At 31.6% G+C, this 129,746-nt stretch overlaps 2 protein-coding genes, 2 long non-coding RNA genes and 1 pseudogene across 6 annotated transcripts; 3 read left to right on the top strand and 2 right to left on the bottom strand.

Moving 5' to 3' along the window:
• The first annotated feature begins 26,528 nt into the window (after nucleotides 1-26,528).
• LOC132921821 (uncharacterized) lies at nucleotides 26,529-29,444 on the top strand. The gene is made up of 2 exons (XM_060985034.1): nucleotides 26,529-27,310; nucleotides 27,537-29,444. Exons 1-2 carry the CDS (start codon nucleotides 26,963-26,965, stop codon nucleotides 29,442-29,444), a joined length of 2,256 nt encoding a protein of 751 aa, XP_060841017.1. The 5' UTR covers nucleotides 26,529-26,962.
• Nucleotides 29,445-31,208: 1,764 nt separating this feature from the next.
• On the bottom strand, nucleotides 31,209-36,267 carry LOC132922380 (uncharacterized). Its single transcript, XR_009661009.1, has 2 exons — nucleotides 35,091-36,267; nucleotides 31,209-34,067 (listed from the first exon to the last, which is right to left on the bottom strand). It is a non-coding gene; the product is annotated as an uncharacterized LOC132922380 (long non-coding RNA).
• Nucleotides 36,268-46,326: 10,059 nt separating this feature from the next.
• Nucleotides 46,327-78,110, top strand: LOC132921302 (protein MCM10 homolog). 3 transcript variants are annotated; one of them, XM_060984259.1, is made up of 8 exons: nucleotides 46,327-46,575; nucleotides 55,918-56,150; nucleotides 56,537-56,748; nucleotides 74,483-74,545; nucleotides 74,668-75,045; nucleotides 75,109-75,246; nucleotides 76,162-76,421; nucleotides 76,498-78,110. In XM_060984259.1, the coding sequence occupies exons 5-8, from the start codon at nucleotides 74,757-74,759 to the stop codon at nucleotides 77,482-77,484; spliced, it is 1,674 nt and encodes a 557-aa protein (XP_060840242.1). In that variant the 5' UTR covers nucleotides 46,327-46,575; nucleotides 55,918-56,150; nucleotides 56,537-56,748; nucleotides 74,483-74,545; nucleotides 74,668-74,756; the 3' UTR covers nucleotides 77,485-78,110. The 3 variants fall into 3 exon arrangements, with proteins under 3 accessions (XP_060840242.1, XP_060840243.1, XP_060840241.1); XM_060984260.1 differs by having other exon boundaries at nucleotides 46,327-46,690; XM_060984258.1 differs by lacking the exons at nucleotides 46,327-46,575; nucleotides 55,918-56,150; nucleotides 56,537-56,748 and having other exon boundaries at nucleotides 74,011-74,545.
• Nucleotides 78,111-91,960: 13,850 nt separating this feature from the next.
• LOC132921469 (uncharacterized) lies at nucleotides 91,961-103,399 on the top strand (annotated as a pseudogene).
• LOC132921470 (uncharacterized) lies at nucleotides 92,449-100,393 on the bottom strand. The gene is made up of 3 exons (XR_009660885.1): nucleotides 100,246-100,393; nucleotides 95,017-95,147; nucleotides 92,449-92,564 (listed from the first exon to the last, which is right to left on the bottom strand). It is a non-coding gene; the product is annotated as an uncharacterized LOC132921470 (long non-coding RNA).
• Nucleotides 103,400-129,746: the final 26,347 nt, after the last annotated feature.

Raw genomic sequence — 129,746 nt, 5'->3', positions numbered from 1 at the left:
AGTCGGCTGCATCTGATGCGGTGGTTTCGACGCTTACGATGGGTTCAGCGGTATTGGCCAGGTATGCAGCCAGGGCGCCGGGGTTTAGCTGGCGGTAAGACCAGCCTCTGGAAGCGGGGCCAACGATTTCTTCGCCTTCCGTCACCCTATCTAGGATGAAAGCGACGTAGCGGTGGTCGCTGGCGGAATAAACCTCGTCGAGCACCTTCCAGTCGCGAATGGCACCCGGTGCGATGAGGCGGGAGAATGTGACGTCGATTATCGATTCGGCATTTACTCTGCAGTAGGTGGGAGTTGTGCCCACGTTAGCGACGAGGAGATCCAGGCTGGCTGCCAGGTCTGCCAATCGGTCGCCTCTGTCATCGTTTCGAGCCGACCCCCACTCTTGGGACCAGGCGTTGAAGTCGCCCCCTACCACTACGGTGAGCAGTGGGTCGGCCGAGCGGACGGAATCTTGGATGTCCAAGAGGAAGGCTCGGAAGTTTTGTTCGGAGTCGTTTCGAGAGGTATAACAGCTATATATCCTGAGGCCTTGGGTCTGGATCCACGCATAGCCTCGACCGGACCCCGTCGACCCGGGGGTAAAGTCAGCCGATGCCGTGAGAGCGACTGCGCAGGAGAGGTCATCGCTAACTACCCATCTGTCGCTGTGTGGACGCCAGTTATATTCTGATACGAGTAGTACTTGAGCGCCGGTAACGGCGGCGGTCTGCTGGAGCAAGCTCTGCGCCGTGGAGCTCCGGTGGAGGTTTATCTGAAGAAACCTAATCATTTTTGTCTAGTAGCGTTCATCTCAGAGATGGCATTTCTTCGTGCGGCGCAAGCCCCGGAGCCAGGCTTGTGCGGGACTCGTGTGGCCTTGAGTCGATCGCACGCCACGCATTTGTCATCGCCCTCGGTGCAGCTAGACTGCATGTGGCCGTGGGCGCCGCATCGCCTGCAGGCTGCAGTGAGGTCCGGGCCGGTGCACTGGCGGGTCGAGTGGCCGAACCCGTGGCACCTGTAGCAGCGCGCCGGTTCAGGTCTCCGCGGGCGGACGCGGCACTGGGTCCAGCCCACGCGGACGGAGGTTAAGCTTTGGCTGAACTTGATCGGGACGGTGGCGGTGGCCATTTGTCGGCCTTCCCGAGTGGCCCACAAGCCGGTGACCTTGATTTCCTCTTCGGAGAGGGGATCGTCATTGATCATGGCCTTTCGGATCGCGGCAAGGACTTCCTCCTTGGTGGCAACCTCGTCGAGGTCCGTTATCTCCACTTCTGCGGAGTGCCGGAGCCTAGTAACCACGGATCCTGTGATCGCTTCGGCGAGCCGGTCTCGGATTTTTGAGGTGGCTGCTATTGCCTTGGTGCCCTTTGTCAGTTCGACCAGTAGATCGCCTTTCATGGTTTTCCTCATGGAGGTGACATGGGTGCCGAGGCCTTCGAAGTCTATCGGTGTACCCCTGACTTGTCGCAGCGTGTCCGCGTATGTCCGGCCTTCGCCGACCTTGATAAGGACGGCTGCGGGTCTCTGTGTCGTTTTCCTGGTCGACTGAGGTCTGGATCCGTTTGTGTTCTTCTTCGGGTTCGTCACCAGCGTGAAGGCCGCTTCGGGCTCGGGTTGAGTTTTTTCCGGTTGGGAGTTTGCCTCGGAAGGCTGTGTCGTTTTGCCCTTCCGCCGTTGTTGCTGTTGCTGTTGCTGTTGCTTCTGCTGCTGTTGCTGTTGCTTTCGCTGCTTCTCCGGAACCGCTTGCGGGGAAGCAGTATTCGTGGCCGCATCCTTGCACTCTCGCCTGGCGGCTTCTCTAGAACTCGTCTTCTTGCTCTGAATAGTCTCTGACTGTACATTGTCAATGGGAATGTCCTCTGTCTGGGTACTACTATCATTGGCCTTTTCCCCAGTTGATGTTGAACTCTTGATCTTCAGGTATTGGTTAAGAACTAATCCAGTGTTTGCAAGTGTATCCTTAAGTTCTTTATGGACATTTCGTGTTCTTTTTGCAAAATCATTCATGGAGTTCACATATCCTTTTATCATAGTTAACAGTTCCGATTCGTTGAGGACCGCTATGTCAATCGTCCTCCTGTGTTCACGTTCCGATTCAGTTCCAGTCCGTTCCGTTGAATCCATTTTTTTTCCAGTTTCCAAGGCAGTTGTGTCACATCTCATGGCACTCACGTGAGTACCCACCAGCGCCTGTGAAGGAACGCCGGCGGTCTTGGAATTGTCTCTCGACCCCACTGAGCTCCCTTGCTCACCCAGTGAAGTAGTCTCCTGGAGGATATCCGAACCTCCTGGAGAAGTAGCAATATTTGTTGTCGTCGAACTCATATTGGCTTTACAGTGTGCTCTGCCATTTTCACCCTACTGGCAGGGGGTTTGCAGTTTTCCTTCTCCGCCCTTTTGCTGGTGTGAGCAGGTGGTTACGATCCCTGCCACCCTCAACCGGTTAAGGTCAAGAGCGGCGCTGAAGGCTCCAGCACCAACTAATTAAAGTCAGTACCGGGATTTTTGGTACCTCTTGGCACCGACCGGAGTCGGTGAGCCCCCCCACCACGTCAAGGTGGGTACCGTTGGGGGGGAACCTAACCTAACCTAACCTAACCTAACCTAACCTAACCTAACCTAACCCTAACCTAACCTTTTTTTTTTTTTTTTTTTTTTTTTCAGTTTGAACCGACGACCGGGAGGGGACTGCTTGCGCATTACTTCCTCCCGGCCGCCATCGTTTATTGATAAAACAAAACATCGTACAATGGGGGTTGATGGGACACTTCCCCAACTAACCCCCTTACAATAAAATAATAATTATGATGCTAGTATAAGTATTGTTCCTGTCGTCCTGTGGGCGTCTGCCGCCCTGTCCGTCCTTCCTCGTATGCAGTGATCGTCCTTCCCTCCCGTGGTGTCATCGTTGGAGATGAAGAAGAGCGGTGGTCGGTGACACCTCCGACGTTCAACGGTTGACAATGGTATGCATGTTGCCTTCCTTCGTCAATGACCGCCGTTCTTCATCTTTGCCCGTAGTTTTAAGAAAGGACTCGTCGCGCTCTGTCTTCAGATTGCTTCGAGCCTGATTCCAGCCTCTGTTTCCCTTTCGTCGATTTCCTTTCTTGACAATATCGACTCAACCATGCCGATTAGCTCACGCCGGTTGACGGCCGCCTGTGTTATGAGTCTGTGTCGTGCATCAGCGTCTTCAGGCATGCCGTCTGTCGGAGGTCCGCATAGGATTTCCTCGACGTCGCTAGCGTTGGGAGGACGCCTGAGGATCTCTGCAACCCGTGAGCGGTCGTCAGTCCACCTTGGACATTCGAAGAGGGTGTGTTCTGCGGTGTCGTCGGGGTACCCGCAGTAGACACAGTTGCTATCATCTGCCCGGTTCATCCTAAGCAGATAGCTTTTAAAGCAACCATGACCGGAGAGCGCCTGAGTCAGTCGGTATGTGAGGTTCAGCGTTGGCTTGGCTAGCCATCGACTGACGTCAGGAATGAGCCTGTGCGTCCACCTCGCGTTCTTCGACCGATCCCACCGAGCTTGCCAAGCTGCGATGCTCAGTAATCTTTCCTGGTTCTTAAGGGTGTTGGTAGGCGTTTCGTCCGTCTGATCGTCCATTCGTGATCTGATCCTAGTCCTTTCGGTGGCTAGCAGATCGGCTGGTAGCATCGAGGCGAGGATGGACGAGGCTTCTGCGGAGACGGTGCAATACGCGCGTATAGTGCGGAGTGCGACTGTCCTCTGCGCCCTAGCCATTGCCAGGCGGTTTTTGGCGGTTTTCGTCCCTCGGACGGCCCAGGCAGGGGAGGCGTATAGCATCTTGCTGTTTGTCACTGACCCGAGTAACGCTCTCTTGCTGTGAGACGGCCCGCCGATGTTGGGCATTAGTCTGCCTATGGCGAGCGCCGATTGGCAAGCCTTCAGGGAGGCTTGATGCACGTGCTTCGTGAACGACAACCGTGTGTCGAGCTCGACGCCGAGATACCGCATGGACGGTTTGATTGGGATCGCGTGGCCTTCGACGAACAGCTCGGGGTTGGCGTATAAGTTCTTCCTGGTTAGGACGACGGCCTCGGTTTTAGCAGGGGCTAGCTTCAATCCGTTGTCTGTCATCCAGTCTGAAACCTTTTCCAGCACTGGATTGAGCAGGGTTGCTGCTGCCTCTCCGTTGCGGGCGATGCCTAGGACGCACACGTCGTCGGCGAATGCCACTAGTTGGACGCCCGACGGCATCTCCAGGTCCAGCAGTTTGTCGTAGAAGACGTTCCAAAGGGCTGGTCCGAGAACCGAGCCCTGGGGGACGCCGCACGTGACATTCCTGCTTAGCAGCAGCTGGCCGACCTGGAGTTTTCTGCCGTCCAAGTACGATCGTATGAAGTTGTTCAGATATGGGGGGGTATGACTTGCTCGTAACGCGGCATCGATTTTCCTCCATGGCGCGGTATTAAATGCGTTTTTAACGTCCAACGAGACGGCCACGCAAATGTCCCGATGCTGAACGGCGCCCGTGGCCGCGCCGTGAGCGGCTTGGAGCACTCGCTCAATCGCGTCGACGGTCGACCTGCCATTGCGGAAGCCAAACTGGTTTTCGGACCGCTGACCTGTTTCGTCGAGATGCTGATTGAGCCTGCCGAGCAGCAGGCGCTCTAGTAACTTGCCGGCCGAGTCGAGCATGCACAGCGGCCTGAAACTCGATGGTTCGTCAATTGGCTTGCCGGATCCTTTGTGGAGGAGCACCAGTCTGGCCGTCTTCCAACGTGCAGGAAACTCTCTGCGGGCCAGGCACGCGTTAAAGGTGTTTAGTAAGACCTGTGGACGGAGTCGCGATACGTGTAGCAGGACCTCGTTGGGTATGCCATCGGGCCCCGTTGCCTTGCCAGCCGGTAGTCTTTTACAGGCCATGAGGATTTCGACCATGGTGAACTCTTGGCGTTGTTGTTGTTGTTCGTCGTCAGTCAATGGAGGCTCGAGGGACCAGGTTGTTGGCGGGGGGTCCGGGAACAGGTGATCGGCTATGGCCTCTTCTCTCCCGCGAGCTTCAATCCCTGGTCGGCTTCGGCCTACCTTCTTGGTGACCACCTTGTATGGTAGTCCCCAAGGGTCTTCGTCGACGGCTTTGCAGAGTTCTGCCCAACTGTTTGACTGAGCGTCCCGGATGGCGTTGCGGAGCTCCTTCCGTTTCGATTTGTAGGCCTCGCGATGAGCGTCTATGGTATGTTGGGGATCGTGTCTGCGCGAGGACCGTTGGTGCGCTCTGCGCAGCTTGATGGTCGAGTTTCGGAGCGCGGTCAATTCGTTCGACCACCAGTGGACTTCGCTTCTGCCCGATCTGTGGAGTTTTCTTGGGGGCATGCAGGAGTCGCAGGCACCCTCGAGGTACTTGATCAGCGAGTCGGCTGCATCTGATGCGGTGGTTTCGACGCTTACGATGGGTTCAGCGGTATTGGCCAGGTATGCAGCCAGGGCGCCGGGGTTTAGCTGGCGGTAAGACCAGCCTCTGGAAGCGGGGCCAACGATTTCTTCGCCTTCCGTCACCCTATCTAGGATGAAAGCGACGTAGCGGTGGTCGCTGGCGGAATAAACCTCGTCGAGCACCTTCCAGTCGCGAATGGCACCCGGTGCGATGAGGCGGGAGAATGTGACGTCGATTATCGATTCGGCATTTACTCTGCAGTAGGTGGGAGTTGTGCCCACGTTAGCGACGAGGAGATCCAGGCTGGCTGCCAGGTCTGCCAATCGGTCGCCTCTGTCATCGTTTCGAGCCGACCCCCACTCTTGGGACCAGGCGTTGAAGTCGCCCCCTACCACTACGGTGAGCAGTGGGTCGGCCGAGCGGACGGAATCTTGGATATCCAAGAGGAAGGCTCGGAAGTTTTGTTCGGAGTCGTTTCGAGAGGTATAACAGCTATATATCCTGAGGCCTTGGGTCTGGATCCACGCATAGCCTCGACCGGACCCCGTCGACCCGGGGGTAAAGTCAGCCGATGCCGTGAGAGCGACTGCGCAGGAGAGGTCATCGCTAACTACCCATCTGTCGCTGTGTGGACGCCAGTTATATTCTGATACGAGTAGTACTTGAGCGCCGGTAACGGCGGCGGTCTGCTGGAGCAAGCTCTGCGCCGTGGAGCTCCGGTGGAGGTTTATCTGAAGAAACCTAATCATTTTTGTCTAGTAGCGTTCATCTCAGAGATGGCATTTCTTCGTGCGGCGCAAGCCCCGGAGCCAGGCTTGTGCGGGACTCGTGTGGCCTTGAGTCGATCGCACGCCACGCATTTGTCATCGCCCTCGGTGCAGCTAGACTGCATGTGGCCGTGGGCGCCGCATCGCCTGCAGGCTGCAGTGAGGTCCGGGCCGGTGCACTGGCGGGTCGAGTGGCCGAACCCGTGGCACCTGTAGCAGCGCGCCGGTTCGGGTCTCCGCGGGCGGACGCGGCACTGGGTCCAGCCCACGCGGACGGAGGTTAAGCTTTGGCTGAACTTGATCGGGACGGTGGCGGTGGCCATTTGTCGGCCTTCCCGAGTGGCCCACAAGCCGGTGACCTTGATTTCCTCTTCGGAGAGGGGATCGTCATTGATCATGGCCTTTCGGATCGCGGCAAGGACTTCCTCCTTGGTGGCAACCTCGTCGAGGTCCGTTATCTCCACTTCTGCGGAGTGCCGGAGCCTAGTAACCACGGATCCTGTGATCGCTTCGGCGAGCCGGTCTCGGATTTTTGAGGTGGCTGCTATTGCCTTGGTGCCCTTTGTCAGTTCGACCAGTAGATCGCCTTTCATGGTTTTCCTCATGGAGGTGACATGGGTGCCGAGGCCTTCGAAGTCTATCGGTGTACCCCTGACTTGTCGCAGCGTGTCCGCGTATGTCCGGCCTTCGCCGACCTTAATAAGGACGGCTGCGGGTCTCTGTGTCGTTTTCCTGGTCGACTGAGGTCTGGATCCGTTTGTGTTCTTCTTCGGGTTCGTCACCAGCGTGAAGGCCGCTTCGGGCTCGGGTTGAGTTTTTTCCGGTTGGGAGTTTGCCTCGGAAGGCTGCGTCGTTTTGCCCTTCCGCCGTTGTTGCTGTTGCTGTTGCTGTTGCTTCTGCTGCTGTTGCTGTTGCTTTCGCTGCTTCTCCGGAACCGCTTGCGGGGAAGCAGTATTCGTGGCCGCATCCTTGCACTCTCGCCTGGCGGCTTCTCTAGAACTCGTCTTCTTGCTCTGAATAGTCTCTGACTGTACATTGTCAATGGGAATGTCCTCTGTCTGGGTACTACTATCATTGGCCTTTTTCCCAGTTGATGTTGAACTCTTGATCTTCAGGTATTGGTTAAGAACTAATCCAGTGTTTGCAAGTGTATCCTTAAGTTCTTTATGGACATTTCGTGTTCTTTTTGCAAAATCATTCATGGAGTTCACATATCCTTTTATCATAGTTAACAGTTCCGATTCGTTGAGGACCGCTATGTCAATCGTCCTCCTGTGTTCACATTCCGATTCAGTTCCAGTCCGTTCCGTTGAATCCATTTTTTTTCCAGTTTCCAAGGCAGTTGTGTCACATCTCATGGCACTCACGTGAGTACCCACCAGCGCCTGTGAAGGAACGCCGGCGGTCTTGGAATTGTCTCTCGACCCCACTGAGCTCCCTTGCTCACCCAATGAAGTAGTCTCCTGGAGGATATCCGAACCTCCTGGAGAAGTAGCAATATTTGTTGTCGTCGAACTCATATTGGCTTTACAGTGTGCTCTGCCATTTTCACCCTGCTGGCAGGGGGTTTGCAGTTTTCCTTCTCCGCCCTTTTGCTGGTGTGAGCAGGTGGTTACGATCCCTGCCACCCTCAACCGGTTAAGGTCAAGAGCGGCGCTGAAGGATCCAGCACCAACTAATTAAAGTCAGTACCGGGATTTTTGGTACCTCTTGGCACCGACCGGAGTCGGTGAGCCCCCCCACCACGTCAAGGTGGGTACCGTTGGGGGGGAACCTAACCTAACCTAACCTAACCTAACCTAACCTAACCTTTTTTTTTTTTTTTTTCAGTTTGAACCGACGACCGGGAGGGGACTGCTTGCGCATTACTTCCTCCCGGCCGCCATCGTTTATTGATAAAACAAAACATCGTACAATGGGGGTTGATGGGACACTTCCCCAACTAACCCCCTTACAATAAAAATAATAATTATGATGCTAGTATAAGTATTGTTCCTGTCGTCCTGTGGGCGTCTGCCGCCCTGTCCGTCCTTCCTCGTATGCAGTGATCGTCCTTCCCTCCCGTGGTGTCATCGTTGGAGATGAAGAAGAGCGGTGGTCGGTGACACCTCCGACGTTCAACGGTTGACAATGGTATGCATGTTGCCTTCCTTCGTCAATGACCGCCGTTCTTCATCTTTGCCCGTAGTTTTAAGAAAGGACTCGTCGCGCTCTGTCTTCAGATTGCTTCGAGCCTGATTCCAGCCTCTGTTTCCCTTTCGTCGATTTCCTTTCTTGACAATATCGACTCAACCATGCCGATTAGCTCACGCCGGTTGACGGCCGCCTGTGTTATGAGTCTGTGTCGTGCATCAGCGTCTTCAGGCATGCCGTCTGTCGGAGGTCCGCATAGGATTTCCTCGACGTCGCTAGCGTTGGGAGGACGCCTGAGGATCTCTGCAACCCGTGAGCGGTCGTCAGTCCACCTTGGACATTCGAAGAGGGTGTGTTCTGCGGTGTCGTCGGGGTACCCGCAGTAGACACAGTTGCTATCATCTGCCCGGTTCATCCTAAGCAGATAGCTTTTAAAGCAACCATGACCGGAGAGCGCCTGAGTCAGTCGGTATGTGAGGTTCAGCGTTGGCTTGGCTAGCCATCGACTGACGTCAGGAATGAGCCTGTGCGTCCACCTCGCGTTCTTCGACCGATCCCACCGAGCTTGCCAAGCTGCGATGCTCAGTAATCTTTCCTGGTTCTTAAGGGTGTTGGTAGGCGTTTCGTCCGTCTGATCGTCCATTCGTGATCTGATCCTAGTCCTTTCGGTGGCTAGCAGATCGGCTGGTAGCATCGAGGCGAGGATGGACGAGGCTTCTGCGGAGACGGTGCAATACGCGCGTATAGTGCGGAGTGCGACTGTCCTCTGCGCCCTAGCCATTGCCAGGCGGTTTTTGGCGGTTTTCGTCCCTCGGACGGCCCAGGCAGGGGAGGCGTATAGCATCTTGCTGTTTGTCACTGACCCGAGTAACGCTCTCTTGCTGTGAGACGGCCCGCCGATGTTGGGCATTAGTCTGCCTATGGCGAGCGCCGATTGGCAAGCCTTCAGGGAGGCTTGATGCACGTGCTTCGTGAACGACAACCGTGTGTCGAGCTCGACGCCGAGATACCGCATGGACGGTTTGATTGGGATCGCGTGGCCTTCGACGAACAGCTCGGGGTTGGCGTATAAGTTCTTCCTGGTTAGGACGACGGCCTCGGTTTTAGCAGGGGCTAGCTTCAATCCGTTGTCTGTCATCCAGTCTGAAACCTTTTCCAGCACTGGATTGAGCAGGGTTGCTGCTGCCTCTCCGTTGCGGGCGATGCCTAGGACGCACACGTCGTCGGCGAATGCCACTAGTTGGACGCCCGACGGCATCTCCAGGTCCAGCAGTTTGTCGTAGAAGACGTTCCAAAGGGCTGGTCCGAGAACCGAGCCCTGGGGGACGCCGCACGTGACATTCCTGCTTAGCAGCAGCTGGCCGACCTGGAGTTTTCTGCCGTCCAAGTACGATCGTATGAAGTTGTTCAGATATGGGGGGGTATGACTTGCTCGTAACGCGGCATCGATTTTCCTCCATGGCGCGGTATTAAATGCGTTTTTAACGTCCAACGAGACGGCCACGCAAATGTCCCGATGCTGAACGGCGCCCGTGGCCGCGCCGTGAGCGGCTTGGAGCACTCGCTCAATCGCGTCGACGGTCGACCTGCCATTGCGGAAGCCAAACTGGTTTTCGGACCGCTGACCTGTTTCGTCGAGATGCTGATTGAGCCTGCCGAGCAGCAGGCGCTCTAGTAACTTGCCGGCCGAGTCGAGCATGCACAGCGGCCTGAAACTCGATGGTTCGTCAATTGGCTTGCCGGATCCTTTGTGGAGGAGCACCAGTCTGGCCGTCTTCCAACGTGCAGGAAACTCTCTGCGGGCCAGGCACGCGTTAAAGGTGTTTAGTAAGACCTGTGGACGGAGTCGCGATACGTGTAGCAGGACCTCGTTGGGTATGCCGTCGGGCCCCGTTGCCTTGCCAGCCGGTAGTCTTTTACAGGCCATGAGGATTTCGACCATGGTGAACTCTTGGCGTTGTTGTTGTTGTTCGTCGTCAGTCAATGGAGGCTCGAGGGACCAGGTTGTTGGCGGGGGGTCCGGGAACAGGTGATCGGCTATGGCCTCTTCTCTCCCGCGAGCTTCAATCCCTGGTCGGCTTCGGCCTACCTTCTTGGTGACCACCTTGTATGGTAGTCCCCAAGGGTCTTCGTCGACGGCTTTGCAGAGTTCTGCCCAACTGTTTGACTGAGCGTCCCGGATGGCGTTGCGGAGCTCCTTCCGTTTCGATTTGTAGGCCTCGCGATGAGCGTCTATGGTATGTTGGGGATCGTGTCTGCGCGAGGACCGTTGGTGCGCTCTGCGCAGCTTGATGGTCGAGTTTCGGAGCGCGGTCAATTCGTTCGACCACCAGTGGACTTCGCTTCTGCCCGATCTGTGGAGTTTTCTTGGGGGCATGCAGGAGTCGCAGGCACCCTCGAGGTACTTGATCAGCGAGTCGGCTGCATCTGATGCGGTGGTTTCGACGCTTACGATGGGTTCAGCGGTATTGGCCAGGTATGCAGCCAGGGCGCCGGGGTTTAGCTGGCGGTAAGACCAGCCTCTGGAAGCGGGGCCAACGATTTCTTCGCCTTCCGTCACCCTATCTAGGATGAAAGCGACGTAGCGGTGGTCGCTGGCGGAATAAACCTCGTCGAGCACCTTCCAGTCGCGAATGGCACCCGGTGCGATGAGGCGGGAGAATGTGACGTCGATTATCGATTCGGCATTTACTCTGCAGTAGGTGGGAGTTGTGCCCACGTTAGCGACGAGGAGATCCAGGCTGGCTGCCAGGTCTGCCAATCGGTCGCCTCTGTCATCGTTTCGAGCCGACCCCCACTCTTGGGACCAGGCGTTGAAGTCGCCCCCTACCACTACGGTGAGCAGTGGGTCGGCCGAGCGGACGGAATCTTGGATATCCAAGAGGAAGGCTCGGAAGTTTTGTTCGGAGTCGTTTCGAGAGGTATAACAGCTATATATCCTGAGGCCTTGGGTCTGGATCCACGCATAGCCTCGACCGGACCCCGTCGACCCGGGGGTAAAGTCAGCCGATGCCGTGAGAGCGACTGCGCAGGAGAGGTCATCGCTAACTACCCATCTGTCGCTGTGTGGACGCCAGTTATATTCTGATACGAGTAGTACTTGAGCGCCGGTAACGGCGGCGGTCTGCTGGAGCAAGCTCTGCGCCGTGGAGCTCCGGTGGAGGTTTATCTGAAGAAACCTAATCATTTTTGTCTAGTAGCGTTCATCTCAGAGATGGCATTTCTTCGTGCGGCGCAAGCCCCGGAGCCAGGCTTGTGCGGGACTCGTGTGGCCTTGAGTCGATCGCACGCCACGCATTTGTCATCGCCCTCGGTGCAGCTAGACTGCATGTGGCCGTGGGCGCCGCATCGCCTGCAGGCTGCAGTGAGGTCCGGGCCGGTGCACTGGCGGGTCGAGTGGCCGAACCCGTGGCACCTGTAGCAGCGCGCCGGTTCGGGTCTCCGCGGGCGGACGCGGCACTGGGTCCAGCCCACGCGGACGGAGGTTAAGCTTTGGCTGAACTTGATCGGGACGGTGGCGGTGGCCATTTGTCGGCCTTCCCGAGTGGCCCACAAGCCGGTGACCTTGATTTCCTCTTCGGAGAGGGGATCGTCATTGATCATGGCCTTTCGGATCGCGGCAAGGACTTCCTCCTTGGTGGCAACCTCGTCGAGGTCCGTTATCTCCACTTCTGCGGAGTGCCGGAGCCTAGTAACCACGGATCCTGTGATCGCTTCGGCGAGCCGGTCTCGGATTTTTGAGGTGGCTGCTATTGCCTTGGTGCCCTTTGTCAGTTCGACCAGTAGATCGCCTTTCATGGTTTTCCTCATGGAGGTGACATGGGTGCCGAGGCCTTCGAAGTCTATCGGTGTACCCCTGACTTGTCGCAGCGTGTCCGCGTATGTCCGGCCTTCGCCGACCTTAATAAGGACGGCTGCGGGTCTCTGTGTCGTTTTCCTGGTCGACTGAGGTCTGGATCCGTTTGTGTTCTTCTTCGGGTTCGTCACCAGCGTGAAGGCCGCTTCGGGCTCGGGTTGAGTTTTTTCCGGTTGGGAGTTTGCCTCGGAAGGCTGCGTCGTTTTGCCCTTCCGCCGTTGTTGCTGTTGCTGTTGCTGTTGCTTCTGCTGCTGTTGCTGTTGCTTTCGCTGCTTCTCCGGAACCGCTTGCGGGGAAGCAGTATTCGTGGCCGCATCCTTGCACTCTCGCCTGGCGGCTTCTCTAGAACTCGTCTTCTTGCTCTGAATAGTCTCTGACTGTACATTGTCAATGGGAATGTCCTCTGTCTGGGTACTACTATCATTGGCCTTTTTCCCAGTTGATGTTGAACTCTTGATCTTCAGGTATTGGTTAAGAACTAATCCAGTGTTTGCAAGTGTATCCTTAAGTTCTTTATGGACATTTCGTGTTCTTTTTGCAAAATCATTCATGGAGTTCACATATCCTTTTATCATAGTTAACAGTTCCGATTCGTTGAGGACCGCTATGTCAATCGTCCTCCTGTGTTCACATTCCGATTCAGTTCCAGTCCGTTCCGTTGAATCCATTTTTTTTCCAGTTTCCAAGGCAGTTGTGTCACATCTCATGGCACTCACGTGAGTACCCACCAGCGCCTGTGAAGGAACGCCGGCGGTCTTGGAATTGTCTCTCGACCCCACTGAGCTCCCTTGCTCACCCAATGAAGTAGTCTCCTGGAGGATATCCGAACCTCCTGGAGAAGTAGCAATATTTGTTGTCGTCGAACTCATATTGGCTTTACAGTGTGCTCTGCCATTTTCACCCTGCTGGCAGGGGGTTTGCAGTTTTCCTTCTCCGCCCTTTTGCTGGTGTGAGCAGGTGGTTACGATCCCTGCCACCCTCAACCGGTTAAGGTCAAGAGCGGCGCTGAAGGATCCAGCACCAACTAATTAAAGTCAGTACCGGGATTTTTGGTACCTCTTGGCACCGACCGGAGTCGGTGAGCCCCCCCACCACGTCAAGGTGGGTACCGTTGGGGGGGAACCTAACCTAACCTAACCTAACCTAACCTAACCTAACCTAACCTAACCTTTTTTTTTTTTTTTTTTTTCTGTTTGAACCGACGACGCCGCGGGAACTGCTTGCGCATTACTTCCGCGGCGCCGCCATCGTTTATTAATAAATTAAATTTTAAGTACATTTATTAATTTTACATCAGTGTTGTTTGACCCTTAAAGGGTGAACATTTAAATTATTAAGGTTTACATGTTATGAAAAGAAAAAGACATTGATGGCTTATGGCCCGCTGTTAGCTTTTGTTGTCTTCTCGACCCGGCTCTTGCTGCCCGCCGGTCTTGAAGACACGTTCATTATTTCCCGGCCCGGCTTGTTAGCCCGCCGGCCTCGATTTTCGTCTTCGCGTCTTCTCCTTCTGTTGTTGTGGAGTGCGCGTCTCGCCGTTGGTGGTTTCCTAGTTTTCCTTCTGTTGCTCCGTCCTGTAACTTGCTGCTCGATGCTTAGAGTTCCGGTCTGCAGAGACTTGAGGCGTTCTGACCCAGCGCCCTTTCATACCAATCGCGATCACCCGGACGGTGACCAGCCGTGCTCGGGGTGTCCTACTAATGCCCCGGGGCACGCCTGCCGCTGGGGGGCAGTTTCGGATGGTACTACTGAGGCGCTGAGTTTACTAACCGTTAAGTCCCCGTCTAACGTTCCCGGTCGTCTAGCATCGAGCCTTCGGCCTGTTGTCCGGGGTTGGAGGGCGATGTTGGCCCTCTCTGGTCGGTGTTGTTGACCCGCCGGTGTTGGTTTTATACAGTTTCCCTTCTGTGCCTCCCCCGTTGGCCGGAACCGGAGTTCCGTTTCCAGTCGGCACCACGAGGAGGTGGGGGTAGGGCTCTGCCGACCAACCTAACCTAACCTAACCTAACCTAACCTAACCTAACCTAACCTAACCCTAACCCTAACCTAACCTAACCCTAACCCTAACCTAACCTACCCGAGTCGGAGGCCTTCTTGGATGCGGTGGAAATGTGCGTAGTGAAAGAAAGGCGAGAGTCCAGTTCTACTCCCAGATACCTAATTGCCGACTTTACCGGGATGGCGTGATCCTCCACGTACAGCAACGGGTTGTCGTAAAGGTGCTTCCTCGTAAGTACCACAGCCTCAGATTTCTGAGGTGCTATTTGAAGGCCGTTATCACGCATCCAGTTCGCTACGACGTCGAGCACTGGGTTAAGGAGAGCTGCGGCGGACGGGCCGGTGCGGGAAACGCCGATTACCGCAACGTCATCGGCAAAAGCCACTAGCTGGACACCTGGAGGCATGTCGATCTCCAGCAGGTCCTCGTAGAAGACGTTCCAGAGAGCGGGGCCCAGGACTGAGCCCTGGGGAACCTAACCTAACCTAACCTAACCTAACCTTTTTTTTTTTTCTGGTTAATTCGACGACGCCGTGGGGACCGCTTGCGCATTACTTCCACGACGCCGCCATCGTTTATTATACAAAAACAAAAGATACAATGTTTCATACAATATCAAAACTTAATAATATAGATACAATCAATATACGTAACAGCGCCAACAATAGCGAAACAAAATAAATTATACATAAATCTTTACAATTTTATATATATATATAATACATAACTATACTATCGTTTATAACTAAGATAATAACTCTTCTTCCTCGATAATACTTCCCGGTTCGGCTATGCCCGCCGCCCTAGATTTCTCGTTCGTGTCTATTTCTTAGCGAGCCGGCTAGAGCCCGTCGCTCTCGAGTCTCGTTCTGGATCCTTACTCACTCTGCGTTATCCTGCCCACTCTGACGCGCACGTTCTTCCTCCTCCTTAACAGTGATAATGTCCTCTATTAGGATGTACAGCATTCGCAGTGATTCCAAGGCGAATTCGAGTGCCTCTCCTCGCTCCGGCTGATCGCTAGGGAGTTCTTGCTCGGATGAGCCCAGAAGAATGGCAGACAAGTCTTCGACCGTGAGTCTTTTGCCCAACCGCTCCGCGAGCGCAACCCTATAGGGCTCCCAGTACTCACACGACAGTAGCGTGTGCTGCACCGTGTCTACTGCACTTTCACACTGCACGCAAATCGGACTTGCTGCTCTGCCCATCCTGTTCAGGTAGTACTGGAAGCACCCGTGGCCCGTCATCGCTTGCGTCACCCTGAACGTGGTCGGCACTTTCGGCAGAAGCTTGTCATGCCACCTCCTCACGTCAGGGATCAGCATCCTGGTCCATTGGCCCTTACTCGAATAGGCCCAGCTCCTTTGCCATATCTCCAGCGTTGTCTTCCTCTCCAGCGACATGAGTTTCTCCAACGACATCGGGGGAGCGTCTGGCAGCGGTTGCTGTTTGCGCCTATATCTAATCCTGGCTCTTTCCTCTGCCAACAGGTTGGCCGGGGGCATGTACGCAAGTAGGAGCGCTGCGTCATCCGAGACCGTCCTGTACGCTCTTATGACACGTAGGGCGATGACTCTTTGAGGCCTTACGAGCAGCCTGACCGAACGCGCCGAGGCAGAGACGGTGTCAGCCCAGACCGGGGCCGCGTAGAGAAGCTGGCTCTCCACGACCGTAGCCAAGAGCCTTCTCTTCCACTGCCCCGGACCCTTGATGTTCGGCATCAGTTTTGCCAGCGCGTTAGCCGATGCCAGCGCCTTTTTACCAGCCATCTTAACGTGGTCGACGAAGGTCATCCTGCCATCCATTCTGACGCCCAGATACCTTAACTCCCTGGCAAGCGCGATGTAGTGATCGCCTACACGAAGTCGGGGAGGGGTGTAGGACCACTTTCTAGTCAACATCACCGCCTCGCTTTTCTGGTGAGCCAGCTCCAGCCCTCTGTCCCGCATCCACCGATCGATCGCATCGAGTGCTGGGTTCATGATGGCCTCGAGCAGTGGCCCCGTCCTGGCCCTACCGACCACGGCCAGGTCGTCTGCAAAGCCGACCAGCTGTACGCCCTGCGGTACGTCCAGTTTCAGCAAGTCATCGTACGCAGCGTTCCACAGGGTCGGACCGAGCACGGACCCCTGCGGGACACCACACGTTACTGCCCTTTCAGTCATGTCGTCCCCGACCAGCAGACTCCTGTCTGATAACCACGACCGCAGGATCCTCACCAGGTACTCGGGAGTACCTTTACCTCTGAGCGCATGGTCAATCACCGGCCACCTGAGAGAGTTGAATGCGTTCTTAACATCTAGCGTGACCAACACGCACAAGTCTTTGGGGCCGGTCCCGGCAGCAGCACTCCTTGCGAAGCTCAGAACGCTTTCGACAGCTGTTTCTGTGCTGACGCCCTTCCTGAAACCAAACTGATTTGGAGCTCTCCTATGGCCACCTCCGCCGTCGAGATGCTCCTCCAGCCGCTGCAGTAAAAGCCTTTCCAGGAGCTTGGCCGACGTGTCCAGGAGGCATATGGGTCTAAAACTGGAGGGCGATTCCACCGGCTTATTGCCTCCTTTGTGTAGCAGCACAAGCTTAGCCCTCTTCCAGCACTGGGGGAAGTGCAGAGCCTTAAGGCAGTTATTGAACACTTTCAGAACTGTGTGAGGACGCATGGTCGCCAATTGTTTAACCGCTTCGTTCGGAATACCAGAAGGGCCTCCCGCCTTCCCCGCTGACAACCTCTTGCAGGCTTTCTGTAGCTCCGACGTCTTGAAGGACGGTATGACCCTCTGGAATAGCAGGGTATCGGTATCGGGGTCGAAGGCGTCGAATATATTCCTAACTTCTGGGTCTGGAGCTAGATCCCAGTTCGTCGGGGGGGCCATTGGGAACAGGTGGTCAGCAATGGTATCTTCTTTACCTTTCGCGGCGTCTCTTGTGTGACTATTAGCATTCTTCTTCATAATAATGCGATACGGTTTGCCCCAGGGATCGGTTTCTACTTGATCGCAGAGATCCCGCCAGCTCTTGTCCTTGGCGAGTCTTATGGCCAGTCGGAGGTCTTTCCTGGCAAGGGAGAAGTTGGATCTCGCGGCCTCCGAGCCCTGCAACCCCACACGACGTAGACTATCTTGGTATAATCTGCGGAGACCAAGCACTTTTTTCCTTAAATCGCTGATTTCGACAGACCACCAGTGAACGGGTAGCCTACCTCTGGGGCCTAGACTTTTTTTCGGTATTGACGCGTCGCATGCCTCTATTAGATACGCGTCAAGCGACTGAGCTGAGGCCATCGCGCGTTCAACGGTGTCACCGCAGCTTAAATTAAGAGGGTGCGCCTCAACATAGCTGGCGAATTTCAAGGGATCCCTCCTCTTGACCGACCAGGCGCGGTGCACTGTCGCGGGTTCATGATGCTGAGGTGGCTGTTGCTCCACATGTGAACCGAAGCACACGTATTTGTGGTCACTCAAGGAGTCGGACTCAAGAACCCTCCAGTCGGACAGGATCAGTCCTTTGTGCCAAGTTACGTCGATAACGGACGTAGCCGTGCCCCTCACAAAAGTGGAGACTGTTCCAATGTTGGCCAGCAACAAACCCAGGCTGGCTGCGAGGTCGGACAGCAGACGTCCCCTGGGGTTGTTGGTCCTGGATCCCCACTCAGTGTTCCAGGCATTAAAATCGCCCGCTACAACGAGTTTAACGCTGTCGTTCGCACGGATCGCGTAGTCGAGATCGTCCAGGAAGGAGGCGAATTCCCGAAGCGTCGTGCCGGGCCTCCAGTAACAGCTGAACACTGTCATGTCACCGTATGTTGCCCACGCAAATCCTTCGCCCGCACCTTGCCTGTTACGGAAGAGTGAAGAGCCTTGTGTAGATGCCACGGCGGCCTTACGGTCCGTGCTGAAGCACCATTTATCATCGCGCCCGCACTTGGTAAATGGTTCGCTCACTACCAGGATATCGGCCTCCGTTTCTACGGCCGTCTGGAACATGAGCTGTTCTGCGGCCCAGTTCCCGTTCAAATTTATTTGGAGGAAATTAACCATTGGTGTTTGATTTCGCTCCAGCAGCACGCTTCCTGGCGGCGCAGGCACCCGAACCTGGCTTGTGGCTGGTCTTGGGGAGACCCGCAAGCTCGCAGGCCAGACAACAGTCTTCGGACACTTTGCAGTCTTTCATTAGGTGGTCGGTGAGGCCACATTTCCAACACGACCCGGTCCTGTCCGTTTCCGTGCAGCTCCTGGAGTTGTGACCAAAGCCCTGGCACCGGTAGCACCTCTCCGGAGGCAACGTCCTGGCGCGGACCCGACACATCGTCCATCCCACCGCCACTCTCGTTATAAGAGATGCAGCGTGTCGCGACATTTTCGCTGTAGCGATCTACTGGCCCGAGCGTGTCGGCCAGATCCGGACATCGCAAATGCTCTCTCTCGCCGCCTGAGCTGCAGAGTCATCCTGATCAGGGATGGCAGAGCGCAGTGCCTCCAAAACTTCCGCTGCGGTGGAAACCTAACCTAACCTAACCTAACCTTTTTTTTTCGTAACGGCGGGAATTGTCGTTCGACATTACTTCCGCCCAGGTACATCATTTATTTAATTAAATGACACTACAAATATATATGGCTGCCAACAGGGACAATACCCCTGCGAGCATCCTCACAGATAAGTTATATACATCAATATAAATAATAATCAAAAACAACACAATGCGATCTTGACCGACTGGTGTCCGCCGCTCTTGAGTCTCGTGCCTGGTTGTCTTCACGAGCCGATCTTATTCCACCGCTCTCGAGTGCTCGTACTTCAGATCCCTCCTTGCGCACCGCAGGGTCCCTGTTGCCTTGCCCGTTCCTCGCGTTCCCTGGTCACCATGATCCTCCCGATCAGCGACGAGACCCTATGCCAGTCAGCGTTGGACCTCAACATGATGTGTATGAGATTGTCAGGTAACAGCTGGTCGACGTCCAGGTAAACGCAGACTTCGATTCACCATTGGTGGAATGCATCGCACTGGAACACTGCGTGCTCCGCACTATCCGGAGCCGCCCCGCACAGCTGGCAGACATAGCTCTGGATTTTCCCAAACCGGTGTAGGTACTCACCGAAACAACCATGTCCGGTCAGCACCTGGCTCAGGTGAAAGGACACTTCGCCGTGTTGCCTCTTCAACCAGGGGGCGAGCTCGCTAATCAGCCTGTGTGTCCATCTTCCTTTCGCCGAGTTGTCCCAAGCTGTTTGCCACCTGCTCAACAACTGGTCCCTTGCGACGTTCTTCAATATGCCGCCGTACGTTTTTAGCCGCTCCTCGGCCAGCAACGCGAGCGGTGGCATGCCCGATACGACCGCCGCGGCGTCATACGATATCGTCCGGTAACAGCAGGCGACCCTCAACATAACTCTCCGGTACACTGCCTCCATCTTGTGGACCTAACCTAACCTAACCTAACCTAACAACTATTTAATTACCTGACCAATAAACTCAAAAGAATCTTAGCAAAAATTAAATCTGATAATTTAACAAACCATCTCACATCCTTATCTGCCACTGACAATTCTCTTTGGCAAAACACTAGGAAAATTCTCCGCTCTCAACACTCAGTACCTCCCTTGAGAAACCCCGACGGCACATGGCTTATCAGTGACTTAGAAAAAGCAAACGCTTTTCGTCATCATTTACACTCAACGTTTCAACCACATATTGACCTCATACCTTATAACAAAATAGTTTAAATAAAGCACTTCCTATCTAGTCCACTACCTATGACACTGCCACCAAAACACATCAGACCCAGTGAAGTCGAGTTTATAATCAACAAATCTGCGCGTCATAAGACTCCGGGGTACGACCTCATTACATCAGAAGTCGCTTCCCAACTGCCCAAAAAAGCCATCTTATCACTTACGCACATTTACAACTCCATGCTCAGGCTCTCATACTTTCCCTTGCTGTGGAAATTCTCGATCATAATTATGATACTCAAACCCGGAAAACCAGCTGACTCTCCCAGCTCATACAGACCAATCAGCCTTCTACCTTTCTTCTTCAAAGTATTTGAAAAGCTCACGCTCAAACGACTCCTCTCAAACATCGACACAAACCTCCCAGACAATCAATTCGGCTTCCGTAGTAACCTTCCACCATACACCAGGTTCATCGAATAGTCGACAAAATTTCCTATTCACTTGAAAAGAAACTCATCTGCACAGGTACCTTCTTAGACGTAGCATAAGCGTTTGACAAGGTTTGGCATACTGGCCTCCTCTTCAAACTAAAATCAATATTTCCTCCCAGCTTCTATTTAATCTACAAGTCTTATCTTGAAGACCGGCATTTTTCCGTACGATATTGCTCAGCCTTATCGAACATATCATCAATTAGAGCTGGAGTACCGCAAGGAGCTGTAGCGGCACCTCTCTTGTTCAACCTGTACACATCAGACCAACCCACTACCAACCTTACCATCACTGGTGACTTCGCTGACGATAAAGCCATCCTAGCCCTCCACCATGACCCTCTTGAGGCATCCAACAGAATCCAAACCCACCTCGACATGCTCTCAGCGTGGTACAAAGACTGGGGATTCAAACTAAACGAATCTAAATCCATACATTGCACCTTCACACTCAGACCCATAAACTACCCACATATCACACTTAACAACCAACCTCTCCCAACCGCCCAAAATGTGCGCTACCTAGGTCTATACCTAGACCGCCGACTAACATGGGCTGCCCACATACGCAACAAACGACTAGTGCTTAACAACCGCCTAAGACAGCTTCGCTTCCTACTTTCATCCAAACACGTCACATTGCATAACAAAATTTTAATCTATAAAGTACTCCTCAAACCTATCTGTTCCTATGGAATTCAACTCTGGGGACCAGCCAAAGACTCCAACACAAACAGAATCCAAACATTCCAATCCAAATGCCTCCGACAAATAACAAAAGCTCCTTTTTACGTATCGAATGATACTCTCCACAGGGACCTCCTTATTCCGACAGTCAAAAACGTCGTTAAAATATTATATAAAGGTTTCCACCTTAAACTTGCAAATCATTGCAACCCCCTCATCCAAGACCTCTCCTCTCGAACACTCCCGGGTGACCCTGGCCGACGTTTAAAACGCAGCTGGTGCCGTGGCCTGCTAGGCGACTAGTCAACTAACTACTACCATCCATGCCATGAAGTGCTATTAATGAATAGCTCCTTCAATCAAGTCAACCTCGACCTTTTTATATATATCCATCTATTGTGCTTATTGTAAATATATTTTATACAGATTTTACAAATAAAAAATAAATGTCAAAAAAAAAAAATCTAAATATTTTGAATCTTAAATTAAAATTATGAAAAAGTGCTTGAAACTTGTGTTAAAAACTTAAATTTTAGACTGAATGTTTATAGGTATAATATACATGTCATGTTAAAACTATTTCAAAGAAAGTTCGATTTTTTGCATTTTATTTAGTTTTGTATTTTGTTTATTTTAAGTTTTTTAAAACCTTGTACGTCATACCCGCATGTGTTGTCTCCGTCTTACACAAGTACGTCATAAACAAAACGCGTTTACGCAGACTGAGTAGAACTCGCTCAATTATGGTTCTAGAATAAATATACTTCAAAATTTCACTAGTTATTGAGATTGGCATTTTCTTTACATAATATAATTTTCAAAATATTTCGCTTATTTTAATGCTATTTATAGGCATTTGAAATATTTGTTTTTGTTTAGTTTTTTTTTTATAAATATTTATAAAAATGAAAATTTAATACAAGATTATCCATAAGTTTGGCTTACAATAAAAAACTTATTATTTATTTGAAATTTAAAGCAATACGGTAACATGTATATGTATCCGTGGATGTACATTGTGATAGGTCATTACCCTTTATCATTTGACATATTTCGTGTACCTGCGTTTTAAAATTAAAGAAATCTCGTGTTTACTATTTTCCAACGTTTCCTAGTTATTGTTTGCTCTAGCTTATACCTTTTTATTGTTTAATCATTATCTGCACTGACGTCTGCAGTCTGTTTACCGACTTATCGTTGTCAGTGTGTGAATTTTTCATATATACGTAGGTATAGGTATTATACGTATTACGACTATTGATTATAAATCAAATACTGCATTACTACGTGAAATTGTGCATTAAATTTTTTTAGGGTTATTTCTCAATAGATTACTATTCATTTCTTTGACTTTTTTTGGTTAGTCACTGTATTCAGCGACTCAAGCGACCTTCACTCTTGGTTTATAGGTAAGTTATACTGTTTTATTATTCTCTGTCGTTAGTTTAAAGGAAAATATTTTTCGCAATAGTCCGCTAATTACGAGCTGTTTTCCAATAGCCGTCAAAAACGAAATACATTAGTTTTTCCGCGTTTCGTGTCTTATTGTGGTGTATTATACCTGGTGATTTGGTTTTTTGACGACCGCGATTTTCCAACGTCTAACCGCCATTAATGTCTTATTTCAGCGTCCGCCATTAGGTTTGTACGGCCGCAATATAACATAAAATACAACATTAAACTGTAAATATTTGTACACAATTTTAATCTTTTTTTTTAATATAATACAAGAAAATATCGAATAAAACATAAAAAAAATTGCAGAGCATAATAATATTTATTATGATGTATACATTTAAGTATAACATTATATTTTCAATATCAATATTTATTTATTTATTAATAGTAAACGGGACAGGCCCTTGACACTTATATGACATAATAATATAATAATTAATAATAATAATTCACTAATACATACATAATATTTAACAGACAATAATAATATAATACAAAATAATAAGAACAAGAAGTTGCTTAGAGGTAATTGGATCCATTAGCTAATGTCATCATACCCAAAATGGGTTCATTATATAAATAATTTGTCGCACAGAACAGGACCCGGAAAGGAGAAAAGTTGCGCAAATTAGCACCGGGAACATTAAAAATTAATCCTCCCTAACATATCTGGAGCGTCAACTTCCCCACTTATGAGTTTCAACAAGTAAACCAAATTTGCCTTTTTCCTTCTAGCACTCAACGTCTCCAAATTTAATTTCACTAAAACTGGTGTATAATCGTGTGGAAGGCAGTCAATATGCAGTACAAAAGATGCATATTTCAAGAATTTACGCTGAACACGCTCGATTTGGTAAGAAGCACGTAAATTCTGGGGATCCCAGATCACTACACCATATTCAAGGTGGGATCGTACAAATGCACAATAAAGCGCTTTTAAAGAACTACACATATATTGAACTCAGATGAAATTCTTTTTATGAAACCAAGCATTTTTAAAGCCTTGCGCGTGATTTTTTCAATATGGAGATTAAAACTTAAAGTCCGATCAAATGTGACACCTAGGTCAACTACATGACTACCAGAAAAACTTAAGCTGATACCATCAACTAGAATACTAGATAATCATGCCGAATGAGACTAATGAGAACGCGTGAAAGACATATAATGACACTTGAGAATATTTGAATATATCACATCAATATAAATAAACGATCTATTTCCAACAAACGAGTGAGTCAATAATTTCTTCCGTGTTGTCTCCACTATAATATGCACTATAGCGACGCGCTCGCCAATCACCTCATCATTCAACACTTGCTTCGTGGTCCACGTAAGTCCACCAGTACCCATTGGGGGGTGAGAGTGAGGCCACCTCGGCCGTCCAGTTGCATCAGTCACCGGCCCACCAATCACCTGCCTTAGTTTATAATTAATTTTAAATATTTCCCCATCCTGGTAGTTCCCACCTGTGGTCATTGCACCAGACCGGATCAACCACAGGGCCCCTGGGCCCCACTACATAACCTGTACCATCTTGCTTCCCTTGTCACTGTATATATATATATATATATAATCCCGTTCCTACGTGTCATCGTCGTGCATAGTAGTTACCTAGCCAGCAAAACCTCAACCATGCGCCATTAGTTGCCTAACCACAGATTTTAAGGGGTATCATCGTTCTCAGTAATCCGAATGGTCTTTCGGCTATCCCATCCGTATTCGGGCCCAAACAACTTGTTTAGTATTTTTATATTAATATTTGCATTGATTATAAATACTAATGATCAATGGTATTTGTTAAAAGTAAACATACGAATTTAATGTTTAAAAACGTTATATTAAAAAAGAGTAATTAACAAATTGTAATTTTTCAATTTTTGGAGAAGTTAAAATTAAAAAATTAAAATGTTGAAAAATCATTCTCAAGTGTCTTGACGCTAATTCAAATCTGTTTTTAGAATTCTTATAGCATCATTAAGCTTCATTAAATCATATGGTACATTTTACAAAGAACACGTCCAAAATCCTATGTCAGGCGTGTGTTAAACAAAATTGATATTTCCAGATTATTTTAGTCATAAATCATAATATTACATTTATATGAGTTGAAGAATCTTCAATGTACCTACTTATTATTATTTTCAAATTTCACTGCTTCGCACTTATTTTCTCTCAGATTCGCTACGACATAGACAAAACAGAAATTCCCTCAAAATTGTTTTTTTTTCTAATTAAAATGTCGCCATATCCACATGCATATTGTCTCCATCTTACAATTAATGTATAGGTAACAATCATAACATAGTTCTGAATAATTAATTTAACTCTGTTATATTTAATTTTAGAGTGACCTATCACCAATTTTAAAAGTAAGAAACAAAGAACTAAGAATATTATTTCGTCGATGACATAGGTTCTTTTTTATATTTTATTAATTATTATAAAAGCAAGTAATGAGCATTTTAAAATAGTAAATGGTTTGCACATTTTAGAATATCCATAAGCCATAATTCGCCTTATAATAATATAATATAATAATGTTCAATTATTGAAATGAAAAAAAATCTATGTCATCGACTAGATAATATTCTTACTTCTGAATATGGGGTTATATCTATATTATATAATATACCTAGTCTGCAGCTATAGCTGGATTAACCTAACCTAACCTAAACTAGTGGCTCGCTGCGTTATTACAATGTCGGTGATATATAAAGACCGAATTTATATGCATTTTAAATTGTAAAATATGCAAGAAAAAAGTACATAACATATTAATTTACAAAATAAAATTTCAATTTTCATTAAATTTTAATTATACAGTAATAATTAATTATTAATTTTGTTTAAATGTTCATAAACAAAAAGTATAAGATGTATAGTATAGCAAACATGCAATACAAAAATGTAATTTTTTAAATTGTAATTTAATTTTTATCATTAGTTAATCGTAATACATTGTAAAAAATATTTTAATATTTTTAATATTTAAATTAAAATCAAATAGTATGTAGGTATACATAATACATTGGTGATATAAATAGGAAAAAAGTACGATTTAATGTAGTATGTTAATTTGAAAAATAATAACTTATCAAAGTATGTTCCATGTTTATTTCTGTGCATTATTCAAAATTTTGAAAATCTCACCAGATGTTGTACGATTCAATTCATTTTCTAATTGATGTCAGTTATGAATTTGGAATTTTGGGCATTTTAACTGTTTAAAAATTAACTGGTAAATTACAAAATAATTTTTAGTAAAAAAACACGTGCACTCAAACTACACTTAACTTGGCTACAGCGTAATTATTCTTACTAACAAAAATTGCCTTGTTTAAATTTACCTACAGCAGACAGCAGTGGTTGTAATGATATACCTACCTATATAATTCATTTAGATCATTAGGTAAACAAATACATAAAATTAATTTTATTAAAGTATATGAGTACTTAGTGTAGTGAGACGTCTCTGTGACGATAGGCTCAACACAATTTAACGACGAAGTCCATTTTGTTGTAGGTCTGCTTCGGTGGTATGAAGTTTGAAGTAAATAATAACACGTAATAAATTTTAAAGTATGTTTATTTATTGAGACAATATCAAAGCCTAGCCCGATAGGTTGTTAAATGTAGAACAACTTCACCGGTCTATGCACAATTGTGGTCAAAATAATATGTCTAATCTGATAATGAAGCTACAACCCTTTTTATACAAAAAAATATGGGCGTAGTCCTCAAAAATATGCGCGTGTCATGGTAAACAGGAAACTATCCATAAGTTTCTATTTAGTGTTTACCATTTATTACAATATTGACTATCTAATAACATTGCAATTAAGTAATAAAAAATCTATTATAATATGGAGTATGGACTATCTAATAACATAGTAATTATAAGTAATAAAATCTAATAGATACAAAAACACAGAAACAATATCCTAATCAGCTCAAGGTAATAATAAGGAAAAATCAGATTACTACATTAGGTACAGCTAGAGATGTAAGCTTGAAAATTTTCAATTGAAAATTTTTTTTTTCATTGAAAATTTCTGAAAATTTTCAACTGTCTTTGAAAATTTGAAAATTTTAGTTTTAATGTATTTTGTTTAACTTAATTAATTTTTGAGATTGTATGGTTGGTATCACTGTACCACAGCTGTTCATTTTGATGGTTATTATCTAATATAATCATCGAGATGTAGCACGGTCTTAGAACCGTTAAGACCGCGTAATTTAGTATATTATTTATATTATTATTATATATATATTCAATGATAATATCATAGAGTATATTAATATATTATTATTATTCTCTATGGATAATATCGATGATTTTGTATTTGTGTGAGTATAAGTAAGTTTATGTCTGCAATAGTGCAATCTGCAAGAGTGTTTAACTGTTTTTGCGTAAAAAAGTAAGAAGTATAAGTTTTTGTATCGACATTAATTGTTATAATATGACTATTGACTAGTGTAATAGTGTGATAATTTTTACTTTTAAAAATGGCTAAAAAATTAAAAACCATTCTATTTCATTACACGCGTTATGGAGTCGAGGTTAACAAAAAAACTCTTTATACATGTAATTACTGCAAATGGAAAACCGTAGTTAATGTAACCAGAATGTATGACCACATATATAATAAATGTACTAAATGCCCAAATATGGTAAAAAATAAATCAAGTGGTATAGACGGTATAGTTGAATCACTTGAATCTAATGAAAATGTTGACTTCGACAAGCCTGATACTCAATCAAATGAAAACAAGCAAGAGACTCAGGAACAAAAAAAAGTTATTCGTCAACGTAATATGACAAACTTTGTCGATTTTATAACAAAAGATGAGCAGGTTAGTGTATAATCAAATATTTATATTTTTTTTTATTAATTATACTTAATTTTATTAACCTTTCTAATATAATTTATAGTAATAAAATAATAAAATAATAAAGTATAGTTGATTATAATATATGGCAATATTGATTATTGTTTTTTCATCTGATCTAGTTAAGTATTCAAGTAATCATAAGCCTTGCCAAATTGTTCTTAATTACCTACTATTATTATTTTTTTAGTTAAAAATTGAACAACTATTTGCAAGAGCCATTTATTCGAGCGGAACACCTTTTCAAATTGTTGAAAATGCAAATTGGAAATTATTTTTCAAAATCCTTCGTCCATCTTGGGAAGTTCCATCTCGTTATAAATTATCAACTAGTCATTTAGAAGAAGAATATAATAGTGTAAAGCAAAATGTTGATTCTAAAATTTATGAATCTCGTAGCTTAGGATTGATGTGTGATGGTTGGACAAATATCCGTAGAGAGCCAATTATCAACTATGTTATTACTACTCCTGTACCAATTTTCTATAAAACTATTAGTACAGGAGCTGTATCACATTCCGGTGCTTACATTGCCAAAGAAATTTCATCAATCATCCAAGATCTTGGCCCAAACAAAGTTTTAGGAGTAGTAACTGATAATGCTAAAAGCATGAAATCAGCATGGGACATTTTAAAAAAAGAATATGGTCATCTTGAAGCATATGGGTGTGTTGCTCATGGCTTAAATTTACTGGCAAAAGATTTAGCAGAGTTGGACAATATTTCTTCAGTAGTAACTAGTGGTAAAAATATTGTCAAAGAAATCAATCTTTCACACAAGCTAAATGCAATATTCAAAGAAAAGCAAACTGGGAAAAAATTAACTCTTAAATTACCAGTAAAAACTAGATGGGGTTCTCATGTGGCTTGTCTTGGAAGTATTTTAGATAATAAAAGTGCTCTGCAATTATTCGCTATTGATGATAGAGTTGTTAAAGTATTATCTGATGGTACAAAAAAAGAATTACTTTGTGATACATTTTGGAAAGGTATCATACAGATCTATAGACTTCTTAAACCTGTTGCTGATTGGATAACAATAATTGAAGGTGATGCACCACAAATTAGTTTGGTTCCCACAATATTTAAAGACTTAAATGATCATTTTGAGCAATGTTTAAACACTCATTCACCAGAGAATAAAATAAAAATTATGTTATTTTTAAAAAACAGAAAAAAATTTTGCATTACAAGCTTACATTATGCTGCAAATCTTTTAGATCCTATGTTACATGGTAAATGTTTAACAAATGATGAAGAACTAAAAGGAATTGAGTGCATGGCTAAAATTGCTCGAAATTCGGATAACGTTGACGAAGGACATATTTTAGCTGAGTTTGCTCAATATAAAGTCAAGGAAGGATTGTGGAGCAAATCATTCATCTGGGATACTGTCAGCAAAATATCAGCTACAACTTGGTGGAATGGTTTGTGTTCATCTTCTCAATTATCCATAATTGCAACAAGAATAATTCAACTTCCTGCAACGTCAGCCGCATGTGAAAGAACATTTAGTTCATATGGAAATATTCACACAGCAAAGAGAAATCGACTCACTAATGATCGTGCTGGGAAGTTAGTGTATATTAATCATAATTTGAGACTCTTGAAGAAAAATGTTGAAAATAAACCTACAATGATACAAAGTGTGTCATCTGTTTTGGTAAATTCACTGCCATTAAATATTGATGATAATATTTCTGATTGCTTATTAGAGTCAGGCCCTAATAAAAGAATCAAGAAAAATCAAGATTTAGTGGTATCTAGTGAAAGTGAAGAAGAATTGGGATTTTTAAATGACGATGATAATTCTGATGAAAATAGTGTTCAGAATCTTGAAGATAAATATAAAAAAGGAGACTTTGCTATAGTTAAATATGAAGGGGAATTTTTTCCAGGTGTTGTAAATGATACAAGCCAGAGTTCAGCTTTAGTAAGTGTGATGGTGATGAGTGGATCTGGATGGAAATGGCCTACTCCAAAAGATGAAATTTGGTATAAGTATGATGATGTAATGCAGTTGATAAAGTCTCCAGAAGCAAAAAGTTCCAGAGGAGTTTTTGATATCCCAGAAATAAAAGATTACAGAAAATTTTAAGTTATTAATAAGTAATAACTTACTTACAAATCTACCTTTTTTTTTTCTTAAGTTTAATAGATTTTTTAAAAGAACTGTTTTTTATTTACATATTAAAAACTAACAAGAATGTTAGATGTAAAATAATTACCTACTTTGTTATCTATATATATTTTTTAAGTTTGATATATTAATTTGTTAATTATAATATAAGCATTTAATTTGTACTTACATAGTAACAAGTTGTTACCACTTACTACCAAGTACCAACTAACAAAAGGCTGTTAGATTTAATATAATTACCTACTTTGTGATCTATATATATTTTTTAAGTTTGATATATTAATTTGTTATTTTCTAAGATAAGCGTTTAATTTGTACTTACATAGTAACAAGTTGTTACCACTTACTACCAAGTACCAACTAACAAAAGGCTGTTAGATTAAAAATAATTACCTACTTTGTGATCTATATATATTTTTTAAGTTTGATATATTAATTTGTTATTTTCTAAGATAAGCGTTTAATTTATACTTACATAGTAACAAGTTGTTACCATTTACTACCAATTATTAACTAACAAAATACTGTTAGATTTACAATTGTTTCTATATTTTATTATTTTCAAATTTAAATATATTCAAATACTTTATAAAATTTCTATTTCATTTTTTTTACATTGTAACAAGTATAATGTCAGAGTCAAATGAAGCACTTATAATAGAAAAATTTATAATTTGGTTAAAATTGTGGAAGTGATTCAAACTCAACCAATAAATTACAAAAAAAGATCAATAATTGTAATTTGTAGCACAATGATTATACACTCAACATTTACACTGAAGTAAAAATACATTTTTAATAAAAGAAAAAAATGCACATTTATTAATGGGTATAAATGGTAATAAAAGTACATAGTTTAAAATATAACTATGAATATATGAATAATAATATAATTACAAGTTATAACTATAACTATATAATATTAAAAGATTTATTTGATAAGAAATTAATATGATAAATTATAAAATTTTCAAAATTTTCATGTTTTTGAAAATTTTCATGAAAATTTTCACGAAAATTTTCACCACAAAAAATTTTCATGAAAATTTACATCACTAGGTACAGCAATTAATTTTAATATAGATTTATTTAAAACTATAAGTCCTCTATTACATAAATTACTATGTTGTTTGTTAGCTTTAAAAAAAGGTATAGGTAATTTTTAATGTTATATGAAAAACAAAGTGAGAAATTTTAACTAGGTAAATTTTAACTTTAAACTTAACTTACATAGTTACATTTTTCTATATTAACTTAACTTAACGAGTTAAAAGAATAGTTAACTTCTCCGGCCTTACAAAAATGTATTTAAAATATTAATCAATACCAACTTATTTCAGATAGTACTTTAATACTGTCAGGATAAAATTATCCTTCACAAAAATAATTGTAAAATAAAATCACTACAAGAAATAATTATACTTAGTATTTAAAAAGTAACAAAATATTATTTAAAAGCATTCAATTTAATTTAATTTCAATTTTTTAATATTAGAAAATATTTTAATATGTTAAGAATGTGACAATATAATACAATTATTTGCTCTTAAAGACAGATTTATGAATACTAATTAGAAAACCAGATATAAATGGATTTAACATTATTAGACACTGTCTATAATAATATAATCCTTAATTTAAAACATTAGCAAGCATGTATAATTGTATTAACCAATGTTAGTAAAAACTTTAATATTCTACTATTAAACTTACTGTTTGATATCATATTCATACATAACATTAATTTTTATTGGTTAATAAATTAATTTTTAATAATAATAATGATACATTTATTGCAACATTGCAAGTTTTTACATCAAATTATACAATTATAAATACAATATTGCAGCACCGTCAGTAAACAAAGCTTGTGCTGGGGGAGCAATTCTTAAGAATATAAAAGAAAACAATGTAATACAATAAAATTTGGTATGAACAAATAAATAGTATGTAAAGTCAAAAATATAGGAATACAGTGGAATATTCCATTTTAAAGTATCATGTTCAGCAGAAATAAATTAATGTAAATTTAATACAAAATATAGTAAGCAAAATTAATTAAACATTTTAGAAAAAATGATAAATAAATAACATAAAATAAATTAATTTAAGAACAAGCTAAATCTAAATGTTTAATATACTTCTTAAAAATAATTAAATTACTAAAATTATTCATATTAAAAGTTAAACATAATTTCAGACCCATATAAATATAAAATACACTTTTTTGTCCATAAACTTTTACACAATTTGGTAAACGTATATAAATATTATGTTTAAATCTAGTTTTGTGTTCATTATCAAAAATAGGAATTAAGTGTTTATGTTTATATAGCTGGATTAAAACAGAGAAATTATGAATACATTTCAGATTTTTCACATTAAGTACTTTAAATATTAATGCAGTACTAGTTAAATTAGGTAGAATTAATAAAAATTGTATGACACAATTTATAGTAATATTAAGTTTATTTAAATGATTATTAAAAGTTCCTCACCAAAGAGATATAACATACGAATAAAAAGATAGAATTTAAGTTAAAATATAATTCTTTTATAGGAATTATTAAATATATATTTAGCTTCTTTGAAATTATAGAAATATTTGAATAATTTATTGTTAATTGAAAATATATGTTTATCCCATTTTAATTTATAATCTAAAACTAATCCAAGATATTTTATTTCTTGTACTTTTTCAATATTAATACAATTTTAAGAGCATGAAGAATTAAAATCGCATATACATTTCAAAGAATGGACAATTAAATTATAATTTTTTTTTACGGAACCAAGAATACACATTATTAAGAAATTAATTTGACTCATTAAGTAATTTATCAATTGATTTGTCAGCTACTAATATAGCAGTGTCATCAGCAAAACTGAATAATTCAATATACGTAATACGTATTATTTTGTATTTTTAAAACATAATAATTTATAAAAATAATGAATAAAAGAGGACCCACACTCAATATTGTGCCTTGGGGAACACCACAAGTTATTATATGTTAAGTGATTCACTATAAGTATCATCTATTTTAACTCTTTAAGTTCTTTCATTTAAAAATTATTTTATAAGATCATTTGGTATTCCTCTAATGCCAGACTGATTCAGTTTATTCAATAATATCTTATGATCTACACAATCAAACACTTTTTGAATATCAAGGAAAATACCTAATACTTTGTTATTATCATCCATATTATTTATTATAAAGCTATCAATCTCAAAAAGTGCAACTGTTGTTGATTATCCAGATCTGAATCCAAATTGTTTACTTGAAAAGAAATTTTATCTAAAAAATTTACTATTCTGACCTTATACATTTTTTGAAAATTTTAGTAAACGTTAAAGATAAAGTGATTGGTTGATAATTACCACATAATATTATAATAATTTATGTCCTGTTTTAAACAAAGGTACAACCATACATTTTTTAAAAGTTGATATTGTTAGCGCATAAAGTGACCACAGCAATAGTAGACAATATTTGTCGTTATACAAATAAATAAATATGTTATAGGTGGACTCAGGGCCGGAATTGACAGAGGGTTTTAAGGGCATTTGCCCCGGCATCAGATGTTTAAGGGGCATTTGGATGCCAGAATACTATGAAAAAAATTAAAACATTTTGACCCTCAGTTTAGGAAATTTGTATAAAAATATATCACTTTCCAAAGTTTAAATTGATTTGTATTTATATAATTTGGTGTTTAAAATTAATACGTCAAGATGTCACTTGAGTACTTGATAACAACATCAGCAAGCGAACTCTAAATATTTTAATATATGAATAAATATAAACGTTGAACTAGTTAAAAGATTTACTGAACATTAAAATATTGTAGCATAAAAATTATTACAGGGACACAGCCTATCAAATTCTATTATTATTTTGTACTCATATACAGAGTGTAACTCGTCTATTTGACAAATACAATAAGGTCAAATAGACGAGTTACACTCTGTATACTACATATAGATAGTATTGTGGTAATATTATATTTGTTATAAAATAATTAAATGAGTAAACGATTATTGAAAAAATACAAGTACATAACTCAACGAGATTTATGTAGATTTCCATAATTTAAATCTTGATTACCAATTAGATACTAATTTATTTATTTATCTAAATAAGATGTAGGTACTTAATTTGTATCTATATACTTTTTATCTAGATATCACTTAAGATAGCACAGAATTATTCTTTAAATAGTTCATCCTAATCTGTTCTTAAATTTGATTTAAGCAATGATTTTATACAATAAAAAAATCATTAAAACAATTTAAAAAAAAGATTTAACTGATTTAAGAAAAAAAAATACACATGTAGATACCAGTGGATATAAAATCATAAATACGCCAATGCATGTAGACAAAAAAGCTTGAGAAACATTATTTTTAAAGAGCGCCTACTACCTGATTTGTTTATATTTTAAAATTTTAATAGTAAATAATATATTATATAATGTAATTTAATTTTTGGGTTGGGTTCGAGACAAATCACGTGCGAGGTGCGTAATACAAAACTATCTCAATGAAGACCCAACAATTTCACTCCATGTTTACCCCTGAAACAAGCAATATTTACTACTTTTCGTATAATTATTAATTATTTTATAAAAATATTATTTAACCTAAACCTAGGAGCCTCAAAAAAGATTTTCCCCAGGCATCTAAAATTCTAATTCTGGCCCTGGATGGACTGTATGATAAATAAGATTGATAGATTGCAGTGTTAACTTTATTACCTGGCTAAAACAATATAATATAACAATGGAAAAATAACAAAACTGCCCGTTTGGCAATATATTCAAATAACAAAAAAATAAAACAAATTATGTAAATAGAAAATAATGACTCAGTTTAATAAACAAACAAAATATATATATGAAAAAAAAATGATTCAAAAAGTCCAATAAATAACAAAATATCCATATAAAAACAATAATGACTCAAACGGTCTAACAAACAACAAATATTATATATATATATACTTTAGGAGGCAGTGATAATAAACAATTTCGGGCCGCAGCTGACTTCAATGATAAAATACAAATTTATGGCCTCAGGCGGCTTCAACATTAAGAGGACGCCATACCCGCATGTGTTGTCTCTGTCTTACTAATATAAATCATAACAAATTTTCGTTTAGAAGAATACATTTTGTGATGTTAGCTTTAATATTAGAATAAATTTACCTATTATCAAATTTAAAGGTAAGAATATTATCTAGACAATGACTTATGCTTTTATTGATATTATCATTTTAAAGTGAGTTTTAGCTGTGTAAAATTGTACAACTCTAAAATGTTCATAACTCACTTTAAAATGATAATATCAATTAAAGCATATGTCATTGTCTAGATAATATTCTTACCTTAAATTTTATAATAGGTAAATTTACTCTTATATTAAAGCTAACATCACAAAATGTATTCTACTGAACAAAAATTTGTTATGATGTACGTATTAGTAAGACAGACAACACATGCGGGTATGGCGTCCTCTTAATAATAAATTAATTTAATTTATGTATAAATATATAAAATTAATTGCATGAGCTGCAGCTCACATAATTATCAAACACTTACGTAAGTGGTTAGACTAAAAAAAATACAAACACCACAGCTAGCAGTTATGCAGCTAACAAACAATAAACCAAGTCCAAAACCATATATTCTGGACGAAACGTCAAAATTGTCCTACTGCTGGTAAAATGACAACCCTAGACTAAAACAATAATACCATAAATATAATTTTCAAATTAGAGTTTCCGAACCATAATTACCAGACAATAGAACAAAAATACCAGCGTTGATCACAGCAGACCACAAAAAATCAACGATATTCACCTCAAGAGGTTTGCAAGAACGGCCAAAAAAAGGACTAGGTGTCTAAGACGTCTAAGTAGGTAAATACAATAATAAGCCGGTATTGCACAAGGTATGTATAATGGACGAAAAAAACAACAAGAATACAAAATAATATATATTTATAAATTTATAATTAACGATTATGATGAAAAAAATGGGCAATTATCATGTGCCTCATCGCGGCAGCTGACTACTGATAGCGCTAAATGCTGCCAACACTACAGCGCACAACGATAAGAGGAACGTAAAATAATGGCAGCAATATGCATTACAATATTATATACTATCAAATATACACAAAACAGATATTTTCCAGTTAATAATGAGTAATGACTTATTATAAATTAATGATAAATGATAATGGTAAGAAAATCGATACAGATTTACATCAGTAGTACAGAATTTACTTGTATAACACCAACTCCTGAGACAGGTCCAAGATGAATTTTTTTCCATTGATCATACCAAAATCGCACAGTCCTGTACTTGGGATACATGGAAGCATTAGCTAACTGTTCACAGTTTGGCGCTTAGTCTAGTTCAATTTTTAATTTATGCATTGAAGAAGATTCAGCTATAATCTTCTTCTTCTTTTTGGTTTCGGCCCTTAAGACCATACCGCTAAATTCAAATCTTGCCATCTGTCCCTATCCTCTGCAGCTTCTCTCCATCTGATTCCTGGATCTATCATTTTTAAGTCCTTTTTAACACAGTCTTCCCACCTCAATCTGGATCTTCCTAGAGGTCTTTTACCTATTGGTTCATTCTCTATTATCTGTCTAACTAGAGATCCTTGCTTACGCCAGGCATGCCCCCCCCTACATGAGTCTTCTTTTTGTGATCTCTTTAACTATGTTAGGTCTCTGAAACTGTCTTTTGAATTCATCATTATGTAACTTTTTCCATTCATTTGTTCCACTGTCAAAGACCGGTCCATAAATTTTTCTTAAAACTTTCCTCTCGAATACTCCTAGTCCCTGTTCTTCGGCTTTCCTCAATGCCCACGTCTCAAAGTCATACAGGACAATAGGTCGTAATAATGTCATATACATTCTTATTTTTAAATTTTTAGAGAGTGTCCTCGATTTTAGTATTCTTTCTAATCCATAATATCCCTTGTTAAGCTAATTGTATTCTTGACGACACCTCTGTCTTAAGTTCATTATCTTGAGTGATAATTGATCCTAGATATTTGATTCAGCTATAATACCTGTAATTAATTGTTTAAATTAATTAACATATATTTTTATAGTTTTTATACAATGAATATTATTATTATTCATTTATATGATAACAATACCTAATTATTATAATTACCAAAATTTTGTAGGTAGGTATCTACTATATAATTAGGTCAAGTATAATAAAATACATGAATACCTACTAGATTATACTTATTCTAACATTACTTCATGGAAATTAAATATAATTAAACATAGTGAATAGTGATACCTAATGATAAAAATAATAATTATATGTATAATTATAATTGAAGACCGGATTTTGTATAAAATGCATGTTGCTATTTTCAACATCCAATATTTTCAATTCGATACATGAAGCCAATGAGTGTCCACAAATAATTAATTGGTTGATTAAATATCAAAATGTTATACTGCATATTTTTGCATATTCTGAATATTTTTGCATATTTTAACAAAAAACCGTACAATATACACCTAAAGATCCAAAAAGGTGTTGAGCAAAAAAAAAAACAGATTATAGGCACGTTTATATAATATATATGTAGGTAAATTTATACAAGGCAATTTTTGTTAGTAAGAATAATTACGCTGTAGCCAAGTTAAGTGTAGTTTGAGTGCACGTGTTTTTTTACTAAAAATTATTTTGTAATTTACCAATTAATTTTTAAACAGTTAAAATGCCCAAAATTCCAAATTCATAACTGACATCAATTAGAAAATGAATTGAGTCATACAACATCTGGTGAGATTTTCAAAATTTTGAATAATACACAGAAATAAACATGGAACATACTTTGATAAGTTATTATTTTTCAAATTAACATACTACATTAAATCGTACTTTTTTCCTATTTATATCACCAATGTATTATGTATACCTACATACTATTTGATTTTAATTTAAATATTAAAAATATTAAAATATTTTTTACAATGTATTACGATTAACTAATGATAAAAATTAAATTACAATTTAAAAAATTACATTTTTGTATTGCATGTTTGCTATACTATACATATTATACTTTTTGTTTATGAACATTTAAACAAAATTAATAATTAATTATTACTGTATAATTAAAATTTAATGAAAATTGAAATTTTATTTTGTAAATTAATATGTTATGTACTTTTTTCTTGCATATTTTACAATTTAAAATGCATATAAATTCGGTCTTTATATATCACCGATACTGCAATAACGCAGCGAGCCACTAGTTTAGGTTAGGTTAGGTTAACCCAGGCACCCAACTATAGGTATATTATATAATATTATATTTTGAGTGTAAAAAACAAGACATTGGTCGATTTGTATAACGCGCCGAGTATAATTTATTTGTTGCATTTAGACCATTTATTCTCTCCCGTGCACTCGAAATAATGGTCAATCTTCTTATAATACCTATTACCTATATATAATAATTATTATTGGTATACGTACGCATGTAACTCATCATCACCTCTATTGCGATGCAGCAGAAGTGGAATTAACCAATATACAATATAATATTAATATATAGGTATATAAAATGTATATAAATAATATAATAATTTATACATAGGTATACGCCATACATTATACGGTCGACCACCTTTTGTTTAGAAGACCCGTTATAAAATCGTTACACCCTTGACACATAATAGTGGGGGGGAGTAAGGGCTGTCACGTCAACAGTTGGTCTTGTGCAAAAATTATTGCAATAATGCGTATATCAGCGTGCCACTTCCGTCTTTTTATTATTATTAACAGCCAATAATATCGTACATGCACAATATACCTATAAATAATAACGAATATTATCATAATGGTAATAATATTAATTATGATAATAAACGTGCAATCGCAGAGCGTCTCCGTCACTCGTCCACAACGAGTATATCGTCTTCGTTCAACCCCGTTCAGGACAACCGGAAATGCTAATTCGTTCATTAAAACCGCTCACCCGGTCTCCCCTGCATCGTACATCCGTAGTGTTCACACACATACATACAACACGGTATAACAAGTACAACGACCGTGCGTTGTTTATAATAACCGTTTGCTTATTATAATTTAAATAATATGTTCCTATAGTAATGTATGCGTGCACACCTATATAGTATATATAATATGAACTTATATTGGTGCTGCATTTAGCGATTCTCTCTCGGACACAATTCGATATTCAAAAGACATGTGGTTGTATAATAGGTATAAAATATACTTTATAGACAATAGATAGATCGTGGCACATGGTAAATATAAGCATTCACCTATAATATATATTTGAAAGGGATTAACATTTTTTTTCTTGACGACAGTATAATAATATTAAACTAGTATTGGTGTCGACGATGAATAGAATTTAATTAATCTTTTGTCGTCCGGTGATTCAATATAAATGAGAAAATTGCTAACGGCATTGGTCTAATTTTGAATATTAAAATATGTATTATACATATACATAGTATAGTCCATAGCGTTAAACATACCTACTTCTGTCGTGGTACATATGCTAGTAATTATTATTACATATAATAAGTAATAACGTATATATTTGTCTGATATCTGGTTACATATTAAATGCATAGGTATATAAACACCGGTTACCGATAAAATATTATTTTATACATAATTTTAAGTTGTTGTAAGTTAAAACTGTACGAGATAATATATACTATAACATATTGCCACCTGTACATCTACAAAAATACCACCAGTAGGAGGTTACCTAATAGAAATATAATATGATATTTTTTAAATATTTAAACGACAAATTAATTATTACAGCTAGTTTAAACATGATATAAACTAATCGTTTTAAAAATTTTTAATTCTATATAATATGTACTATATGATACGGACACGCGGTTACTTAAAATAAGTAGGTAATAAGTTACTAATAATTAAGCAATGACATATTTTAGTACCTATATAGTACTAAATAGTACTACATATCTTAAAGATAAATTAAATTAATTTTGACCACATTTATTTATCATACTATTTGTTTTCAATGATTTCATTTTTATTTAAAAAAATTATAAAATTCAATGTATGAAAATACATTGTTGTATGGCCTTTGGTCTTGAATCGGGACTCCAATAGCTGTGTCGACTAAAACCTGAGTTAAGTGGGTCGTCAATAAATGCCAGCATGTGCACCAATCCATCTTTTTTATCAAAAACTGACTAGAAATTAGGAAAATAATTATTCATTTATTCATTAACGGTGGATGGCATTTGTGTAAAATCACGAGGTTTGTACTATTGTACTATTTATACTTGAATGCATGGACCATTGAAAATAGTTGTAAGTATATGCATTTAATACCGTTTTGATTATTTAAATAAATACTAAAATATTATGACGGGTCTATAATAATATAATATAAAAAATATATTACCTGAACAACGTGGTCGGTCTGTGGTATTGGAAATCGCGTTGACTTGTCATCAATACTGCAGAGGTCGTAAGAAAAATGAATTGAAATTCTATAGTGATTTTGTAATTTTAAATTAAATTAAAATAGTGAACAATTTTTACTGCATTTTTTATCAATTTGTTTACTATAAAAAATAAAAATATAAAAACTAAAAATGTAGGTACTTATTATGAGTTATCGCGACTACCGTATGCCGCATATTACCATTGATTATAAATATTTATAATCAATGATATTACGAATTATAGCGACTAGTGAGTATAGTGACTACCGCACGCCGTGAATTCTATTTTTCCCAATGTCTTTACAATCTTATCGCATTTATAGCAATTGACAAATTCACGTAGAACACGGCATTATTTTATGGTGTTTATTGTATATTTTGGTATACTAACTGGGTAATTTCTAGGGCAGTGCAGGACTTGTACCTACTACTACCTTACACACATTTAAATAATTTAACAACGCCTATTTAAAATATAAAAAAATATCTTATACAAATAGGTACTATATAGGTACTCATTATGATTTAAACAAAATAATCTATTTATTTTAATGCGTTATGCGTTAATGCATTATGTATTTATGTGTATTGCGTAGTAAAGTAAATTTTTTAATGAATTAATATTGCATTTTCAATTTTAATTGAAGAAAAACTACGCACACAACTCGACCTAGATAATGATCGCACGCAATTCGGTAACACCGAATATAATATATATTTTATAATATTTTATATTTCTATAATTTTTTTTTATTTATATATATGTGTGACGTGTGTGTTTTTTAATACATTTTAACCTAAAGTCATATTGTACCATAGGCATAGGCGTGATTAGGGGGCGCTGGAGGGGCTAAACTCCCTCAAATACATTCAAATCCCCCTCCCAAAAAAAAACCATGCAGAAATTTATATTATTATATTGATAAATAAAAAAAATATGTGATTACTACTGAAAAAATCAATAAAATAAATTTTTGTAATTTTTAATTTTAGTAACAATATTATAATCATGATCTTAGATACGTCTATTACGTCTAGAATCTAGACCGTGCTTATTATAACGAGCCTCAGTTGTTTATCATTATCAATAAACAAAATATTATCCCTGAGGGCTGAGAGGATATTTCTGAGAGGCAGTGATTGAAAAATATATGAAAGGGGCTGAAGTCCCCCCCCCAATTTTTTTACTCCAATTGCGCCTTTGACCATATGGTTGTGTTTATAAAAATAAAATTTATGTTTGACAAAAAAACCAAATTACATACTTTGACCAGTTTAATTATTATGTATGGGCTTAAATACAATAAATACGATCATATTAAATATGCAAAAATATGAAGTAAAAAAATAGTACCATTTTCATCGGAATAATATAAATTGTGGACATTACTTACTAAAACTCCATTTGGACGTACCAAAAAATAAACATGTTGTTGCATACAAATCCTAGCCCTGTTAATAATTAACATTCTTTTCTTTACAAAAGTAAGAATGAAAAAAATTTTGATTTTCTTGACAATAGATTACTTAAAAATACTTATCTGTAATAATTTGATGGCAGATGAAACATTTTGAACACTTTCAAAATTAAATGATACCATATACGTCTGCTATATCGAGTTGTTTACGTATAAATGTATAATGACTTCGTACAAAACAATAATTATATAAAAATTTTAAATGTTTCAAAAAGATTTGAACTGAATTTTAATCCGAACAGTGTTATGATTGATTTCGAATAATCATTTAAAATAGCATCAAGAAGCGTTTTACACATTTTTGAATACAAAATAATTTACAAAATGTTTTCGATTTTGACGTAATTTGTCGAAATTCTAATTTTAAGCGATTATAAAAAATTTTTGTAAATTTATGCTCAATTTTTGGACAGCCGCGGCGAGATCATCATTTTTATTTATGGTCTAGAAGCCAAATTTACCTATAAGGGAATAGTTTTTTAATTAAAAAAATACTTATTCTGAAGGTAAATTAATAATTGTAACAGTGTTGAGGAACATTTATACAGTGTATTACGATTTTATCAAACACCACTCATTATATCAAATTCTATTAACATAATTGAAAATGTTTTTTTTACATTACTCCAGGACGAAATAAAACAATATTTTCCTTAAAAAACTATACTTTTAATAATTGTTATCGTTATATTATTTATATTTTTACTTTTTTGAATGATAACATACATTTTTAAATACATACTCTAAAAAAGAATATTTTTCGTAGAATTTAGATTCTTAAAAATCAAAATTCCAATGAGTAGTTAAATACAAGTATAATATAAGTATTTAATTATAAGTATAATTTAACATTTGGTTTAGCGAAGTGGAGTAGTACGACTAGTACGAGGATACCCCGCAAAATGTTGGTCTACTATTATTGTCTACTACCATTATCGGCATTATCTGAACTTAAAATAGGTATAACTCATTAGTCATCAACTACTCGTCCGAATAAATAATAATACAGTGATTACTGTTTACTGTTTATATCATACAATGAAAAATAAAAATGCAAAAAATATTGAGAACCTATCTAAATGAAAACTTACATTAAATATAATTTTGATTATAATAGAACATACGCAACATACACATTACACATAATATATATATATATATAGGTACCTAAATTATGGCGAATAATAAATAATATTATTATGAATATAATATTCCACATTATATGATGAAAACTGATAAAAAATGTGGAAAGGTGTGCGCTGAGCTATGGAAAAAAGTTCTCGGGAAATGGCGGCGGTGGCTGTGGCATAATGCATGGATCAACCAGCACACACAATTTGAGTGCGCACAAATACACACACTAAAAAACATCATGGCCGCGCCACGTTTTTCAATGTCCCCCGCCAACCACGCCGTCTCCGTTCGTTTTGCGTAGCTAAATCGACACCCTCGTTCTAAATCTTTCTACCCCCTGCGGAGCATGTGTACGTGATCCGACACAAAACACACCCAGAGCGGCCAGAACACCACACACACAGTGAATTTGTCGACGGGCAATTACACAATATATTTTATACTTCTTTATATATGAGCACATATTGCTATAGTAACGACGAGGAAGGAGGTGAAACTCAAAAATTAAATACCACGTCTAAAATTCCGGAAAAACAATGATACAATTATGTAATAATGCCTTTGTGTACCTTTGTAAAAAATCCATATTGTAGGACAAAAGATGAAAAAACTAACAAGTCAAAATGATCCTGAATGTTAATTTATACAATAAACAACTGGACACTATACATAATTAAACTATTGTGATAAAAAATACCACTGCTCATCAGCTCATCGTCACAACATTAATTAAGGTCTTATTTTCATTAATGTTACTTACATTGTAAGTAACATGACGTTGACGTTGTAATCACAGTTATATCAATAATGGTTTTGATAAAACTTCAAGAAAGAGATGGATTGAACTACAAAATAAAAACATATAGTATGCAAAAAAATGTTTTTATCCTTCTAAAATTTCCTAACATACTTAGTTATATTCTTGTTATATTTTAAAACTTCTGAATAATATAGAAAATGTTAATAATTTCCATAAATTATAATTTTTTAATATTTACATATAAAAAAAAAAAATTAACCGAGTCCTAAGGAGTGATCACTCCCACTGCAACCGTTCAAACCACTACTGCAGAATTGTATATAAATACGAAACTTACATCGAGTAAAGAACAAACCATAATAACTCACGAAAAAATGACACATGATACCAATGTATATTTCGGGAACATCGTATTTCTTCATAAAATATAATATGTACTTGATATTATATCAGGGTTGAAAAAAAAATTTAAAAAAAATAAACAAAATCAGTAAATGAACAAAGAAATTCGAATTCCATTAAACATATAATTATATATTATCATTAATCATAATTTAAAATGATCAATAAACAAAAAACATACATGTAACGTTAAAAAAGTTGAATATTGTTATTCGAAATAACGTAGTGAATTTAATTATAAAAATGATTAGCCATTAGGTGAACCATATATTTTGATACTATAACCAATTCACTATTAGCTAATCTGTGTTAAAAATAATTTATATTTTCTGAAATAATTTAATGCTGTCTTGTTTTTAAATATTAAATTTATTAGTATTGGCTTATACGACGCGTATAACCTATTAGTTTATTTCTGTAACTAAAATAATTATTATCATGTTTATATTCGTTTTCGTTGATATTGAGATGTGTAGTTTGGTATATATTCGTTATAAAATATGTTATAATTTATAACAATGATTGAAGATAACCTAATAACCTGGCCAATAAATGCTAAGTTTCCACTCTCGTGGTTATGCACCATTGTTCATTGATAACAAATAGGTACCCATTCTACATCTGACATAGTACTTTTAACCTTCTTGTTCTAAAATGCTTAATACTAGAATTAAATTTCTTTTACAGGATCCCATTCCCTACAATCTGTTGATTTTACGAAACGTAATTCATATAATCATATCGAAATTATTTCAAAATCATTTATTATAAACGAATTATAAAATATGATAAATAAACTTTAAAATGTATTATAAATATTAAACAGTATACGACTACATTTTTTTCTCATTTAAATTCACTAAGCCTAAAATAATATTTTTTATATAGGTGAATGTTTTATTCATGGTAAACTAAACGAATGACTTGTTTTAGAGAAAATGTATCTATGCATAAAAAATATAAATTTATTGCCCAACTGTTAAGGAATATTAGTATTTTATATATGTTTTTTTTATTATTAATTACGTCCATATCAAATAATATTACTATAGTATATCATCGTGTATGTATAAATCAGGTATCATAATAAAGTATACCTACTAATGTTAGGAATGATTATTCTATTGGCACAACCGAAGAAAAAAATATTTAAGAATACGTGGGTGGGTTGCTATGTTTTATTTTATATTTAATATCATTAAATAAAATGTTAAGTTATAGTAAAATAATAATTAGATAATTTTAAACAGAATGTAAAATAACTATAATATAAATATTATAATAATAATTTACGTATTTAAATATAAAAGTTTATCAACTTGCAGGTATTTTTTTTAAATTTATTGGACAAAATATATAAGAAATACGATTTGTTTAATTTTAAATCAACAATGTTTATTCACTTGTGAGTATTTATCACAATAATTCTTATTTTTATATAACATTACATATTATTCATTATTACATAGATATATTACACGTATTGTGTACGGTTATTGTTACGTTAATATTTAATTATGATATTTTTTACAGTTTGTTTATATATATAATAATATAATATATTGTAAAAATGTATATTGTATAATCTCATTTTTACAGAAGTTACTCGAACATATATAGCGAAGTTAATAAAGCTAGACGCGTCTATAATATCATAATTTATAATCTAATGATAATGAAACTTATATTTTTCACTTCATTTTGTATACCACGATTACTCAAAATACAAAAACATTTCCAGTAAAAAATCTTAAACTATATACAGTACACACTACACATACACATTAAACGTATATTATGATGTATTATAAAATGCATATATGATGTAATATACCTGAGTTGACGGTGATGATAACGTGTATAATATATAGTAGCACATTCCCAACAGACAAATTTTATTTTTTACATGTCGTATACATAATATATAGTGTTACCCCTGATGAGATAATTTTATGTAAATGTATGCGACGAAAAAAATGTATACGTCGTGTATACGCGTTTATATAGAAACAATATCCCCTGCGTGTTCCCATTATTATTATTATTTATTTCCTTTATATATGCACGCACACAAACACTCACTAGTTAGCCCGGGGACAATAATTATTATTCGCTTTTTTGCATACGATTAATGAACGTTCTCACCGGTCCAGCGGTATTCGTTTGTTTTGTTTTGTTTTGTTATTTTTTTTCACATCCTTTATATCCGTTAGGTATTTTTTTTCTTTTCTCATTGACTATACACATAGGTATATTGTGCACACGATGAAAGTATTTTTAAAGAACCCTCGATGAGACTACTGCATCAAACGAACACACACACACACGACCCCATACCGACCATACCGGAATCCCTTCAATAAGGAAGACATACGTCCTCTTTCTCATACAAAAATATTATGCAGATTAGTTTTTCTGTACAAGACAATGGCCTGCTGATTTTTTTGTATACCACGTGTATATTCGGGGCTTTTGTATAAAGTATAATAATAACAACTGGTTTTTGTTACATATGTACATACACACATACACTATTCCGCGATGGATCGTAGTCAGCAGTATAACACTGCAGTACGTGGCGGTTGCAACAAAATGTGTATATAACTTTATAAAAATCACACCGCGCTTTTGTGTACCTACTTATTTCTTATACCTATATTATGTAAAATATAAGTGCATTTGATTCGTAAAATCCGTCACCACCGCCTCCACAACGTGCGAATTATGGTGTTCGTTATCGGCAATTATTTTTTTTTGTGTTTATTAAGACTTTGTGTATACATAATATTATATAGGTAGGTATAAAATACACACCTGTTATACGATTTTCATCGTGACGGATTTTGTATAACTTATTATTTTATTATGTTAAACTTGATTTACTGACTACTAAAGTTTTACTATATATAGGTAAGATGGTTTAATCATTTTTATAATTTTTAATGGTATACATATTTTCTTCAAGTAATTTCAAACAAATGCGTAATATAAATATATAATAATATCAAATATGTATAATATATTATGTGACATAACATTTGAAATGTTTATAGTCATATACCATAGTATTATAGCTGTGGAAAATTATTTTCTTAAATCGTATTTTTTTATCATTTATTACGCATTTGACTAAACGCATAAAATATGTTTATTTTAAGTCTGTAGAATTGATTATATAAAAGTTACATGTTAACAAAAAATATTTGTGAAAATAAATTTGGAATTATAATAATTACATTCATGTCTATATAGAGTTATTATATTTACGCTTCGTTATCCAGTTGCTTCACCAGATTTTCCCGAGAGCCTTGTTAAAGCTACACACTTCCCTTTACCAGCCATCAGAATTCAACGAGTAACCCTCTATTTATTTTTCTCGTTTTTAATAATTTTTCTCTCGGTCCCCGTGGACAGTGAAAAGATGTATTTCCTTTAACTATTGGTTAATATGCGTATACTTTTATAATGTGCTAACTAACCTATTTTTTATCAACACATTTTATCATAAAGTCATCAGCTCTGCCCCCCTCCCCCCCCCAAAAAAAAAACAAAAACAAATATACAAATGCACATTAATTAAAATTAGAACTAAAGAAAATAAAGAACATATTATTTTAATATAAACGACTTAAGTCTTTAAAAGTTAGTTACCTATATTATATTTAATTTGCATTTTTTTGTAGAAATTGAAAAAATATTGCAGACGTTTTGTATTCATCACATTATTATTTTAAATAACATTTCAGTAGCTTAATTTTTTTTCAAATATATTGAAAAAATATACATTTAAAATTTTAATTATATTAACTAAATAATTCAATTTAAATTTACCAAAAATTTATTTAATAAACCTAAAAAACCGAAAATAATCTAAAAATTGATGACGATTATATAAGTCACTGTTAAGAGTTACTCAACACATAGATAATCATAATATATGATTAAAAAATACGAATAAGTAAATTATATAATACAAACCCGCATATGCTATCTTATGTGTGTTAATTTTATTTTATAAATTAACGCCAGTCAGCTTTTACAAATAAAAATAACAGATATATAGATATAAAATTAGATAACAAAATAGTTACAAGATAACGATAAGTATTAAAGTAAACATATAAGAACGATATAACAGCGCTGACAATTAGATAAGTAGCCTAGGTATAAATTTGTTATAAAGTAAACGAATCGTATACGCGCATCATTCTAAGGAGGGGTGCGTTGGCTGTAAAGTTAAATGATTAATGCTTCAGTAGTATATTAAAGTAAATTAATTTTTGTCAAACTAAAAGAAAATAACATTATCTGTGTTATATTGTTGATTTTATACAATCTCTTAATTTTAAAGCAACTTATTCAGTGGCGTCATTTGAGTTTTATAGTAGGGGTGCCAAAATTTAAGCAGGCCAATTTTTTCAAAATAGTAAAAACAGATATGGTTTGTGTGTAAGTCACTTATATGGGGTTAAACTCTTGAAGGGTAATTTCAATGAATTCAAATTATTCATTAATAATTTATTTGCCTTTTGCTATAGATCCAAAAATATTAACTGTAGAAACTTATATTTAATCTATGAAATTTATTCCAAATAAATTTAATATATTATATTTATTTATTAACATATTATAATAAATAATAATACAGTATTCCATACAAAATACATTCGTTTTTTAAATTAATTATGCTATTCTAGCTTATACCTTCTAGTATTTATTTTAGAAAATCTATCTACTGCTTCGTCTAAATTTATTTTGTTATTATCTTCTTTTTCTATCGCTACGACCATTAAATCACTTAATCGTTTGTCACCTATTGAAGATATAATATTATATAATATTGTACTAAGTGTAACCGTAGGTATAGTCTGTAACGAAATCATAGTAATGTTAGAAATATAGAATTATTTTGAATTACAAGCATAATTATTGTATAATGGAATGGAATACCCACATACGTCGATACGTACCTATTATATATTTTAATATTTATACCATATTTTATTATAATACATTTATACCTACTAACGAAAAAAATAATATCTGGAGAGTTGAAAATAGCTATATGCTATAATCTAATAAGAATCTAAAAATAATAAATATTATGCATTATTATTTATTACCTATCTACATACATAATAATATTATATTTTATACCTACGCTAGCTACGCATTATATAGTATTCATAACAATTATTAATATATTTTAATTTTTACTCATAGGGCCATAGGCCGTCGCCCGTGCGCCGTCGGCGCATTGTAAATTTTAATTCAGGCCAATAAGACTCGGTAAAAATATGGGAGCCAAAGTATACCCTGCCCCCCCCCCCTAAATGGCGCCCCTGAACTGTGTTGTAAAATATTCTCATGACTTAAAATTTAAAATATTTTAAGACTAAGAGAGACTGCAGTTAGATAATATGTTTTTCCTTTAAGTTTGATAATAATAAGTCAATTTATTGTAATATTTAAACTAACAAATAACAACACAAAATTAGAGCTGCTTATGCTGAACTCAAATTTACCATGTAGTTTTTATTTTTAATATTCAGGTGTGACATCTTTTTAAGTATCTATATATTCTTAGAAATTATACCGAATAGTTTTGATCATAAAATATTAATAAATATAACTATATTTGCTTATTAAATTACTCCAACAGATATTTAATTTACTCGTCAACGATGCACATACACACAAACCACTTTAATGTATTCTAAAACCCATGTCTTTTTAACATCGATTTTTTAAATAGCTGTATGTGAGAATATGAAAAAAATGAGTTGAGTAGTCTGCAGTGAAGTACATAGAAATTGAACGAAAAATGTCCAAACGAAAAACAGTCATTTATGTGCGTTGAGGGAGCTAGTTATATTTTAAATATTATATAGGTGTATATTATATCTATATCTAGGGAGAGACAGAGAGACAGAGAGAGAGAGAGAGAGAGAGAAAGTTCAAAGGAAGCCAACGCGATTGCGTTCGATTCCAAATATATGGGTGATAGAGGGAAAGTCTAAATTACAATAGAAACGAAGAGGGGAAATGTCACAGACAGAGTGAACAGAGGAAAGAAATTTGCGAATAATAAACGTAAAAGTATATTCTGAAGACGGAAAAGAATACGCCGGCAGCTGCTGATGTAATAATAATAAAAAAAAGAGGAATAAGGAAAAAGGGAGAAAAGTTCACCATCAGGCTGCAGTTATACTATAGGCTCGATATTAAATCTGGACGTCCATTCGTCCTACCCCGCCGCCACTGCTGCCTATGTTGCCGTGTGAGTTATTTTATATGAAATGTAATTTCTTTACTGTAATAAAATACAATTAGTTTCCTTACTGGTCCTTATGTATATAGATATTTTTTATTATAATTTAATAACAAGTTTACGTAGGTATACAGTTAAAAATGTCACGAAAAAAGTCTTGTCCGTAACGTGTAATAAGGAAATTATTTACGCTATTTATAGTATTTTAATTTAGCCCGAAATGGAATGTACAAATTGTATAATCTGTATAATCTTGTATTATCTGTAAGTTTTTACCATTTCATACACAGCTTCAGATTAATATCAATATGAAATGATTATTACGTATTTCTATTGTAATAAATAATATCATTTAAATCTATTTACATATAATATACAATACATCGAATGAAAATTCTAAATGTTTGATAAATTTGTAATCAAAGAAATAATGCCTAACCTATAATATATTGTAAATAATAATGATTTAAGATTTTATTTTATTATAATGAAATAAGTAAATTCCAAAAAGTTTTTTTACAATGTTAGGAAAGTTATATATATATACATTATATATAATTGTATTTAAAAAATTGCTGAGAATTAAAAACGTATAATAGACTTTTTAATGTAAAAATAATGTGATTAAAGCTTAAAATTTAACAAACAATTTTTAAATTCACTAAATTTGAAAATGTTGAAATGTATCAACATACAATATACATTATGTACCTGGTTTACTACCTACCTTACTATATGTTTATTGCATACCAACATTTTTTTAGTTAAATTAAACTATATACGAATAATAATTAATTAATTATTAACTAATTTTTACATGAAAATAAATTCATATGAGTACTTCATGTCTCTATGTAAATTACCATAAGTCTAACAGATAGGTAGTTTTTACCAAATAAACGGTTATTTTTATTGTACACCGGTAACAATTCATAAAATATTAAGTAATTCCAATCAAATGTTTTGTAGGTTTGTAGTTGTAGCTATAGTTTATAAACAATATTGTTTGTAGCTACAACAATACATTGCTATTTTTACTGATACTTTGTTCATATAATCAAAACATCAGTTAAAATAAAACATTTTGTAACTATTACAATGTACTTCAATAATGGCTATAGTATTTATGGCTAGGACTAATATATTTGTGTTTCTCTAACTATAAATCATATTACAAAACTATTTTATTAATAATATTCAATTATTTTTTTCCGTGCACTGGAAAAACATTAGTATTCGATGATACGGTGTAAATTAAATCTTATTTATTTTCCCCTCTTTTAGTTATAATAATGTTTAATTTAAAAAAAAAGTTGGAGAAAACCTTTTATTCCGGTCAAAGGAAAAGAACCCTTATTACCGTTACAATGTTTTAACACGTATTAAAGTCCTGCGTCTAATTTGCAATTAACCCTCCGATTAAATCTTGGTGTTTATATACACAAGCCAATCTAATTATCGGTAAAATGTATATATATATATATATTATATACATAGGGTAAAGTAGGTATATATTATACATAGATATTGCAAAAGAAAACACCAGTATTAAAAAAATAAAATAAAAACGGTTGATAATAATATCAGATTACGAGTACTTTTTGCTTTTTAATAATACTTCCGGGACCTTTCTCATTTTTTTTCCTTGACGAGGATTGGTTGGTTTATACAAGCCCTTTAAGAATAGCTCTTAAAGGGGACGTTTGAGCAATATTCACGAATCGCATGGTTTATACACAATAATACTATAAAAATATATATACATAAAAATATACACACTCATATTATACGACGTTATACAGAACTAACAACGATGTACGTTTTACATGGTGGAATGGAAATCTTCTTATTAATCAATGCTCTTTCCTCCCCCATGCGGTCCTCAGTCCTTACTCAAGTGAGCCCATACAAAACGCCTGAGTAAAAGGGAGACTGAAAAAACTTTTTTAATTTAAAGAAAGTTTTTTTTCCATTTTATAAAATCTGTTTGAACGAGTACTTAAGTGCCATTACAAAGTTGAAGCAAAAAATAAATAGATAACGAGGACCTAATTTATTTATATTCACAGTATTTGTATTTCATTGTACATGATGGTCCGCAACCTTTTCATATAATATACGCATGTATAAATGTATACAGTATAACAGATATATTCATCATTATTTTTTATTATAATACTAAATACAATAAGTGAATTTAATTTTTTTTTATTATGTAACTTTTTTAACCATTTGAAGTGTACTGATTACCTATATGAAAGTTCAATATTTTATATTAACGGGCATATATAAAACGTTATTTGTAAAGGTATGATTTGGTTGGTTACATAGCTTTTGTGACACTAGCTACATTATTACATTAAATAATAAAATAATAATAATAGCTGTACGCCTTTAAATAGCTAACAGAATTAAATTTTAAAAATGTTATTTGGAGTATTGTTTAAATTATATGTATGGGTAATTAGGTATTATAAATTATCATCATAGTATTATGTATAGAAAATAATATGAGCTAGAAGCTTTTAATTCTAATTTATATCATGTTTAAGATATACAACACTCTTATTTAGAGTTTTAACAAGCAAAGCTGATCTATCGAAAAATTATTTTATCTATACTATACTATACCAGTCCAATAAGGCACTACCTAATTTGAAAGTTAAAACAGTAATAATTTCTAAACAACTGTTTATCAGTTAATAATATTAGATAAATTAGATTAACAATTCTACATATTTAGATAAAACTTAAGGTTACACCTGCCATCAAGTTATGCATGTATGTTAAGGGAAAATTAATAAATCTAACTATTTTTGGAAATTGTTCGTAATAATTTTAAAAAGTTGAGTTTTATTTTACCTATACTTCTAAAGGCGAATAAAGAATCTCTTAATTTATTTCGATGAAGATTAAAAGTATAAACATGTTGTTGAATTTGAAGTGATGTTAATGGTTTCATTAAAAGTAAATATTCTATGATTTTATAGTTACAGGAAGTTAATTAAACAAACCTAGATTAGTAAATGTTAACTTTCGAATGACGATACATTTGAAAATCGTGGGTCTGAAACTCTGAAGTACCTACCTAGTACTTACTACAACATTTTTAAGATACCTAGTATAAGTAAATATGATGTACCTAATTCTGCACTACACGTTAGTTGATTATGCGTCACCACACTTACTATGTATACATTTTACAATTTTATACTAATTTTAATATACCTTCTACACTATAGTAAAAAAATTATGTTTTACAAATTATTAAAATTCCATTTTTAAAAAACCATATTACATTTATTTGTGTTGTATTTTTCGATTTAGTTTCTACCAAAGAAAATAAACTTGTAACAGTTACTTTTAAATTAAAAATATCCATCACTAAAATATATTCAACCACTGAATAAACATATCCAGTCTGGCGAACATTATCACAAGTGAATATATAATATAGTAAAAATCATAAAATGTGTAAAAGTTTTAAATTCCTACTAATAATTTATTGAATTATAACAAAATAATTAACACTGTTATTCGTCATCAAAATAGGTATGTAATTTTGTCAAAATTTGAACTTCGATTTTCGAATATATATTATATATATAAAATATTTGTACATTTTTAAGGTTTTTTTGTTCCAATGTATGAACTATGTAAAGGAAACATTGCATTAAATTTCCAAACCTTAGTAAGTTATAATAAGTTATAACAATAAAATTGACGATTTTATAAATATTGTACTATGAAATACTTGTATAGTTTGTACATTTTTATGATTTCGTAAAATATGAACTTCAAAAGCATATAAAAAAATGTTGTGCTTATGTATTTTTAATATTTTTATATAGATATAAGAAAAACTTATGGGAAATCTTGTATTAAATTTTCAAAATTTTTGGCCGAACAAATAGAATTTTATTGACCTTTATAAAAAAAAATGCTAAAAAAATTTTTTAATATTTTTAAATAGCTCAAAATGAGTAGGTATATATTTAAAATAATAATATAAACAATTTTTGATAAATTCAAATTATTATCTATTATTGTTATTTTTCTTTTTAATACGACAACATATAAAAAGTTATTAAAGGGAAATAATTATTTTACGGTTAAATATCTGTAATGATAATGTGGTAAAAATAATTCCCAACCTAACCTAATTTCTTAGGTCTTATATTCATAAAAAATTAATTTTGCTTTCCGGTAGAAACTTTTTTATATAAATTAATACAACTAAAATAAATAAAAAAAATAATTTTATTGAATTTCTAACTAAAAAATAATTTCTATATACATTTTTAAGATATTTAGGAATTTTGTCAAAATTCTAACTTTAAACACCCTAAACAATATTGTGACTATAGATTTTTATTTTATGAGGAGCTTATTGTATTACATTTTCTAGCTTTTCTAGATTAAATCAAATAATTAAATAACTTTTAATTGAAATTTTAATTTCAAATAAAAAAGAAACTAAAAAAATTGAAAATTTCTCAAAATATCAAAATATTTTAAAACTGTTATCGTAAATATAAAATGATAATTTAAGTTTATAGTAGAATGTCATGTATCTACGTTTGTTCGTTTTTGAGTTACATTAAAAAAGCAAAATTTATTTTGCCAAAAATTAGATTTGCGTAAAAATTCCTTAATTTTAATATAATTAATTTATAACACTATAATTAAACCTTTTCATTAAGTTTTTTTTTCTCCAATTATTTTAATAAGTTACTACTGGAAATTTCAACCTTCCTAAAGTACAAACTAGATCCAATTTGTTATCAGAAATCCCCCACAAAGTTAAAGATCAAAGCATTTCATGTAAACCGTACACGTATAAAAAAAACGCTTGCCAAGTCAGAGATCGGCATGTAAACTTTCTTGATTTTCAATTTTTAGAAATTTATTAATTGTATATTTGTATGCAATACGTATGTATAATGTATTTTTTTTTCATTTTCATTTAGTGAGATAGATTTCTGAAACCGGAGAGCGAATTTTTTTGTTTGGGGTCTTGTTAGATTCACATTGACTAAGAGAAGTGCAGTGAAGATTTTCAAAACTTTATCTTTTAGAGTTAATTCACTACAGAGCTTCAAAAAAAATTAAAACACATTTTATTGGGTATTTTTTTATGTTTTTCAGCTTTATAGCTTTGTAGTGAGTTAACGATTGAAGATAAAGTTCTGAAAATCTTTACAACACTTCTCCTAGCCAATGTGAATTTAACAAGACCCCAATTAACAAAATCTGTTCTCCAGTTTCGATAATCTACCACGCTAAATGAAAATCTAGCAAAAAATAACTATTTTCTTAACTGTGAAAATTTAAATAATTTTTTTTGAAAGTTTTTAATTGCACATTTTTTATCTACTTGATAATCCCTTTTTAAAGAGCTATCAACCAACTTTTTAGTTAAAATAGTTTTGGAGAAAAGTTAAAAATTAGAAATTTTTGGAACTATTCACGCCGACGTTTTTGTGGATTCAAATCGTTATATCGCTTGGGTGTGATATTGAATCTCTCTCAATAATATTTAATGTTAAAGCTATAACTCAATTATTCACCTACTCATTTCAACTTAGTTACAATTAAATCATTTTTCTATTTAACAAAAATTCTTGAAGGTTAAAAATTCAGACTTTTTTCATTTACTGATTTTTCAGTAGAAAATTCAGTCTGAAAATGCATTACATTTTCGTTACTTGGAAATAATTCTAATGAAACTACAAATAGTGTTACAAATAAAGTAACGCGTTACTTCCGTTACGTTACTACCCAACACTGTAATATGCAACACTTTAATGTCACATTGATGGAAACGAATATTTTTTCAACTAGTTCTATTTTCTTCTCTTTTTAGTTTTTATAGCCACCAGTGTTATGGAAATATTCTTACCCTGAACAGCTCCGCGTTGTGGTGGAAAGAAATGAAGCGCAAACAGCACGAAATTGACATGAGTGGAGGTGGCGGTGGTGGTGGGCTGGCGAGCCGGTGAACATCGGTCGCAGATGGAACGACAGAGGCGCTTGCACGTCGTGGTCTCCTTGGAAACGTTAACCGAAGCCATTTTCGGGCCAATAACTATACGTCATGTAAGTTTTCTCTCGCTCTCTCTCCTCTAATTTATAAATGCGTATGTATATATATGTATATATAAATAACATAACGAGGGGTGCAAAAAAACGTAATAACTCAATTTTCAGTTCAATAAGCTAAAAGCGTTTGTTGCTTTTGCTATTTCTGCTGCTGTTCCATGCTAAGATAAAGATTATTTTCTCCACAAAACCCAACAACTTTATCAACGCGCACATACCGACAATGGCGTAGTTCTTTTAATTGAATTAAATAACCTAAGAATTCTGCTAAATTTAGTCCTACGTCTATCTCACTCTGTCTTACAATAACACTTAAATTTACATTTTACCTATATAATATAATATGTTATAATATATATATTATGTATAATTCCTAATTACAGCCGGGTTCACACGGAGTCGTAAACTGGCGAGAACACTACTCATTCTGCACATGTCTCACGACTGTTGTATTTGCACGACCGATAATATGCGACCTCCAGTTCATACGGAGCTGGATATTTATTTGACGACGTAGGCGAGAGACGTCTAAACTAGTGTTTCACGACTAAACCGTTCGTGTTCACTCCTTCACTCCAATATGCCGGATGTAACAGTATTGTTAATTTTATTTATTTACTTACCTTGTAACACTATTTTCAAAAAAAGACTTTTAAAATAATAAAACACATAACGTTCTTTATTGAGCAATTGTAAATAAAAGCAATAAATAATATAAACAATGGAGATTATAATTATCTTTTATTGAAAAAATCGTTAATATTATTAAACTACGGCAGAAAATCTTATACCTATAAAGAGGAAGAAAACTATTGCTTTAAAATGATACGATTAAGTGCTTAAACCATTCATCATTAGGGTAGGTTTCATTAAGAAACCTACAACGAATAAGAAAAAAAAATAATTGAAAATAAAGGACCACGATACTTGTCATTGCGGGGATGCAGAGTAGGTGTAAATATAACCTTAAGTTCTTTGTGGATAAAATAATAATTTATTAACGAATCGAGCGACCAGACGAGTTTTATTATTTTTTGCATCAGTTCATTTAAAGTTTTAAAAATGTTTTTTTTAATAGGTGAATCCATCGTTTAACGACAAATAGTTAGGAAAAGCTCTTTTTCATATTTTTATCAACCTGTTGCCTTGTGTTTTTAATCTTTGACCACACCGATAACTATTCCTTTTACACAGTACACTTTTTAGATGTATAATATTGATAATTTTTTTTTTTTTTTATTAAAATCAACTATTTAAGTAAATATTTATGAATACAATTTGAGATTTTTCATTAAATTGATAAAATAAATCTACCAAGTCTACATAACAACTGTCACTTATTTGTATTACATATAATATATAATTAATTTGCCGTGATTAAATTAGTTGCCAGGGACTACAACAATTCCATGTCGTTTGGTAAATTTGTTGTCAAATAAACTATTCACTTGCGATTAATTGTCGAATTAAAAATCAAAAGAAAAAAATATTCCTATAGTCTTATTAAATAATAATATGTGTAAAAATAATATACATTTTACAATGAAATTTATTTCTATGTCAATAAAAAAGTTACTTTCAAACAGCTGAATATTTCTAATAACTGATAACTGACTTATTAAGATATTATATACATAAACAATAGCCCCTCCAACAGATTACATTTTGTTTATTTTTCACGAATGATAACAAATGCTTTTGTAAGCGTAAGATAATGATAGTATTAATTTTATTTTATTTTTTTCTTTCAGAAAATTAAATTACAAATAATTAAGCTTAAACTATTTAATAAGACCTTTGAATTCTCATTTTTATTTTACTACTATTTTAAGGTAAATTGAGCATAATTCAAAAAGTTTCCAAAAATAAACTAAAATTATTATATTATTTTTATATTTTTAATTTCTATAGAATATATAGAAAAACAGGGTTGTCATTTAAAAAATAAAAGTTGATATCCCTAACGCGTAAAATAATAGTGGTATTTTGAAAAGTATTCTCAGATATACATTTTATAATCCTTATTAATATTCAAAAATCTTCATTAGGGAATTAGAAAAAATACCATTTCTAAACATATTGAATACCTTGTATAACCATTACTACTATACTTTTATAGCAAACGTAAATATTATTTTATAATATATTATTATTTATTATACACTTATAAAATAATAAAAAATATATATACCGAGAACGTTTTCGAAATTCATACCTAACTCACTATCTCAACGTCATACGCTGCTAATCTAATAAATCACGATCACATTTAAAGTGTATAAATAATATATTAAACAATAAATATCAATAAATAAAGAATCTTTGCCTGCGTTAAATGCCAAAAACCATCTTTCCAGCCCACCTTATACCAAACCACAGTTAGAGTAGAGACGGTGGTCGATTTAGAACGGTTGGCGATAATAATATAACCACCGCGTACAATGCTTTCGATTTTTTTTATCTTTCCCTCCGTCTGCATCTCATTTTGAATGCATGCCCCACGTTGTTATATATATGACTATCGCGTCTCGTCTTGCATTTCGTTGGTGTATAATAAATAAATATATAAAATATATACGAGCTCGCGGTTCTGGCGTTATTGCGAAAAAACCAATTTCACTCAGTTTAATGGAAATATTTATGAGATCTACCGGGGCGCCATTAGTAATGGGGAAAGTGTGACGGCTATTGAGAAAGCAGGGGAGGTAGGTGCAGATGTTATGATGGGCAGGGGTGTTGAGGGAGTGGAGAAATGCGTATGGCGTGTTTCGGCTAAGCGTACCGAGGGTGTATACCTATAGGTTGAGACGAGTGGGTGCGAGAAGTATGCAAGTAGGAATATAAGATACCTATAATACCACTACTATAATAATAAACTATATAATAAATATGTATATGCACATATATACACGCACAGTGCTCCTTCTATGCACGTAATTTTTTGAACAGACGCAATCAGGTAGATAAGTTGTAGCAGTTGGGAATACAGAGTCGTTGGTATTCAAAATTAGTATATATTACTAGCTGAATTACCCGGTTTCACCCGTATGCAGTTTTTACTTTCTCTTATTGAAATTCTTAAATCAACACACATAGTTGTATTTTAAAAAGAAAAAAAAATATAATCAATATATTTTATAAATAATAACATACAGTAATAGTATTTTCAATATTATTCCATTCTTAGAATAACTACAATATGTATTTATAAAAGTAAATATATCATGATAAGCAGAGATAGCAAATCAAAATCAAGGAAATAATAAATTTACCATTACTTTAATTAATATTTAATAAAACATTGTGTATCGTATTTTCGTATAGGAATATGAACATTATGAGCCTTAAAATTCTAAACATCTAATTACAATTGTTTTTCTGAATTTTATATAATTTTTAATTTAACTAAATCATGTAAAAAAAATAAATTTTGTAAACAAGTTGTATAAAAAGTTTTTTATAAGTATAATATTAGGGCAAAATGTCCTTATTACTTGTTGATAAACAAAAATGTTTTTTTAAGGCCATTATGTTATACGGGCCTAGGGGCGCCAAATCTCTTAATCCGGCACTGTGTTGGAGACAAATTTGTAAGGAAAATCCAAAATTATTTTTAGGTTTTAATGTAATATACTAAATATCGGCTCCTTCACAAGTAGAAGATTATCACTAGTTAGTACGTGCTGTGTCGTATAATATTGAATTATTTGTATTTAAAATGAAATTTACAAAAATGTTTAGCCAAAACGGCAAACAATTATTGGTGCTTAACAATTTTAAATTTAAATTTAAATATAATTCCAAAATAGGCGGTTATTCAACATGGATTTTCTCAAAGAAAACATGCAGAGCCAAATTGGTTTTAAATAACGAATATATTACTCTACAAGAAAAATCATTTTTGGTACATAATCTATAGTTATACCAATATATATCTAATTAAATGATTAACGTATAATATGTGTTGTCGTATAGGTTATGTCGGTTATGTACATCGTAAGTATCTATGTACCTATATTATATATATAAAATAAATTGTCGCAGTTTATATAATGTATCTTATCGGTTTTGTCACAGATTGTATAATGTTAATTTTTTTTGACGCAGTTTATTATCTCCCAACTTTTTGTTCAATTGATAAAAAAATAAAAATTCTATCGTTAAAAAAAAAAAATTACAATTATAAACTTATGTTTCGTTAATATTTGGTCCTTTTTATCTGGACAACTATAGTGCAATTGCAATAATTAACAACAAAAAAGTTACTGATCAGCTATAAAAACTAAGTATCATTGAAAACTGTTATAATTGTATACAAGAATATATTTTAAGACTATATTCCCATGGACTAAAACATTATTATCATTTATTATGAAAGTAGATAAAATATTAATGTTAATAGATGAAAGATAATGAATAGCAGTGATGTGCTGAAGTAGGCTTTTTTGAGGCAATTTCCTCAAGATCAAAATTGGTGTGTAGGTAGGTGGACATTGGGAAACGGATTTAGTGCGATCAACATTTTTTGATAATAATATATTTATATAAAGTAAAAAAAAAAAATAGTTTCAAAGCTGTGATGCTAAAGGTGGTAAAATGGTAGTGTGACTTAGGTCATTTTTCAGCACGCTACTGATATATATACATATACATATAGTCTTAATAATTTAAAAATATTTCATTAACGTAAAAAAAAGTATATTCTTTTTATATTAAATCGTTTTTACTTTACTATAACATCTAAATTTAAAAAATCAATATATTTTTTAACCAAATAATTATAAAAAAACTTCCTGTCGATGATGATCAATGATTATCTATTACCACCTGAAATTTAATAAACACCGAATAAAGCTAGTAAACTTGTATAATGCCTTATAAGCTAATGCTAAATATTAAATGTATTATGTGATTAACTACAGTATATTATTAAAATTGTATAAAATTTTGTATTAATTGCAGTTATCACCGCGTTATACCATTATAGTACTATTATAGTGACGTAGCATAAAACTAAAATCTCTAAAATCTATTTGAGGTCATAACAGGATTTAACAGAAACAAAACTTATTAAATAGTGATGCTAGAAAGGGTCTAATAAGTAATAAGAATAACTAATAACTAATAAACTATATAAAAAAAATTAAAAATTATAGTATATAATATAATTGTAAACTTAAAAATGATCTTTTCGAGCCTTCATTTGATTAAAAAAAATATTTTCTCAGTGGTTTTTTATTTGTATGCTATGATAAAAGTACTTGAACAAACTTTGGAAGCCCTGGTCTAGATGATATGCTACTACCATAAACTCTAATCCCATTACCTATCGTTGTTAAAATAGCCACATATTATGTGTCCCCCCCCCCAAATATAGAGGTGTAAATTTAGGCCTAAGCACCTCCCTGGCTAAGCCACTAATCACTATAGGTAATAATTAGTAATTATTATTAATTATCTATAAGATATAACTAATTGTGTATACATTATACATAATATTATTCATTACATTTTTTTAGTCAAAACATTTTAGGCATTGTGAGAGGAGTGATATTAGTTTTACAAAAAAGTTCTTATCCTTAAAAACATACAAATGTTATCAAATATTTAAATTAATATTTTCTAAACATTATACAATTTTCAAAATATTTTAGCTATTTATGGGCTAATGCAACACTTAGTAAATTATGTTCTAGTTAAAAACTCTTACAATTATATATGTTTATATCTTTAATTTTAAAATATAATACATGATTCCTTATAACTTATAAGTCATTTTATTGACATTTAAAAAAAGTTTAGGCTAAACATATTCATTTTTTTAAAGTCGTAAATTTGAATTCAATTTTCAATCGTTAAATAACAAATTTTTTGCAAAAATAAAAAAATATTTGCTATAGAAACTTATTACATTCCACTATTTCGTATATAATTTTCTATACACAATAAAATGTTCTAAATATTAAGACTATTTATATCAAAATTTTGTTGTGTTTGATGAGTATATATAGTATATACGTTGGCATTGACTTATTATAACGTATAAGTTAAATGGTTATTTGATAACTAAAATATTAATATTATATGGTATATTGACTTAATATTATAATATTAGCCATATTGTTGCCTGTTGGTAATAATTAGTTCAGCATACGCATACGACAATAATTATTATGGTAAATTATATTATTTCTTACAAAAATAAATAAATATAAGCATATGGCTCAATGGGGGTGTTATATAGCAGTAAGTACCCCTTCTAAATCCGCCCTTGTGAACTTTGATTGTGTTTTTAACTTAAAAATTAAAATAAAAAAGTGTATAGATTAAAAGTTTTGAAACATAAAAGATAATAACCCTTTAAAAAGCTAAAATGTATTATTTTTTTTTAAATGACAATTAATTTTTTTATTGAAGTCTAAATAATAACTCCTTTAACATAAATTGAAACTTATTATTTATTAACATACAATTTTACTGTTACACGTGTTTTGTTAACATTCAAAACAGTTATCATGAGAATAGAGAATGCATATGCATATTATAGTGAAACGATATCTGATCTGGACATCTGGTGTGCAAAATATTATGTAAACGGTGTGTATACTAAAATAATTTTTAGCCGACCGTTGATAAATTAATACTTTTTTTTTACTTTAGTTTAATGGATAGTATACGGATATGGTATACTTAACCAGTATTGTGTTGTACAGCCGCCGTAATGAGTTTTTTTAAATAAGTATAATTGTTTTCCTCTGTCCCTATTGAGCATTTATAATAATATTATAATAAATAATAATATAATACTGTGCATTATACGCTATATATGTAGTGTATATACAGTAAACCTATTGTTCCCCACCCTATCCTCCTCTGTCATCATAATTATACGGACCTCGACATCTCGCGTAGGTATTATTTATCTGTAGGACCGTTGACAACATAAAGTGCTCAGCTATTTTACATACTATATACACGACCAAACAGCACTATAGGTATAAAAAATATAATTTATTTTTTCGACCATGTATATGTGTATATATAATAGATGGTACGTACCAGTCAGGACAAGAGACGCACTGTCCTATTCACCCGCGAGAAAACAACTGCGTGGCATGGGGAGCTAAAAGAACTCATCGTCTAATTCAAATTTGTGCATTGTTTATAATAATTTTTTTTTGTTTCCCACACACCCGTTCGTATATACGCATACATACGAATACGTCTACTATGTATATACGTATATAGTTTTGACAAAAAAAAATTAATTTTCAGCTGCTTGCAGATTCTCTGTTTACACCTTTGTGGTATGGGTTCCCCCCACCCCGAAATAATTTTTTTTTATAGGTAAAATATTATGTGCAGTGCATCTGATCAATATAATATGATAGAAGTTTTAAAAAATTTTTCGCGTCCAAAATTCACAAATCCTTTCAATTAAACCGGAATTTAACGTGTCATAATAATATTTACTACGAACTACACCTTTAAAATTCTGAACAGGAGGTTTCAGAGAATACAAGTTAGACAAACACCACTTGATTTATTATATAAAATAAATATCATACCGGAAAGGGAAATTCAGTACACTTTCTAAGAAACACATACACGCACGTAAATAATAAATGTAAACTATACAAATAAGTTATTGAATATACAATTAATAATAATACCATATGCATATTATTGTATTATTTATTATAATAACCTTTTATTTTTTCAAAAAGAATCTAATTTTGTTCGATGAAAACGAAATCAACAAATCCAAAACCTTCCAGTTGCATAATGTATACATAGTTTATACATATACCTATTATATATAAATATAAATGCATTATATTACACACTCATATAGGTTTTAAATAAACATTATACTGATAAATCTGCTCTTATATTTATCAATTAACTGAAGAATACAACTTTATTTTGTATATTCCATTATTACCAGATATATATAATATATACAATACACCCAGTTTAGTAAGGTTATATATCTACCTAATCCGTTACTTAATCATATATTAATAGCCGATGCATATTTAAATATAGTTTAATTAAAATATATATTAATGATACTTGTGTTAATTAATCTTTATTTACTTATAAAATCCATCGATTTTTTTTATTTCATTCACCAATTATAATCTTATTTGAAAACCATCATAAAATTATATTTTGAATAATTTTTTTTATACTAAATTATTACTTTATAGATACAACTATTAAATACATTTTATTAGATAAATGTATTATATATATATTCAATAAATTATTAATTCTAATTAAATAAATTAAACTATCAATAGCACCTATACAATACACAGCTATATTTTAATCTATAGATTATACTAGTTACTAGCCTGGGTAAGCTGGGTAAGTACGTATTCTACATAAATATATACTATCAGTGTGTAGCCATGCCCCTCCCATCGACTGTATCAATCAACTTAATATAAAAATGAACTGTTATTGTTAATTGTTTATGATGTTGTTTTTTTAGTATTTTGGGTACCCCCCCCCCCCCAACCACGATTTTAAAATCCTGGCTACGCCACTGTATACAAATACCTATTAGATTAATATAGTGATTAAGGTTCTTGCATTTGCATGTTTTTTTGTAGTGATCGTAGATTATTCTAGGTGTATAAATTTATTTTATGAAATGGCGAAACTAAATTCTAAGTTTAAATTTGCATATTTTTGCATATTTCGTCTTATTTTAGGAAAAATGCATATTTGAGCAATTTTTAGCATATTTATGCATATTTTTAAATTTTTAAATTTGTATTATTATTATTATGATTTTTATTTATTTTTAATTTTTATTATATTTTTATTAGGTACTTAAATAAAATTGTCCGGAAAAATCATTTTTGGAAAAAATTCAAAAATACTTTTTTAAATAAATTAAGGTTGTGTAGTCTATCATATCTGATTTGTACGTCTGTTTACGATAGTTTCTTTGTCGCTTAATAATCAACATTTTTACCAACAATGTCGACAATTTTATAGTTGTGGTAAAACCTAATGACATCTTGGATTCTAAAGTGTATGACGAAATAAAAAACAGTACGTCAGTACGTGTTCGTTCATTAATCACGGTTAACTGATCGCATATCACGCGTTACTTTATTTCTTATTATAACTCGGGATATGTGCCATTTTTGTTTTATCAATTATAAATTATAATCAATTTGTTTTAGATTCTGAACGGAGTGATGAATGTATTGATTTTACAATGATGTATGTTTATTTTTATATTTTTTAATTTTTAATTTGTATGTCTTTCATTACGTTTTGGAGTAGTATAATAGTGCTTTGATGTTTAATTTCAGCCCAAATTGAAAAGGAAAGTAAATCTAGTTGGTACTTTAAGGGGTCAAAAGTAAAAAAATTCCAGTAGTTTTCAAAAGCGTCAGCAAAAACTATAAAGTAACGGAAAAACGTGAATTTTCATGCATAACCAGTTATTGACAAAATCGATATTTTTATTTTGCTATAACTCAAAAACCAATCATTGGAAATACTTGAATTTTTCACCAAATGTTTATGTTAGCGTTATCTATTTATGATTACATTTTTAAAATATTTAGAATTTTTTGACAATTGAAATTTTCGATTTTTCTTCTTTTTTTTTTTGAAATGCCGATAGAAAAAATCTTTAAATTTTAATACAATGTTTATTATAAGTTGTACTTATCGTAGTAAAAAAAAATAATCAAAAATCGTTAGTCATAATTTTTGTTTATAAGCATTTAAAGTTAAAATATTTACGGAATATGCCAAAATCATGAAAATTTGCAAGGAATTTTGAAGTTGAAAATTCATAAAATTGTTGTTATTTATACCTAAGTAGGTTAAAAAAACCCATTACAATAGGTTCTTCGTAACTTTTTCTTCAAATAACTGTAAAAAAAAATTCTAGCGTCAATATAGAAAATAATGAATAGTTACTTCATTTATATTCAGCAGTTAATGCGTATTAACTCAATACGCATTGAGTTAGTCCGAGAGTTAGGTGTATAATGCATATAAACGCATTTTTAATTTGCATTAAACTGATGCGCATTTATTATTTAATTCGATTCGTCAAAACAAATTAACTCTTACTCCGGGATTAAGAAATGCATGTAAACGCTGTAATGCGAATTAATATTTTAGCGGGATTTTTAAAATGTCAAATTATAATTATTTTGGTCATGGAATCCAAAGTATAAGCATGGACTAAAAAACATTTGCATTAACTTATAATGTTATTCAACATCTAATCTTGATATTTTAGGTGCTTATAAACCCGCTCTTTAATGCGAATACTCAATGCGCATTGAATTAATTCGCATTAGCTGCTGTATATAAACTTAGTAAATATAATGCTATCCTAATAAAAAAAACATACTAAATATTATTATGGTATAATAGTAGATAATTAAGATAAATATATAGTATATTAAACTATTTGGGTGTTAAAATAATATGTTTTCCTGTCGAAAAATAGGATTGCAGCAATCAGCGTTTATCGATATGAAAAACCCGTCGCCGGTAATAGTTACCAGTGCAGGGCACGTAAAGTGAAAACCGTTTTCATCAATAAAAAAAACTCCCGGTCAGCCCCGTATGGTTTATATATAATACACACATTATATATTATACATCCAACGGCGCGGTTTGCCATTGTTTGGGGGAAAAAAGGCGGACCACGCGTGTGGGGTCTACGTCGGCGGTGGCAGCGACGGAGAAGGTTTGATCGATAACGCGAACACACGAGGGGAAAAAAAGCCCGTGCGGGTGCGTGTGCGTTTTATATATACATACACATTCGAATATACGATATACCTATGCATAATATATACTATGTATATTATATACATTATACGAGTTTACATGAAGTACGGTGGGCGTGAGGAGGGAAAAAGAAAAAAGGAGAAAAGAAGAGAAAATAGTAAGAGAGAGAAAGAGAGAAAGTGAAAGAGAGGTAGAAAGAGAGAACTGCAAAATATGGCTGGCCTGGCGAGATCGCGAGGGTGGTGCGAGGTGGATATTGATGGTGGCCGCGGTAAGTTGGTGTCGTCATCGGGATCGTGTGTGTGTACACGTTTATGTATATAATACATACACGATTGTGTATGTGTACGAGTCTGAACTCGAGGGTGGAAGTACGCAGTGTGTATACATAAAGGGTGTGCGAGTACACGTGGTGTATGTGAGGGCGGAGGCGACGGGATGTCCTGGCAAGAACGACGAGAGGGTAGTAGTAAAAAAAAATATACGACCGTTGGCTAATGCAAATGTGAAATTTTCCCGGGGTTTTCTTATCGTTATAGGTCGTTTTCCGTTCTCACTACTCCCACCCACTCCACATGTTTTCCTTTCTGTTTTTCTCACTATGTCTCTCTATCTCATCGTCCTTAAAACCACGCTTGCGTAGTAGGATGGCATACGATACGTGTATATATAATATTGTAGCGGGGTATTTGGGTTTTTTTTTCTCTTTATTTACCCGCTCTCACCCTCATCTCATCATGCAGCCAGTCGTTATAAAAGAGCGACTACAGAATCTAAAAAAAGTCGGTAGGGACATGGTGTATATATATATATATATAAACATATACATATATTTAAACATTATTATTTATGAACATAATATTTTCTTCGTACTCTTTTTTTCCTTTCTTAACATCTTAACATATAAATATAATATTTACATTATTGATATAGGTACGTATCATAAATCATGTTTTTCCAGCAATATATACTACGCACGCGCGTGCGCTTTCATGCAACTCTCTGATGATGTGAATAATATAGTACCTATTTCGCTTATCTTACTAGGCCATGACAATTCATTTCGCTCGCTTATTGATGCACTCACCCAACGTCTCCGCTATAGTATTTTGTTATAGTATTGTTAGCCGAAAAAAGGAAATCACGGGGGGGTCAGGATAGTTTAAGTTACATTTTAATAGATTCTAACATTTGTTATATTATTATTATACCTTGCAGTGACATTAATTGTATCCCCATATTACATCGTTTGGAGCGCAGTATCCAAATATTTGAGTTATTGAATTGTAATTGTATTTATAGTATTGTATACGCAAAGCAGAGAATTTCTAATAAATGTGATATATGTGATCAATTACTTACTAAATTTATTATTCCTGTTTAATTTGATTAATAATTAATTTTTTTTTTTTATTTTATTTTTTAATTTTAGTTAATTTACTCAATTGGTTAGCGAGCCAATCAAAAAAGCATATAAGCTTGTACAATATACACATTACAGACTATACAAATGGGTTGAGTCCAAACAACATTAAACAATCATAATAATTATTATTATCTATACATGGAGATTTTAGTAAAATCACAAATTCCCCTATATATAAATAGCTATCGGCTATCTATATAATTGCATTTAACTCTCACTTCAAATGAAATCATAAAGTATTCAAATTTTTATTACAAAATGATAAAAATAAGTTTTACAAAATATGTTAAATTAAAAATATTTAACTACAACACAAAATGTCTAACACAAATTTATTTAACACATAATTATTATTTTTTTAAATTAGGCTTCGACAACAGGCTATTAGCTGTAGAATTTTTCGTAGGTTAGGTTATTTTAAATTTTTTATACTCAATTTTAAAGGACTTTCTACTTGCCTTTGTTGTCTCTGTCGTACACACGCATAACATATCGTACTAGAACTAGATTCTCATTAAAACTCTTTTATAGTTAAAATTAGAGGAAACTTACAGCTAATCAAATGTAAAAAGAATATGAATTGCTGTGTAATAGATATATAAAAGATTAAATCCTATGTACCTATTATTATGAAACACATAACTGATTATTATTTTTTATTTATGTCTACTTGAATTATTTAATTAAAATAATCTTATTAAATGAATAATATTTAAAAATAATACTTATATATTATATATATTAATATAGTATACATACTAGATACATTTTAAATGAGCAAAAAGTGTAAAATATGTAAGAACAATTAAATATTATAAAATAATATCACTAGCGTCTATAGTCTAGGTATTTGATTGGGCCATACACAGGTAAAATATATTATTATCTGCAGATTATGAAATTAGCATTACCCAGCTATTTAGTTGTATAAGTATAGATACTTTATTTATTCAACATTTATAATAACACCGGATCTGCTACAATTTAGCACACATGCAACAATTCAGCGATGACGTTTCAGCGAACGATAATACAGCGCATACCTACTATATTTTTACGCACAAGACAAGTAAGCGCATTATGTTTTAAATTAATTAAACCTAACAAATATATATTTAAAATACAAAATTAAAATTTCGAAAAAAAGAAATTACTCTTCACATATACTGGTTTTTTGAATTAATCTGGTATTTCAAAATGTAAAGAATTTGGGTTAGCTGGGGCTGCAATTTTTTTAATTTGCCATACTCATTGTATTTTTATTTTTAAAACTCTCGAATTTGGGAGTTGAGCTGATACTGCGCAGGTAACTAAATAAAATTGATTATCAACATAAAATACTAATTTATAATATCTTTTTTATTGTATTATTACCTGTGAAGAGCCTTCTCCAAGAATGACACTTGTAAGGTTAATAGCAAGCATTTTCATTTCTTCGACTGGTTATTTTGCTTGAATTTTAGCAATGTCTGACAAAACTATGGTCTACATATTTGAATATATCATCTAAAATGATGTATAATTTAAAATCTTATATAATAAAACGCTAAGGTCGTGCCCACTGTCCACCAGGGGTGACGCAAAAAATGGTGAATTACCATCATAGATTTATTTTTTAGATTTTTTTAACCCCACCTACCGGTTATCGGTTATTCGTTGTCAAAACAATAACTATTATTATTTAGATTAGGTTAGGTTAGGTTAGGTATTATTATTATAATATTATATATTAATGTATACATATATTATTATATTTTACGTATAACTTTATAAGTTCATGTTTAACATTAGGTTAGGTTATTTTCGACATCAGGAAGTATATGACAATCCACCGTAGGCGGATTGCTCAACCGGGTATCGATTTGCATCGGCTGAGGTCTGATAGCTAGACACTCAATTACAATTTTTCGTATTTATTTATTTTTTTTAATCAAAAAGCACCGGACAAGTGTAGCACGTCGTAACAAACTTTTACGGGTACACACGAATTGCGTACCAAAATAGGTAGACGAACCTTTTTGAACGAATTGTGTCCAAGACGCAGTTCGTGTTATTTTTTCATCTACAGTTAATTATTGTAAGTGGTTCCTAAAGTGATATTGCCATAATAAAGATATTTATATACTAAAATATAGTAAATACTAATTAATAATTATAATTGATATTACCCTAAATTATTTTATGCTAGTTATATCAGATTATTTTGATTATCTAGATACCTTTATACCAATAGGTAATGACTATAACAACTATACTATTGCTGCACCGATAACATTATGTATTAGGATGAAAATTCTTTCGATTAGATCTTAAAATGGTTATATGGTTGCTAAAATGTAGTGTACAATAATTACCACACCCAATTAACGTATGCTAAAATTAGCACACACAATTTACAGTACATATCAATAATACTATGGAATAAATATGAATGATTTTTCGAATAATATGAAGTATAGTAAATGAGTTATAATTTAGAGAACAGATTTTTGGATTCCTAAAGCTTAAAATGTGATCTAAATATACTTTAAAAAACTCTTAAAATATTATTTTAACAAATAAATATTCTGCTAAAAAATAGTATAATATGCATTCATATGTTTTTAGATTTTAAGCGGAGCAATGAATGTATATAATATAATTTCGGATATCCAATTTAATCTAGTTTGTACTTTTAAGAGGTCAAAATAACCAGTATTTTTTTATGAATAATCTGGAATAATAATCAAAAAATTAAGGGAAAACGGAAATTTTTACGTAAAGATTATTTAAATATCTCACTTTTTTTTTAATATCATCATAAAAATACTGAGACCTTCAACTTGGACACCTGGAGGACTCCGGTAAATCCACATGATGAAATTTAATTAGTCCATTACACTATTACAGTGACCCAATCGACATCTATTGTATACAATAGAGTGGTACAAACTTGTCCTCCTTTTTTTTTAGATTAAATGTTTAAAATTTTAAATCCTTCTATTATTAATTATGTAAATAATGTATATTATATTTTATTGTAAATTGTTAATACTTAATACTTAATAGTTCTGTGTACTATTATTAGGTTAAGTGTTCGAATTTAAAGTAAAGAAATTTAAAGAAACATTTGGTTGAACAGCGTAATACTTAAGTTAGGTAAAGAGTAGATACTTTCTAATCATTAGTAATTTATTATCCTGTAATGCAAAGCTGGGCAAGTTATAAGTCATTTTTTTCGACTAGTTAAAGTTAAGTTACTTTAATCCAAAAACTAACCGAGTTAAAATATAAGTTAATTTCAGAAATTTTCCGAACGGGCAACATTTGTATACATTATTTGCATATTAATGCGGTTGGTCCAAAAAATAGCTTGTTCACACTAAAATCTGTTTCTTGGCCTAACAATTCTTAATATAAAATTTAATTTTGCATATTTTGGCGTTTTTGTATTTTTTAAAGTACCTATATTTTATAATTTTTGTGCATTTCAGAGCATACTATTTACAGCAGACGTGCCCAACCTTTTTGAACTTGCGGGTCACATTTGAAATTTATATTTAGGTAAACTGCGGGCCGTATATACTTCACGGTTTTTTTTTTTTTTGTTCAATTCGATAAAATGTATAATATTATAATGTATAATAGATATATTAGGACCTAATATTTAGGTCATTAGGGCATTAGGTATGTCTATTGTACATTTTATCTGATGTAGTATTATCTTTGTTCACTTATTGAATTTATGACTCTCATCGTATGTGTTTAAAGTACTGAATATTTATTTTTTTACCCCTTTACAAATTTCTAACTTTTATAAAATAATCACAGGCCGGTTGGAATTCTTCCGCGGGTTGGGCACGCCTGATATATAGCCATACAGGGTAATTCTTTTAACATTAAATATTCATTATTTCGTCAAGTATTGACTTTTTTTCAAAATATTTTGTTTCATGCTTTTCTTTAACTGTATGAAATTTTATTTTTTTCACCTTTTTATTTAATAGTGAAACCACAATAAACTATTGATTTTCAAATGGCAATTAAGGTATTTAGGTATTTAAAATGTACCGAATTAATAAAGTTATCTTTTTTTATGGATTTTAACGTTCAAATTATTATTTTTCGTTAATTTTTTAGCGAGAAACAGCTTTTCAAAGTTGTACGGTTTTTGGTTTTTATAATACTTCTTGTTTCATATAATCAATCATATGTCATAAACTCGTTATCGACTATCAACGTAGTAACGAACTTTTTACCTGTAATTACCAACGCCTCATGGCCGTAATAACCTGTAGAATGAACACCGATAAAAACCTCAAACCACCCAACTTTGAGCAGCTATAACTCACTAACGGTTGAATGAAAAATAATAAATTTAACGTTAAAATGCATAAAAAATATAAAAAGTAGTCCTACTATTTTATGACATTTTAAATATAGATTGCTATTTGAAAATCAAAAGTTGATAATGATTTAACTATTAAATATAAAGGTGAAAAAAATAAAATGTTATATAGTTTTAGAAAAGCGTGAAACTAACAACTTTGAAAAAAAGGGAGCTGACATTACCTTACTATGTATACCCTATATGTTTTTAGATTTTTGTTTGGTTTTCAAACGAACAGAAATTCAAAAACCAAAATCTACGCCCTTTTTTGTAAATTATTTAAATCATTTGAGTGTATAATATCTAAAATGTAAGTAAGCATTTAATTGAAAAATCAGGGTATATAATTGTTGTCAGTCCTAGTAAATAGTAATAATTAATAACCCCTATTTTCTTGGAAACAAATTGGAACACGGAATGTACTTAAAACAAAATAAGAAATATACATTAAGCAGTATAAATGTATAATACTATATTTGTATCTATTAACCATATAATCATAGTCATCGCAGTTAACGTGTAAACGTGTATTACAAGAAATAGGTATAGCTAATATAAATAATCGATAAGCAAAATATTTTTATTATAAAATTGAACATACTTACATACTTTATATATTCAATATTCATTAATAATAAATTATGATTAAAGATCATGGCTATAGATAAGTACCTAGATAACTAATGTCTAATAGTCGGCCTCGGCATTTAGCAGTTTTGCGGAACATTTGGATTCTTAAAATGAAATAAAAACTACAAAAAACACTATTTACTTATTGTTTTTAACAAGTTAAATTAGATTGTTTTAGAAATTTAATTCAATGTTAAGTCATAAAGTTAATATGAATTAAAACTAACTAGTTAGTGTCCAGTTTTGTTATAATGGTAGGTATATCGTATATGCAATTTTATACCCGCCTTTAAATTAAATTTATAAATGTATAAATAATATTTAGTCTAAACCGTTATAATTGTTTTGTTATAAGTGTTATCACTCACCCAATTTATGTACTTTACATAATATCATGTACCTACATACCGTTTGGCGTAAATATAATAATAAAATAAAGTTATAGGTTTTAATGGATGTTATGGTTTTAATGCATTTTCTATAATAGTGAGATAACTGAGATATGATTTTTCTTGGAATTAACTTACTCTATAAATAAAATATTTTTATTTGCTTATACTAAGGCCGCACACCGCGAAGTATTATTTCTTAATCATAAGGAATGACGTATTTTGTGTTTCTTATTTTAGCGGTTTTGTAATGTTCTGTAGTTAACAATTGGTAGTGGCGGTAACGAGCCATAAACCAAACGCTAAACATAGTACTGTTTGAACGCCCCACTATCAACTCTGAGATAGATGGTGTTGCGGTCACTTTTTTTATCATAATATTAATTGGTCTACTATCAATTACGATTACCGCCAAAATGACACAAAGTAGATACCTACACGAGTCACGAATACGTACTACCATTGATTATAAAATACAAAGTATACATTAACGACCATTGTGTTATAGATAAACGATAGTAATAATATTATAATAGTAATAACGAGTAACTACAATAATAGGTAATTAACAAAAAAAGAGTAAATAGGTAATACACATTTTTACAATTTTTTACCAACATCGGACACAGCAGCTAATGTTGAACTTATATTTCTTCACCAAAAGTGATTAGTCTACCTTTCGCTGTCATGAATTCTGACGACGAAGATCTTAAAGCTTTGGCTTTGTTCCTAGATGCCGAGCTAGATGCTGAAATCGAAAATAATCCGACAACCACACAAACAATCCTCAAAGAGGGTAAGTGCATTTCTTTGCCTATGCCTATCTGGTTTCATGGGTACCTATCCGCAACCGAATAGAAGTATTAGTATACTATGTTTGTTGTGAATCACGTTTACCATTCTGTTTAATATCTGTAGATGTAATAAAAGACAACGTTGAAAAAGATAGTCAACTGGCTGAGAAATCCGGAAATACAGCCGTAACATTTAGTGACTTTTTCAAATCAATGAAGTCGAAAATTGTCGATTTAGATGAAGTGGTAGTTAAATGTGAACCCAAAAAGAAGTCCATGTCCAAAATACCAAAATTTGGTTTTGATCCTGCAGCAGATCCTGTGTTTGGCTTATGTATGATCAATCCATTGTTATCGTCTCAGACAATTCAAGATAGAATGATTGGCAAAATACCAGTACCCGTCAGCCAAGTAAAAAATCATCTCAAGTCTGCAGACAATTCTGATTGGGTTGTAGCTGGCGTTTTAGTAAACAAATCTCTTCCCAAGACTTCACAGAAAGGTATTTATTACCTTTTTTAGTGTAATTATTTGAATTTTTTTCTTAGATACTTTTATGTTTTAGGTTCTACTTTTAGCATATGGAAGATAAGTGACTTAAAAGCAGGTATGAGTACTGTTACAATATTTTTATTTGGCCGGTCACATGCTGACTTATGGAAAACAGACATAGGATTTGTTGTTGGAATATTGAATCCAAAAGGTGAGGCTAAGTTAACTAATGATAATTAAATTTTAACTAATCAGGTTGTCAAACAAAAATTATGCTATACCTACTATAAAATTGGTAAATTATGAGTTATGACATTCAGTTATATTTATTAGGTATATCATTATTTTTGTTTTGATAAAAATAATTTATTATCTTATGTTGTAATTCTTTAGTCAATACATTAAAAAATACAGTAGACGAATATTCCATATTTTACTTGTATATTATATATTCTAATGGATAGTTAATAAACTAAATTTTGGTTAACGAAAGAATTCACAGTTTGTTGACCATTTGCCACAAGTTATCTTAACTTCTATGGCCCGCTAATAATTCACAGAGAGGAAATAAAACATTACTAGTCAGAAAAAATGTACTATAGTCCGAAAAGAATGGATATTAAGATACTAATTGTATCTATGTATATGAGTATAATATTTTTCTATCTACTATAATAGATAAATAATATTTAATTTTATTACATAATTTTACAAATATTGAAAATATACTTTAATTAGGTCAGCTATTCAATATAGTCAACATAGATTTTTGAATTAAATGCGTTCTGAAATGATGTTGCATTGTGGGTGGTAAAGTTTCTATTTTTATGCATTCCTCTTTACAAGAAATTCTTATCATTTCATATAGCAAAATATAAATAAATATTGCAACACTTCAAAAGTGTCAGCGTCACCATTAATTTTTTAAAACACTGAATATGTTAATAAATTCCTAATTTTTTAATATATCAATATACTAACAACTCATTAATGTTAATAAATAAAATTGTTTGCGTATTTTATATTGTGTATAATTGCATTTATATTTTTTATCTATTTTAGGTTCTATAACTTTTGAGTCTTACTGATTAACTATAAAATAATATTATTTTATTTTCTTGAATAGAAATGGATGGTAAAGATAAGAAGGATGAAGTAGTATTATCCATAAATAGTGGTGACCAAGTGATGCTGTGGGGCAGATCCAAAGATTATGGGACTTGTAAAGGAATTAAGAAAAATGGAGATAAGTGTGATATGTTTGTAAACATCAATAACTGTGACGTTTGTACATTTCATGTAAAACGAGAATATATCAAGCATTGTAGTCAAAGAGCAAATATTGGAAATTCTAGACCAACAGCTGCCCACAGTTTACGAGATAAAGTTTGTAGTTTTAATTAATATTTAAACTTTTATTAGTTTTATTTATTGTTTGTTGTTATTATTATTATAATTATAGGTATTGGGAAAAAACGAGGTATTTTATGGTGGTCAAAGTTTTGTATCTACTAAATCTAATCATTCAAAGTTGATGAAAGAAGACCAAGTTAAGCTTCAACGATTGAATTTGGCTAAAAAGCCTGCATTAGACCCAATTGAAACTCATACCACACCTCGTACAACTATTGCTAATCGTCGAGCTACCGCTATTAAAGGCTTTGTTAATGATATAAAAAACAATGAAATTAGTGGATCAGGAAAAAAAAATATTGATCATAAAGAAGCTCAAAAAATGTGTACATTCAAAGAAATTTTAGGTAGCTCAGCAAATCTTAAAAACTTTGGATCTATGCATCCAAAGTGTGCCAAAGTAAATGCATTAAACTGGATTAAATCACATGGGCCAATCCAAAAAGAAAATCCCAATTTATTTGAAAAAAGTAAGGGTGGTGGTAAAAAAAGAAAATTACCTGAAGATATTGTTTTAGATATAGAACAAAAAAAAAAAGTTGCTATTGAAGAAAAAGTTTCGCCAAGATTTTTGGAGCTAATGAAAGCTACATCTCAGAACCAAGATCTTATTGATACAGCTCAGCAAGAAGCTGAAAACAAATATTTTGATCAAATGGATAAAAAAGAAAAAATGGAATACAAAATGATGAACACATATAAGGTGCCATGCAAAGCTGTACGTTGTTTAGTATGCAAGTATACTTGGTTTTCAGCATCTGAATGGTGTAAAACTGAAAAACATATGTTGCGTGTACTTGATGCTACTAAAAGATTTTTCAAATGTAATGATTGCAACTCAAGAATTGCTTGTTTGACAATGTTTCCTTTGATTTCATGTAAAAATTGTAATGGTTCCAAATGGGAAAGAGCTCCAATGATGGGTCACAAAAAAGTTGAAGAAATTCATTTAAGTATTCGTGGAGACGAACAAACGTTCTTGAGCTCTATGCAACCTAAACTTAGTATGAGTTTAATGGTAGCAGAAGAAGATTGATCAATAATAAAATGAGTTCATATTCCTCTTGCAAATGTATTGTTTAATCGAGAAGTTATTTCACAATTTTGAGTAATATGAAATATTTAAAATAATTATTAGACTATATTCTGTAATACATTGGTTTAATTTTATGCGTATATGGAATATATTTATACTTGAACGAATTATTACTTAAATTATAATATTAAAAAACTGTAATGAATGTATATAAATTATTTTTTATTCATATCATAGATTATAGGCATATTGATATTATTTTTTTTACCTTCACAATTTAAATGTCTGTATTAAGTTGAATGCATTTTCAATATTAATCTTATTTATCTTTCATAAATTTAATAAATCATTATTTCTTATCTTTGTATAAACATTTAAAAGTACCTGAATATGTAGTACTCAAATTATTATATTCTTATAATTATTATTATGCGGTACACATAAAACTATCAGTGGCGTATACAAGGGGGCGTTGGGTCATATCCCCCCGCCATTGGTTTATTATTTTTTGTTTTTGCTTACATTTTATGCAGTATGCACTATGATGTAATATTTTGTGATATTATGATTTATCGAGCTATTGAATTTCGACAATTTTTTCAATACTAAATACCATTATAATTTTATTTTATTTTATTTGTAGCAAACTAGCAAAGTAATGTTTATTTAGTCGAAATGGTCAATAACGACTATGTTTATACTTTATTATAGCTTATCTTATTATTTATAGAGACAATACTTTATATACAGAGTGCGGCATAAGTCTGTTCCTGCTGTCTTGTTATCGAAAAACTGCTTATTATTATTATTATTAACAGTGGGAACCGACTTATGCCACACTCTGTATAATAATATGTATATAGGCTCGACTAAAAGGCCTATGCTTCCACTGTGAGCCTGTGTTTAAAATTTTATCAGGTATTATCGTTGTTATTAAATTATGAGAAATGACTAATGAGAATGATTGCTATGGGTTTAGTTCACCATGTATACATAGTACCAGCACGTACCTAGTACCTACCATTTATTTATCTGAAATCTAAAAAAAGACACTCACAGGATTGTTGAAAATATCTGAAAATGTATTTTTTACATGAACGGCTAAATAGCCTAACACTTTTACCAGTTATAGAAATATTTAATTACAGCAGAAGTTTTAGACTAACTAGCAAAAAAAAAAAAAGAGAAAATAAGATTTGTTAATTTAGTTATTATTTATTTTATTAATACATTTAATGATGTAGCATTTTATAATACAGAAGTTTTGACTTTATGGAGTATTGGAGTGAATAATCTTCCATATTGTGTTAAATGTGAAATTTGAATCAATTCAAATTATATTCTTTGTTCCTATATTTTACTACCAAAGTAAAAAGTTTTGGGAGGGAGGGGGATTTTTCAATTTTCCCCTCCAATTTAGCTTTTTTTTTTGATCCCCCCTTTCAGAAATCATGTCTATGCCACTGAAAACTATCATAAATATGTGAAATTATTAGTTGAGATATTAGATACATAAATATGATATTTTATGTACCTATATTATAAAATCAATTACTAATAGTAATAAATTTATGATCAAATTATAACACATTTATGACACATAATCCCAATATGGTTTTTTTTCTAAAAGGTTAAATATTTTTATTAGTAAATTTGCACATTAATTTTGGAAATTTAAAAACCTTACTAAATGTTATTTGTACTTCGTAGTAATAATTGTATTTTTTCAATAAAAATAAAAACTATTATTATATGATTTTTAATTACCTATAATATACGTCTAACAAATTATCAACTCATGTTGGATTTAAATTAAATTACTCTTAATATTGCATCACTACAGTAAGTACCGTTTATTTTATATTTTCTTTAGTTTAATTGTATATCATCAATATAATAATTCTGTATTAGTTACAGTAAACTTATGAGTTATGACAATTAACTATGGTTTTATTTATTTTAGATTCTGATGAATATATACATTTTAAAATGTTTATTTTTATTTTTGTCTATTTTAAATGTCAAATAAATTTAATCTAGTTTGTACTTTTAGGAGAACAAAATTGAAAATGCTTAATATTTTTTTTAATAACCAAGAAAAACGGGTTAGGCAAGTGCGTACTACTTTGCTGTACATTAGGCGTTAAGCGGGTCACTTCAATGAGTGTGTTAAATTTTAATTCAGTTATATATCATTGTATGAAAAAAAAATTCTGAGCGGAGATAAACTGTCAGCCTAGAGATATATCATTTAGTATACATTATCATGGTATGTTTTTTGACATAGCTATTAAAGTTATTTATTTTACTTTTAGTATTACGGTAAATTGATATACATTTTTGTGAAAATATGACATTTTTTACAATATTAATATTTAAATATTATAATGTTATATATTTATAGCATATTATATTCTTGATATTAAAACATTAAAATGATAATATAAACATTTGGTGAAAATTTCAAGTATCTACGGTAGTCGGTTATTCGTTTTTAAATTGTAACAAAGTAACAAAAATTGTTTGAGTTTCTAACTCTATTTTTACAGATGAAGAACGAAGGTATGCGATATCGTACAAATTTAAAATTTAAACGTTCATAAAAAAACTAATTTAATTTTCAACAGAAATTTTTTTTAAATTTAATTTGTAAAATATAAAGAACCTTGAATTAAATTTTTAAATCTTAGGTATGAATATAAAAAAAAAATCGAAAATTATTGTCATGCCTATAAATAACTAAAATATTCAAAATATTTTGAATATTGTATAATAGGTACCAATATCTACCTAACCAGTATACTACGATAATACGTGATATTCATTTAAATGTATGTTTTTGGTATAAACATTGCATTTTTATGATGTGTAAGAAACTAATATTAGTAATATTAAACCAATTGGGATTATGTTAATTTTTCGTTGTATCATAATAAATTATTATATTTAAAAAAAAATTTTAATCTCACAATTATAATCAAACGGCGTAATAGATAGGCTATTTAAGACACATCCAATCATATTTTCGGTACCCAGTGGTGATTGTTGTATTATAACTATAAGTAATGCGCGTTATTCCGCATTGCAGGTTATGTAAAATGAAGTTCTTATTATCTACACATAAAAATTAAATTATTAATCTACACATAATTAATAATTTAATTTTTACGTTCCCTACCTAATAGAAAACACGTCTCACAAACAATACCTTATCACTAATCAAATAATGAAACAAAAATTAAAATACAAATTTCTGCGGACGCCTTTGCTAAAATAGCAACATATATTTTAACTTTAGACCACCGCATCCGCAGGCACGAGAGTCCAGTAGTTATCGTGAGGATGGCAAAGACATGCAGAGGTTTCATTATACCTTATATAATATAATAATGTTTCATTATAAGCTAGCTATTCCCAGCGTCTATACTGGCTTGGAAGAAGTTAGCTAAAAAACAAAATAGATCGCAATCCTATTAAGCTAGCCTGACTTTGCATTCTAGCTTAATAGCTTAAAAACAAAGCTAAAATATATAAGCTAATAGCTTTCTAGCTATCAAATTACAGTATACTCTCGATTATCTGCGTTGTGGATTATCCGTTGTCTTCCGCGGAATATAAAACGTATAGAAATAAATATCTTTACATTATACTTATACATCATTATCAGTTTGATTGGGTTGTAGTAGCCAATTACTCGATAACGACGTAAAAAACAATACGCTTGTTTAATACATATTAATACTTTTTGGTTATTGTTGATACGTTTAATTCGTAATTTTAATTTGGAAATTATCCGCGGAATTCGTTTATCCGTGGATGCCCTGCCACCCTAATTAGCGGATAATCGAGAGTACACTGTATTACCTTGTTATTCTAGCTCGAAAAACTAGCCTCGTGTATTCCGGGCATAAGGTATTGGCGCATATTTACTCGTGTGAGTAATATGACAATAGTACAATACGTGAAAATTTTAAATTTCCACAAATATTATTTTTTATTATAATAAAATAATTACCATCGTTATTTATCTTTAAAATATGTAATTTATTCAAATTTGAACTTATTGAAATCTCTTTAAAAATAATTGTGTTAGTAAATTTTTTAGATTTTTCGAATATATTATATTACATTTACAAACCTTCAATATAAAAATTAAAGATTTTATAGATATTGATGTGATGATTTTATTGATTCATGTTTACAACACATATTAATATACTTACTTTTACTTATTAGATACTACATTAATCTATAGTTTATAATAATGTTAATACATTATTATATTAAATGTATACCGTATAGTTAGTTGTACAGTCATAAGAAAAAAGTAGATGTGTAGTGTGTAGAACAGTATACATTAATTTACTATCTTTAAAGAATTAGTCCTTGTAATAGTCTAAAAATTTGCTGATTTAACCATTAACATTTAAAACAAAGTACTAGTCTTAACAGCTAAAATACATTTTAAAATAGTTGTCGCTGTAATTTTTCTTTGTGTTATAACTGTAACTATGACCTATGTGCTTAAACATTTCTAAAGTTATTGAAAAATGCACACCAAAAATAAAATAGGTTAGTAGAGGTACTTTATTTTTTCACGTTTTTTTATTTTTTTTTAATTTTTTTTTATTGTTACATTATATTTTTTACTCATTTTAATATAATATGCTTGTAATGACATAAGATACTCTGTGTAATAATGTATAATATGTAAAATGGGGGTAAGAGTATCTATACCTACCTTGCAAACCTCTAAAAAAAAATCCGTAATTTATCGTTTTGTCTTATTTTATAATAATATTTAAAACGAAACGCCAACACGCACAGTTATAATAGTTATAAGGGGAGGATTGGTATTATAGTTACTTGCGAGCGTATACCTATAACAAAAAAATGAATTAACCGTCACCATAATGGTTGCACCGGATATTCATAGCAGCGTCTGTACACAACTATTTGTCTTATAAATATATTATGATAGAATTCATGGTGCCGTGAAAACGATTGGGTGACAAAAAACCGTAGTGTTTATTGGTTTTTGTTCTTTATCCTCCAAACGAATTCGATTCGCATCGGCTGTTGTTTTTTTCATTTTTCAAACTAACTTATTTTTGTTATTCATGTATAATAATATAAAAGAGTACACCACGCGGCTTGCACACGATATATCATCGTCTGGAGATGTATTAAATACGCCACCGCCATCTGCCTTATGTATATTCGTATTTCGTATAGATATATATTATATTTATAATCCCCGGTCAGACAATCCCATTGTTTCTATAACGACATCCGCAGAAGTCCACGAGGAGAGAACTTGCGTGCTTGCATATAGCGCAACAAATACAGACATACCTATAATATGTCTTTTAATATATAAGATGATTCAACAAGCATGATTACCAGCAGTTAAATCCCATATCTTTCCTTTAATCATAAATATGTTCATCGTAATAGATTTTGGTTTTTGGAATTTCAAATATACGTAAATATAGGTACAATATTTTAAAATTATTGAGATTTTTCTGTTAGTGTCCTGTGGTGATGCAAACTTCTATTTTTTTTCTAATGAAAACTTCCCTTTTTACTGTAAATTATTTAGCGGATAATTTTTTCATGTACATAATAAAAATTTAAGCAAGTAATTACTAATTTCTCAGATCTTAAAATGTTTATAATTAGGATAATAGTTCTTAAAAATAATTTTACAAAAATATAACCGGATGTAATATTAAATCTAGTAGATCTAGTATTTATTATACTTGGATCATGTTTATAAATTAATATAAATTATTAATATTTTTAAATTACTATAGCCCCATATATTTCAAACACGTTATCACGGACCTTTTATTCTTGATACATAAATTTAAATAACTTACTCAAAAACGACTCATTCAAATTTTGATTTTGATATGTGAAGATTTCAGAAAATTTACCCACTAAATAATTTAGAGTAGAAAAGAAGGATTCTTATTTGAAAACAGAAGTTTATTGTATCTTCATAGGATACTCTTTAAGTACCTAATACAAAAAATCTTAAGAATTTAAGAATATGGTCTTTGGCCTTTAGTTTATTTAAAAATTCCAAAAATCAAATTTCGAATAACTGAATTATTGAAGGAAAAAGGAGATGAGTCTGCTTGATGAATTACCTTGTACACGTATCTCTTATATTTTGTGGGGTAAAGGGTAAACTCGTACCACTCCACTCCGCGCATCAAAACTTTAAATACTTATAACTCATAAACTTCTCGCCCTAAATTTGATTTTTATGTAACAAAATTCTGCTTTGGAATATGAAATTAAAACTTTCAATGTTGTCATTCAAAAAAATAAAACACTTAAACAAATATAAGGATAAAAAATATTTAAAAATATAATTTTTTAATAAAAACGTTGTTTTTTAACAACTTGAAACTATGTAAAAAAATATGAATACTTTTTGAAATAACGAGTGTTTTATGATAAAAGAATCATTCTGTATATCCGATATCTTCGTAAATTTCCCGGTCTGTGTAAATCGCATCTTATTAATATCATCTTAGTGCACTGTATATAGGCATATGCGTTTAATGTGCACATAAGGTATTATTTATAAACTTAGAATAATATAATATATTATATTATTATGCACGAAGTATGCCTGGCGGTATACTTACATGTATTTTCTTTTTTTTTTGTAAAACTAACCTACCACACAATAGGTACCGGTAAATAGTAATAGGTAATACTTAAAAAGTATTATTTATTAATAAATAATATATGTGTGTGTAAGCAATACAGAGCCAAATCTAATGCATTTGTGGTTAAAAAATTTGTTACATAGTTTTTATAATCAAAAATTTGCACCTCGAAGCAAATTTTTAAAATTTTAGATTTTAATGAAGGACTCACATATGGAGATATGTTGATTGACAAAAAAACGAATATTTTTTTATAGAGTTATCATTACCTATTGGTAAGCGGAAAATAAAATAATTATTATAGTTAGATATAATTTTAGACCTGAATAATTGTGTTAACTATAAGTATAGATTAACGGAGTTTAAAACAAAGTAAATTCACTGGAATTATTTAATTTGTTATATGCCTGGATAAATTAGTATATTTATAACGAGGTAATGACATAATAATAATATATTGAATGCAACAATAGGACGCTGGAAAAAAAGAAAACTCCGGCGATAAACCTATTTTCATTGTATATTTAGAAGCCTTTGTCCCGCAAAAGATATTCCTCGCCACAAAAAAGTGCGCGGGCCAATCGATTTTCACTCAGGGTGTGCCGTGGTGGTGACCCCTCGTCGCATCCCTTTTGAAAAAAAAGAAACCTTTGCTAGTAAGAGAAAACTTTTAGTTTTGGATATAATCAATACAAGTGTCAAAATGGTGCGTAGAATTTGTGTTATTTTAAATAATAATCACTACAATACACATACGCGGGCGCGCGCGCGCGCACACACACACACACACACATATTTATATAAGCGTATGTGTATTATATACATGTGGCTTACTAGTATGTAAAAGAGAAACGTGATTTTATTACATTTATAATGTCATGGTACCTACCTAAAATTTAGTGAAATACTGTTTCGTCGTCCATTTTAGTGACATTATATCTTTATACATTTATATTACTGTATTCTGTTCCGAATTCATAATAATAATATATATAATATATACAAACAATTATTATATAATTGTGTATTTCAATTAATGTATAGAGATTTAGGTATTTTTAAAGTTGATATCTTTAAAAATAAGTTGTAATAACTTAACTATAGAACAAATAGCCAATAGCGTATGTTAGTTATACTTATTAATATTATATCTATTACCAATAGTAATATAATATACCTTACCTATACACATTTAATATTTAAATAAAATCTAAATATGGGCACTATAGAAAAACTTTTATGGACTTGTAGCAGTTGTAGCTACAAATTATGAAATAAATATAATGTTTATAACATAATATACTAAATCGTAAAAATAAATCATTGAAATATATGTATTATGGAAAAGTAAATATGCACTTATTAATAATAAATATAAATAAATAACGAAGGAAAAATCGGTAAAAGTAAATTTTACATTACGACGTAACGAATACCCTCACTATCCTAAAATCAAAAATCAGTATAATAAATAAAATGTTCGTATACAAAAAAGTAATCAGACCGCAGTTTGGTCATATGGGATACCACGGGGACCAGTCAAACCATCTAATATTAGACCATTACAGTAATTCCAATCAATAGCTCTAAGAATTATCACAACGCTCCCTGGTACACAACAAATCAAGATCTTCATAAAGACCTCTAACTACCAATTGCGAGAGAACTAGCAATAAATCATTACGAAAAATTCCAAAGCAAACTAAAATACCACCCTAATTCATTAATTCATCAAATATCCTCCACAACTATCCTAAACATCACTCGTTGTCTTAACATGGACTGACCTCGTGACCTATTAGATCTTGTGTTATTGAAAGTAAAAAAAAAAAACTTCTATAAATAACAAATATTAAGTAATATTGTAGGTGTTGCCAGTTGACTCTTCTTATTCAAGTTTTCATGACATTGTTGTTCTTTTTATTTATCAAAATTGCTTATTGTGTAACACCACCACAGATTGTAATTTTCTTTTGATCAATAAAAAAAAAATAAATAAATAAATAAATAAATAACGGTTAGGTTGTAGTGGTTAGACAGTGTTCAATAAATTTGGAAACAGTCATTATATGATAATATATCGATAATATGATATAATTAATAAGGTTATTTAATATTTAACATTAATAATGTACAGCTGTGTTATCTGTTATAGTCCCCATGTAGGTATTAAAATATACATACAATAATAAATTAAGAGTTTTAATTTTCAAATGTTTTGAACGCCTAGTACATACTTGATTCATTAACGTATAAAACAAATTATCATTAATAAACTAAATTACAAAGACGAGAAAAATAAATTTCATTTTATATATAAAATCTACTAAAACCTGTATTATTGTTAACTAATATTACTTCATAATGTTAATATCAATTATAATAAAATATATCGGATTATTAATTAGTATACCTGACCCAGGCACGTATACTGGTGGTGGTGGGGAGGGGTCAAAATAAATAATAAATAACATTCCATGTTTAATATATAAATACAATGGTGTAAGTTCGAGGACCACAATACAATGAGTCATGAAATTAATTAAATAACAAATCAAATATAATTGAACGACTCAGAAACCGTATTCTACGCCGAAACACAATATTATTTTATACTTTTGTAAAAACATGATAGCTCTGAGCTCATCTCAGGTCTTAAATCTTACAATGAAAAATTCAAAAATCTAAACTGAGTACATGGTGGGGAGATTAATACCCATAATTCCCTACCGTAAAATGGTATTGCTGCTGCTGCTATATAATAAATATCATATAGGTATTATAATAATATTGAGAATACACATAGGAAATAGGATAGGAATACACAACAAAAAATTTAAAACAAATATTAGAAATATAAAAGAAATATATACTTATCTATATCAATATAAAATATAATGTAAATGCAAAACAAAACAGTGTCTTATAGCTATTGCACTCATGGTTTTGTGTATATTATATTATTGTTATATCTATATTAATATTCTATATGTACAACCACAACAAACAAATTTTCGGTCGCGTCTTCAACAATAGAAACTAAATATAATACATATGACAGTCATTTTTTATACACATTATTATTATTATCCAAATTGAAGTTATATGCTGAGTATACACGTATAATATTATATAAGTATATTGCATAAAAAATATACTGAAATATAGAGAGCTACACTGCCGCGGGAGAATGCGCGTGAGTACAGTTATTTTTTTTATACATATGTTTTATGTATACGTATAAGTTTGTGTTTGTGTGCGTTCACCCCGTTCAGCCGGCCCCGGGGTTCCTAAACAATATACACGTGAAAAATAATGAAAAGGAAGACGCGGGAACGACGTTACCTGTATATGGTGTATAGTAAACTATACATAGGTACAACGTACAGCACGCGAAAATACTAGAGAGGGTCTGCTCCGTCTCTCCGCTGGGGCATTTTAATTTGCATATGGTTTGTGTTCGTATTCAAATAAGTTGACATTCCTACAACCCTTTCTTTTCTGTACGCACACATATTCCCATCCGGTAGCGGTCCCATTTGCATAATATTACACCCGTTACCGAAAACAGAAGGGGCCTTTATTATAATTTTTTTAAAACATTTTTTCCACCTCGCCACTGGTGATGTCCCGAGGTGGTTTATCCTCATCACCCGTGATGCAACCGTCGTTGTCGTTCGTGCTCAGTTACATGGATATGTACGGAGGGAATGTTTATATACAGTCCCCCCCTCCTACAAAAAAATTATTAGGTGTCCTATTATTATTTATTTTAGTTTAAAAATAGAATAACTTGGATTATTTTGAAGCCAGTTTTCGATATACAAACCTTAACAGAATTAAAATCCTGCACGCTGAACATTTCCTGAATATAACTATCACCGTAATACATGTTCACATCATTATTATAATATTATACCGGGTACTTTATAATAACGCAATAATAATTACAATAGATGTTAGCCAGAGACTTTTTCAGTATTTTTCTAATTTTCTGTTTTGCAAAATTGCAAATACCGCTTTACTTTTGAGATTTAATGTCTAACGATAAGACGCATGATCATTATTTAAAATATATGTGAACTCTTATAGTTTTCAAGTCCTTATTTATAATAATCGAGCGTTTAAAACTTAACAATTAACATTTATCGTTCATTTCTGGGAATCGGACATTTCGGCACGGGTGTTTCGGCGTGAAGATATATCGGCGCTGGAAATTTCGGCGCGGCGTTTTTTTTAAACTATTACTATTATGAAAAATAATCGTAATAAAATCGTCAATAGTTCAATCCTACCAAATATAGCTGTTATCGTGTAACGTAAAAACCGATTATATAGGTAAGATAAAAGTGTAGGTTATTAACCCACATAAATTTTAAAAATACAAAATAAATAATATTATATCATTATTTGAATATTACAATAAATTTTAAAAATATAAATTAAATAATATTATAATAATATTAGGTGTATCATTATTAGAATATTACAATTTACAAATTACAATACATTTTAAAAATACAAAATAAATAATATAACAATAAAGTTTTATATGTTTAATAATACATGATTATATGGTTAAAATATATATATTATGATACCTAATGATTTTATAATTATTATCTTACCTATATAAATATATAGTTGGTTTTTACGTTACACGATAACAGCTATATTTGGTAGGATTGCACTATTGACGATTTTATTATGATTATTTTTCATAATAGTAATAATTAATTTAAAAAAAAAAACGCCGCTCCGAAACACCCATGCCGAAATGTCTTAGACCCTTCATTTCTATGATCAATAAATCTACGTCATGTTTATACTTACACTTTACACAAACTAAATGTATATTAATGTAAAATCAAGTAATTATTAATTTATTATAATATACACACACATATATATATATATAAGATATTATGAATCTAGTTATTAGATTCAGAATTGCCATTTTCTGTCGTCTATGAATAAGAATAACTATAGCGGTCGTATTGTTATTGTACAGGTATTCAAACTCCTTTGATGTACATTTTACGTTTACGGATAAAATAATCCATTACAATTGACTTGAACAATCATTTCAAATCCATGACTTGAAGGACGTAAAGTAAGCACGCTGCAGTGTATTATATTATATATTATAGTTATGTCGCTCATTCAACCGTGTACAACATATTTATTTTACTAAAAATATATGTAATACACAATGATTACAAATTATGTGATCATTTTGAGAATTAGGTCGATATTATTATGAATTAAGCTGCAATATAATCAAAAAAAATATCACATTTTTGGTAGTTAAATATATTTATTTCCAGGCATAAATTTAACCTAAACCAATCATGATACTATAATAAATATTTTCGATTATCGGGTATACGTAAACATCTAAAAGTTAAACACTATTTATTATAAATGATTCAAGTAGTGTAGGTAGTATGCTTATAAGTTATAGATATTATTTCCATAGAACATTATTTATTATAACAGCAGCTATATAGAATAATAATATAATCATTTAACTATTCATACAGCTAAATCTCCAGTAGTTATACCTAATTGTAAATCATAATTAATTAGTAATGTTGCTAATAGTTAGGTAATATATTAGAATGTTAATATATTGTGTTAAGAATTTATTTATAGTTCTCTAGTTTTGTGTACACTAATACATAATCTATTACACACTCATTAATGTTCAGTTTTATGTATTAACAAATAAAATGTAGTCCAATTCACCACTGGTCATGATGATGTAAATTACTAATTAGTGACATATTTCCGCTTAACACTTTTAGGTTTTTTCCCTTGAATTTTTGTTTCTAACCCCATGTTGTGTATATCATAAGTACATAACGTGTACAAATCTAATTTACTAAGGTCTTCTGTATCAGTCATGCGTAGATCCTATATATGTAAAGTATGTACATTGTATATTTGTATGTATATTAATATTATAATGTCTATAGTAAGTAATATATAATATTATATAAATGTATACAAGTGGTACAACGATCATTTAAAGAGGCAAACAATAATCAAATTCAGTGGTTTATGTGATAATCTACACATTTTTTTTTGCAAGCCAGTTGATTAGGCATTTTTATCCTATTCACACCCATTTAAAATAGTATAGTAGACTTTATTCATAAGATAGTTTACACCATGAAATACTTCTCTCCACATTTCTGTGCATCTATCGGCATTTGAAATGCACACAAATAAGTATCCAAAGGTACATATTATTATACTGTAAATAATAAAAAATATTATTAAGTATGTATGTTGTATACTATGTAAACATATTTGTCTAAATTATTCACAAAATGAATAGATAAAAATTAAAATACGAGTACATAGTTTATTTTTCAAATGTATCCTAACCTAACCTTTCAAATGTAAAATTAATTGTATTGTACATTATACTGCAGGTAATAGGTATCTACTGATTTTTAATAATTACCAAACAATTAACATATTATTGAAAACAATAATTTAGGTAGTTAAATAGTTAATGTAATTTGTGTTTGCTCTGATTAGTGAACTAAAATGTGTAGTATTTATTTTTATTTTTTTATTTTATTGTACAATTTGTAGATTATCTATTGAAATCTCGAGAAAGATCAATTTGACGGTAATCTATGTAAAAATACTCGTGTATAATAAGAAGATAAGATTATACGAATGGTTTTTGACATGCTAAAGTGTAATAACATTTTATTATATACCTACCTGTGTATATATTTGTATACAAGACACTTGAAGTTTATATTTTTTTTCTTTTCAGATCCTCGAATTAAATATTTTTATTATTGTTGCCTCATTTGGATAACAAATTTAATAAAATATAATATAATAGGTAGGTATAGGTACCGAATAATTTATATCAATAACAGTAAACCATTATTATTTTTATATTATATGACAGTTTAATTCTAAGTCTTAATTATTTAAATTTCCATAATATTAGTCGATATTTTTAAAAATCAAAACTATATTAATTGAAAATTTTTATTTATTTAATAAAACTATATAATGTTAGCTAAATGAAAATATTAATCAATATTACGCTAACAATACTTTATCTATTATTATTCATAATAATTTATATATTTTTATTTATTTAATAAAACTATATAATGTTAGCTAAATGAAAATATTAATCAATATTACGCTAACAATACTTTATCTATTATTATTCATAATAATTTACATATTTTTAAGTATGAAACAAATAAATAAATTATCAATCATGGCGAATTCAATTTTTATGCTATATTTTATAAACTTATATACAAAAATATTCACGATCATTGCGTTCTCATTTTGTCGAAGAATTAATTTTTCTACATTCAAAAATCATGCTCATAAATATTACTTAAACCACTTTTAAAATAAATTTTACACTTCTATAGGTATATCATTATTGTAATGAAGAATATCTATATAATATACAGGTTTACTATTTCTCAAAAATCGTACAATCAAAATATCTTTTTCAATCAGATTTTCTGTTGCCCTAAACCAAATTCGTGCGTTTTTTTCAAATATATTACACCATATACATATATATACTGTATACACTATTACACTAATAATACTTTTCATTTTTTTTCCAATTCAGCAATATCTTCCTCTCTTATATACCACGGTGTATGTGTTGGGTTGGGTTTACTTATACATAATGTATAGGACCCAAGCTATTTATGCGTGGTTATTGGTTGTATGTAATATAGGAACAGAAAATGTAAAAAGGAGGAACCTTCATTTCACTCGGATTGTCGATTTCCTATACACTCTAATATATACACTCCTCCACCCTTTTTTCATATATGAGCACACTCGTACATAATGGTGACTGTGCGCTTTCATCCCCCCTGCACAACCACCTACGCCTGGGTGGGCTGCCGTCGCGCACGCGTGACCCGTTGCCGCTGCTTTGACGGGGTCGGTGTATGCCACGAGGCGACCCATAGCAAGCGTCACATCAGCTCAAGGAACTCATCGTTCAACAACCTTCTGCTCGGGTAAGAATGATAAATACATTCATTAAATTAAAATATTATTGGCTTATTATATTATATATTGTAAATAATGTATTATATCCTATCTTTGTTCACATTGCCACCCCCATAACTATATTAAAGAATAAATATATTATATATAAATATGTATATAATATAATATAAATGTAGAACATAGGTACCTACTAATATAACAGTATTATAATATTATATGCTGTAAAAATAAGTAATTAATTAGCACAACGTTTTGAAGTATGAATTGAACATAATTTATTCGCACAAAATAAAAAAGGTTAAAAATTATAAGGCTTGTAAGTCTGTATATCAAAATTAAAAATGATTTCCTCTTTGTCGATTGTACCTGTAACATAAAAAATAGAATATTTTTTTATTCGTTGTATCTTATAAAAACATAATAATAATATGTATATTTTAAATTTGGTGTTATTATTATTATTTCCATTTCAATGATCCGTGAAAACTTCCCGTCGTCACCAGACAGTGTAATTTCTTCATTTTTTCCTATACTTTTTTTGTTTAACTCATTCGTGGAACGGATGTGCCGTATTACACAAAATAGGATATTAGTTTTTAAAATAAAATTTGGTTCTGCTCCTGGCTAACGCATATTATAAGTGTACAGTATTGCCATTAATGTATTAAGTTATGTATTGCGGGACAAAATATATTTATAATAATAATTGCATAAAATATGAATGTTAATTGGTTGGTAAAATATTATATTAAGTATAATATAACTATAGGTTATTGATGATTCTTTATGGAAATAGATTATAGTTAAAATTAGGTGTATTGAGCTTGGGAATATGTATACGTATGTTATAACTTAAAATTATTTTATATTTTATAGTTTTTATAGTTCCAAAGTATATTAATATATGAATATAATATAATATTGTAATTTGTAGTAACTAATAATCGGTAGGTATTAAATATTTATTATACATGTGTATTGTGTATAATATAATATATATTTTATAAATTATATATTCATTTTATAATATTATAATAAGTACAATATATTATTATATAGTTGTTATTTTTTAGTATTACTAATGTTTATATATTTTCAATTATATTTTTATATATTATCAAATAACAAAACTCTTCGTTTAAACACGTTTCGTTTCATTTTAACAATATTTAAAATTGAAAATATATTTTCTAATCATTAAAATGGTATACATATATTATATGATTATGTGATCTGCATTAGATCATTAAATGATAATTTACACATAAACCTTAATTAATTCATACAATAAACCTACAGTAGGTACATTGTAAAACTAATATTTTGAAAACAGGCACATATACAAAATCGTAAATATTGATATTTCGAATTTAGACATTCGCATATTATATAATTATAAAATATTATATTATAAGTTATCGTTATATCATTCATTTATATACAAATATGTCGATATAAATACCTAAATAATGATTTATTTTTCGTGTTTAAGGATAATTTTTTTGAATGTTCTGAAAATATTCCGGTCAATATATTAAATTTTAACCATGTTAAAAAAATATCATGTTCATTAAAATATAATCAAGTTTTTCTTCAAAATAAAATATTCGTTCGTCAATCGGTTAACATAATATAAGTTACATTTTTTGGCATCCTATAATAGAGTATAACGATTATATATAGTTACGATAATAGTTGTATTGTTACAAACATTTTGGCCTGATCGACTCGTTAGTATACCTATAAGTGCATGTCAGTCTCACTCGAATAAATCCAAAACTCATATAACTGATATAACTATAAAATCTAGGTACCTATATAATTAATATCATTCATGTGATATTTACTTCGAGTTTAACCTAACCTACTTCATTTACAGCTAAAATGTAGGTATTATAGTAAATGTCTTTCATTGACCGTATAACTATCGTGTAAAATGATAATATTACTGTACGAATACAATATTTTTGATAAACAATATAATATTGTATATTATATGCAACAACGTAACGGAAATCACACTTTAATAATAATATTATATAGTTAAGTTACAAGAACGGGAAAAAAATCGTAAAATCGGATCCGCGTGGACACTAAGTCGTGATCGTGCAATGACGCCCGTTTGCGTAAAACGACTGAAAACAGCTGTGGTGCGCGGCGGCGGTGAAAGAACGCGCGCGAAAAAAGTTGCGTTGGCCACGACTAACTACTGTAATAATGATGTATATATCTGCACGCCGCCGCTAATAACAATCATCTGTTGTTTGTGCGTTCCGGCGGCGACCGATCGATTATGCGCGGCGGCTGTATAATATGCTAATGAGCAGCGTCAGCGGCATCACGGGCGGGGAGAAGTCATTAATCGGTGGCTGTGCGTTCTCAGTGTCAAGGTTACTATAAAATATACGCTCGCCCTGTACATTATTATACATGTACACTCGTATTTTAAACGTGTGCTGCTACTTGCAGTGCGTGTGCGCGTGCGTGCGTATACATTATATTATTATATTGTTCCTCCGCGCGCGCACGAATACGCGCGTATAAGCGGTTACGAAGACGAGAGGGGGGTAATTTTCGCGCCCAATGGACGAGGAGCGGCCGGCGACGGGGGCGTAGTTTCATTAACCACCCCACACGAAGGACGCGCACCGCCGTCGACGCTACCGCCACCGCCACCGCCACCACCGCCACCGCCATATTATCATTACGCGTGCCTTATACTTTTTTCTCTCTTTCCGTTTCTTCGAGAGTTTTTTTATTTTTAATGCGTTTCTTCTTCTTTATTATATGCGGTTCGTTGCCCCACCGACCTACTTACGATTCATCGCCGCCGTCATCGTCATTAACGCGCGCCAACCCGCTCCGGCTACAGTCGACAGCAGACTCAACGCGGTAATGAAAATCGCATTCTTTTTTCAGTCTTTCGAATAGTGCGTCAATCGATAATATCTGCGTGTAAAATAATGTAAAATATAAATGTTACGTGCTTAAAAGATAATATGATATACAATTTATAAGTTATTATTTATTTATCCATAAATCGTAATACTTTCATAATTACAGGTAAATCGTTTGTGTAATTATAGCAATATAGGTATGTAATCTAAGTACATTTTTTTCTTTGTCTTCTTATATATACGTATTAATTATATAATATATATTGTAACGCGTGGTGCCTATACGTGTTTATAATTTATTACACGTGATGTTGTTATGTTAAGCATGATGATCAAACAAAACATTTCAAAACAAAAATGTTTAATTTTAATAATATCTAAGAAATCATAACTATTTCACTACAGCAACAATAACGAAACCAAAGTATAGAAATGACATTTCAAAAAAAAAAAATTAAAATTAATGCATTTTGTTCACGTAAATTATATACCTATATATAAATATATTTTATACTATACACATATTATAAGTTATATAATTGGTGTATTATTATACCTATTATGCAATTTGTCATCGTGTAATTTTATTACTATTAATAACTACTAAAGTACTAGATTTAAATGAAATATGTTATTAATATAAATAATAGGACACAATTGAATTATCTGATCCTATAATTACTTCTAGACTTCAAGATTAACATTCACTCGATTTGTGTTTTATTTTTTAGTATTTGAATTACCTCCGATATATATAGGTAGATAATAAATGTATAGTCTGACTGTTATTTTATTTTAAATATTAATTTCATAATCGAAGAAAGTTCTTTGCAAAAATATATTTTAATTCATATTTTAAATAGCAACTATTATAAGGTTATATAATTATTTATACTTTCCGGTAAAAAGCTGAGTGATTCATAGGTAGTTCTTGTTCTTTTAAATAAAAGAAATATTTTCAAAAATCAAAATTAAAAAATAGTTAAAATTTATTTGCTTTCAAATAAAGATTTTTTTAATTGAAATTTTTTCATAAATATTTTTGTATAGCATAGGTATTATACTATAGTTATTTATCGTTTAGTTTCAATTTTTAACAATAGTATTTTATTTATATTATGTAACCAATTTAAATTGTCTGATTTTATACAACTATCAGAGCGTATTATACTGTGAAACTTACATATAACGAATTTCCGATTTACGAAATTTTCTTTTTAACGAAATATTTTTAAGAAATATGACCTTCATTATTAATGAATACGTAATTCTATTTAACAAATTCCTCCATATTAATAATTTTTTTTGTTTCTTATTCGAACTCGTTACTTTTATCGACTTTACTTTTTATCTTGAGTTATTATACATAAAAAGATATATTTGCTAATATTTATATTGCTATTAATAATTATTTGTAAATAGTATATAGGTACTTCTTATAATATGCAATATTACTTACTATATATATTTTATTGTAATTTAAATATACAGTAGATTCTTATTAAGTCGAATATCGCTATCATGAACTACATTTAAATTCTTTTGAAACTACCATTCTCAATAGCGTTTTACTCTGGACAACTCGATACTAAATTAATAGTTTTTCGTCATCTCGATTACACAAATATTATTTTAATTACGGTAAGAACAAAAAGTTGTGCACGCATTTTTACCACTGATACGATAACTTTACTTCAGTCCATGAACAGAAAGGCTTTTTATAAATATTCAAAATATTTCCTAGAAAAGAAATATTCAGACAATTATTCGATTATATCGAATATCGACAATAATAATGAATCATTTTCCATAAACTTACTCGAAGCAATAACAATGGCTATAATAAAGCTTGGAGAAGTGTAAGACTGTACCACCACAGACTATATCAAATTGTTTCATAAAAACCATTTTTATAGATGGTGATATAATTCCAATAGATAACAACCATTACTTTAACTCGTATTTAATTTAATATAGTTTTTATAAATGAATTTGATTTTCAATGCATAGTTTAAACGAAAAAATGTTCAATAAAGCCAATAAGATTTCAGAAAAAAATAAATTATTTTTAACATTTTCCAATAGTAATCATTTTTAGAAAAAAAATTGTATTTATTTTTCTGTTTTGCAAATCCTATACCTGCAAAGTTTTTTTTTCTTTATATATTTATTGAACGTCAGTCCGTAGGGACATGTTCGAAGAAGGGGTGGAAAAAAGAAGCGTTTTGCCTGTCGGAAAATACTCTCAATATATATTCGTGCACATACGTCTAAAAAAAAAAAGAAGGGAATATGTGGAAAAAGGGTCGAGGGAGACGTATACACTTTTTCCCTCGTCGTCGTAACTCCCTCCACCGTTCTAAGCAAGTTGGCAGAATAATCAATATGAAGAAAAACTGATATTATTTCCGGAACGTACGGGGTGCGGTAGTCGCTCGCAAACATTTGGACTGTATAACATGACAGTCCACCCCCAGCATTCTATGTTTTATTATTATTATTTTGGGGGTGAGCGGCCATTTTGTGCGAGAGACTCGATTCTCTTAGTATTTTCCTACGAACAAGAATTTTTATCTATAATATTTTACAATTTAAAAAGACCCAATGATTTCGAAATAAGATTATCAAAGGATTTTGTCTTGTTTTTGGTTGACACGGACGTAAGTCCGGTAATTCCGAACACCAATAACTCCAGACACACAGGAAATTACTTTTTCCCGTGTTCGTCAGTATAGTCCCCTCCGTTAATATAACGTCAAATTGGATACGAAATAACATACATTTATAAAAAAGTACCTACTATACATACATCAAATAATCCTATACATCAAGATTGTTATATATATATATATTGTTTTAACATTGTATTATATATATTAATATATGTTAACATCAGAAATAACAATAAACAAAAATGTGTAGTATATAGTAATACAAACTTCTATTTTTTCAAAATATGAAAACTCTTTTTTTGGCTATAAATGATTATGTAGATAATTTTTTTTTATATCCATGTACTTGCGGAATTCAAAATTCGAACAAGTAGTTTCTCAGTTATTAAAATATGTAAGCTAAATATAATAGCCCTTAAAATGGTTTTAAAAAACTAAAAAAAAAAAATGTTATGTTAGATCTAGAGATTATTATAATTGGAACATTTTTAAAAATTATAAATGTGTATACTGTTTATAGATGAATATTATTTTTACTAAAATTTTCAAATCACCATTAAAGTCTCCATTTATCTTTAAAACCCATTATCATCATTCTATTATTTTTAATACACAGAGTTGAATAACTTAGAAACCACTCATTCGAATTTTGTTTTGGAAACGTTATAATGTACGCTAAATAATTTATAATAAAAAATAAAGGTTTTCATTGAAAAATAGAAGTTTGTATCTTCATATGACACTTTGAAAGACTTTAATTTGTAAATATTTTTTATGATAAAATTATGTTTAGTGCGTTATTTTTATTTTGTATTTATTATACTGTGTGTATTTAGATGTAGCTACATAGAAAATATTTTTGAATTTTTTATGTAATTGTAAATTTAAAATTAGTAGTCTTAATTACAAAATATGTAGTTTAAATTAACTAAAGATTCTATACAATACTAATTGTAATAATAATTAATTTAATAACACCAGATACCAATCGAATTTAAGAAATACGCTTCTGAGCAATTACGTATTTATAGAACTCATCATAGAAAATTTATATTTTACTGATTAGACAATGTGGGTACAAGAACAAAAACTTATTGATATAAATATAAAATTATCCAAGTATAATTCGTCATTGTATAACTAAATACAATGATTCAATATATTATTTAAATAATTAATTACATTTTATTAAATATTTCATGTTTTAATTTTAAAGTTAAAGTTGTTATTCAAAATTTAAAATTAGGATTAAAACTTTTATTTTGTTGTTAACGGTAGATATTCAATAAAATAAAAATATAATACTTAGATAAGTTTAGCCAGTTTAGGTATTATTCTAAAAAAACATTTATTTTTGTCGTAATTCTTTAGTCTTTGTATTTTATTATGATACTGCCTTTAAAATTAAATGCTAGATTATAAAGCTATCACTTATATGTTATAGACATGAAATAATATACAATGTTGAAAAAAAATTAATATAATACTCAACGCGTGATTTATATAATTTTTTTTTATCATAAAATATGTGCAAAGGTGCGTGGTACCTCTTATAAATCATTTTTTACAGTACATGTTTTATTTAATATGGTTTATTATTCTTTAACCATTATAATATTGAATCTACATTATGATTTAAAGGATTTTTTATTTGTTAAATAATACATAGAAAGTTATAAGTTGTTTTATAAGAATAAGATAGTTTTAAAATTATTATATCGTTTTGAGTAATAATTTTATCATTTATAAATTATTTTACTTTTATAAGTAAACCTATACATAGATATAATTTTTGATTTTAAGTTAAAATTTAAAATTAATTTAAAATAATTGAAATAATTAATATAACACTTTAAACAAATAATTATTTCTATGGTATTAAATAAATATAAATTACTACTGGTAATGCATCGTTTATTGAATTAGTCATATAATTTCTTTAATTCCCAATTTGTTATAAAAAGGAAGAACTAAAACATTTTAATTTACTATAAGTACTAATTTGTATTTTTATTTTACTCATAGACCGGTTTTTATAATTTATTTAAATATATAAGTTTTTCATCGTTCAATGATAAATTATATGTTTATGATTAATCAAAATTTAAGTAAAAAAAAAAAAAAAGTAATAAGTAAAGTAATATTTTTTTCAAAAATAGTTACAACGTTTTTGATGTTGCATAAATATCTAATATTTACCTACATCACACAGTGTCTGTTTTATGGTAATCCATATTAATTTCTATTTAATTACATATAAACATATACGATATACAGCATAAAGGGTGATTCATTTTTTTACAATACGCTATTATGGTATATAAAATATATTATTAATATAAATATATTTACAACTATTTTATGATAAAAAATTAACACTATTCTTCAAATAAATTAAGTTTAAAAAATAAATGTGATAAAAAAAGACCTTAGACTCTATTTAATAAGCCAGTTAATTTTTGTCTAATAGTAACTCACCAAAAAATATTGTATTCCACTTGAAATCTTCGTAATGTTGTCATAAATATTTTGAGACTTATCACTAACAAAACTATTTATTTAATATTTATAATCATCATTTGGATATTGAATAAGATGCGTAAAATAAATATTATTCCAGGGAAAATAGATTGCTGATATACGGAGTGATGTATGCATCGGCTGGTGACGATCGCGGCCAAATGATCCATTCGTACTGCATATGTTATCTTCCAAAAACCCGAACGGTAATGTGGCAGTGCAGAGGAAAGGGTTATGAACTATTGTAATATTTTTAATGTATGTATAGGAGTAGAGAGGAAAAAATGAGAAGTGAAAGGGTTACACACGTTGGTTCAGCTGTACCCCGGCACATCAACGTTACGAGGTAAGTGGGTAATATTTAAAAAAAAAAACGGTTCGTTTTATAAATTAGCATTTTTCTACGTACATTGTCTACGCACCCGGAGCCTGTTCTTAAATTACCATTTTTACCCATACACCCGGCTCATTATAATCCTCGGATCCCTTTCATTAAACACTCCACGCACACACAACTACGCGCAAGGCTTCAACGAAATTAGCGCGGCAGCAGACAAATCGAGTGTCACTTATTACAATAATATCCGCTACAGCACCTGACAAATCATTACAAAATATTCAGAGAACTACGACAAAGCCTATTAATAAATTTTGTTATAAAACATACTTTTATAATTTTAATAGGTATGTTATAATATATACTAAATAGTTGCGTTTATTATAGTTATAATATTATTTGTTCTTTTTTATGTATATATGTCATGTATAGTATAATAGCACTATAGCAGCGAGTTACTCTATTCAAGCTTTAACGTAGGATTTCAATATAAAATAATATTTAATAGTAATTTCATCGAAAAAATTGTCTTTAGTATTGTATTATTTATTAATAATTATTCAATTAACTATATATTATAATATCTTATTGTATTTATTGCACATACATTTTTGTTGCGGGTAAACATGTCGTGCTCGGGCGTGTACAGATGCTAAAGAGATCCTGCTGAGAGGGTTATCATGGTTCAGTAGCGATTAAAAAATAACTAAAAGGAAAAAAAATAAACCCCTGTCATTTCCATTGTTCCACCACAAGCTTGACGTCCGATACATCCTATGACAGTAGAGACAAACCGCGCCCTTTCAAATAATTTCAAATGTTTTGCCAAGCACGATTATAAAGCTGCAGTTTAATATCATGTGTGTATGATTAATGAACGATTGTTTCGGTTATTAGACATATTTCTATCTTACATAAGAATGTCCTGTCTAGATAATATTAATGTTAGGTACCTAATCATTTTCCTCATAAATTGACCCTCTACGATTGAACCCAGTGGAGGTCTATTAATAATCCTATTTTTATAAAAGTAATATATTTTAATCTATAAATAAAAAAATACAACTATATGATCGTATAATAGATTGAACGGATGTTATAAAGGTTGAAATATTTACATTTATGAAGAAAGAACAGTAACTTTTCAAATTTTATTCCATGCATAAATATGATAAAACATTGTTAGAACTAGATACTTAATTATATTTATGTGCATTTCCTGAAATTATTATAATTGTCCTTATACTGTGCAATAATATACGACAATATAAACTTTCCACTATGTGTATGGCATTAAAACAAAATTCGAAGGGTTTCAACACGGTGACAATCGTGTGTCATCACGGTCATCATTGTCATCGTAAGAACAATAAATTATTCTTGGGGCGTATAGACTTATAGAGTACAACATGGACAGAATATGCTGCGTTGGAAGGACTTATACGGAATACGTTCATTTGCATGTAATTACGGTTTCCGGGGGTAGTATAGACATTTATAAAGTTAAGGAGGTCACGAAGTTTCCGGAGGGTGTCTATAATTTAATTAAAAAAATTTCAAACCACCTGCTGACATCATTTTACGAGTCTTGTTGATTTCTTATAGTCTCTTTAATTCACGGTGTTACGATGCTACGTAATTGTGTATTTGCAGAGTGTATTAAAGTGAAACGTATAATAAAATAAAATAATGTGCACATACAGCTGGTAGGTTGTTTAAGAGGGGGTGAGGTTCAATTTTACTTGTATAGAAATAAAATATAAAACAATCACTTATTCACTATAATAATATATCTTGACACACACACTTACACATGCACATATAATATTATGTATAATGTATGATATATATTTTTATTTTTCTACGCATATAAAAAATCGATAAAGCTGAAGGAGGTTGAACTTTGCTAAACCACCTAACCCCCTCCATTCATCCCTTTTTCTGGCTTTACTGTTCGTTTGGTAATACGCTCTCTTTGGACAGTCACATACGTATATGTGCAGTCGACATTCGATTTGCTTGCCTGGGTTTTTGCTTCGCCTTTATTTTTCTTATCGAATTATCTCGGCGTCTTGGATTTGATTTTTGAATTTCACTGAAATTCCTTTTCCCCGTCGCCCTCACTTTATCAGATATATATATATATATATATAAATGTATACATACGAATGCTCACGTATATATCTCGTTCCATTTGGAAGAAACGTATGACGTATGCGAAAAGTGTACACAACCACTCGAGTCAAATATAAAATGTATAATGTATACACGCTCGAGCGTCTTCCGAACACCCGCTCGCCGTGCTCCCGAGCACACGGTAGTAATACGGTTTGGAATACTCGCGTATATAAATATATATTTTTATATGTATTTTTCTCTCTTTTTTTTATTTGTTCGAATCCCTGGCTGAAATCTTCTTCGTCCTTAATACATCACCCTATTTGAATAGCACACTTCTCTTTTCCGTGTGTGTAAATATGCGCACATACATATATCACACATTTTCATATTATTATAAAAAAAAAATACTATTGCCGTGTACTCTTGAAAAAAAATACTTTTCTTCAGGTAACTCAAAATTATGTACCAATTGTTTAAAATACACGAGAAGATTTTGCCATTATGTTCTTCTTTAGTCAATATACGTACTGGCCCACTCCACCCCCGCAATATTACCAGTGTCCAACATTATTGGCTAATTCGTGCACACAAATCACTGTACTACTAAATTTATATTCTGTGTGTAGTAAGGAATGTACAAAAAATTCACATTGATATACGAACAACGCCTACTACAATTTCAAACACTCTCATACTATTATGTATAATATATTAGGTAAAATATGTAAGTTTGTGGGTTTAACAACACATTCAAATAAGGTTAGATAAAATTATCTATTGTTAACTACCTCTTAATTTAAAAAAGTACATACAATTATTAAAAATCGTGAATATATTTATTTCGTTAAATATTTTTTTTATTATTATTATTTAACCTTATTATTTTCAATACAATTTCTTAATAATAGATAAAATATATTTTTAACTTTTATGTCAGATTAAAAATTAAAAATTGTACACATTTTTAATGATAAAAGTATAAAGCAGTTAAATTTAACGCAAACAAATCGTATATCGTTGTTTTAATTACTTTTAACTTCTAAGTAAATACATTCATTGAAGATTAACACTTTTTAAAAATATTAAATAATAACATGTACGCAATTGTTTATTAGCCACACAATATAGATTATTTCTTATAACTTAATGTTCAATACATTTTTGATTTTTAAAATTTTTGAAACTTACTACTTCTAGAAAAAATACCTTTGGATATTCTGGATAGAAATATTGAAAGGATAAAATTTTAGAAAAATTAACTGCATGCATAAAGCAACAGCGTGATTACGAAACATTATTCTTTTTATTTTTATTTAGCTTACCATTTAGAGCCTTATTTCTTTTCCTGAAAGTCCTTTCGTTACATTTGAGCTCTGGGATATGCTATTTTTCTAAAATCTACCCTTCCCACATCTCTGCTATTGCGTGGTGTGGTATTTCTCCGTTGAGCAATGTTCGAAAACCACTGGCAGCGACAGGTCGTATTTTTCTCTCTTGTACTCTTCTCGTATCTTTTCCGTTTCCTTACATACCCTCAATCCGTCGCTTTTCTTCCACGAAATCAATCAACTGAGGGTATACGCTCTAGTGGCATGGTAAAGAAACGAGTGGTGTGCATATTACATATTGTCGGCCATTGCATATATGCACACACCCTCCCACACTATTTATTCTCATACGACTCTGGAACTGTTGCCTTGGTAACAAGAACAAAGTATTTCACTCTTTTATTCATTTTCCTCTACACATATGTATTTCTTCTGGTTAAATGCATAAACTACATTTAAATATTTTTGGAAAAAAATCGAAAACATGAATAAAATCTGCATATATAACCTTATTCTGGTTTCAAAAATTTGTCGGGCAGGTCAAGAGCAGACATTTGGGTCATGGCCAGAAAAAAAAAATAATAAGGGTGAATGAAAACAGATGAGAGAAAGTTTTTAAATAAAAAAAGCGTGCATATACACACTCACACATAGTGCCTTATTATTCGCCCTCGTTTTTAATGGTTCCGGAAAAGACGACGTGGAGCGGGTATAAGTGAGAGAAAGAAGAGGAAGCAAACAAAGTTAATTGAACTCCGTATACCCGGATGTGCAAAAACGATGGATTGTGTGTGTAGGGGGTATGTATTTCGTGAATGGGGAGAATTTCGCGCGCAAGTCAAATCATTAACTTGCCTGTCGAGCCTACCCCTCTACTCGCCAGCGCAATCCAAGTATACGTTAAATAAACTCATTCATCTTTTGCTCTGCTTCCCTTACCACCACAAACACCACTTTCTCTCTTGCCTTGAATTTTGTTTACAAGCTTGTGTAAAATCCTTCGGGTTAATGCCCCAACATCGACCTTCTTTTCCTCTTTAAACCATAATTTATGCTTTTCGTAAACCCGTGTTTTGGAAATCAGTTAAATTTTTAATTAAACCGAAAAACTAATTTTTTCAAATATTATTATCTTTTAACATTTATTTAATTAACATACCTATTCGTTTAATTTAAAAATATTATTCATCCTATTCAATCACATAGGTACATAAATTATTTTGAGTTGCAATTTAATTAAAATAAAAATTTAATAAAAAAAAAAATGTTCAAGAAATTTCTTAAGTATTGTTACATAAATCTAGTTTTGAAGTCATTATAAAATTTACCTATATAGTACATTAGAATAGTTTGCATAATAATTCCTAATGGAATTACACTACGTGAATTTAGTGTCGTATTTATATGAAACACCTGGATAGAAATATGGGTTTGAAATAAATGTAAAATTCGTTAGTCACATATGTACAATGTACATATTTTACAAACCAATTCATTCAATACTTTTAGGGTTGATACTTAACAGGGTAACGCTTTTAATATTACTGAATGCAACTGAAAGAAATAGGTGATATACATGAGAAATTCCCGTTTCTAATTTAACAATATAAATCTGTATACGAGTAAATATATCTTTTTATCTTTTTATCTTTTTGTTTCATTATTTGTGATATTTCAAAATATTTTATTATTTACTATATTTTTCATTTATAACTCGTATAATTGAAAAACTGGCTTTTTGCGAATCATTTAAATAATGATACTTTTGATTTAATTTTAATATTGGTACGGAATGTAATTTCATCTTCATAGAACATAACGTTTTATTATTAAACTTAAAACTAGATACTTTATTATACTTATGTGCATTTCGTGAAATTATTATGATTGTCTTTATACTATGTAATAATACAAGATAATATAAACTTTTCGCGATATGTATAACATGTAAACAAAATTCGAAGAGTTTCGGCATAATGGAAACTTATTCTTAGGGCGTATATAATGTTATTATATATTGTATCTAATATGTTGTTAATGATCAAACACATGATCTATCATCTATGTAAAGAAAAAATCATATTGATTACACTATTCTCGTTTATTATTACTTTTTTTTTTTGTAAAATTATCATGAACACGTGTTTATAAGCATATAAGTATTATAATAATGTTTTGAAACGCCTTTTATATAGTTTCAGCAAAACCAATGCACTTGGCACAAATTATTTTTTTGTTTCCAACAAATTCGATTGAATATACACGTGTCTACCTGTCATTGATGTCCTACTCGAACACTGTATACAACCGGATGTATAAAAAAATTACCCTTAGTCTGTACGATGACAATGACATCCGCGTTTCCCCTTTTCTATCCCCGGACCGGTTTCCCGTCAATTGATTTTCGACCCGACACACCAATAAGTCCATCGATTTCACACGTACTCTACTGCTCTAGCATCCGAAATAAATCATAAATCCCACAACCCTCGATCTCTTTGACTATAAGTGCGTATAAAAACCCCGGATGTTTATTTATTTACCGAATGGGACTTTTTTAATAACTCGTTTTATCTGCGTCACGCTTAGAATGTTTGATTTCCAACAATATTTTAACATAAACTGAATGTAGATCAAACATTCAGTTTTTACCAACTAGTTATTTATACTTATGTACGAAAATAGATTTTCAATTTTAATAATGCTTATTTTAAACCGGTCGTTTCGATTCGTCTTTTGGTTCCCCTAAATAATAATACACGCTTCGACAAAATACTTTCGGAACAAAAAGTACTACCATTTCCTATTTTATTTCACTGTTTATGGTTTAGTAATATTTTATATAATATACACGATATAAATAATTATATTATATTATCATTTTTTAAACCATGTATAATACATTTACTTGATGCATATTTCGTATATATATTTATGAAAATATATTTTAAACTTAAATGTTTAATACTTAGATTATTTTAAATATTTTTAATAGACAGTTACAATATATAAATTATGAAATCAAAGAAAGCATAATTTGCAATGATATAGAAGTACTTACACATATTTCATATGAACCACAAACCAAATTTATATTGAAATTTTCTGCATCGAATTGAATTGAACATTTAGATCATTTGAATATGATATCCATTTTCATATACTTGGACGGGGTTCTCCGAGTAACGAAATCGTATACCGACTCGAAACTGTTCTATATTTTTGAATAACAAATACTTTTTTTCTACAACGTTAGGTACTAACAAACACGCTGTAAATCGATTTTTGTATCCCTTTTGTGTACCTGCAAAGGGTTCTTTTTTGTCGGCCGGTGGGAACGCATTGCCTTATATGCAGATTGCAGATGCGTACTACCCTTCCATAAACCCTTCCGAGAATACATAAATTATATTTCACGCATGGATTAAAAAATTCAAAAAAATAATAATAACAATCGTGTAGAAGACGCAAAAATATTTCGCGAAATATAAATTATTGTCCATTAAAAAAGGGTGCCTTTTTATATACATTTAGTAAGCACATACGCTTTACGCTCCGCCTATCCTCTATGCCCGCATATTATAATGAACACCCTTTTCACTTATTTACATATAGGCTACGATCAATTTTTTTCGCAGAGTATTAAATGCCATTTTAACGGATTAACGGTCGCTAAAACGAATAATTTTAGTTTTAAGACCCACGATACGAATCAGCTATTTAAGTAATTTAATATTTAGGATATCGTCTGCCCGATTTACACCATTATTTTTTGCCTGTTAATGGTAGTTATAAAATTGTTTATATTATATTTCTTCTATTTAAATAAATAAATTTACAATAAAATAAAATGCTTCTAATTTTTATCATTGATTTTCTGACAACGGTTTAGTGATTCGCTTCGGTAATTTTTTTTTTATTTATTTTTTTATTTTCTATTTAACGCAATAATAATTATAATATAGCAAAATTATAATACTTATTATTCTAATAATGATATACATGTTGCCAACAAGAATCGTTATGCATTAATCTCGCAATATCGAATTAGTTAAAGCCACCGTAAATATACACATAATATCGACGTGAAAAAAATATAAGTATATCTTATATATTCGATTGATATATCGTGTTATACGTCCAATAAAAAACAACTATGTTGTATGAAAAAAAGGGAAAAATTTCCATCTCTACTTGTCTTCCCTTCCATTGTATAACTGGAAATTCTATTTTCCTTTCAAAGGGATTTTCGTCCACCGAGATCAAACGGCATATCTTTCGTAAGATACACGAGAATATACGACCGACAAGAAAATGGAATTTAGTAGGGGGATGACAAGAAAAAAAGGAAAAAAAAACCCTTTGCTACTTTCCTTACATATACATCCCTTCCACCGTATATATTTATTATATACGTATTACGCCACAGAGAAAAGTTTGTGTGCACATTGAATCAATACTTTCACACGTTAGAAGTAAAAGGGTTAGATTATAGCGCCAAACACACAGTGGGACTAAATAAGAGAATAATATCCGTGAACTGTTTAAGTACAGGTGAATCGTGTGATGTAACATGTAACTACTATCAGGTATTATATTATTTTCGACTCGTAGTCATTTTAGTGTACTAATACAAACTACAATATAACAATTAGGTAAAATCAAAAAAATGCCATACAAAAATATTGTAAAATATAATTTAGCATTTATGTATATTATAACATAATGCATTAGTTACAATACATTATACACAAACAGTACAATCTCTTAACAGTTGGAATGCGTATTTTTTATTTCAAGTAAAGCTATCTCATATGTAGGATTACGGAAATTATATGCAGCAATTATAAGTATATATATCTTTACATATTTAAACTTAAATTATTTTTTTGTTACTTAAATGGCAACAAATCTTTATAATATATTTATTCATGTATATATCAATTTATTGTCACTAATATAGCCAGTTAAACAAATTGTAACTCTGTCGAGAAACATTTATACACTATTTAAAAAAAATGATACTTTATGTATTTTATTTCTTTAATACCATATTATTTTCAAAATAGTTTCTTAATTTGTAAATTTCGAATACATAACACATTAACACACGTTAAATATTCAATAATACTTTTGAGAAATCTTTTTAATCAAGATTTCGATAGTTCAAGCAATAATTATTCTTTGCGTGTAAAGTAAGATACTATTGATATTTATATGATATTATATATAATATATATGATTATATCATACAATTTTAATTTATTAATATTTTTGTAATTGTTATTTGTTTTTATATCTATTATATTTATCAAACATTATTAACATAATATATATGATCTTTAAAAAAATCTTACCCTACAACATTTAAATTTCAACAACAAAATATACTTATATTATACTTTTTATTATATTTTAAAGAATAAGTGTATAATTTTAAATTCTATGGTTTACCGAACTTAGTTTGGTTTAGCAGATTGCTAACAACCTATAATTCTGCTTAGTTTAATATATTCGTGATATATTTTATTTCTTTAATTTACTGCGTGTAAATTATTTTAAATGATTATTAGTATTAAAGTTTACACTAGATCAGAACACTTCGTCCAAACTAATTTAATTTTTCTTCATCACTTTGATCTCTACCGTCAAGTCGTTTATTTCGTTTATCGCTGCATCATAATATACACATATAAATCGTCAACATCGTAGTAACTAAATTTTAGTGATTGCTTGAAAATATCGACGACCTACAGACCCAGCGGCGTAATTTATATAATAATAATAATAGCGTCGCATTTTAACCATCACATACTAGATACATATAGATATACATAGATGTATATACGTATATACGTGTATACGTTCTTACGCATATAATATACAGGGTACAGGCAGTGTATGGCGTGTGTAAAGAACGTTTTTGCTTCGAAAACGCAATTTTGTGGTGCGGTAAAGCGGAAAAATAATAATATATACAATAAAAATAATACTTGGGTGTGGTAGCGGTGGGTGAAGGGTGGAAGAGATATAGGGAAAATATAGTGCGAGGAAAGAATGGAAAAGCCTAGACACGACGGCTCGTGTAGTTGTGTCACACGTGTTTATGACAGCTCACTTTCTACCCTGCGTCTCGTCTTTCCACGCCAGTTTTTTTATTTTGATGTACACACAGTTGCACGACACGGTACAATATTTTATGGAATTCTTGAACGATTTTGGACGAAGGGGTTGGTTGGGGTGCGTCTGTAATATGTATAATGGTATATATTATACCACGTATATAAGTATAATACATATATATATATATATTATATAGTAATATTATTATACGAAGTCAGCCTTAATGCTCTCTTCCCGACCGTCACCCATCATTCATTCCCCCTCCCATTCGTTTTCGTTTCTCGGAAAAACGAAAATACAGTGGAAATTCGTATACGTTTTATATTATATCCGACAAAGGTTAAAAGGGTTTTTTTTTAAAGTTTTTGTGAGAAACGTGAGTAGAAGTTAACAGGCGTGTTCTATCGCTAGAATCCATTTTGCCGTTGAACGGTGTAGCACCCAAAATACGCCACAAAGATAAAATTTGTCCAAATAGAATACTTTATTTAAATGTTTTTATCTGATATTTCATTGCAAGAAAAGGAATATGATAATGTTTTAATTATAAAATGGAATAAGTACGCTAAAGAATAGTTAAAATCTAAGTTGCAATCGTTCAAATGTGATTTAACACAACTATAGCTTAAATTAAAGCAAATAGTTAATCACTACAATTTAATGGAATCGCATAATAAAAATAAAATTTTAATGTAGGACTATTGTGATATGTACTAATCTACCTTATACAGTTATACATATTAGGTCCATATAATTATATTCACAATTATAATATATACTATAATAAATTATAATATATCTATAATATCATATTATAATTTACTATTCATTATGTATTTACTTGAATATTTTAAGTTTTAATATTCTTCCCTAAATATTAAGAAAAACATATTTAAAAATATTTAAAAATTGAAAAATATATTTATCTCTAGGTACCTATTAAATCCAATTTAGTTTAATGTTCTTTCTCTTGTGATGTATTCCCTTGCCACTAACTAAGAATCGTCTCTAAGATTTGTATTTATTATGTTATAAAAGCGTTACAACGCATACAAAAAATATACATTCCATTTTAACTTTTATTCTGTTATAATTTATATTTATATTTCTTCATAAAGGATAAGACAGTAAAGATAATTTTTATTTATTATAAAAAGTTAATGAGTATTAATTTTCAAAAATGTACTGAAATAATTAAATAAAACTATACAATTATTAACAAATTTGTTATTGGATCGTCTGCAGTTTATCACGATTTATAATATAGACAGACCGTGCTATAGAAGTTATGATAACTGTCGTATATGTCATAAGCGAGATGTAATCCACATAATAATATGTGTTTTATTTACAATTTATTATATTTATATATATTTGCTTATTGCTTTACTTTAGTATGACAAATTATATTCTAACTGTTCGTATTTAAACGCGCATTTACATTGTGTTTCTGTTTGTCCTTCTCTATTTCTCTCTCTTTCTCTTTCTCTCTCTATCTCTGTCTCTGTATATCTATATATTATTTATTAAACATATATATATATATATATATATGTGCATACATAATATATCTAATATCGTATCTATGTATCGTTTAATACAATTTCGTATGTGCGACATGTCTGAGCGCAAGTGCAAAATGAAAATAATATTCCGTCCACGACCCCGTGTTCGACAGCAGTTACCCACCGCCACCCTATAGTCGTTTTTATTATTATTATTATTATTATTATTATTATTATTATTATTATATACATATACAACACACGGCAGCACGAAAAAATAAAATCGTGTATAAGAAGAACGTCGGAAATAGTAGGGTAACAACGGGTGTGGTGGGCGGTGCACATAGAATAGAACGGGCGGAAGCGTACATACATAGTAGTGTGGCGGTGGTAGGAAAAATGCGTCCTTTTTATGTTATGCCGAGTACGGGACCGGAATAAAATGAAAAAGCGAACTTGCAATAATATAAAAAAAACCCTGAGGTAACACGCACACACACACACATACATGTGGTTCGTCTTGCTCGCGGGCGAGAATGGTGAAGACGACGAGAGGAAAGGGTATACAGCAATAGAGGAAAAAGATAGGTTATCGTGAGAGTAAAGCTTTTCGTCTTGCACACACTTACACATCACGCATTCTATATACACAACTACACAGGGGAATAAATAGAAAGAGCAGACAGAGTGATGGAGAATGAGGAGGGGATACAGTGTAGAGAAAGAGAGAAATGTAACTCGCACGTAGGTGTGTGTATATATATATATATATATAAGTACATCGTACACTTATAATATATACGTACAGTGCTCGTGTCTATAAATAAAAGAAAAGGAGACGCGGTAAAGGAAGAGACGAAAAAAATGAGGGAATTTGAGAACATATATGGAACTACACACGCGCGCACGCGCGCCCGCCCGACCTGCAGCAGCTCACCCCCGTCTATCCGTTTACCACCATTCCATGGAAAAAGGGGGTTTTACGACCGTTCTCTTTTCTATATCTGCAAAAACATGCAGAAAATCTACCCTCTATCGCTTACCCACTTATGTGTCTCGCTCGTACGTCAATATAAAGAGGAAAATATATATCCGTATACATAATATATATACACACTATTATACATATATGTATATTGTATAATATATATGTTTGCGCACACACACACAGACATATATACGCATTCTCTGAGTGCATATAATATATCCTTCTGTGCACGCGCGTGGATATCACATTTTTATGATAAAAAATAGAAAGGAAAATATGAAACACAAAAAAAAAAATAATAATCATAACCCTTTTATGGAAAATATTATCAAATTGGCAATATAATTTTACTGGGCGGTAGCGTTTTAAATAAAAAATCACAGTTCTGTATAGTAATGTCAATAAAAAAAATCCGCTGCTTCTAAATAAAGTGTAAAAATATGTTTTTTGACGTGCATAATTCAGTTGCTAATTGCAATTCAGCAGTTATATCAGAATACATTTTGTATAATATTATGTGCAATATAATATATATTATATAAATATTATCGTCTCAGACTCTCAGGAGAATGTATTAAAAAATTAAAACAAAATCAACGAATGAAATTGATGTCTTTCAGCCTCAAATAAATTTTAAAAACGTATTTATACAGATTGCTCTTTAAACGGCACTTCCTGGTTTTATTTTAAAATGCCTTCTCACTTTTTGTTAAAAAAAAACATAGTTTTGTATTCTTGCAAACAATATTTTTAACTTAAACTACTTTTTCAACAACAAATTTACTGTCAAGTCTGCAAAAAATATCTAACTATGAATTTTATAATTTAAATTTTTATACATAGACATAGGACTATAAATATCAATAGTTTAAAATATTTTACACTATTCAAGTATGATTTTTACTAGGTACTAAAATAATTTGTTTTCTCAACGTTTCTATAAAATTACATAAACGTTTCAAATTATATTTAATACATTTATAAAAATAATTTTATTAAAATGCATGTATAATATATATTATACACACATATTTAATAAATATTATATTTAGTATAATATTATAACTAATACGAATATCATTTTTAAACGTGTTAAATAATCGATCGAAGATAATTTAAGAAAGAAAAGAAATCGACGCAAAAACAGAATTCAAAAGACCAGAAATTTTGGGAATAATATATATATTTTATTTCGTGGGATGAATGGCACATAATTCATTAGATTTATTTTTCTAACAAATTAATTTCTCTTTGGTCTCTGTGGTGATGACGTGGCGAGAGCAGCAATTGTGTAACTATAAGGACCGTAAAGACATTATATATCTTATAACTGGTGTTTAACGGCGGTGCCTCTAAATAATAAACAACAAACGCGGGGGAATTAAACATTTGTCAGAACGTGTGTTTTGCATATTATTATAATATTATATATTACCCCGATATGTATATAATATATACTATATATTTATGATTACGTATAATTTTTGTTTTATTTGCCGTCTACCAAACCAATGAGTTAAATGGACCATGGTTTTTCGGTTAAAAAAATAGTGATAATAACAACCTTAAAGAGTCAAACCCCTCGAAAAATCTGCATTTCACTGAGCATTTTATATTATACGCATGCATGTAATTTCATTATTTGATACTGGCCAAGCGTGATGATGGATGCCAATTCGTTTTTGAGATTTTTAAATGATGTGAACGCCGCACCTTCTACCCTTACACGACAAAACGCAACATTCCCGAGTCGCCATGGTTAAGTTAACCATGCGAGCTTGCACCACAGTATTTCATATTTTTGTGTCAAAAAAATATCCCATTTTCGTTATACATGGATATATTTTTGCTCTCGTTGTGCATAAATTACAACCCCGGTAAACGAACAAACACGAAAAGTTTTTCAAAAGACACCTTTACGATGAGGAATTGCAAATCTTTATGCATTGAAATAGCGCCAAAAAAAACTTGATTATCTTCGTGAAAATGTCATTTAATAGGTCAAGTTGGCTAGATTTCAATATCTGAGGGATCTTATAAAACGTCTGTATTTCGCATATATATCTATTATTTGATAAAATAAATAAAATAAAATAATTATAATGATCATTTTTATTGAAATCACTTATTTAATTAATTATACAAGGAAAAATAGTTAAGTTAAGTTAGGTTATAAATACATAGTAAGACATTATAATACAATAATTTTTTTTTAATATATTGTACCTACACAGTAAAATATGTATGAATTACTTTTACTAAATCTAAAATATTATCAAAATTTAGTATAAATAATTTTTACTGACGTTCTAAAAATAAAGAAAATTGGTCATAATAACTGATAGTCATAACAACCAACATTAAAAAAATTATTAAAAATTACCTATATATTCTTAAATTACAAATTGTAATTCTAATCATGTGGCTTATCAAAATCTAAAGTGTATTTTAATTACATATTAAAAATAATTCGTTATCTTTATTAAAACAATATGAGATTCTTTTTATTAAAACTATGGTATTTTAATTTTTCTAATTTATTTTTGAACAAATAATAATAATAATAATAATATATAATTTGACTCTAATTGTTTAATATTTTTGTCTTATTTTGAAATTTATTTTTGTGATCCATCAACAATAATATAATCCATATTATGTGTAGTAATTATAGTTAAAATGTTGATCTAAATTCATTGAGAATTAACGCCATTATATTTAAATGGTTTTTAAAGGTGTGATCGGCTAAGCGTGACATATCGCCGCGGTCGGTCGTCGCGACATGTCATCATTATTTGTTTTTACAAAAATCGTATAACCACTATAACCTGGTCTGTAACAACCTATAAAACTTGGATTTATATTATATAACATAAGATTTTTAATATTTAGGTTATTAAACCCAGTAAATAACACCAGTATTAAGCAACCTACGGGTTAATAAACGATTTATGCTCTATATTACTTGCGTATCTTAAAATATAGCATATTCTTCTATTATTACTTATATCATATCATTGTATATTACTTTGATTGAATTTTTCGGTTTTTAAATCTATTTTGCAATACTTTTATTATAAATAAAGGCAAAATTTAGATAATCATTATCTTATTTTCTTATACACAAGTACGATAATACTTATATATAGTATATAATTATGTAACGATAAAGAATATGTACTACTATCAAAAATCTACGTAACACATTAACATTTCGGTTTACGCTTATGTATATGCTATAAAATGTTATTTTTTTATAATACTTTCTGCTTTTTAAGCAAAATCAATAAAATAACGTTTTTATTTTTATAGCACTTTAATGTAATACATATTTTAACTATGTCTTAAATGATATCCATACATTTTAGTTTGCTCAAAATACATAGCTGATTACTGATTAGCCATATTGATAAAATTCGCCCGGATAAAGCATTTCAATTTTTCAAAAAATCCTTCTGAAAAATAATAATCTTGTACTTTAATTTGTATTGCAACTATATTTATTTTATTTAACCATTCACTCTTGGAGGACTATATATAGCCATATAGGTACATTATACATTATAGTATGGTACTATAAAACCGTTTTCGAGTGGACCATTTTTCGTTTTAAAAAAAAGTAAATCTTCCCTAGTATATAGAACGTGATGGTTCACATGCAAATGTATATCCGGTTATTAATCGACGGGGTGAGGTCGGGGAAGATAATGCAGGTGTTTGATGACGTAGCCTAAACAGTCTCTCTCGAGAACCCTTTCTTGTTATTTACGCGCTGAGCAGATGGTGACGAGCATTATAGAAAGTAAAGAAGATAATTACAAACTACTACCGCTGTTCGTTTAACATTTTTTTTTAGTTTTTTTTTTACTCTTCTGAAACCCCAAAGACCTTTTATTATCTATCTATATTTTTCTGTTGTTTTCTTTTCATTGAACAATATAAATAATAATACACGGATGCGAGATTAAAATGTATAATTCAATGGTTGTAAAAACAAAACAAAAAGCGAGTCTATTATACATATTCATAGATTTTAATTATTTTATTTCTTTAAGTCTACACATTTTCAGATATAAAATACAATAAAAAAAAAAAAACCGTTATGGAAATTTTCCCTTTTTTATTGATACCTTGAACTTTTTAATTATTTAGGTATACTTTCTTTAATCTACAACTAAATAGTTTTATTGCTTTAATGTTATACGAATTTATGCACGTGATGCAGTAAAAAATAACAATATAATATATTATATATTAATAAGTTTAATAAGAATATATAATAATAATTACTAAAAATGAGTTTTATTTTTAATCAAAAAATTGTCACATTCCTAAAATGGTTTCAAATAGAAAATAAGATTATAGATTACGTTGAAAGGGTGTTTACTTGTTATATTAATTCTTCATAGTATACAGTTTTTTTTCAGTATTCAACCCAATTTTCTAGAAAAATATTAATAATTAAAAAAAACGACTATTTATAAAAAATGTTATATAACTATGCTTATCAAACATATTGAGCTGTTTTAATATCATGACTAGTGTGTTAATTAAAAAAATAGTGTGAGTTTAAGTAATCTTAAAGCCAAATAAAAATTACTAAAAATAATTAATGCTCTTTCCTTACGACCCATAATTTTTTTTATCGTTTTAAAAGTATTATTAGTTTATTATTATTATTATTATTTATTTGTTTTCATTTAAAATAGAAATGTATACATACATGTAAATTATTACAAATATTTATATTTATTAGTTTGATCATTATATTTATCAGCCATTCAAAATAATTAATTTTTCATATATTTTATTTGCCTACTATGATAGATAATATATTATATTATACGATTATAAATATATTATATACATAATTTAATAATTATTGAATTAGTAACCAACAATGTTTTTTTTAAGTCATATCGTACCACTAATAATATATTCCAAACCATCATAACAAAACACATTTCAAATGCGCATTAATTTATCATCCAGTTAACATTTAATTTGTTTTTATACGCTTGTGCAAAAATTAATGGACAATAAAATAAACGTTTCACTTTGATGATTGCTGAAATGGTGAACATATATAATCACTTAAAGTCGTCATTGTTCAATGTAATTAGGTACGTTTTGCGTTTAACAAAAACAACTCCAACGACCGGGGCCACAATATTTAGTATTTACACTAAACTTATTGTTTATAAAATTATTAAAATTAAACAAGGATTTCACGTTCAGCGTTTTTTAATATTTATAGCATTTTAAGAATATAACTTTCTAGATTTATTCCAATCATCTACTAACACTGCATTTAAAATATACAATATACATTTTTCAGTGTATAAAATATTAACTACCCACTACATTGTAATAATAATCAATATAATTCATAAATTATTTTAAAATCTAATACTAATAAGTTATAGCTATTCAGCACTCGTCTTATGGATATTGTAAATAATCATAGACTATATTATTGTCGTGTATCTCCATAATTCTATATCCATCTCACAATTCTAATTTTCCGCTCAGAAATGTTTTCCCATTATGTATCTTTTTTACCTACCTACTATGTAATTTATGTATTGAAATATCGAATTTACCTATTATCTTAAACATTTTAAATTAATAACGTTTAAATTAAAGAACACATTTTTGGGGGAATAATTTATTATAGTATATCAACTATAATTACAAAAGGAATTCCAATATATAGAATTCATAAATCCTAATTAATAAAATATAGGCTTATATAGTATATGTTAAGTTGATTAGGTGTACGTGTAACTAATGAAATCAACGTTTAATCGTTTTGTATGAAAACGATAGTTATGGTAATTATAAAGTATACAAAATAAATGACTAGGTCAGGTACTTCGTCATTGTGATTTGTATCTTTAAATCATAATTTTAAATTTGTACAATTAGATGCACATGGACACGGACACGTTGGTAGAACACATTTTGTGATGGCTTTTCATCTGTTGACGCGACAATTAATATTAGGCTACTGCTTGCTATTTAGGTGATGGATTAGTATAGTTATTACTACATTACATTTGTGAAATATTGTTCACGTGTATATAATATGATTCTTCAACAGTGTGATATCACATCATAACATCATAACACTAAATATACAATGATAGTATGGTACACAGTACACACTTAGTATTCAATAATTTACATGATCATGATACATATATTATGCCTCCTACTCTCAGTGTCTTTGATTATATAGGTATTATGTATATTTTACAATGAACTGTTTAGACACACATTTTTCTTGGTCCATATTTATATACAGTGTAACTATACATATTAATATAATTTTTTTATACGCAATAATATTTTCAAAATATTTAGAATGATAATTTGAAGGTATCATCTATTCGTATTAATATTTTCAACCTATTCACACTGATTTACGTTATTTGTAGTAAAATAATGTTAGTAACATGAAAGTTATATTTTACATTTTCATAAAAAACCGTCAATTTGGAAACATAGTACATTTGATTTCGAGTTTACCTCGTCATTGAGTAGGGCATTGTAATATAGATTTGTCAAACTTAATTCAATAATAAATGATTTTATACGATGAAAAACGATTCCAAACAAAGACAGTAAACTTTTTAGCAACCAAGGTTACCAAACAATATATGTTACGGGAAAAAGTCAAAATCGGGCAAAACTCAGAAGTGCCCGTGCAAAACGCGAACTGCCTATAATCTTTGGGCAAAATGTCATACTTCGGCATTTTCCCGGATGAACATAATTGTGACCAACCTCTTAGGTTAGGTTAGGTTTAAGAATGTAGCGTTTTAAATACCTACACTAATATTAAATATAAATAATTATGAAATAAATATAATATTGTAAAAATGTAATTGAATATGCTTAAATAATAGTAAAAGTATAATGATATTAGAATATTAGATGCTATTATCACGTTAATTTAAAGAATTAAAAAATGTAATACATTTAATTATAAAAATATATTTTTTGTTTATTTGTTGCTACACGTCATATTAAAACCATGGAATTTGGAACTAAACAAAATATTTTGTTGTTTACATTTGCATCTTCTCGTAGTGCACTTAGTTTTACAAGAACAAAAATAAATTCTTGTTATCCTACTAATCCAGTTAACATTTTGAATACTCGCAGTCCTCAATGGTATTTCAGTAATCGGTACACCATTGCTAGTAATTAATTGTTCCTTGCACTAAAATATCTGATTTCTGGAATATAATGATGACAAAATTCCATTTTTTTCCAATTTTATATAATCCATCGTCAGTAATACTTAACATAACACCTATAACACGTTATTTGCATCGAATTTCCACTGTCGTTTCGACTGTTAGAGATTATTATTATTTAATCGTATTCAATTTTATTTTTACAATAATATTTATTTAATCATTATTATTTATATTTAATATTAGTGAAGGTAAATACGCGACAGTTTTGTCCAATGAGGTTGGTCACAACTATATTTGACCGGGCAAATGCCTAAATATGACATTTTGTCCAAGGAGTATGGGCTCTTCGCGTTTTGCCCGGGCATTTCTGAATTTTGCCCGATTTCAACTTTTGCCCGTAACATATATATTACAAATTGACTTTATTTTAATTATGATAATTATAATGGGCTTGTCATATGTATTCTTGTATTTATATGTAAACCAATATCACGAATTTCTGTTAATTTAGTCAAATCAATTGTATCAGTATTATCTATAGGTTAGATATACATATAATATAAATGATATATCTATTACCCAAAATATTTCAGAATTCAATTCGTATGAGCTAAATATTTTTAAATCTCTATTAGCGAGTCTTACTGTACAACATCATCACTACTATATATGTATTATATAAATTCGATTAAAAAGGATTTCCTTGTCACGAATAAATCTGGTAATGTACCCGGTAACAAAATACATATACTTAATACTTATCAATATATAATATACATATTACACATTACCTACATTATGTATCATAATATCATCGTATGAGAAGATTTTCGACACAATCGACTGTCGTTCTCGTATAATAATACAAGAAGTTTACTATACTCACGTGTATACGTGTAAGGTATTTTATTATTATTATTATTATTATTAATATTGTTATACTGTCGCGCGCAATGTATGTGTGTTTTATGTATTATATTTTTCGAATGGAAAATAACGAGGCAAACGACATATTATTCTCGTCACGGCATTTCCCTCTAGTCGTGAATTTTTTTTATATATATTTGAGTCCTTCGGCTTCTGCTACAGGTTCGTTAGAGTATACAACATTGTTGTGCGTCCATCGTTAGTGGAGGACACACACACGCATGAACGTGCGCGCTTTGAGCTTGGTAAAATTGAATACTGGGGTGTACGAGCGGTCGTAAACTTTGACAATACCGTGCATCTATTTTCCTGGTATATTTTATGTATTATTATTATAATATAATGCACGCTCTCCTTTCTCCATTATCGTAGATACACGTAATAATTTAGAGAAGGATTTTTTCGCCGTGTGTTATATATATATATATAGTAAGTTAGGTTAGGTTAGGTTATATATAAATAATAATATATACGCTATGCGTTTATAATTTATTCAAAAACGTGTACACAGAAAATAACTAAAAGTTACATTTTAATCTTGCATGAACAAATAGTCAAACGCATATATTTTTATATGTGGTACAGCTAGTAAATATAAGCTAGAATCAATAAAAATGTAAAATATATGTAATAGAAAAAATTTCTTAAATAAAAAAAATGCACTAATCATCAACTTTGATAGAGATTAATGTGGCAAATAAGGTATAGTTGATACTTTTAGATGGTCAAAACTCGAAATTTAAAATGCTCAGCATTTAAATAATTGAGTAAAACTAAAAAAAACTAAGACACATTTATTAAAATGTTAATTTATTTTAATCTTTCTATAAAATTTAAAAATCTCCATCAACATTAATGGTCAGAGAATTTCTTTTACTATAAGCAAAGTGTCTTAAGACACGGAAATAAAAAAAATACCCATTTGTAAAATCAAGAATCGAAAAAATAAACGTGCCTATAGGTACCGCTCTACTATACATTAAGTGTTGAGTGGGTCACTGTTATGGGTATATTAAATTTGAATTCAATAATAATATATCATTGAAAACGAAAAACGATGATACTAAGCAGGAATGGTTAGGTATATTTCATGATATGTTTTTTTTGAGAATATTTATAAGTAATTTATTTTATCATTGGTATTAAAGTAAATTGATTTAATTTTTGCCGAAATTATTACTACTAAAGTATTATTGTTCTATTATGAATACCTTTTTAATTATTATTAAAATAATTTATGTACAGAGTGATTCTTTTATCATTATACACTCATTATTTCGTCAAGCATTGACTTTGTTTCATTTTTTTTCGAAATATTTTGTATTGTGTTTTTCTCAAACTGTATGAAATTTTTATTTTTTTCACCCTTTTATTTAATGGTTTGGTATTTAATTAATTTGAATATTATTTCTATGATATATAAAAAAATAAAATACTTTTTTTATGAATTTTAACGTTCAAATTATTATTTTTCATTAATTTTGGGCAGTTTTTGGTTTTTATAATACTTCTTGTTTCTACAAACTAGTAGTCAGTAGTCAAATGGGTAATAGATAATAAGAGGTACATATTTTCATATGTAATAAACTCGTTATCGACTATCGACGCAGTGATAAACTTTATACCTGTAATTATATCAATGCTGAATGCTTCACATCCGTAATAACCTGTAGGATGAACACATAAAAACCACAAACCACCCAACTTCGAGCAGCTAACGGTTAAGTGAAAAATAATTATTTCAACTTTAAAATTCATAAAAAAATAGCCTTACTATTTTACGACATTTTAAATATAGGTTACCATTTGAAAATCAAAAGTTGATAGTGGTTTCACTATTACATAATAGGGTGAAAAAAATAAAAATTTCATACAGTTTGAAAAAAGCATGATACAAAATATTTTGAAAAAAAATGAAACAAAGTCAATGCTTGACGAAATAATGAGTGTGTAATGATAAAAGAATCACTCTGTATACATTATTATATCATGTATATTAGTATATAATTGTTATTAACTTTTAAGTCAATACATCACCTAATCGAATAAACAGTATGAATAAGTTCATGACATAAAAAATAAAATAAACAAGTAATATCTTAAAATTTGCCTAGATCTAATAAAATAATTAAAAGTCTTAAGGTAAGTTTGATTACAATCCAATTATTGTAATAATAATAATAATATTAAATTTATATAAAAATTTCAGTTTTTCTTTAATTTTTTGTTTATTTTTTCCAATTATAAAATCAAGTACTGAGAAATTTTTAATTTTGACCTCTCTAAAATACGAACTAGATTCAATTTACTATTCAAAACCACCCTCAAAGTTGATAATCAAAACTTTTTTTTGACTACTCGTGATTTTACACAAAAAAACATCTTTGTAAAATCAATATACGCTCCTAGCTCCGCTCAGACTAATAAATATAAAAATACACAACTTATTGTAAGAGCGTTTAAATTAAAATTGAAATAGGATATTATATATATAAAATAAAATTAGTCTTTTATTTTATTTATATACATTTTATTATTTTATGAATGTATTGATTTTACAATGATGTGTTTTTTTTTATTTTTATTTTTGTGTGTCATCACATTTGGAATGGTAATAGTGTTTTTATTTTTGACTTCATCCCCTCTTTGAAAAGAAAAATGAATCTAGTTAGTACTTAGAGGGGGGGGGAGTCAAAAGTAAAAAATTACCAGTAGTTTTCAAAAACGTCAGGAAAAACCCTAAAAAAAGTAACGGAAAAACGGGAATTTTTACGCATAACCAGTTTTCGACAAAATCGATTTTTTTATTTTGCTATAACTCAAAAACCAATCATAGTAAATACTTGAAATTTTCACCAAATGTTTATATTAGCGTTATCTATTTACTGTTGAATTTTCAAAATATTTAGATTTTTTAAGCTATTTATAGACAATCGAAATTTTCGATTTTTCTAAATTTTTTTCTTGAAATACCGATAAAAAAATTTGACTTTCCAAAAAATCTTTAAAATATAATACAAGGTTTATTATAATTTATAAGTTTTACTTATTGTAGTAAAAAATAAAAAAATCGTTGGTCACAATTTTTGTTTATAAACATTTAAAGTTAAAACGTTTACAAAATATGTCAAAATCGCGAAAATTTGCAAAAAAATGTTGAAGTTGAAAATTATAAAAAATTTGTAAATTATACCTAATGTTAAAAATAGAAAAACAAGGTTCTCCATTAGTTTTCCTTCAAATAACTGTAAAAAAAACTCCAGTGTTAATATAGAAAGCATGTTATGAGCGTATTAAATTTAAATTTTTACGAAATCACGTAAAATAACGATATATCATAAAACGGTTTAAAATATATTTGATTGTTATTCAAAAAGTATTAGTCGTAGAAAATTGAAATTTTCACCAGTAGCTGAGAAAAATAAATTACAATTTAAATATAGGCAGTAATATAATATATCCTAGACTGACAAATCATTTCCGTTCAGAATCGTTTTTCGTATACAATGATATCTGTCATTACATTCAAATTTAAAACATCCATTATAGTGACCTACCCTCCATCTCTACTATACAGAAGAGCGATACCCACTTGCCCACTCTTATTTTTTTATTATTCTTATTATTAATTTAATTATACATATTTAATTTAACATATTGACAAAACATTTAATTAAACAAATGTGTTCGAATTATAATAATAAATTAATAAACTATTTGATAGTTTCTACTAGTAAACAATACGGACTAAGATACAACACTATTCAGCACCATGCGTCCACGCGCAAACCGGTGTTGTAATTGTATTAACTTGGTTATTATTGTTATAAGTGCCTAACCCTAACCGTGAGGATACTACTAACTTAAGAGGACGCTATACCCGCATGCGTTGTAGCTGTCTTACACACATACAATATGGAAAATTTTCGTTCAGCAGAATTCATTTTGTGATGTTAGCTAATATAAGAGTAAATTTACCTATTATCAAATTTAAAAGTAAGGATATTATATAGGAAATGTTATATGCTTTTAAGTTTTAATGATATTATCATTTTAGAGTGAGTTATTATGATCATTTTAAAGGTATAATATTTTACATAGCTATAATAACTCACTTTAAAATGATAATTTCAATAAAAGTATACATTTCCTAGATGATATTCTTACCTTTAAATTTGATAATAGGTATATTTACTCTAATATTAAAGCTAACATTACAAAATGTGTTCTGCTGAATGCATATTTGCTATGATGACGTACGTTAGTGAGACAGATGCAACGCATACGGGTATAACGTCTTCTTAATAATGCGTGTCTAATCACTTTGTTATTTTTTAAGCTGTCCAATCACACTTAAATATGATATAGACTTGCATTGATATAGATTATATGCAACATTCGTTTTATTACGACTCAAATGAACCCTATAAAAATTAATTTACTGTAGGAAACCTACTGTGAGATTTATTGTGTGGTAATAATCATATGATAATATATAATGATACCACATTTTTACTAAAATTTAACACGTACGATATCAACCAATTGAAGGCAGTTCCCAAAATATAATTTAATATTGACTCGGTCTACCGAATCTTGTCCAAAATGGCCAACTCTGTTTGGTGGTTATCTGTCACTCTATACAGTATAAGCACATTAAACCGATGATAAATTATGTATAAATAAGGCAATCCCACATAAAGCTAAAAACACTGGGAGTACATGTTGAATAAATGAGAGAAAAGATGAATATTATAACAAAACAGGTAAAAAAAATTATCGTTGGTTATAATGGTGTTACCACGAAACGAAATACGATATTATAATATGGTAACGCGTATGTGCGTTATCACTTGAGTCTCAATAAGTTGGTGTAGTAGTCAGAGTAGTCTCATAGATACAACGCGATTTTCCACCGCATTCAGCCTCCAGGAAATAACTACATTAAACCTCCTAAATAAAATTCGTTTTTTATAAATTATATACATTTATAAATGAACGCAACGTTATTTTTTATAATAATGTAATATTATATTCCCAAATGTAATAAAACACGCGTGCTAATGAAAAAAACATGTTTGTCAGCGGTCGATTTCATAAAAAAAAACTCGTTTATACAGTACGGACGTACATATTTATGTAAATCACTCTTTCGATAGATACATATTATTATTATAATGTTAATGTTACATGTCGACATATAACGTGTATACCTACGTTAAAATCGTAATGAAAGAAATTTAATCGAGATTACAACTCTATCTAAATCATAATATTTTATTGCGACCTCGTCATGTTTTAAATAATTAATTTTTATTATTTTTTTTTTTTATATATACCAAGATTTACATTAAATTTAGATCATCGTCATTAATTTGTGATACAAGCGTAGAGAAAAGTAAAACTACGCCAGCAATGATGTAGTATGTGAAAACCTCTAATATTTCTTTCAAATGGCATCATTATAAAATAAATTTTTGATTTCCTTTCTTCAGAATATTTAATTCTATACAACAAAATGAAAGCATAAAAAATATTTCCTGAAAATAGTACAATGTAGGTACCTACTAAAACATTTGAAAATTTTATTGGAAAAACTTGGGTTATAATAGTAAATTTAGATAAATAAAATGAGATAAATACTATATTATACAGTACACGTCGTCTACAATGACGATCAATGTACTTACTAGAAAAAATTGGTCATAATAACTATTAGTCATAACACTCATAACTAGTCATAACAAACAAAATTTAAAAAAAAGTGAATACTGCTCTACTGTACATTAGGTATCAAGAGAGTCACTGTTATAGGTATGTTAAATTTGAATTCAATGATGTATTATTGTATACGAAAAACGATTCTGATCAGAGATGATCTGTCAACCTATTGCCTACATCACTACGTATATTTTATGATAAACTATTAAAGTAATTTATTTTACTTTTAATATTAGTAATATTAAATTAGGTAGATTTAATTTTTTCTGAAAACATTTTATTATATATTATACTATAAGTATTTAATTAATATAATAATATATATTTATACCGTATTAATTATTTTGTATAATTACTATGTATCATTATAACAATCAATACATTTATTGCTCCGCTAAGAATCTAAAAAACTTAATAAGGAACTGTATTTATATATATTCTATTGCATATTAATCATTATATTTTAACTCTAATCATATTAAATTGGATATTTATGTACATTATTATTTCAATTAACAATATAATATTTTTAATAAAAATCTTGTATTTTTGTTCCAAATTTGTTTTTGAACTAATATTATTAATAACCATATACTTTGACACTGTTTAATATTTTGTCATATCTTGAAATGTATTCTTGTGATAAACCATCAATAATACAACTCATATATGTTGAGGTCATTCTGTCTACATTCACCAATAATAAACGTCATTACATCCTAATGGTTATTATACGAACGTCATAACAACCGATACAACAGGGTCTATTCTAAAGATTTTTGTCAACAATGTATTAAATTCGCTCTACCCCTCCATTACATGGCATACTACTTTAAATGTAAAAATATCATTCTTTTTATAAATATACTAAAATTATTTTAATATAAAAATATAACTAAAAAACGTTGCAAAAAATGAGTATATTTTGACCAAAATAAAAAAAACTTATAATATTATATTTATAACGCATATAAATAGTGTATTATATTATGCTGCATTTCTGCATATATAATACTGAATTGTACAGGTACATGTGTACATCGTACATGGGAACTATGTCTATGTTCGGTGTAAGCAAATATATAGATAATCGACTTTCGAAAAATAATCTTTAAAATAATACGTCATATAACTGGTATAATAATTTAGTATATGATATTTAAAAATTGAAAATCACTACTATAACATACGCATAATTCCCACAAAATTATAGCATAGATGGTTTTTGAAAAATATAATTTTTGAACCATTTCATCAACCTTCTCACCCATAATATCATTATAACATTATCAACAATATAAAAATATATTTCCAACAGCATAAAAATTTTCTCAATATCTCAAACAAAGCTCAACAGCGCCTTACATAATACCCTACGATACAACATGGATATAATATGGAACTTTTGCTAAGACCTTACTTTTAGGTCATTAAACCCAGTATGTTAAACAATACCGGTGTCATTACTCGTATAAACATATTCTATACTGTATTATAATTTATATTTTATTTATTTATAAAAACGTATTACTTCCGTTTTATGTGCGCTCAATGTACTACTGTATATTATATTCTTTAGTAATTTTACGTTGTCATCGTTTAATGTTTAAATATGTCTATATAGTATATTATACTCGTAATATATAGGTAGTGGTATTCATTCAAAATATATTCTTAAATAAAAATAAAACGTTAAACATTTTAGGTTTATAGTTAGGAACATTACACAATTGACTACTGACTTGTTTTATTTTTCACCCGGAAAAATATATTGTATATATATATATATTTAAGCACTTAAACAGTGAAAAGTTTTATTGTTAGTATCTATTTTTTCCAGACGTTTTTATACAGTGATTTTGCAATGCACGTGTGTCCTGTGTACACTTTGTCCAAGTACTAAACTACTAAAGTATATTGTACACTCATTCTGGCCAAAAATACTTTTAGTAATTGTGGAAAGGCTGGTTATGGTGCACATTGGTATTATATACGACATACGCACATTCCAAAGATATATTATATATAATAATAACATGCCATTTAAATAATATAATATAAGACAACCGTAATATTTCTGACATGATATAGGTACATTATATATGTAATGTGCATGGTATCTGATTACTATTTGCGTGCGTATTATACATATCTGTATACATAAAGTGTAAATGTATCGCAAGTAATCTATATGTAACCGGTGATGTTTCCCCGCAAGAAACCTTTTTCGAATATTATATAATAAAAATAACTGAGAGATCGTGGATGCACGACTAGGCGGCAGTATCTAAGTATATACATTTGAGTATATTTTTTTGACTTTATAAGTAAAAATAGCCCTCACGTGGAATATACTACAATATATAATATATACTATAGGTATAGATAGTAAGTATATGCGCAAACGTAGAATACATTTACATAGACACGTTGGCTGTAAACGTGCGCACTTGTTAAATTACTAAACGGTGTGGTAACAGAAGTATCTATCTATATATACTGTATTGTATACAAGTATGATATTATTTTCACGAATCTTAAAAATAAAAATATGTGAGATCTGTCGTTTCAAAAAACGTTATAGCTTTACTAAATGTTGTATAATATCCTCTTTTCTTCGACAAGACTATTCGTATACACACAAAGACGCAAAGACTATCTTGAAGAAGAAACATTTAAAAATATCAAGTTTATGAGTATATTGGTACAATGGTACATAATAAAATAATTAAAATGGATAAAATATTGTATTATATTATATATAAATTGTGGGATCACGGGATCAGTTTTATAAACATATACCGTCCTGTACTTCTGTCCTTTGTTATCTAGTTCTAAAAAACACACCGGTGAGGTGAATAGAAATAAAACAGTATTTTTATATATTTTTTTTATGATTACAGCGGCGCCTCGTTATATAACCCTTTCCCCCGCAGGCCGGCTGATCGGTTTTTCTCACCCCTGCAGTATATTCGATGATTTGGGTACGTGTAAGTTTGTGTGTGTTTTTGTGTATGTGCATGCCATCTGCATAAAACCGTGTATATTTATACGTATATTATATATACACATATCGCAGGGTGGTTCTTTAACGATGTTCCTTTTATGCGACCAGACGAACCAAACAGACAGCCCATTAATTCTGACTCGGATGCCACACACTCGCTTGTGTGATATATATATATATATACATATAACAAT

This window comes from Rhopalosiphum padi, chromosome 2 (assembly GCF_020882245.1).
Source record: "Rhopalosiphum padi isolate XX-2018 chromosome 2, ASM2088224v1, whole genome shotgun sequence".
Classification (NCBI taxonomy): domain Eukaryota; kingdom Metazoa; phylum Arthropoda; class Insecta; order Hemiptera; family Aphididae; genus Rhopalosiphum; species Rhopalosiphum padi.
Note: the sequence above shows the minus strand (reverse complement) of the source record. Positions and strands in the feature narration are given on the sequence as shown.

What these genes read in the sequence shown, in the direction of transcription:
- LOC132921821 (XM_060985034.1), top strand. Translation starts at nt 26,963, where the DNA reads ATGGCTAAAAAATTAAAAACCATTCTATTTCATTACACGCGTTATGGA. An exon ending in TTATAACAAAAGATGAGCAG is followed by an intron (nt 27,311 to 27,536) that starts GTTAGTGTATAA and finishes TTATTTTTTTAG; the next exon opens with TTAAAAATTGAACAACTATT.
- LOC132921302 (XM_060984258.1), top strand. Translation starts at nt 74,437, where the DNA reads ATGAATTCTGACGACGAAGATCTTAAAGCTTTGGCTTTGTTCCTAGAT. An exon ending in ACAAACAATCCTCAAAGAGG is followed by an intron (nt 74,546 to 74,667) that starts GTAAGTGCATTT and finishes TAATATCTGTAG; the next exon opens with ATGTAATAAAAGACAACGTT. An exon ending in TGGAATATTGAATCCAAAAG is followed by an intron (nt 75,247 to 76,161) that starts GTGAGGCTAAGT and finishes TTTCTTGAATAG; the next exon opens with AAATGGATGGTAAAGATAAG.